This window comes from Rutidosis leptorrhynchoides, chromosome 9 (genome assembly GCF_046630445.1).
Source record: "Rutidosis leptorrhynchoides isolate AG116_Rl617_1_P2 chromosome 9, CSIRO_AGI_Rlap_v1, whole genome shotgun sequence".
NCBI lineage: Eukaryota > Viridiplantae > Streptophyta > Magnoliopsida > Asterales > Asteraceae > Rutidosis > Rutidosis leptorrhynchoides.
In genome coordinates, this window is record NC_092341.1 from 28642389 (window position 1) to 28786567 (window position 144179).

A 144179-nucleotide genomic window follows, 5' to 3' on the forward strand; every position below is an offset into this window, starting at 1 on the left:
CTCCGATGAATCGGATTCCGACGAGAATTCCGATGATGTTATAGAAATTACCCCAACTGAATTTAAAAAGGCAAAAGAAAATAATAAGGGAAAGGGCATAAAAATAGAGAAATCTAATTCCAACCCCGATGAACTTTATATGTATCGTCAACCCCCGAAGTCCTTAAGTTGTAACAATGACCCGGGAACCTCTAAACCACCAGGTTTTTCTAAACCAATGTGGAAAACGACGGCTCGTATTAGGGGAACATCATATATCCCTAGAAACTTGGCAAAACGAACCAAAACCGAAGAATAAGAAACGAGCGAGTCGGAATAAGATAGTTGTATTCGTGTGGTGTAATATATGTAATATAGTGTGCTTATGCTTTATGATATATGTAAAAATTGCTTGTATTAATAAGTATTTTTTTTATGAATCTAACTCTTGTCTATTTTACAGTTTAAAAACACAAAATGGATAGACAACCCAATATTTTAAGAGACCTACCCGGAGACATGATTGATGAAATCTTGTCTAGAGTCGGCCAGAATTCCTCGGCACAACTATTTAAGGCGAGATCAGTTTGTAAGACATTCGAAGAACGTTCCAAGAATGTCTTGGCTTATAAGAGACTTTCGTTTGAAAGATGGGGGATATCACATTGGGAAACCCATAAGTTACGATGTGTTTACTTTGACGCATATATTGCGGGGAACCCAAATACTATTTTACGCAACGGGTTAAGAAATTATTTTGACTCAATATATCCGAATATTGGACTTCGTGATTTAGAAAAAGCGGCTAACATGCAACATAAAGAAGCATGTTATGCTTACGGATTAGTAATGTTCGATTCTCACCAAAGTGAGAACAAAAACATCGGGCTACAACTATTAAACAAAACGTTTCCACAAGTGACGGAGTCGGTAATTGGGGTGATGAGATTTTTAGATTGTTATGGGACTGTTGGACATTACGTAACCCTCGTCCCTTTGACGACGTTACAACACGCTGTCTTATCAACGGCCATAACGGTTATGTTCCACAAGACCAAGGATGGGAAGTAGTCCTAGTAAAACCAGAATGCATGACTTGTTTCTGGACGTATGAATTACGTGTCTTTATTGCCTTTGCTGAACGACTTGTGTACTAGCTAGAATTATCTTCACAACTATCTTGTATCAAAGTTATTGTGTGCTATATTTCATGCTTTATGTAAAATAAGCGGTATTGTAAGTTTGTAAAATATTGTATAAAAGTTTGAACGCGAAATATTATTATAATCAGTTTTTCATATAGAATTGTAGTAGTTGAATTGTATATTAGCTACTAAGTATGAACTTAACGGGTAGGTACTACCCGAATTTAAACTTATAAAACGCTAATATGAAGAAAAAGCTTTTATAAATGAGTTCATATTATGCTACGAAATACTATTAACTACTCTTAATATTCTGTATGATTAACTTGTTCCATTTGACTATTTTGAAGGAAATGGCACCGACTACTCGACACACCGTGAATATGAATGAAGAGGAATTCCGTACTTTTCTAGCTTCAAACATAGCCTCAGTACAGGCTGCGCTACATACCAACAATAACCTTGGATTTAGCAGTACAGGAAATCGTGTAGGATGCACCTACAAAGAATTCACTGCCTGCAAACCTTTGGAATTTGATGGAACCGAAGGACCGATCGGATTGAAACGGTGGACCGAGAAGGTCGAATCGGTGTTTGCTATAAGTAAGTGTACTGAAGAGGACAAAGTGAAGTACGCTACGCATACCTTCACAGGTTCTGCGTTAACATGGTGGAATACCTATCTAGAGCAAGTGGGACAAGACGATGCGTACGCACTACCGTGGTCAGCATTCAAGCACTTGATGAACGAGAAGTACCGTCCCAGAACCGAGGTCAATAAGCTCAAGACAGAACTTAGAGGGTTACGAACCCAAGGATTTGATATTACCACGTATGAAAGACGATTCACAGAATTGTGCCTACTGTGTCCGGGAGCATTCGAAGATGAGGAAGAGAAGATCGACGCGTTTGTGAAAGGATTACCGGAAAGAATCCAAGAAGATATAAGTTCACACGAGCCCGCCTCTATACAACAGGCATGTAGAATGGCTCACAAACTAGTGAACCAGATTGAAGAAAGAATTAAAGAACAGACTGCTGAAGAGGCCAATGTGAAGCAAGTCAAAAGAAAGTGGGAGGAAAACGGTGATAAGAATCACCAATACAACAACAACAGCAATTACAACAATAATCGCAACAATTATCCCAACAATCGCAACATCAATCGCAACTACAACAAACGGCCCAACAACAACAACAACAACAACAACAACAACAACAACTACAACAATCATCCCAACAACAATAATAACCGCAACAACAACAACAATCAGAAGCAGCTATGCCAAAGGTGTGAAAAGTATCACTCGGGGTTCTGCACTAAATTTTGCAATAAGTGTAAAAGAAATGGTCATAGCGCGGCAAAGTGTGAGGTCTACGGACCAGGGGTTAATAGAACGAAAGGAACAAATGGTGTCGGAACGAGTAATGGCGGAGCAAGTAGTGTCGGAGCAAGTTATGCCAATGTAGTTTGTTATAAATGTGGAAAACCGGGCCACATTATTAGAAATTGCCCGAACCAGGAGAACACGAATGGACAAGGCCGCGGAAGAGTTTTCAATATTAATGCGGCAGAGGCACAGGAAGACCCGGAGCTTGTTACGGGTACGTTTCTTATTGACAATAAATCTGCTTACGTTTTATTTGATTCGGGTGCGGATAGAAGCTATATGAGTAGAGATTTTTGTGCTAAATTAAGTTGTCCATTGACGCCTTTGGATAGTAAATTTTTACTCGAATTAGCAAATGGTAAATTAATTTCAGCAGATAATATATGTCGGAATCGAGAAATTAAACTGGTTAGCGAAACATTTAAGATTGATTTGATACCAGTAGAGTTAGGGAGTTTTGATGTGATAATTGGTATGGACTGGTTGATAGAAGTGAAAGCAGAGATCGTCTGTCACAAAAATGCAATTCACATTATACGAGAAAAAGGAAAACCCTTAATGGTGTACGGAGAAAAGGGCAACACGAAGCTACATCTTATTAGTAATTTGAAGGCACAAAAACTAATAAGAAAAGGTTGCTATGCTATTCTAGCACACGTCGAGAAAGTACAAACTGAAGAAAAGAGCATCAATGATGTTCCCATTGCAAAAGAATTTCCCGATGTATTTCCGAAAGAATTACCGGGATTACCCCCACATCGATCCGTTGAATTTCAAATAGATCTTGTACCAGGAGCTGCACCAATAGCTCGTGCTCCTTACAGACTCGCACCCAGCGAGATGAAAGAACTGCAAAGCCAATTACAAGAACTTTTAGAGCGTGGTTTCATTCGACCAAGCACATCACCGTGGGGAGCTCCTGTTTTGTTTGTCAAGAAGAAAGATGGTACATTCAGGTTGTGTATCAACTACCGAGAGTTGAACAAACTTACCATCAAGAACCGCTACCCACTACCGAGAATCGACAACTTATTTGATCAACTACAAGGCTCGTCTGTTTATTCAAAGATTGACTTACGTTCCGGGTATCATCAAATGCGGGTGAAAGAAGATGATATTCCAAAGACTGCTTTTAGAACACGTTACGGTCATTACGAGTTTATGGTCATGCCGTTTGGTTTAGCTAATGCACCAGCTGTGTTCATGGACCTTATGAACCGAGTGTGTGGACCATACCTTGACAAGTTTGTCATTGTTTTCATTGATGACATACTTATTTACTCAAAGAATGACCAAGAACACGGTGAACATTTGTGAAAGGTGTTAGAAGTATTGAGGAAGGAAGAATTGTACGCTAAGTTTTCAAAGTGTGCATTTTGGTTGGAAGAAGTTCAATTCCTCGGTCACATAGTGAACAAAGAAGGTATTAAGGTGGATCCGGCAAAGATAGAAACTGTTGAAAAGTGGGAAACCCCGAAAACTCCGAAACACATACGCCAGTTTTTAGGACTAGCTGGTTACTACAGAAGGTTCATCCAAGACTTTTCCAGAATAGCAAAACCCTTGACTGCATTAACGCATAAAGGGAAGAAATTTGAATGGAAGGATGAACAAGAGAAAGCGTTTCAGTTATTGAAGAAAAAGCTAACTACGGCACCTATATTGTCATTGCCTGAAGGGAATGATGATTTTGTGATTTATTGTGACGCATCAAAGCAAGGTCTCGGTTGTGTATTAATGCAACGAACGAAGGTGATTGCTTATGCCTCTAGACAATTGAAGATTCACGAGCAAAATTATACGACGCATGATTTGGAATTAGGCGCGGTTGTTTTTGCATTAAAGACTTGGAGGCATTACTTATATGGGGTCAAAAGTATTATATATACCGACCACAAAAGTCTTCAACACATATTTAATCAGAAACAACTGAATATGAGGCAGCGTAGGTGGATTGAATTGTTGAATGATTACGACTTTGAGATTCGTTACCACCCGGGGAAGGCAAATGTGGTAGCCGATGCCTTGAGCAGGAAGGACAGAGAACCCATTCGAGTAAAATCTATGAATATAATGATTCATAATAACCTTACTACTCAAATAAAGGAGGCGCAACAAGGAGTTTTAAAAGAGGGAAATTTAAAGGATGAAATACCCAAAGGATCGGAGAAGCATCTTAATATTCGGGAAGACGGAACCCGGTATAGGGCTGAAAGGATTTGGGTACCAAAATTTAGAGATATGAGAGAAATGGTACTTAGAGAAGCTCATAAAACCAGATACTCAATACATCCTGGAACGGGGAAGATGTACAAGGATCTCAAGAAACATTTTTGGTGGCCGGGTATGAAAGCCGATGTTGCTAAATACGTAGGAGAATGTTTGACGTGTTCTAAGGTCAAAGTTGAGCATCAGAAACCATCAGGTCTACTTCAACAACCCGAAATCCCGGAATGGAAAGGGGAAAACATTACCATAGATTTTATCACTAAATTGCCAAGGACTGCAAGTGGTTTTGATACTATTTGGGTAATAGTTGATCGTCTCACCAAATCAGCACACTTCCTGCCAATAAGAGAAGATGACAAGATGGAGAATTTAGCACGACTGTATTTGAAGGAAGTCGTCTCCAGACATGGAATACCAATCTCTATTATCTCTGATAGGGATGGCAGATTTATTTCAAGATTCTGGCAGACATTACAGCAAGCATTAGGAACCCGTCTAGACATGAGTACTGCCTATCATCCACAAACTAATGGGCAGAGTGAAAGGACGATACAAATGCTTGAAGACATGCTACGAGCATGTGTTATTGATTTCGGAAACAGTTGGGATCGACATCTACCGTTAGCAGAATTTTCCTACAACAACAGCTACCATTCAAGCATTGAGATAGCGCCGTTTGAAGCAATTTATGGTAGAAAGTGCAGGTCTCCGATTTGTTGGAGTGAAGTGGGGGATAAACAGATTACGGGTCCGGAGATTATACAAGAAACTACCGAGAAGATCATCCAAATTCAACAACGGTTGAAAACCGCCCAAAGTCGACAAAAGAGCTACGCTGACATTAAAAGAAAAGATATAGAATTTGAAATTGGAGAGATGGTCATGCTTAAAGTTGCACCTTGGAAAGGCGTTGTTCGATTTGGTAAACGAGGGAAATTAAATCCAAGGTATATTGGACCATTCAAGATTATTGATCGTGTCCGACCAGTAGCTTACCTACTTGAGTTACCTCAACAACTCGCGGCTGTACATAACACTTTCCACGTCTCGAATTTGAAGAAATGTTTTGCTAAAGAAGATCTCACTATTCCGTTAGATGAAATCCAAATCAACGAAAAACTTCAATTCATCGAAGAACCCCGTCGAAATAATGGATCGTGAGGTTAAAAGACTTAAGCAAAACAAGATACCAATTGTTAAGGTTCGATGGAATGCTCGTAGAGGACCCGAGTTCACCTGGGAGCGTGAAGATTAGATGAAGAAGAAATACCCACATCTATTTCCAGAAGATTCGTCAACACCTTCAACAGCTTAAAATTTCGGGACGAAATTTATTTAACGGGTAGGTACTGTAGTGACCCAAACTTTTCCATGTTTATATATATTAATTGAGATTGATATTTACATGATTAAATGTTTCCAACATGTTAAGCAATCAAACTTGTTAAGACTTGATTAATTGAAATATGTTTCATATAGACAATTGACCACCCAATTTGACCGGTGATTCACGAACGTTAAAACTTGTAAAAACTATACGATGACATATATATGGTTATATATATAGTTAACATGTTTTTATTATAAGTATGTATCTCATTAGGTATTTTAACAATGAGTTATATACATAAAAATGAGACTATTAATTTAAGAAACTCGAAAACGATATATATAACGATTATCCTTATAACAACGTCTTACTAGGTACATATGAATCATATTAAGATATTGATACACTTGGTTAATTATGTTAAATGATAAGTAAATATATTATTAAGTGTATTAACAATGAAATACATATGTAAAAATAAGACTACTAACTTAATGATTTCGAAACGAGACATATATGTAACGATTATCGTTGTAACAACATTTAACTGTATATACATCATACTAAGATATATTATATATCATAATATCATGATAATATAACAATTTAACATCTCATTTGGTATAATAAACAATAGGTTAACAACATTCAACAAGATCGTTAACCTAAAGGTTTCAAAACAACATTTACATGTAACGACTAACGATGACTTAACGACTCAGTTAAAATGTATATACATGTAGTGTTTTAATATGTATTCATACACTTTTGAAAGACTTCAAGACACTTATCAAAATACTTCTACTTAACAAAAATGCTTACAATTACATTCTCGTTCAGTTTCATCAACAATTCTACTCGTATGCACCCGTATTCGTACTCGTACAATACACAGCTTTTAGATGTATGTACTATTGGTATATACACTCCAATGATCAGCTCTTAGCAGCCCATGTGAGTTACCTAACACATGTGGGAACCACCATTTGGTAACTAGCATGAAATATCTCATAAAATTACAAAAATATGAGTAATCATTCATGACTTATTTACATGAAAACAAAATTACATATCCTTTATATATAATCCATACACCAACGACCAAAAACACCTAAAAACACTTTAATTCTTCAATTTTCTTCATCTAATTGATCTCTCTCAAGTTCTATCTTCAAGTTCTAAGTGTTCTTCATATATTTTACAAGTTCTAGTTACATAAAATCAAGAATACTTTCAAGTTTGCTAGCTCACTTCCAATCTTGTAAGGTGATCATCCAACCTCAAGAAATCTTTGTTTCTTACAGTAGGTTATCATTCTAATACAAGGTAATAATCATATTCAAACTTTGGTTCAATTTCTATAACTATAACAATCTTATTTCAAGTGATGATCTTACTTGAACTTGTTTTCGTGTCATGATTCTGTTTCAAGAACTTCGAGCCATCCAAGGATCCGTTGAAGCTAGATCCATTTTTCTCTTTTCCAGTAGGTTTATCCAAGGAACTTAAGGTAGTAATGATGTTCATAACATCATTCGATTCATACATATAAAGCTATCTTATTCGAAGGTTTAAACTTGTAATCACTAGAACATAGTTTAGTTAATTCTAAACTTGTTCGCAAACAAAAGTTAATCCTTCTAACTTGAATTTTAAAATCAACTAAACACATGTTCTATATCTATATGATATGCTAACTTAATGATTTAAAACCTGGAAACACGAAAAACACCGTAAAACCGGATTTACGCCGTCGTAGTAACACCGCGGGCTGTTTTGGGTTAGTTAATTAAAAACTATGATAAACTTTGATTTAAAAGTTGTTATTCTGAGAAAATGATTTTTATTATGAACATGAAACTATATCCAAAAATTATGGTTAAACTCAAAGTGGAAGTATGTTTTCTAAAATGGTCATCTAGACGTCGTTCTTTCGACTGAAATGACTACCTTTACAAAAACGACTTGTAACTTATTTTTCCGACCATAAACCTATATTTTTTCTGTTTAGATTCATAAAATAGAGTTCAATATGAAATCATAGCAATTTGATTCACTCAAAACGGATTTAAATTGAAGAAGTTATGGGTAAAACAAGATTGGATAATTTTTCTCATTTTAGCTACGTGAAAATTGGTAACAAATCTATTCCAACCATAACTTAATCAACTTGTATTGTATATTATGTAATCTTGAGATACCATAGACACGTATACAATGTTTCGACCTATCATGTCGACACATCTATATATATTTCGGAACAACCATAGACACTCTATATGTGAATGTTGGAGTTAGCTATACATGGTTGAGGTTGATTCCAAAATATATATAGTTTGAGTTGTGATCAATACTGAGATACGTATATACTGGGTCGTGGATTGATTCAAGATAATATTTATCGATTTATTTCTGTACATCTAACTGTGGACAACTAGTTGTAAGTTACTAACGAGGACAGTTGACTTAATAAACTTAAAACATCAAAATATATTAAAAGTGTTGTAAATATATTTTGAACATACTTTGATATATATGTATATATTGTTATAGGTTCGTGAATCAACCAGTGGCCAAGTCTTACTTCCCGACGAAGTAAAAATCTGTGAATGTGAGTTATAGTCCCACTTTTAAAATCTAATATTTTTGGGATGAGAATACATGCAGGTTTTATAAATGATTTACAAAATAGACACAAGTACGTGAAACTACATTCTATGGTTGAATTATCGAAATCGAATATGCCCCTTTTTATTAAGTCTGGTAATCTAAGAATTAGGGAACAGACACCCTAATTGACGCGAATCCTAAAGATAGATCTATTGGGCCTAACAAACCCCATCCAAAGTACCGGATGCTTTAGTACTTCGAAATTTATATCATATCCGAAGGGTGTCCCGGAATGATGGGGATATTCTTATATTATGCATCTTGTTAATGTCGGTTACCAGGTGTTCACCATATGAATGATTTTTATCTCTATGTATGGGATGTGTATTGAAATATGAAATCTTGTGGTCTATTATTATGATTTGATATATATAGGTTAAACCTATAACTCACCAACATTTTTGTTGACGTTTTAAGCATGTTTATTCTCAGGTGATTATTAAGAGCTTCCACTGTCGCATACTTAAATAAGGACGAGATTTGGAGTCCATGCTTGTATGATATTGTGTAAAAACTGCATTCAAGAAACTTATTTTGTTGTAACATATTTGTATTGTAAACCATTATGTAATGGTCGTGTGTAAACAGGATATTTTAGATTATCATTATTTGATAATCTACGTAAAGCTTTTTAAAAACCTTTATCTATGAAGTAAAGGTTATGGTTTGTTTTAAAAATGAATGCAGTCTTTGAAAAACGTCTCATATAGAGGTCAAAACCTCGCAACGAAATCAATTAATATGGAACGTTTTTAATCAATAAGAACGGGACATTTCACCGTTTGCTAAGGCAAGCCGTTTATCGAGCCCGTTTGCTCTGAACGTTTGGCAGGCCGTTTGCCATACTGGCAGGCCATTTGGCAAGCCGTATGGCAGGCCGTTTGCTGGCCTGGTCAGCCTGATTTCACTGGATCGTAACTTGATTTTTTGTCTTTCACCGTTTTCGCTCTAGAATTTTCGTTTTAGCTTCGTTTTACTTGATTCTTTTTGCATCGCCTTCGTAATTACTTAATCTACAAAATCAACCAAAAAAGGATAATTTTACCAACAAAGTTTAAATCTTTATTGTTCTAGGGCTTAATATTGGGGATAAAAATGTGACTTTTTGCCCGATATGAAATACCCCACACTTGGCTTTGCTTGTCCTCAAGCAAAAAGCGGGAATATAATGATATTTCTAATCAATTCTCCCTTGCGCCATCCGTAGATCTTTTTATTATGCCTTTATCAGAAGTCAGCACATCTTTCGAAAGTATTAGAAAAAGTTTCGAGCTTCGATGGTTTGGTCGCTAGATTTCAATTGCGTCCATAGTGAAAAAGGCGTACTTCCCAACTCTCAGATGTAGAGTATACATGATCAGGCTCCTCACTAGCAGATCACTTATATCACTCAAGTGTTTAGGGTGTCCTATTCTAATTGTATTGTCGCTCAGAAGCCAGTCGTGTAACAGTTCTCATCATAGGCTTGGTAAAGCATCGATATCTCCACCGGTTAAGTAAGGACGGCACTGATATTCTTCCTAAGCATTCTTTAAGAGGAAGACGGGTTATAGGGTTTGGTTGGAAATTTATGGATCGGTGAAAGGTATCCAGATCTTTTGATTCTTAAGAGAATTGATAGACTTTGATTCTTCAGAGTATCCATTTTGGATAGAGAACGGCTCGAATTCTGTAAAAGTTTTCTTCTGAAGAGGCAGATTTTGCTAAGACTTTGTCTAGAATTTTCTTTGGCTCTTCCGGCATCCTTCTTTAGGGCAACTTCTCGGGTTTTTCTTTGCCTTATTCATAGAGACTTTGCTCTTTCATAATCATTTTTTTTAATCGGCATACCCTTTCTTCATAACTTTTGTCTTTCGTTCCTGGTGCCCAGAGAGGAAGTGATATTCCACTGGCAATAGGTCTTTGACCTATCAAAAATAATCAGGGGTTCGGAATCTTTCAACAAGTGCTTTTGAAACGAATTTGATCGATCTATCTCTTTATTAATCTCTGGATCTTTTGATGAATGGAAAGGGAAGTGAATGGCAAATGGTGCATTTTGGGAGTGAATTTGGGGTGAATATTTCTGATTCATCAACTCTTTATGTGAGTTGGTCAGTTTAAATTACGTGGAGTGGAAACGGAAACGGATGGCTTTTTGTCTTCTCTATTCAGAATGATTTCGGAAGGAGTATCGCACCTGCGCCACGTATGGCGCTCACTAATCATTGGTCTTGTAATGTATGTCTGAACCAAGTTCTAACTTGAACCGTACATAGGCACGCTCATCAATTGAAATAAAAAGTACTGTAGATTTGATGGGTCATACAGATACTTTGGGTCCAAGATTCCTTACCTTTTGGGGAGTAGGGGTCGTGCTTGATTATGCGTAGCCTTTTACATATTTTCTTAAAAGAAATCTTTTGACACAAAACATAAGTTTCAGCTTAATCGTTCCGTTCTAATAAATGTTCCGAAAACCGATTTCTAGCAATTTTATTAGATATTTTGGGCAAAAACAATGTAAGAATTTTTCAAAATTACCCAATATCCATTGCTTAATTACTTTTGGACAAAAGAATTTTTCAAAACTTGGCGTTGTACGGTTACTCGACTTTTAAAAACCTTCAACCTTTAAGACCTTTACCCATTACCCCACACTTAGAAGAACATTGTCCCTAATGTTCTCTAGAAAGAATATTTTAATACTTTATAAATTAAGGACCTTGACTTCTAAAATTCTAAGTTAGTTGCGGGGTTACCCCACACTTAGAGATTTTAGTGCGTTATAATCGAAACAGGTTTGAGAAAGGATTACTTCCCTATGGTCTTGTTACTTTTCTAGTGCTGGGCCTTCCTACGGTCAATCTCCTAGGGGCCAGTCTCTTTTGATAATATTTCTGCATGAAGAACAAAAGAGAAATACAACATTTCCACTATATATATTGTACTAAAAAATTTATATATATATATATATATATATATATATATATATATATATATATATATATATATATATAAAACTTTTTTAGTACAATGCTTCAAAAAGATAAAACTAAAAGTAAAGTAAAGTAGTCTATGGGATACTATCCTGGTTAATGTGCTGAGTCGGCGTTGCGAAGTATCTGAAGATATCATCATCATCCTCTAATCTCGGCAAGTACTCGAGAGGTTGCCCTATATCTAACTCAGGGCCTAGTAGTGAATCTAGACATAGGTCTGACGGCAACTCCAGGTGGGATAGGCTCGGGAAAGGCTCCTCGTTAGGTATGTTCCCAGTGATCTCAAATTCCTGGGCCGTTGGTGGCTCAACTGAAATGGGAATAGTGACTAAGTGAAAACCCTCAGGTAGCTCAGTGACTGGGACTGGCTCGGGAATTGGAGCAGGCAGCGTGATGGGAATAGGAGTAGCATGTGCATGAATGGCAGCTGAGGCAACGGAGTGAACTGAGGTCGGTGTGGAATGCCTGGGAGTAGCTTGTCGTGTCGTCTGAACACGGCGCTCTAGCCTAAATGAAGACGGGCCCAGAGTACTGCGCGGTATCCCCTCGCACTGAAGGTATGCTCTAAGAGCTCGATAGAGCCTCTGCTGGTCTCTGAGTAGTGCCTATGCAACATCAAGGTCACTTAAAGTGGCTCCATAGTTTATCACTGTCTGTGGCTCATGTGTCTCTGGTAGCTGTGTGTGCTCGGCTGGTCTCCTGGCTAAATGTCTAGATCGTTGAACGGGAGGAGCTGGCGGTGCTGTGCCGATATCCTCCTCAACGCTCTCCAATATCAATCGTCTTGGGCCTAATTGCCCTGTTGATGGCCTGTTCTGATCAGCACTGCTTCCGGATGAGTAAACTCTAGGAGTCCTCCTCCTTTGAACTGGGATGTAAACTGAAGCTCCTGAACTTGGCATTTTGTCTGAACACATTCAACAAACTTGTAAGTACTAAGTGCAAGTACGGCACTTAGTTGTTAGTACACAGAGATAATATCTTAAGACTGAAAATAATTGAAATAAAAGTAAAAGTATAAGCAAGGGGTGCCTCCCAAGAGCGCTTTGATTATCAAGTCGTTACAGCTCGACTTTTCCTTGTCCGATCTTCAGAATGGATCGAAGGAGAAGAGATGCTCCTCCTTATCGTGGTCTTCTAGATAAGCTTTCAACTGGTGGCCGTTGACTTTGAAGTTTCCAGTAGGTCCTTCTAATTTCACGGCTCTGTGTGGAAAAGCATGTATAACTTTGTATGGGCCACTCCATCTTGATCTAAATTTTCCAGCGAACTTCTTGAACCGAGAATTGAAGAGTAGAACTTTATCTCCAGGGGAGAACTTTGTAGGAATCAATTTTGCATCATGCGTAAGCTTCGTCCGTTCCTTGTAGATGTATGACGTTTGATAGTGCTCCAAATGAACATATATTTAGTCGCAATATCATCTCAATCTGTAAAGTTTTTAGTTGTAATTATTCTATTTTTAAGTTTTAATCGTTTAAATAAATAAATGTGAAGACGAAGCACGAAGATTAAAGAATTGAAGAAAAAGTGCCACTAAAGCTTGAAAAGTGCCACTAAAGCCATAGTGCATTCAAAAGTGCCACTAAAAGTGAGTTAAAGACTTGCGCGGATTTTGGGAGTTAAGGAAAATATTTTTTTATACAAATTACAAATTGCGAAACATAAAGTACAAGATATTAAAGAGTACGAAAAGACGTTCAAAAATCCAGAACCGAGACATGAACCGAGCATCAACGCGCGAGTCAACGGACCTAAAATTACAAGTCTACTATGCACAAGAATATAATATAATATATATATAATAATATATATTATATTATATATTATATTATATGTATTATTAAAATTCAGAGCCGCCCACGTTTTAAACATCATGTGAGCTGGAACAGGCAGCCATGCGATCGCATGGCATATAGGCAGAAAGCCCATGCGATCACATGGGCATGAAATCTTGGTCAGGTCCTATAAAAGGCAACGTTTTCTGCCGAATGATACACACTCTTCACTCTTTCTTTCTTCCTCTGTAAAGAATTATATATACTTATATTTATAATATTAAGTTTAATTTAAGTTTAATAATAATTGGGTTATTGTAAGAAATGTTTTACCGGTTTTAAAGTCGGAACTCTGTCCGTGTAACGCTACGCGATAAATAATCACTGTAAGCTATGTTCTTCCTTTTTCAATTAATGTATCGTAACTAAGTTATTATTATGCTTATTTGAGCCAAAGTAATCGTGATATTGGACAAAATATTAAGATGGGGCTATTGGATTTTGTACCATAATTAGGGTTTGGACAAAAGGCCGACACTTGTGGACATTGAACTATGGACTATTAATAGATGTGGGGTATTGTCTAATCGAATGACAACTCATTGGAATCTGTCGAACCTATCTTCAAATTAGTTAATCTAATAATTATTAAATGATTATGCATGTCCTATCTAGTGACGTTTATACAAAATCTTTTACGATCATTTAATTAATTATTTCGGTTGGGTAGTTGATTATTCAAACTGATCAAATGGGTAAATTAATGTTCATATCTCATTAAAACAGGGGTGGATTACATACAAGGGTAATTGGTGTAATTATTAACAAAGTATTAAAACCTTGAATTACACGCAGTCGATAACCTGGTGTAATTATTAACAAAGATTAAAACCTTGTTACAGTTTAAATCCCTAATTAGTTGGAATATTTGACTTCGGGAATAAGGTTAATTTGACGAGCATTTTATAATTATGACCGATGGACTATTATGGACAAAAACCAGATAGGTATCAAATAATCTAGGACAAAGGACAATTAACCCAGAGTAATAAATTAAAATCAAAACGTCAAACATCATGATTACGGAAGTTTAAATAAGCATAATTATTTTATTATATTTCTCATCATACTTTTATTTTCTGTCATTTTATTTACTGTCATTTCATTTAACGCACTTTTAATTATCGCAACTTTAAATATTGTTATTTATTTTACGCACTTTAATTATTGTCATTTATCTTTACGCTTAAAATATAAAATTGACAAACCGGTCATTAAACGGTAAAAACCCCTTTTATAATAAAAATATTACTATATATAATTATATATATTTTATATAAATATAGTTGTTAAAAATATAGTACGTAATCACTAGCTCCCTGTGGAATGAACCGGACTTACTAAAAACTACACTACTCTACGATTAGGTACACTGCCTATAGTGTTGTAGCAAGGTTTAGGTATATTCTATCTATAAATAAATAATAAAACTTGTGTAAATTGTACCGTATTAAGTATTAAAAATAATAGTATTTCGTACACCTCCGCTTCACACATTAAGTTTTTTTGGCGCCGCTGCCGAGGACCTTGGTAGAAAACGCTATACTTTTGTAATCTATATTTTTGTAAAAATATATTATTTCTTATTTCGTAAAAATATTTTGTTATTTATCATAAGTGTAAAAAAAAACTTAAAAAGGAAAATATATATTTTTATAAAAATTGTATTTTTATAATTTTGGTTCCTTTTTATATTTATATCATTTTTATCGTTTAATTCGTAATATATAGTTTTAAGTTATAGTTTTTGCCGTAGTTATTTTTATATTTCTAGATTTTTAAGACTTTGCCGTAAAATCCCTTAAGTGCTTTTTCTTTAGAATTAATATTTAGGCGCTTTAGAATTTTGCGACGCAGTTTTTAGATTTTAGTGCCTAATTAAGTTATTGCCATTTTGGATATAGAATTCCTTTTAAGCCTTAATACCTTTAGACGCAATATTTAGCTTGTTTTTCGACTTTTATTTTTAGACGTTTGTTTTTCGACTCTTATTTTTCGACGCGCTTTTTCTTTCTCATTTCTACGCTCTAGTTTTTAGGATATAGATTTTTATTTCAAAATTTCGACGAAAAATTATTTTAAGCGGTTAAATTGATAGACATCCAAAATTTTCTCCTTCGTACTAATAGTTAGATTTGTTAGTGGCTGAGTTGTGAATTTTTCGATTTAAAGGATCCTGGCTCCCTGCTGCATCTTTTGGCTATTCGAAACGTGGGCAAAAGCAGAAAAGTCTATTAATTTGATAACTTATATAATTTCTAATAGGATATTCAGTGAATGCACCGAGCAAAACGTTCACCACCTGTAACCAGATCAAGACATCTAGCTAATATTACCGCTGTTGATTTTTCTTTAGAATCATCATCTAGTAGAACAAGTACTCCAACTCAAATTTCCGATAATCCATTTTTTTAACCCGACTTCACAATTGAGAACCCGGAGGATATTCAAGGACAATTCCAAGATCCTGAACCACTAATCATTTCTCCTGAACCACAAACCGTTAAATCAGAATCTTCTAGTGATTCGGATTTAACAAATTCAAATATGGAAATAATGGAACCTCAAAGTATGGAAGACCGAATGAGAGCCACACGCACGGGCCAAGGTCACGCCATTAATCAGCCAAATGTAAATGCGCCAGATTTTGAAATCAAAGGACAAATCCTACACATGGTCACTAATCAATGTCAATTTAGTGGTACAACAAAAGAAGATCCAAACGAACATCTTCGAACTTTTAATAGGATTTGTAATCTATTTAAAATTTGAGAAGTTGAGGATGTCTTTCTGGCATCTAAAGCCGTGAGACTTCAAGGAGAAATTGTTACGTTCGCGCAAATGCCAAATGAAACATTATATGAGGCGTGGACAAGATTCGGAAAGTTGTTGAGAGGATGGCCTCAACACGGTTTAGACACTTATCAAATAGTACAAATATTCTACTAAGGTGTCGACGTTACTACACGAAAAGACATCGACACAGCAGCTGGTGGTTCTATTATGAAGAAAACTGCTATCGAAGCTCACAAAATTATTGATAACACCGCCTCCCACTCGCATGAGTGGCATCAAGAAAAAGATATTTTTCGTTCATCTAAAGCAGCTAGAGCCGATTGTAACCATGACTTTGATTCTATTTCCGCAAAAATAGATGCTTTTGAGAGACGAATGGAAAAGATGACTAAAGATGTTCACGCAATACGAATCAGTTGTGAGCAATGCGGTGGACCACACTTAACGAAAGATTGTCACATTGAACAAACCATGGAACAACGTGAGAATATTTCCTATATGAACCAAAGGCCGGGAAATAATTATCAAAATAATTATCAACCGCCAAGGCCAAACTTCAATCGAAATCAAAATATTCTTTACAATCCAAATGGACCCAACAATAACTCGTATAACCAACAAGGTCCAAATAACCAACCAACTCAAAACAACACTTTCAATCAAAAAAGACCTGGCTTGTATAAACCACCACAATAAATCGAAGAGAAAAAGCCAAATATAGAAGAAATGGTACAAAAGCTAGTTGAATCTCAAACACAATTTATTACATCTCAAACCCAAACAAATGAGAGGTTTGATCAGTCATTAAGAACTCAACAAGCTTTCATTTTGAATCTAGAAACACGTAGGTACTCTTGCTGGCTTGATGAGTGAGAGGGAACAAGGAAAGCTACCGAGTAATACTGAAGTAAATCCTCGGAATGAGAATGTTAACATGGTTTCAACGAATGCTGAAAAACCAACACCAGGAGATGGGAAGGTTTTAGATGTGAGTAACAATGAAGAAGTTACACCACCACCACCACCCCCCGAGTATGTAAAGCCAGTGGTGGCACCATACAGACCACCCATCCCGTTTCCAAGAAAAGGAGTTGAGTATGAGCAAGTAATAGGTAATAAAGTTTGTGATACCTTTGGAAAGAAGAAGAAGAAGAATAAGAAAGTACAAGAAACTAAAACCGTAAAAGTAAACCCGGTGAAGACAGTTCCACCAAAACTTCCACCCAAGTTGAGTGATTCGGGTGAATTTATTGTTCCTTGTCTACTTAGTGATTATGTCATGTATGATGCACTAGCAGATTTAGGTGCAAGTGTGAGTGTTATGCCTCTTTCATTATATAAGTGATTAGGTGTAGGTGAGTTAAGTCCAACGGAAATGAGTGTTCGACTCTTTGATCAAACCATTAAGCACCCAGTTGGAATTGCTGACAACCTACCGTTCAAGTGGGTAATTTAACCTTTCTAGTCGAATTTATTGTCATTAACATAGAAGAGGACTCAAACGTTCCTCTAATTTTAGGTCAACCATTCTTAGCGTCCACCGGGGCATTTATTGATGTAAAAGAGTGTAGAATGATACTTAGTAATGGTGAAAAATCGATCACCTTTGTAATTCGAAAGTCTAAATCTCCACCAACCAAAACCGTTGAACTAATAAAAACGATCGGTGAAAAGCATATTGTTTTACCAACTCCAACGGTAGTGCTTAACAATAATAAAATGCCTAAGTGTGGGGAAAATGAAGTAACACCTAATTATGACCTGATAACAAAGAACCCCATTGTCGATACGAAATTAAATGACCCCGTTATTAATAGTTCAATAAAGAAACTTATTAAACGGATTCACGATGCTAGAACCAAGGGGAACTTTAAGTTATGTAACCGGTTAGTATCCAATCTATCGCCTAAAGAAAAGGCAAAACTAGTTGAATTTATGGATATTACACAGGAATCCGACCAATGGCTTAAAGCAAAAGTCACAGATATGCAAGTTGATTATGGTCCAAAAGGAATTGATAATGAAGTTAATCACAATTTCGACACCACAGCTACCTAAGTGTGGGGAGATTCAAATGTTCTAAAAAGAAAATGCTGTCTAGAGTTAGTTGTTCTGTTCTCGTGTAGTTCCGAGAATGGAATCCGATTGGTCTTTTCCACTAGCAGACACTAAAGAACTAGTTTTCTCCCCCCATTCTGAATTTTTGTTTTGTAGGTTTTGTATGAAATTAATATGCTTTTTAAATTTAAGTTTTGTGTGAATTTAAAAAATAAAATTTACTTTATTTCATTAAGTTTAAAAAATGATTTCTAAAATTCGTCGTAAGTTAAAGACTAGGTCATGGAACCAAAATTGCTTTACCCGAGGGCGGGGCGAAAATTTTTTAATCATTATTTTAATATTATTGATCTAAAGTATGCAAAAAAAATTTTTTTTAAAAAAATCCGAAAATCTTTGCTTATTAAAACACTCGCTTTAAAACGAAAATTTTTAATTATTCATTTAAATTGTTTTAATAAATAAAGGTATTATAAAAAAAAATATATTATGTATATATATGTTTGTATTTTATGTTATGTAAAACAGGGTAAAACAGCGCACTTTCAAAGACTGACATTAAGTGCAGCAAAAGCTATTAATTTTGACGAAAAGAAGCAAAACAAATGTGAATTAACAAATGATGGAATGAACAAATGATGTGCACCATTTTAAACAATATGTTTGCAAACTCGGTATTTTTAATCACTTTTCTACACTAATCACCCTAATGAATTTATAATTATTGTCTGATTTTATGTAAATGAGGGCATTGCATGATCTCAAGTGTGGGGAAGAGTTATAAATTCTCTCGGGTTTACACTTAGTTTAATTGCCAAATTTTGTGAAATTTTGAAAATAAATTCAATTAAATGAATTCAAAATCCTGTTTATACATATTTATGAACGATAAAACTAGGTGATAATACCGAAATTATTGTTACTCTGGAAAGGACATAAATTGAGAAACAACCCAAAACGCTTGAGTTCATTTAAAATGGAATAAAGGAGAATAAAAAGGCAAAGAAAGAAATAAAATAAAAGCTAAGTGTGAGAAAAATTTATCAAGTTATTTAAATCACATATCACATATTTTTGTACAAATAATTGAAGGTACTTTTGTTTTGGAAGATTTTAATCAGTTTTACCCGATTTCTTATAATATATTTGAAAGAAATGTGCCACTTGATTTAAAAGGAAGTAAAGTCTTCCGGAAAAAGAAATGAAGGAAGTAAAGTCTTCCGAAAAAGACACGCGCTTCTTGATTTAGGTCAGGAAGTTATCGTCCAGACCAGCTGTAGATTGACGAAAAATCTAGAAAAGTCATCTCGAAAATCAGCAGGAAATCCACGGACCTCAGCATCAAACAGGGTCGCCAAGTGGTCAGATTTATCCTAACCATGAGAAGGATTTATCTCGTAAAATAGAGAGGGCGCCGTGCAAATTAGCTTGATAAGACTAATGAATCAGACCCCCAGAAAGGATAATCTCTTTAAAGATTAAAAATCAGCTCTTAAGCATGATATTACTCAATCCTTGAGATTGACCTTAAAGATTGAGAATTACAAACTCATGGAATTCGATGATATCTAAACTCGAGCTTGAACGAGAAAATATTTTGATCAAAATTACAAACCGATTTGTTTTCTGAAAACCCATTTTCAATGCGTTCATTACCATTAAACGTAAAATCCTAGGAATTCACCTGGAATTCATTAGGTCACCTGAACCAAATCGAGTGTCAACGCTAAAAACGGTGGTTGCATAGCATGGTCGAAGACAGGACCTTGTGCCAGACCGAAAAATATTTGGGTGATCTTTACTATTTCTCCTACAAAGGATAGTAATTGCATCCGACACGTTGTGGACCATAAACATCTGCATGTCATTAGACATTGCCTTAACAGTTGCTTGTTCATCGCTTTCCTTTACAAACGGACGGTAGTTTACTGAAAGGTAATATACGGAGCAAGTAAACTGGATGTATGCTTTCCTAATACAAGGATTAGCAAGTGGGTGACACAAAACCGCAAGTTTTGAGCTAAAATTTTAAAATCCGAAACCCACAAAACCCATAAAAACATTTTGCAAACACCGGTGAAGGGTTATTCCGGAAAACTTATCTAGGGCAAAAGCTAGAATGAATTTTCAATAGATCAAATGTTTTCATAAAGATCCAATTTCCTTAAAGGATGTAAATTTTCATAGTCATGCAGGACTGTAAACCACATCGTTACTATCATTGTTTATACCGCCGTATCAAAATCACTGATGTATAAAGTGTGGGAATAAAAAAGTGATTAGAGTGAATGGTGATTTAATTTCAAATTTTGTATTGCTTGAGGACAAGCAACGTTCAAGTATGGGGATATTTGATAGTGCTCCAAATGAACATATATTTAGTCGCAATATCATCCCAATATGTAAAGTTTTTAGTTGTAATTATTCTATTTTTAAGTTGTAATCGTTTAAATAAATAAATGTGAAGACGAAGCACGAAGATTAAAGAATTGAAGAAAAAGTGCCACTAAAGCTTGAAAAGTGCCACTAAAACCATAGTGCATTCAAAAGTGCCACTAAAAGTGAGTTAAAGACTTGCGCAGATTTTGGGAGTTAAGGAAAATATTTTTTTTGTGCAAATTACAAATTGCGAAACATAAAGTACAAGATATTAAAGAGTACGAAAAGACGTTCGAAAATCCGGAACCGAGACATGAACCGAGCATCAACGAGTGAGTCAACGAACCTAAAATTACAAGTCTACTATGCACAAGAATATACTATAATATATATATATATAATAATATATATTATATTATATATTATATTATATATTATTAAAATTCAGAACAGCCCACGTTTTAAACATCATGTGAGCTAGAACAGGCAGCCATGCGATCGCATGGCATATAGGCAGAAAGCCCATGCGATCACATGTGCATGAAATCTTGGTCAGGTCCTATAAAAGGCAACTTTTTCTGCCGAATGATACGCACTCTTCACTCTTTCTTTCTTCCTCTGTAAAGAATTATATATATTTATATTTATAATATTAAGTTTAATTTAAGTTTAATAATAATTGGGTTATTGTAATAAATGTTTTACGGGTTTTAAAGTCGGAACTCTGTCCGTGTAACGCTACGTGATAAATAATCACTGTAAGCTATGTTCTTCCTTTTTCAATTAATGTATCGTAACTAAGTTATTATTATGCTTATTTGAGCCGAAGTAATCATGATTTTGGACTAAATATTAAGATGGGGTTATTGGATTTTGTACCATAATTAGGGTTTGGACAAAAGATCGACACTTGTGGACATTGGACTATGGACTATTAATAGATGGGGGGTATTGTCTAATCGAATGACAACTCATTGGAATCTGTCGAACCTATCTTCAAATTAGTTAATCTAATAATTATTAAATGATTATACATGTCCTATTTAGTGACGTTTATACGACATCTTTTACGATCATTTAATTAATTATTTGGGTTGGGTAATTGATTATTCAAACTGATCAAGTGGGTAAATTAATGTTCATATTTCATTAAAACAGGGGTGGATTACATACAAGGGTAATTGGTGTAATTGTTAACAAAGTATTAAAACCTTGGATTTCACGCAGTCGATAACCTGGTGTAATTATTAACAAAGTATTAAAACCTTGTTATAGTTTAAATCCTTAATTAGTTGGAATATTTGACTTCGGGAATAAGGTTAATTTGACGAGCATTTTATAATTATGACCAATGGACTATTATGGACAAAAACCAGATAGGTATCAAATAATCTAGGACAAAGGACAATTAACCCAGAGTAATAAATTAAAATCAAAACGTCAAACATCATTATTACGGAAGTTAAATAAGCATAATTCTTAAATTATATTTCTCATCGTACTTTTATTTTCTGTCATTTTATTTACTGTCATTTCATTTAACGCACTTTTAATTATCTTAACTTTAAATATTATTATTTATTTTACGCACTTTAATTATTATCATTTATCTTTACACCTAAAATTTAAAATTGACAAACCAGTCATTAAACGGTAAAACCCCTTTTATAATAATAATATTATTATATATAATTATATATATTTTATATAAATATAGTTGTTAAAAATATAGTACGTAATCACTAGCTCCATGTGGAACGAACCGGACTTACTAAAAACTACACTACTCTATGATTAGGTACACTGCCTATAGTGTTGTAGTAAGGTTTAGGTATATTCCATCTATAAATAAATAATAAAACTTGTGTAAATTGTACCGTATTTCGTATTAAAAATAAAAGTATTTCGTACACCTTCGCTTCACACATCAACGTTTCGTATGCTTGGTCTCTTAATTCGGTGAGTTCGCTTATTTGCATATTTCAATGTTTTGCGGTAACTGAGGGATCGAGGTTGCAAGTCTTTAGCGCCCAGAGAGCTTTATATTCAAGTTCCAGCGGAAGGGGACAGGCTTTTCCAAAGATCATGCGGTAGGGTGTAGTTCCTAGAGGATTCTTGTAAGCAGTCCGGAATGCCCACAGAGCATCATCTAGTTTTTCGGCCCATTTATTTCCATGATGGCTGACTGTTCGTTCTAAGATTCTTATGAGTGCTCTGTTCGTGACCTCTGCTTGTCTGTTGGTCTGCGGATGATAGGCAGTGGACATTTTGTGGGTAACTTCGTATTGCTGCATCACCTTCATAAATTGAGTATTACATAAGTGTGTGCCTCTATCACTTATTATAGCACAGGGAGCTCCAAATCTGCAGAAGAGTCTCTTCAAGAAGTTGGTGAAGACTTTGGCATCATTAGTTGGAAATGCTTGGGCTTCGACCCATTTGGAGACGTAATCTACTGCTACGAGGACATATTCTTTCCCATTAGACTTTGGGAATGGGCCCATGAAGTCTAATCCCCATATATCGAAGATCTCGCAAGCTTGGATATTAGTCCGAGGCATCTCATTCTTAATAGAGATAATACCTTGCCTTTGGCATGCGTCGCAACGCTTCACAAGCTCTTGCGCATCTCAGAATATAGACGACTAATAGAATCCTGATTCGTAAACTTTTCTTGCGGTTAAGTTTGCTCCATGATGACCTCCAGTTGGTCCATGGTGACATTGGTGAAGAATCCCTGCTGCTTGTTTTTCATCTACGCACCTCCTGATTATCTGATCAGGGCAAATTCTAAACAGGTAAGGATCTTCCCAGTAGTAGTACTTGGCATCCTTGAAGAACTTCCTTCTTCGGGAAGTACTCATTCCCTTTTGTACTACTCCGGCAACTAGGTAGTTGGCCATGTCGGCATACCAAGGAGTGTCAGTAAATTGTGATCCTATGTGAGTTTGTCCTAAACTCATAAGTTGCTCTTCTGGAAATTTATCTCTGATATCTTGTTCAGCAAGTCTTTCCATCGCTGAGTTCTCCAAATGACTAAGATGGTCTGCTGCAACGTACTCTGCTCCTTTCTTATCTTTAATCTCAATATCGAATTCCTGAAGGAGTAAGATCCATCGTAGGAGTCTTGGTTTCGCGTCTTACTTAGTGAATAGATATTTGAGGGCTGAATGATCTGTATAGACTGTAGTTTTGGACAGGATGAGATAGGAACGGAATTTGTCAAAGGCGAATACTACAGCTTGCAGCTCCTTTTCCGTGGTAGTGTAATTCTCTTGAGCTCCAGTTAAGGTTTTGCTTGCGTAATAGATTGGGTGAAAGTGCTTATCTATCCATTGTCCAAGCACAGATCCAACTACGAAATCACTCGCATCACACATGATTTCAAATGGTAGAATCCAATCAGGAGCTATCATGATGGGCGCATGTGTTAGCTGTTCTTTCAGATAGTTGAATGCTTTCCGACATTCTTTATCGAAGACAAACGGGACTTCCTTTCCTAGGAGATAAGTGAGAGGTCATGTGACCTTTGAAAAATCCTTAATGAAACGTCGGTAGAAACCAGCGTGTCCTAGGAAACTCCTTACCGCTCTTACTGTGGTAGGTTCTGGAAGTTTAGTAATGGTCTCAATCTTAGCCTTATCAACTTCTATTCCTGCTTTTGAAATCTTGTGTCCTAAAACTATCCCTTCTTTAACCATGAAGTGACATTTTTCCCAATTCAGAACTAAATTTAACTCTTCACACCGGGTGAGCATCTTGTCAAGGTTTAAAAGGCACGAATCAATGGTACTACTAAAGACTGAGAGGTCGTCCATGAAGACTTCCATACAACGTTCAATCATGTCATGGAATATTGCTACCATGCTTCACTAGAATGTAGCTGGTGCATTGCATAACCCAGAGGGCATGCGTCGATAAGCAAATATTCCATAAGGACAGGTAAAGGTTGTTTTCTCTTGGTCCTTTGGATCGAGGGGAATTTGAAAGTAGCCGGAAAAATCGTCAAGGAAATAGTAGTATTCATTTCCTGATAGACGTTCCAACATTTGATCGATGAAAGGTAATGGAAAATGATCCTTTCGGGTTGCATCATTTTGTTTACGATAATCTATGCAAACCCTCTAACCGGTGACTTCTCGAATTGGAATAAGCACATTATTCTCATTTTGAATTACGGTTGTCCCTCCCTTTTTGGGTACAACTTGAACAGGACTAACCCATGGCGAATCAGAGATAGGATAGATCAGGCCGGCGTCCAGAAGTTTGATTACTTCTTTCTTGATGACTTCTTGAATCATAGGGTTGACCCTTCTGAAATGTCCCATTCTTATTGATTAAAAACGTTCCATATTTTGATTTCGTTGCGAGGTTTTGACCTCTATATGAGACGTTTTTCAAAGACTGCATTCATTTTAAAACAAACCATAACCTTTATTTCATCAATAAAGGTTTAAAAAACTTTACGTAGATTATCAAATAATGATAATCTAAAATATCCTGTTTACACGCGACCATTACATAATGGTTTACAATACAAATATGTTACAACGAAATAAGTTTCTTGAATGCAGTTTTTACACAATATCATACATGCATGGACTCCAAATCTCGTCCTGATTTAAGTATGCGACAGCGGAAGCTCTTAATAATCACCTGAGAATAAATATGCTTAAAACGTCAACAAAAAATGTTGGTGAGTTATAGGTTTAACCTATATATTATCAAATCATAATAATAGACCACAAGATTTCATATTTCAATACACATCCCATACATAGAGATAAAAATCATTCATATGGTGAACACCTGGTAACCGACATTATCAAGATGCATATTTAAGAATATCCCCATCATTCCGGGACACCCTTCGGATATGATATAAATTTCGAAGTACTAAAGCATCCGGTACTTTGGATGGGGTTTGTTAGGCCCAATAGATCTATCTTTAGGATTCGCATCAATTAGAGTGTCTGTTCCCTAATTCTTAGATTACTAGACTTAATAAAAAGGGGCATATTCGATTTCAATAATTCAACCATAGAATGTAGTTTCACGTACTTGTGTCTATTTTGTAAATCATTTATAAAACCTGCATGTATTCTCATCCCAAAAATATTAGATTTTAAAAGTGGGACTATAACTCACTTTCACAGATTTTTTACTTCGTCGGGAAGTAAGACTTGGCCACTGGTCGATTCACGAACCTATAACAAATATGTATATATATATCAAAGTATGTTCAAAATATATTTACAACACTTTTAGTACATTTTAATGTTTTAAGTTTATTAAGTCAGCTGTCCTCGTTAGTAACCTACAACTAGTTGTCCACAGTTAGATGTACAGAAATAAATCGATATATATTATCTTGAATCAATCCACGACCCAGTGTATACATATCTCAGTATTGATCACAACTCAAACTATATATATTTTGGAATCAACCTCAACCCTATATAGCTAACTCCAACATTCACATATAGAGTGTCTATGGTTGTTCCGAAATATATATAGATGTGTCGACATGATAGGTTGAAACATTGTATACGTGTCTATGGTATCTCAAGATTACATAATATACAATACAAGTTGATTAAGTTATGGTTGGAATAGATTTGTTACCAATTTTCACGTAGCTAAAATGAGAAAAATTATCCAATCTTGTTTTACCCATAACTTCTTCATTTTAATCCGTTTTGAGTGAATCAAATTGCTATGGTTTCATATTGAACTCTTATTTAAGAATCTAAACAGAAAAGTATAGGTTTATAGTTGGAAAATTAAGTTACATGTCAATTACTAAAGAGGTAGTCATTTCCGTCGAAAAAACGACATCTTGATGACCATTTTGGAAAACATACTTTCACTTTGAGTTTAACCATGATTTTTGGATATAGTTTCATGTTCATAAGAAAAATCATTTTCTCAGAAGAACAACTTTTAAATCAAAGTTTATCATAGTTTTTAATTAACTAACCCAAAACAGCCCGCGGTGTTACTATGACGGTGTATGTCCGGTTTTACAGTGTTCTTCGTGTTTCCAGATTTTAAATCATTAAGTTAGCATATCATATAGATATAGAACATGTGTTTAGTTGATTTTAAAAGTCATGTTAGAAGGATTAACTTTTTTTTGTGAACAAGTTTAGAATTAACTAAACTATGTTCTAGTGATTACAAGTTTAAACCATCGAATAAGATAGCTTTATATGTATGAATCAAATGATGTTATGAACATCATTACTATCTCAAGTTTTGTGGATAAACCTACTGGAAAAGAGACAAATGGATCTAGCTTCAAAGGATCTTGGATGGCTTGAAAGTTCTTGAAGTAGAATCATAACACGAAAACAAGTTCAAGTAAGATTTCCACTCGAAATAAGATTGTTATAGTTATAGAAATTGAATCAAAGTTTGAATATGAGTATTACCTTGTATTAGAAAGATATCTTACTGTAAATAAGAAAGATTTCTTGAGGTTGGATGATCACTCTACAAGATTGGAAGTAAGCTAGCAAACTTGGAAGTATTCTTGATTTTATGAAACTAGAACTTGTAGAATTTATGAAGAACACTTAGAACTTGAAGATAGAACTTGAGAGAGATCAATTAGATGAAGAAAATTGAAGAATGAAAGTGTTTGTAGGTGTTTTTGGTCGTTGGTGTATGGATTAGATATAAAGGATATGTAATTTTGTTTTCATGTAAATAAGTCATGAATGATTACTCATATTTTTGTAATTTTATGAGATATTTCATGTTAGTTGCCAAATGATGGTTCCCACATGTGTTAGGTGACTCACATGGGCTAATAAGAGCTGATAATTGGAGTGTATATACTAATAGTACATACATCTAAAAGCTGTGTATTGTACGAGTACGAATACGGGTGCATACGAGTAGAATTGTTGATGAAACTGAACGAGGATGTAATTGTAAGCATTTTTGTTAAGTAGAAGTATTTTGATAAGTGTCTTGAAGTCTTTCAAAAGTGTATGAATACATATTAAAACACTACATGTATATACATTTTAACTGAGTCGTTAAGTCATCGTTAGTCGTTACATATAAGTGTTGTTTTGAAACCTTTAGGTTAACGATCTTGTTAAATGTTGTTAACCCAATGTTTATAATATCAAATGAGATTTTAAATTATTATATTATCATGATATTATGATGTATGAATATCTCTTAATATGATATATATATATATATATATATATATATACACATTAAATGTCGTTACAACGATAATCGTTACATATATGTCTTGTTTCAAAATCATTAAGTTAGTAGTCTTGTTTTTACATATGTAGTTCATTGTTAATATACTTAATGATATGTTTACTTATCATAATATCATGTTAACTATATATATATATATATATATATATATATATATATATATATATATATATATATATATATATATATATATATATATATATATATATATATATATATATATATATATATATATATATATATATATATATATATATATATATATATATATATCCATATATATGTCATCATATAGTTTTTACAAGTTTTAACGTTCGTGAATCACCGGTCAACTTGGGTGGTCAATTGTCTATATGAAACCTATTTCAATTAATCAAGTCTTAACAAGTTTCATTGCTTAAAATATTGGAAACACTTAATCATGTAAATAATAATTTCATTTAATATATATATAAACATGGAAAAGTTCGGGTCACTACACCTTCTTTGCCTCTGAACTGAAGGTTTGAAATCATCTTTCATGAAGATCTTGTGGGTGCAATAGTTGGGGCTGATCCCTTTGATGTCGGAGATCTTCCAAGCAATTTCCTTCTTATGTGATTTCAATATATGAATCAATTTCGCCTTCCCTTGTGGCGTGAGGTCTTTCAAGATGATTACAGGGAGTTGCGAGTCTCCTTCTAAGAATGCATACTCCAGATTGTCGGGTAACTTCTTTAACTCCAATTCCGGAGGTTCCTCGATAGATGGCTTCGTCCTAGCTATCTCCTTTCGGTCTAACGAGTCATACTTCTCCTGGAATTCTGATTCTTCGGTAACAGTCATTGATGCTATCTGTTCTTCATTTCTGGAAATTGTCCTTCTTAATGCTTCCTCTTCAGAAACGTCTTCTTTAGTTTCGAAGGTAGGTTCGGGAAACTCCTCACAGTCCTCCTTTGACTGGGGTTCCTGATATACCGGAATGAAGTCTGTTTCTTCATTCGGTCTTCTCCTTAGTAGAGGTAAAGGAATGCCTTGTCCTAGCGGTGCTATTTGAATAGTCTTGCCAAGAAAGTTACTTTCAGAGAGGGGAGATATGTGTTGACTAAGGTTCATGGCTGAATGGTTGTCGAGATTTCTTTCAGGAGGTGTAAAGAACAGATCCTTAGAAATTTGATCTTGACTACATATAGCCATAGTCTCTTCCAGGTGTTCGTCGACGAGTTCTTGAAACGAATCAGAGAGATTAACATCTTCTTCTTTAGGATGGTTCATGAGGTGATCAACATTGAATGTGATTTCTTCTCCTCCAACCCTTAATTTCACTGACTTCTTGTGAACGTCAATTACGGCCTTGGTAGTATTTAGGAATGGTCTTCCAAGAATGAGTGGGGCCTTCGTGTCTTCCTCAATATCCATAATGACGAAATTAACAGGAAACGTGAACTTATCCACTCTAACTAGGACATCTTCAGCTATTCCCCGAGGAATCTTAACTGATCTATCCGCGAGTTGGATAGTCATTCTGGTAGGCCTTAAGTCATTTAATCCTAGCTTTTTGAATAACGAATAGGGCATTAGGTTTACACTGGCTCCTAAGTCTGCTAACGCATTGCTAATTTGGACATCTTGCAGGTAGCAAGGTACCGTGAATCTTTCTGTATCTCCTAACTTAGGGGGAATTCCATGTTGTAACACTAACGAGCATTCTTTACTTAAGGGCAAGCTAACTATCTCTCTTAATCTCTCTTTGTTTGAAAGCAGTTCTTTGAAAAATTTAGCGCAGTTTGGCAATTCTACTAAAGAATCAACTAGTCGTACATTCAAATGTAAATTCTTAATAATATCCCAATACTTAGCGAATTGCGCTTCTACTAAAGAATCTGCTAACGCATTACTATCTGGGAAAGGTATGCGGGCGCGCAGAATAATTTTCGGGGCCTTAGGAGAGATAGGTTTCGGTGGATTGACCACTGGGTCAATTGACATAGGTTCCTTATCGGAAAAATCTTGTATGGGTATATTGACAGTTGTTTCCTTCCCTCCTCTAGTAATGACTAGGGCATCAAACTTACTACACTCTATATTAACTTTAGTGGTTAATCGTTTAAGCGTAAGCTAAAAATTAGTGATTAATTCTTCAAAAGTCTTTATCAAAGTGTCAAACTTATTCTGACATTCTATGACTTGAAGGTTTTTTGTGTATTGCGTTTTCATAAATTCAGCAAAAATTTCCTTAGAGTGGAGAGTAGGTTTGTGCAACGGGAAGATTATATTATGATCCGAGCTATTTTGCTGTTTATGTTCCCATCTAGGGTAAGGATACCTTAGATTGGTTCTAGCAACATCGGAGTTTCTAGGAATTGGTAAATTTTGAATAGTGAGGGTGAGATCTTGTAACCTGGTTTCTAGCATTTTTACCGTATGAGCAAAGATGTCATCCTTCTCAGCAGCTTCATTGTTCCAATCTTCCTGTTGTGCAGCTATTGTGTCCAAGAGATTCCATGCTTCGTCTGCTGTTCGGGACATGAAATTGCCTCGCGAGGCCATGTCTAGGAGAGACTTATCATCCTTGGTCAAACCATTGTAAAGCGTACAGATTATGTCTGCCCGGCTTAACGAATGATTCGGACATCTTTTAAGCAACATCTTTATTCTATTCCATGCTAGACACAATGACTCATTTTCTTTTTGAGAAAATTTTGTGATGTCATTTCTTAAATAGGTTTGCAGGGAGGGTGGATAAAATTTGTTTAGAAATTTAGTGGCTAAATCCTACCATGTATGGATTGAGTTCGGGTTAAGTTCGTCAAACCATGCTAAAGCGTGTGCAGAAAGTGAATATTGAAAAAGATGAAGTTTAAAATATTTTTCTCATTTTCTTCCTTCTTAAAAGAGTCAACCAGACTGATAAATTTGTTTAAATGAAAGTTCGGATCGTCAGTCAGTAATCTTTGAAATTTACCGATCATATTAACTAGTTTAATCATGTGTGAACTGATTTCAGGAATTCCTTCGGTTCCTAAGGTGATTGGTCCTCCTCTTTTCTCTAAGCATGACTTATGCATAGAAGCAAGGGTGTCTTGTTGTTCCATTTTTTAGATTTTCTGTTTAAAAGACTTAAAAGTAACTTTTAGAAAATATTAATTTACTAAAAGGATCGATAATTTAATAAAAAAAATTATTCTTGAAATTTGATCGCTAACCAAATTGGATATCTTAACTGATAGGATTTCTCACAGATTACTTGTATTGAGGTGGCCAGGCCGACTACGGAGAGGCAAGATCCTTTTGGTTCCAATATAATTGGAGACTGTTCGGAAAATCCAGCAACCAAGTCCGTGTATAATTGCCTTTCTTAGACACTACCAAACAATACTTCATCTGTATAATTGAAAGGCAACAACCAAGTCCGTGTATAATTGTCTCTCGGAGTTCTCTTTGAGCAGTGAGAAGTATGTCACTTGGTAGTATAATTTAAAGTTAACAACACCTTGGAGGTTATCCTCAGTAAAGTACTAGGTTTATTAGTGAGTTAAGCTCTAATCCTAACCCTCGTTATTAGTTTAAACTGAATAACAACATGCCGTGTTGATTGAACACTGATCACAAACGGAAGGAATCCATCGGTTTAAGTTGGCAAAACCTTAAATGAAAACTAACAACCATTCCATCATACTAATGAGATCATATTAATTCAAGCATTATACAATATCATAGTTAGTATACTGATAGTAAAGCAGATAGAAACCTAATGAATACCTAAACAGTTGATATGACTAAAACCTAAGGCAACAATTAAACAAGAACATGCAATAGGCTTGGGTCACACAGTGAAGGCACTAACTAGATCTTAACAGCTCCTAAGAGGTCTCTTTGGAACAGTCAATAGGCATACTAGGTCATTCATGTCTCAATTCCTAAGTTCCATGTCCTAAAAGTGCATTATATGCCTCTCGGGAACTCCGGCCATACCGAGTCCATAGAATCTTCAGATACAGTATAACCAGGGGTCTTAATCCTATGAAGTAGCTAATTTCATATAGGTAGACAAGTTCTGATCACAACCTAGGTTGGTCAATCCTTAAGATGCTAGCATACAAATCTATCAGACTTTCTAGTTCAGTATTATAACAGTAATCGTACTAAATTAACATAATTATGCTAACCCAAACTTCTATCATGGCAACATACAGATTAATTAAGCTATCATGGTAATATAGGAATGCATTATTAAACATAAAAATGAAGAACACATGTTTAATACAAAAGACAAGCGTTTCGGATAAAAACCTCAAAAGGCCGAAGAAATCTGCCCGAGATCGCAGGGACTCGCCGGGATATCCTCCGGAAAATAAAAGCTTAGCTAACTACTACTAAAGACTAACTAAAAGCTTGAAAATATGAAATGAATTACAAATTGAGTGTGTCTTGAAATGGATGGAGAGAGCCCTTTAAATAGACTTGATTTTTGCCTGCCAAACGGCCTACGGTTGGCAGGCCGTTTTTGGAGGCCGTTTGCTAAGGCAAGCCGTTTATCGAGCCCGTTTGCTCTGACCATTTGGCAGGTCATTTTTCTTACTGGCAGGCTGTTTGGCAAGTCGTATGGCAGGCTGTTTGCTGGCCTGGTCAGCCTGATTTCACCGGATCGTAACTTGATTTCTTGTCTTTCGCCGTTTTCGCTCTAGAATCTTCGTTTTAGCTCCGTTTTACTTGATTCTTTTTGTATCGCCTTCATAATTACTTAATTTACAAAATAGCTGAAAAAAGGATAATTTTGTCGACAAAATTTAAATCTTTATTGTTCTAGGGCTTAATATTGGGGATAAAAATGTGACTTTTTGCCCAATATCAATTATTATTATAAATATTAATATTAACATTAATATCAGTATTCTTAATATTATTATTTTCAATAAATAATATATAGATGTGAAATTGGATACATGTAAATTGTTATATTATTTTTGTTATTATTATTATTATCATTATTATTACTTTTATTATTATTCTTATCATTATTATTATTATTATTATTATTATTATTATTATTATTATTAAGATAATAATTATTATTATTAGTAGTATTATTATTATTAATATATATTTATTAATTATTAATATTAATTCAAAATAAAAATGATGCAGACAGATAACAAATTAGGTTTTATATCACAATCTACTTTTAAATTTTTCTCTGATCGTGACTGCTTTTAATTTTTTTATTACTCTTCCTTGTCTGATTAAAAAAGGGTGTCGACCACTTCACATTATAAATGAATTGAATTGTTAAGAATATTGAGGAAGTCTTTCAATTATCCATCGTCATTATCAATAAAACCATTACAGCCATCACCTGATTGAATTATACAAAAAAAAGAAGAAGAAAAAGCTCGAGTACCTCTGTTATATCACTTTTAATCAAAACCTCAATTTCGAATTTAATTTCAAAATCCATTAATGCAGTTATGTTAGGAATCCTTTTTGTAAACTATTTGCAAAATTTCATTTCTCAATTCTTCAAATTGAACTCGAATTTGCTAGTCAAACTTTAATTTTAAAAAAGTCAAACTTTGTGTTCATCAAGAAATTTGAATTGCTTTCGATATTTATGGATCAATTGAGGATTCAAAAAGTTTCTAGGAACGATTTTAAACCTTTTCATGAAGAAATCGTGGTCTATAATGGTCTCAATTTCAAAATCAAATTTGTAGTTCATAACGTGTTCTTCAGGTCTATTATGATCATTTTTTTTATTTTTCGTTTCTGTTAAGTTAATTAATCATAACAATACTCCCTTTTTAATTGCTTTTGCACTATATATTTTTGGGCTGAGAATACATGCACTACTTTTATAAATGCTTTACGTTTAGACACAAGTACTCAACTGTTATTATGCTGTCATGCTTTGATTCATGCTAAATCCTCACCGTAATATCGTTAATTGCTTGGTATAACGCAAAGTTAATTATTGTGAATAGATCTATTGAGAGTAATGTCTCTAATCATTTGACCTCTGGTCTTTGGTTACATAATAATGATTCAACGACACTGACAGTACAAGGTATCACGGGGTAACTTTTGTTTAGTCGCGATATTACAAACTACAACAACACTTTTGTTTATACTCTGGAATCTTTATACATATGGCTTACTTTCATTTATGTGTTAAAACGTGCCGTTAAGTACGTAGGATACTTAACTTGATCACCGGAAGCCTTTATGACCGTTAGTGTCACTTGACGTTACGAACAAACTGCGTACTGCGTACACGTTTAACTTTTGTCATAATCGGAATATTATGACTATTAAATCTTAATTATTATTTTATAATAATAATTACTTAGGTTATTGGATGCTTAATTACGCGTAGTAATTTACTTATGCTTACTAGTTAGTCTTGTTAGACTTTCTACCTTGTTAGGCCTTAGCCCACCCTACACTAGTTAGTGGACTATTTAATTAGCCCAATTATTAATAGCTAGTGACCCATTAATATGTAAGACAAATGTCCATTTAATAGAGGGAACATGTGTTGGTGATTTTAGTGTCATCGGTCATTTTGTGTGATAAAATGATTTACTTGAGACAAATGGATTTCTAGTTAAGCTTTATAACAAGTTAGGAGAGTGTGGAGTACACGCTTGTTTAAGCTAACTAAAGTCATCTAATTGAAAGGTTGTGTTTGTTAGTTGGTGTCTTTTTGGTCAAAAGACATAACTAATCATGAAATGGTGTAAACCTTAATGAAATGGTGCAAGCTTTCATGGAATGGTGTAACCATTCATGGCATCTCTTCATTAAAAGTTACAACTATTCATGGATACCTTTTAGCCAAAAGGTTTGCCCATTCATGGTACCCTTTAGCCAAAAGGTGTAACCTTTCATACTCTATATATAGAGTGTATTTGTCCCATTTTTCATGATGATGGAAAATTGATCATTCACAATATACAAATTATTTATGTTCTTGACTTCCAATTTTAATTGCCTATATTGGAGTTGTGCCTTTGTCTTATCCCGAATAAAGATTTCGTGTAACCCTAAGGCAATATATGTATAGGGTCGAAATACTTTATCGCGAAAGTGACTACACGATTCAAAGGTTTATCCAACATTCAAACCCTATTAATCAACAAAGCGATAAAGTATTTTCATGATGATAAACCTTTGATTGTACATGATCCTATTTTAAAGGTGCACAATTTTGTTAATTGTAATACATAATTCGGTTGACCCCGAATGGGATATTGTGAGACGAGAACAGACATATTGATGGGCGTTTGGTGTACTTTGTGGAAAGAATTGTCTGACATGGATTTCTTTTACGTTAAAGATATGGGATCCATTTTGAAAAGGATAAGTAAAGTATAAGGATTCTTCTATTCACATACAAGAAATTTATGAAAATTCTGTATAAAGAAATATCGGCTGGATGATAATTCATGCAATATTGGATCATGCGACAACATTTTTGTGGGACACGCAGAAATATGTCCCTTGTTCTTATTCACAAACGGATTAACAAGTCAATTCTGACTTGCGCTTGTAAGTTTTCGTTTGTATTATTATTAAAAAAAATAAAAAAAATAATAATAATCCTTTTGTTACATATAATCCGTGAGATGGATATTTAAGTTGATTGGATATATATTGAATGTACTGCTGGTTGTCTCGGTTTGCATGATGCCTTGCAAAGTAACCAACATTATCAATATAATCAGATTCAACTTAATACGATTAAAATATACTCCGTATGAATTATTGGTGAAAGAACATTACTTTGACTTCTGATATTTAACCGTTACAAAGTTTGTCATATGGTTTTGTACCAACTTTGGTCCATCTTTTGACTTTTAGTTTTTACACTAAAAGGATACTAACTTTGGTCTGGTATATGAAACTTTAAACTGAATTATACGTCCTTAATTTTTTTCTCTTTCAATAATGGAAATCTTTAGTTAATTGTGTTTTATTAATGGGTATTTGTTGAAAGTTGAAAACGTTTCATTTCGTGTTTTCAAATGAAAAGGGACTAATATTTATGTTTTCAAAAGAAAAGTAAATTGTTATGACGGTTGTGACGGTTATATACGGAGTATTTATCCTTCTTGACATGGATAATAAAACATTTATATGATGTGTACTTATTAATATATAGTGTCTTTGAATGTTTGATTCATGCGTATGGAAATTAATCGGGTTAATGATACACCGAGTATCATTGTATTAAATTTACGATTAATGGTATTCACAAAGTAGTTTCAAAGAATTGAAACGGCATGTTTGTATGTGTTGACAGTACACATGTTAATATCATATGATCTCTAAACGTTGATAGCATTAATATTGATTAAATTTTAATTGTCTGTCAATACAGTTACGTTATTGAATCAAACTTTTATTGAATCAAACTTATGTTTTGAAAATTGGAAATATGATCCAATAAGGTAACAAATGCTTATGTGATGAGATCTAAGTATTACTTGTAGAATTCTTGTGGTTTAATTTACAACGGGGATCCTTGAGTATTTTAAGGATGTATTGATTCAACTTTTATCAAGAAGATAATCATCTACAAGTGGTTAGAATATTAGACTTGGTATAGATGAAAGGTGTTGCGTCTACAAGTTCTTGAGATATTTAACTTGGTATAGATGATGTATTTTGGATAAAGAATTCATCGTTGAATTATTGACACTATGCCTTGATGTCTTTACTTCTTGTTTTGTTTTTAGAAGTGGTTATAATTATAATCTAACTATCTAATGTAATGGTTTGTGTACACAATGATAAAAAGGTATCATTATCAAGGGTGTACAAATTATACGTTTACATTGGTGAGTCCTGAAAACGTGGACATAAGCACTTACTGATCAATCAATCAATTTGATACGCGAGTTTCTTATGGTAAAATAAGAATTTGGTAAATCCTTGGTTAAAGGATTGCAAAAGGAAATTGACTGAAGTCATAATGAATAAAGATTAAAATCATGGTGATCCCTAGTTATGGGATGTAACATGACTAAGGCATGTATTTTACTAGTGAAGTCTAGACACTTATGTCTTAGACATACCTGCTTTTCGTGGGTTAATCAAGAATGAAGTGATGCATGTAGATTTTGTTGGGTCACAACAAAGTTTAGTAAAGTCACTTGACAAAAGCATTAGCCGGAAGCGCGCAAAAGTTGGCTAATGTTATGGGATTGAAGTCCATTAAATCTTCCAAAGTGAGACGCCCAATTCCCTTCTAGTATAACGCTAGGAGCTGAATTCAATGAGGTAAGCTTACTTTCTGAAGATTGAAACACATTAATATTCTGATCCCAAAATATGTGTTTAGACCCGTAAGTGGAGTAGGTTGAAGTTTAACTTCTTAATGCCTCTTTTGAAAAATTGCATATGCGGTGCAAGACGGAAAAGAGTTACCTATGTGAGTATGAAGTTTTGCCGCTTCAAGGAAGATTGGACTTGGCTTCCTATATACTCATGAATGGATATGGACGCATGGCTTATAAAAGCGTCAAGACGAACATTAGAGAAATGTAAGAAACTGATGTGTATATTATTTTATAGTTTTCAAATGAATTGAAGGGTTCAATTCTTCACGAACACCCTGATTTTCGAATTCTCGTAAATAATATACTAAGTGGAAATTCAATTCTTCACGAACATTTCCATTTACGCATTAGTTTGTGTGTTTGTTCAAGTTATTAAGTAAATCTAAGGATTACACTAAAATGGGGGGGGATTGTTGGTGATTTTAGTGTCATCGGTCATTTTGTGTGATAAAATGATTTACTTGAGACAAATGGATTTCTAGTTAAGCTTTATAACAAGTTAGGAGAGTGTGGAGTACACGCTTGTTTAAGCTAACTAGAGTCATCTAATTGAAAGGTTGTGTTTGTTAGTTGGTGTCTTTTTGGTCAAAAGACATAACTAATCATGAAATGGTGTAAACCTTAATGAAATGGTGCAAGCTTTCATGGAATGGTGTAACCATTCATGGCATCTCTTCATTAAAAGTTACAACTATTCATGGATACCTTTTAGCCAAAAGGTGTGCCCATTCATGGTACCCTTTAGCCAAAAGGTGTAACCTTTCATACTCTATATATAGAGTGTATTTGTCTCACTTTTCATGATGATGGAAAATTGATCTTTCACAATATACAAATTATCTATGTTCTTGACTTCCAATTTTAATTGCCTATATTGGAGTTGTGCCTTTGTCTTATCCCGAATAAAGATTTCGTGTAACCCTAAGGCAATATATGTATAGGGTTGAAATACTTTATCGCGAAAGTGACTACACAATTCAAAGGTTTATCCGGCATTCAAACCCTATGCCGGATAAACCTTTGAATTGTGTAGTCACTTTCGCGATAATGTTGCATGGGATCCTAACATAAGCACCAACTTTAGACAACCATTAACCAAAAAGCAAAAGTTGGTCTCCCTTGTCCCCCCATGAAAATCACGGCCACCACCCCCCTCCCCTCACCTCATTCACCTATAAATACAAGCCTTATTCCATCCATTTTACACTTGCTTTCATTTGTAATTCACACACACTCACTCTCTAATTCTTTCTCAAGTTCTTTCTCTCTCTAAAAAGTGTAAGTATTGATTTTTCTTCTTCTTCTTCCTCTCTCTCTCACGAATTCATCATCATCATCATCATGGGTCTAGCTTTTTAGCTTTGATCTTGATTACATCTTGTAGATTCAAACTTGGATTTGAATCCTTCAAGAACATGGAAGATTCAAGCTTTCTAGCTTTGAATCTTCACCTACTTTGTAGATCTATATCTTTTAACTTTAATCTTGTTATTTTGTTATAAAGATTCAAACTTGTGTTTGTAATCTTCATTTAACTTAAAGATCCAAGCTTTATGCTTCAAGATCTTCAAGAACAACCAAGATGTAAGCTTTGTAGCTTGAATCTTCATATCTTTTGATGGATCTAAGTTTTCTAACTTATGATCACATTACTTTGTTATAAAGATCAAAACTTGTATTTATGGTCTTCATGTAACTTAAAGATCTAAGCTTTATGCTTCAAGTTCTTCAAGAACACTAAAGGTTCAAGCTTTCTAGCTTTGTGACCTTATAACTTGTGTGAAAGGGATCCAAGCTATCTAGCTTAGGGTTTCATCACTTTATTTGACTTAGATTATGTTCATACTTGCTTGATTGAAGTAAAGTTTGTAGCTTTAGTTATAAATGTAACTTGTAATTGTGTTAAGACTAAGGATATGATGTAACCTTGGTTCATCATCCATCTAAGACTCTTAAATGGGTTGTGCTCTTACTTGGTCTTAACATATTGTGTGTTGATGGTAGAATCTTGGTCAAGGTGATGCTAACCCATCAACGAGTTGTACACTTGAAGCTACAAGCATCAAGGATGATAACCGTGATGAGTATCAAGCACTAAGAACCCCACCGGAGCACCTTGCTTACTATTTTCGGGATCTGATCAGACCACCTGGGCTACTGGAAAGTTAATTTTCAGTTATTTCGGTTCGAGTATATGATTTTCCATTTAGACCTCGTCTTAATCCGAGTTACGGTTTAGGATATATGGCTTTCCGAAAGTCACTACACCCCATTAACGTTGTGCTGAAATTTCTGACCTACTCGCACTTAAACCATCGTCATGGTCAAATGAAGATGAGTTTGGTTCTAGAAATTGGTCAGAAACTAGGGGACTCATATACGGAGCCATAGCCACTGATTACGCATCTTTTCGTTTTGTATAGAGGTCGTAGCAGCTGACCGAAGTCAGCCTATTGTTTCGATCTCTATTCTTGTCAAACTTACTTAGCTTTTATGATGATGAATGATGATGATGATGATACTTAAACTTATTTTATGCACTATTAGAACTTATGAGGATAACATACTGACCTAGTAACCTTTGACTTAGGTTGACGACCTTTCGGACCGACATACTACTTGCATACTTTCATTATCGACTTTACCGCTCTTATCACTGTGAGTTATAGCATCCCTTTTTACTTTAACTATTTTGGGACTGAGAATACATGCGCTTTTTACATTTTACATACTAGGCATGAGTACTTAAACTTTATATATGTGTGGGTTATACAACGGCATAAACTTTCCCCTTAGCTCGGTAACGTTTAGTCATTGGTTTTTGAACCGGTGAACGCGAATCTTAGATATGGATTCATAGGGTTTGACATCCCCACTCGGGCTAGTCGCGCTAGCATTTAATGGGTGTTTAATACTTCGTAAACTTACGCACTCGCCAAGTGTACTTTTAGGGGGTGATATTTACGTTAAGTTAGTTACCGGGTGCCCACGGTTAAGCATATACTTTATCATACTGATTTGAATTACTGATTTAAAATGCTGGTTGAAGCACTGAAATCTCGTGGCCTACATTACATTACTGATTACAGACAACTATAGCTCACCAACATTCGTGTTGACTTTTTAAGCATGTATTTCTCAGGTGCTTAGACGTTGTTGCTTACGCTGTTTAGACTTGCTGTCTTGGTGTTTAAACTTGCTGTTAAGGACCTGCTGTGCTAGAATTCCGCTGCATTACTTAGAGATGTCTCAATCATGGAACTTTTCTTTTGCTTTCGTAATTTATGTTATTTTCAAATAATGACTTTGTAACGATCTTTGTGTTACGTTATCTTTTGTAAACGCTATCTTTTTATGAATGCAAAACTGGTTTTCAAACAGCATATAGTGTTTGACCTTGTAATGATCCTATTGTTGATGATCCATACACGATGGTTTTGTATGGGGCGTCACATTCACCCTCATTTCCAGAATAGCTCGCAACGACTTTATAATATCTAAAATTTTAAACTTCATTCATCCCCTCGTCTCAACCGCCAACCATTCCGGAGTAATAAAAGAAGTCAAAGAGCTTCGCGCTCGAGTGGTGGCTTTGGAGAATATGATGCACAACTTGCAAGTATCACAAGTATCACAAAAATCACCAACACTGCAAGCACTGTAAGCACCAGCAGCATCACCAGCATCAACACCAACAGTACCATTACCACCACCAAAAACAACATCCGCAACACACGCCTCAACATCACACTCGGTACCTCGAACATCAACATCATACGTCCCATAGATACCAAGGAATACCAACAATAATAACCGATGAAGTATTGATTCATAACTTCATTGGAGAAATATTCCACGACGATTATGTAATCTCTAAAGTTTTAGGGATTATTCATTTCTAGTTCCAGCAAAAATCAAATGAGTTTAATAGTAAATTAATCTGCAGAAAATATACATTTTCATAAAGACTGTAATAAAAATTCTCTTGTACAAAATATTACTTGTGAAATTTTTAATGGGTAGGTAATACCCGAGAAATATATAAGTTCACAATTAATATGCTACACTGTACAATCCTCAATTTTAATTCAAAAATTGTTAACCATACTCACTACTTTCACAACGATATTTATTCTATCATAGAAATCTGAACAATCATTCTCATTCAAATTCGATTACATATTCTGATTTTGACAATTCAGAATCCAAGTCAAGATTTAACAGAGGACATCACTCTTAGATTCCTACATCTTTCAAAACCATACTTTGAATTCAAAACTGTGCTAGAACATCACTTTTATTCATAACACTCAGAAAGATATTAGAATCATTCAAGATTCATGACGATTTCATCATTTGGATATTGACAATGACAATCTGCATTTAAACCCTTCATGAATTCTTAAAGACACCTCAATTAAGAAACAACCAAGAGGATAATCCAACTACATGTTATCTACGAAAAGAAAGATTTATGCATATAGTCATACACCTAGAAAAATCCCGGAACCTAAGTAGAAGTTTAACACGAATCTGTGATCCATTGGCATTGTTATTACCGAAAATAACCTTGCAATCCCTTTTCAAAGTATCCAGTTTTATCACACATCTAACCAGTCAACTTCAACTTTTCAGATTAGCCTTATTATAACATTGACATATACGTTTTTGTTACCAGAGAACCTTTTATATTCCACCACATTAACAGTAAATGTACCAGCAACTTCATTACTCTGTGACTTAAGCCTCTCCGAAAAATTACTATATTTATTCATTGGAACCCTATCATATACTCATCTGCATCTTGTAACAATAATTGTCATACCAAATACCAGGGAGCATCAACCATTATTTTAAAATTTCACATCAGTTCTACATCAGCAGTTAAGACATATTCATATAATGTCTATCTCCTGAACTTATGTACTTCAATTATGAATTTATGAAAAGCACCCCAGTTTACAAATCAGTTCTCAGAAGTTTTGAAAATGCTGATGAAGCAGCAAAAAAACTGTAAATGACATTAACAGTCGAAAGTTTAATGATAAAGAATAGTGTGTTGGAAAAACTCAAAAGAAAATTTGGTACTGAAAAACAGATTGAGCAAACCATGAAGGAGACTGTGGATAAATCACAAGGACTAAACATGTATTCAAAGAATCCATATGTTTCAGTATCTGATGAAATCCTTAGCGAATACCTTGCTCCTTACTCTAAACCTTTGCAGACAAATCTTCTTCATCATCCTTCGATCTTAGAAATTCTAAGATATCACCGTATCTTTAAATATAAATATCCTCGATATTTCTGAAGATACCTTCATAATTATTCTTGTATGAAACCACTTATCTCCGTGCTATCTGTATTATATCATAAATGATACTGTTTTAGTTTCTCTATTCTGTAAAATTCGAGATTAAATTATGAATGATTTCTGGAGTAGTGTTGGGAATTGAAGCATGAGTTAGTATAATATAATGACGCCGGGCCAACGTGGTTATATTACAGCAAGTCATGCTGAATTTCTAATGGAACGTGATGATTCACAGACTTTATCATCATCATGTGCCATGTTACATAACTCTTTCATTCTACTTAACCGATAAACATATCAAGAAAGTATTTTCTTGATATTTCTATCTTTTCGTGATTCTGATAATTTACTAAATCAAATCGTGTTATTACGATTCCTTTCTACTTAGAACATTAGTTAGGTTAATTCGAAACTTCATACCTACGAATTCTGGACCATTACTTGCTTTACTTAAAGGCGAGAAGAGAAAACAAAAGCATGGAGCTCCGAAATATAAGGGAAAATATAAAGCCTGATAACAACACAGAAATTAAAAACCGTGTATATCAATACGTATAGCAACATAAAGACACGAGAGAATTAAAAACATTATAACCCCAAGGTAATAGTAGAAGAAAATAAATTCCTCCGGTGGCAGATGAAAAAGAAGAATGAAGGATGCGATAGCCATGAAAATATCAAGAATCAGAACTGGATTAAGCATTTTCACAATCTTTGGAAGTATGGATTAATGAAGAAAGTATAGGAGTGGTGAAAATAATGAAACAGAAGAGGTTAATTTATAGCGAAATATTCGACATAGAAATCAAGGCAGACTACCGCATTTAATTAAAGAGAATCATAATTTCCTTAATTACCGGAGAATCAAATCTTATACAGATTACGAAGATTTTCTCAAAATCCCTTGAATTTTGGAAATCAACCGTGACTATGTCAAAAGTTAGGACTAACCGTTATACCCTCATTTCACTATTTGTGATAGCTTCACCCATACTTTTCCTGTAATCGAATTATTTTATCCATATTACTCAATGTTGATAAAATTCTATTTTTCAACTCATATTCATCATGAAAATATTTTTATTGTTAGCCATGATGACCACAATCAAATTTCGGGACAAAATTTATTTAACGGGTAGGTACTGTCACGACTCGAAAAATTTTGACTTATTTTGAACCAAAATCTCTATATGATTTGATATTTCTGACACGATAAGAAAAGCCTGTTATCCCGACTATCAAAATTTTTGACTATTTTCAAGAATTCAGTTAACCTTTGATTATTCCCGACGATTCACGAACAATTTTTGTAAATAAATATGTATGTATGTATGTATGTATATATATATATATATACATATTATATATTACATAATTAATAAATTATAATATTAATATATTTAATTACAAGTTAAATTATAGTTGTTATACTCATATTATTATTACCTTCATTATTATTATAAATATTAATATTAACATTAATATCAGTATTCTTAATATTATTATTTTCAATAAATAATATATAGATGTGAAATTGGATACATGTAAATTGTTATATTATTTTTGTTATTATTATTATTATTATTATTATTATTATTATTATTATTATTATTATTATTAAGAATTATTATTATTAGTATTATTATTATTATTAATATATATTTATTAATTATTAATATTAATTAAAAATAAAAATGATGCAGACAGATAACAAATTAGGTTTGATATCACAATCTGCTTTTAAATTTTTCTCCGATCGTGAGCTGCTTTTAATTTTTTTTATTACTCTTTCTTGTCTGATTAAAAAAGGGTGTCGACCACTTCACATTATAAATGAATTAAATTATTAAGAATATTGAGGAAGTCTTTCAATTATCCATCATCATTATCAATAAAACCATTACAGCCATCACCTGATTGAATTATACAAAAAAAAAAGCTCGAGTACCTCTATTCACGTCACTTTTAAAATAATAGCTCAAATTCGAATTTAATTTCAAAATCCATTAATGCAGTTATTTTAGGAATCCTTTTTGTAAACTATCTGCAAAATTTCATTTCTCAATTCTTCAAATTGAACTCGAATTTGCGAGCCAAACTTTTAATTTTAAAAAATTCAAAATTTGTGTTCATCGAGAAATTCGAATTAGTTTCGATGTGTATGGATCAATTGAGGATTCAGAAAGTTTCTAGGAACGATTTAAACCTTTTTCATGAAGAAATCGTGGTCTATAATGGTCTCAATTTCAAAATCAAATTTATAGTTCATAACGTGTTCTTCAGGTCTGTTATAATCATTTTTTTTATTTTTCGTTTCTGTTAAGTTAATTAATCATAACAATACCTTTTTGTTTCAATTTCTAATATAATTCAAACTTTAAAACTCGTTGATACCTCGGTTTGATCCCTGGTCGATTCAGTTTTGTGGTGGAGAAGAAGAGGAAACAGAAATATAGGATAAATAGATATTAGATTCATATTAATTCAGAAAAATGGGTTGGAACTGATGGTTGGGTGTTTTTACGTTATTCGAGAGGTCACGGGTTCGAGCCCGGCTGGTGGCATCTATTTTTTTAAAGAAGCCTATACTTATGAGGTAGTAATTTTATTATTTTTATTATTATTATTTCATTATTATTGTTATTGTTATTATTATTATTATTATTGTTGTTAATAAGTAATTATTATTATAACTAATATTATTATCATTACTAGTAATATCATTAAGTAGTATTATTATTATTAGTAATAAGATTGTTATGATTATTATTATTATTATTAAGTATTAAGTATTATTATCAAAATTATTATTTTCATTATCATTATTATTAAACCTTTCATTTTATTAAAAACTACTGTTATTATCATTGTTATTATTATTATAAGTATTATTATTATTATTATTATTATTATTATTATTATTATTATTATTATTATTATTATTATTTTTATTATTAATATCATTATTATTATCGTTATTAATAAAAGTATTATTATTATAGATATTATAGTTATTATTATTATTATTACTATTATAATTATCATTCTTATTCTTAAAAGTATTATCATTTGTATTAAAACAAACATTATTATTATCATTAATAGAATCATTAATATTATTATCATTATTATCAATATTAGTATTATCATTATTATTATTTTTATCATTACTAATATTATTTTAGTATTATTATAATTAATATTTTAATAAACAAATGATATATATATATATATATATATATATATATATATATATATATATATATATATATATATATATATATATATATATATTTGTTCAATTACAATTATGTGTGTTAATATATATATAAATGATATAGGTTCGTGATACTGAGGTCAACTCTGCACTTGTTCAGTGCCGTCATACGCATAATTACTACAAAATATCGTATCGTGAGTTTTCATAGCTCCCTTTTTAATTGCTTTTGCACTATATATTTTTGGGCTGAGAATACATGCGCTACTTTTATAAATGTTTTACGTTTAGACACAAGTACTCAACTGTTATTATGCTTTCATGCTTTGATTCATGCTAAATCCTCACCATAATATCGTTAATTGCTTGGTATAACGCAAAGTTAATTATTGTGAATAGATCTATTGAGAGTAACGTCTCTAATCATTTGACCTCTGGTCTTTGGTTACATAATAATGATTCAACGACACTGACTGTACAAGGTATCACGGGGTAACTTTTGTTTAGTCGCGATATTACAAACTACAGCAACACTTTTAGATTGATATTTCTATATCAATCAACTTTAAACTAAATCTTGTGATCTATCATTATTATCAAAATCATTGTTTATGATAAACCTATGAACTCACCAACCTTTTGGTTGACACTTTTTAGCATGTTTATTCTCAGGTATTACATAATGCTTTCGCTGTGTATTTTCTAATTGAAAAAGACATTACATGGAGTAATTCATGTCATATTTTGAAAAGACGTTGCATTCAAAATCATCACCGTGTATCATTTAGAGGTCAATACCTCACAATGGGACCAGAGATAATGTACCGCGTCAATGGCGATTTTGGCGGGTCGTTACAATTCTCTCTCAACCTTGGAGTCCGTGCTTGCCTGAGTTTTTTTAAACTCTTTTCCTCCTTCATTCTCCTTCGTCAATTCCCAGATCAATTCCGCCGTCTCTGGTCATCTTTTTGGTGGTAATTCCTTCCTTTTTCACACTTTTTTCTGTTTGCACTATTCTGCTTCTCTTTCCCCTATTTTTTCCTTCGATTATGAAACCTTCTGTTTCTTTTTCTGATTTTCCGCCGTTAACGGCCAATTTCGAACTGGTTACTAAAAATAATCCATCCTTTTCGTTTCAAACTCTTGTTAATGTTCGTTAAGAGTATTTAATTCCTGAATCTCATCTTCCCTTTCGTGCATCTTCGACTTCTATCTGTGCAGACTCCATTGGTTTTGAGAATAGGGTCAGGGAGCGTCTTCTCCGGTCACCTTTCCGGCGACGCATAATTTTTCTAATAGTGGTTCTCAGGGGTCCACTGTTTTCATTGGAAGTTTGGAGAAGGAGATTACTAGGCATATGATAGAGAATGCTTTTGGTAAATTAGGGCCGATTTCTGAGATCAAATTTTGGAATGCTAGAAGGTACGCTTTTGTTTCGTATATGGAGGCTTCTGTTGCTATCAATGTCATGAAGAAGTTTAATGGTGCTCGTATCTTTGGAAAACCCATTTATGTGGGGTGGCCGGGGTAGGGTGACGTCTGTTAATGTCGGTAAGTCTCCGGTTAAAGGTTTAAGCTATTCTTTGGTCCCAAATTCGTTGGTTGTGGATAGCTCGGAGTGGTGTATTTTGCTTGTGAATCACACACCTCTTGATGAAGATAAGGTTAAAAATTTCTTGATTCGTGTTAATGCGCCGGTCACACAAATTAGTACAGTTGGGATTTTTGGGTGTGTGGTTGCTTGCGCCGATATTGAAGGTTTCAATAGTGTTTTGGCTGCTGCAAATCGACGGAAGGATTTTGTCTTGATCTCTCCTTTTGTCAAGCATGTTGATCAATTTTCTCGTTTCGTTTGGGTTGAAATTAGGGGCATTCCGGCTAAATTTATCTCGGCTAGCAATATTCACAGAGTTGTTGGATTGTTTGGGGAGGTTCTTTATGTGGCTAAAGCTTCCACGCACTTAGGAAATTTTGGTTCACTCTTTTCGTTCATTAAGTCTGGTTGTGTTAAAACACATCCTTGATTTAATTATTGAAAGCTTGGAAGGTGAAGGATGCTCTTCGATTAATTTATGGGTTAATGAAGTTGGGTTTTCGGCGGATATTCGTAAGTTTGATGAAGATTCTTTTTCGACGGAAGTTATGAAGAGTGTTAATCATTCTATTAGGTTTGGTTCTTTTAAAGAAACGGTTTCTGTTGATCGATCAAGCACAGGAGTAGAGAATGATTTGGAGGTGTCTGCGGGCGATCGAGGTGAGGGGATTGGTTTGGACTATGGGAAGACTGTAGTGGATGCGGTGGTTATGGCGTCAGGTTGCTTTGATTCTAATGAGGTTTGTCAGATTTGCAGCCTGATGTCCTTATGGCCGAGAACGAGTCGATCTTGGAACAACCTGTGCAGGAAGAAGACGTGGTTAATGTTGTGGTAATGGACAAGGAATCTGATATGGCAGAAGGTATTAGTTTGGGGACGGATAAGGGTAAATCGAGGAGTAAGTTGAGTGGGACTGGTTCGACTTCTTATTCGCTTGATTTTGTGGGCTCAAGGCTTGTCGGGTTAAGTGAGGCTCATGCTTCTAAGAAAAGAAAAGTGGAGGACTTTTTGAAACCGGTAGAGTGTGATGAATTCAATTGTGAATTGCTCGATAATTTGGCTAAGGTAGCTACGTGGAATAGTGGGGGTCGGAAGTTTTGCATTTGTGCAAATAAGCTTTGTAAGGGTCATTGTAGGGGTTGGCACATTCATTCTATTAATTTTTGAGGTAACGGGTTTAAAAGGCTTGATCCGAAGAGTAAGGTTATAAGGAAGGGTAAGGTTAAGGATAAGAGGGTAAAGGGAGGAGGTTTGATTTTGAAGGATTCGAGTGACGATGATGATGAAGATACCGGAGGTGCTAAAGATTTTCATATTTTTGTAAGCGTTAAGGGGACGCGAATTGAAGCGGGGGTGGGAGAAGTTTTAGAAGGTGGAGGCTTTTTTGACCAATTTAGGAACGGAGGTTTTGATTCGGACGGGGACGGGATTGGGATAGAGTCGTCCTTTAAATTCAAAGCGAACGAGGAAGATGACACGTGAGTTGGGTCTCGTTTGTGTTTTTGGTGGTGTATGTTCTAGGTGCGGTTGTCTTTTTTTTTTTTTTTTTGGTTTTTCCATGAATAGGCTCGGTTATATTTAGCTTTTAGGTTTTGTTTAATGTTTTCGAGCCTTTTTGTGGGTCCCCTTTTGTATCTAGGTTTTGTTATTTATAAAAGTTTTCGCTCTTTTGCCAAAAAAGAAGAGAAAAATTCATCGAAACAATGAAAGCTCATAGTTACAATCAAAGCATAAACAAACGGTTTATCAACAAACATGATACCGACTAAGCTTAATGACATAGGAGCTATGGATTGCATTGCCAAAGATAGAATTGATGGCTAAAACAAAGTTTAAAAGAACTAGCTCACAGGAACATTTTTAACTTGATATTCCGTACTATTTGAATCCAACAAGTGATCTTCCCGTTAAAGATTAAGTCAATTTCTAGCGCCAAGTTGCTCAAAGGGTGACTGGACCGATCAACCTCCAAAACTTGTTGCCTTTGAGTCTCAGGCCGAAGAACCAATTGTAAGTGAACTGATCAATAGTACTTAAAATCACCCATCGAATTATTGAACAAATAAGTTGTACATTAATTACATGTAACGACCCCAAAACAGTTTACTAGAAAACACACATTATTTTTTAAACAACAATAGTTTCCTGTCTGACCATATGCGCGATGTGACGACCCGAAAATTTTCGACCAAATTTAAACTTTAATCTTTATATTATTCCGACACGATAAGCAAAGTTTGTTAAGTTAAATCTCAAGAATTTTAAACTGTGTTCATACATTCATTATAACCTCGACCAAATTTCGACGATTCACGAACCGTTATATATAAATAGATATGTATATGTATGTATATATATATTATAACTTGAGAATATTAATAAAGTATTAAACGTATAATACTTTACACGAACGTATTTGTTTCAATATGATTTTCGACGAAAAAAAATATATATTAAATGATTGAATTATCAGAAACATTGAATTATGATTACAAGTCTCTGTTGAGAGGTCCACTATGATTTGAGAAAATCTATTCCTCTTAACGATATTCAGAATAATTTGTAAAGCTATTTATAAATAAAAACAAAAAGTGTCATTTACGAAAGTTAGACAAAAGTTAGTGGAGAATTGGTTTCCATAATATTCTATTAATCTATTTTTAAACGTACAAAGACGTTTTCAGTTTAAAAAGAACTTTATTATTAAAATGTATATAACTTTTATAGATATCTAGAATCACTTTTGACAACTCATTACTTAACCAGTATAATAAATATAACGATATTTATATTTTATTTCATTAAATATATATAACGATTTAAATTAATATTATATATATTTATATGCGTATTACACATACATAGTTTTTTATACTTTTACTATACTTTAACTTTACCTTTACTTTACTTTTACTTTACTTTAACTTTAATAATTCACTTTAATAATTCATACTTTAATAATTCACTTTAATAATTCATACTTTAATAATTCATACTTTAATAATTCACTTTAATAATTCATACTTTAATAATTCACTTTAATAATTCATACTTTAATAATTCACTTTTTTTAATTCAAAAATCTATTATAAATAGAATTCAATAGGTTTTATTATTTCATAGAAACTTGAAAATATATTTCTCAAAACTCTCTCAATTGATTTATATATATATATATATATATATATATATATATATATATATATATATATATATATATATATATATATATATATATATATATATATATATATATATATATTTGCTCTGTATTATTTCAAGATATTATTAGTATGCATAAAATATTACGACGGAGTGCTGTCCGAGTGATTTCAAAATAGTTTTTTTGAATGAGTCGAAGCTAAGGAAATTATGGGTTATAGCTTTGGAGGTGATGGGTATGGTTCATGGGTATGCTCGTGAGGTCAATCTAGTGTTTATCATCTCCGTTGCGTCGACATACTTTCCTGCAATATTGAATCTCAATATTGATACGTGACCACTCATAACTTAACTTTTATATATCAATAGTGTATCCCTGACTAGTGCTCGAGTATATAGGATTATGCATGCTTGTACATTCGATATTGTCCTTAGATAGGTTTGTTGAATCCTGAATTAGATACATATGCTACTGAGATAGGGTATACGATATGCATGTCATTGGAAAGCTAGCGAAAAATTAAGAACTTTTCATTTAGATATCGAATGGTTTCGATGAACGGATTAGAAGTTATAGTCAACTGAATTTTAGTATTATTGTTAAAATGATTATTATTACTATCGTCGTTATTATTTTAATAGAAATATCATTTTTATTATAAAATATCATTATTACTATTATGTTAGTATTATCATTTTATCATAATAACATTTTTAGTAAATATAAATATTGTTATTTTTTTATAGAATAATAATAATTATTATTACAAAATAATACAACTTTTACTTATTATTATTATGATCAATATTATTTTATCAAATAAATAGGGGATACAAAGATATTTTTCACCACGCGTAATATAATTACATTAATAATACTTACCACTATAGTTTTACGATATTAAGTTAACTTTATAAATTTTACTACTTAAGATATATAAAAGTATATTTTATCATATATAAACGTTAATATAAATTGTTATTAATAAATGACTTTTATTATTATAAAATCTAATAAATATATTTAAATATATAAAACAACTATAGTTAAGTTATATAATAAACACGTATAAATTTTAGAAGTCATTTTGGGTCAAGTTTACTTTTGTTGACTTTTGCATATTAGTCTCGAGCATTAGGATTGTGGTACACTATGACTTGACCAAAAATTGTTAGACAAATATTGACCAACATATAAATATATATAATTAATATAGGTTCGTGAATCCGAGGCCAACCTTGCACTTGTTAAATTACGTTATATGTATTTTTACTACGAAATACAGTATGGTGAGTTTCATTTGCTCCCTTTTATATATATTTTTGGGACTGAGAATACATGCACTGTTTTTATAAATGTTTTACGAAATAGGCACAAGTACTAAAACTAATTCTACGTGGGTTTAAACCAGAAATATACCCTTAGCTTGGTAACATTAAACTACTTGTCTATGTATGGTAGGCGCGAATCCTAAAGATAGATCTATTGGGCCTGACAAACCCCATCCTGACTATGGGATGCTTTAGTACTTCGAGGTTATTTTAAACACACCTGATCTGGTGTACTTTAGAGGGTAAAACATGAACGTTAAGGCTTGTTACCAGGTGCCTACAACTTATAGAATACTTTTATACATTTGCGAGTGTACATATATTTATAAACGGAAATCTTGTGGTCTATTAATATATTGAAATGATTGTTATGATAAACCTATGAACTCACCAACCTTTTGGTTGACACTTTAAAGCATGTTTATTCTCAGGTATTAAAGAAATTTTCCGCTGTGCATTAGCTCATTTTAAGGATATTACTTGGAGTCATTTATGGCATATTTTGAAAGACATTGCATTCGAGTCATTAAGTTCATCAAGATTATTATTAAGCCAATTATAGTTGGATGTATTATGAAATGGTGTGCATGCCGTCAACTTTCGTTGTAAAGAAAGTTTGTCTTTTAAAAACAAATGCAATGTTGTAAAATGTATCATATAGAGGTCAAATACCTCGCGATGTAATCAACTATTGTGAATCGTTTATAATGTATATGAACGGGTCCTTTCACGCGACGCGCATATGGGTACGCGACGCGGTTTATAACACAAAATAGAAACAGAACTTGACAACTGGCCTGACCACCAGCAAATGACGATTTGCGCGGCGTGCTCTTTAACTAAAGACCTGGTCAGCCATTTTTAAACACAAAACAAATCATTTCTCACCCAACCCAAATTTCGTTAGCCCAAAACCAAATTCGACACTTTTCAAACATTATACAAATGGGTATTAACGACGAAAGTGTAGTACGACCCTTGGGACGCCAACGACCCATTACTACTTCAAAGTGACAATTACGACCCATTTTAGTTTAACTCAAAACAAAGACCGAGCATGGTGAATTGGAATACGCTACCCAATCCTAGTCGTTAACCTAAAGCACAATCTTCTAAAGCAACCCGCAAAGCAACTAGTTCCCACGCTTACCCGAACCACCTCCTTGCGAACCTATAAAAATAATATCAACGAGAGGGTAAGCTAATGCTTAGTGAATGCAACGGTATTATATACATACATATGCATAAAATGAATACGGATTACAAACGCATGTAATAAACAAATACCGCATTCCAAGTATAACTAAGCAAATCTATACATAACGTACCACCAAGCCAAAACCGCAAGATTAGTTACAACACAACAATATATATACATAGATATATGCGTCTACCCAAAATCCCAAGGTCAACCCCTTAACCTCCAACTCATGAAGGCAGGCCGAAACCACACGCGCCCAGTGAATCCGAAACCACACGAAATTCACCTCAACGACCATAGGGTTGGCCAAAACTACATGCGCCCCAGTGAATCCGAAACTATACGCGATTCACTACCCTAAGTCAACAACAATGGGAATGTCTGAAACCACACGCGACATTGTGAATCCGAAAACACACGCGATTCACTAGTGAAGCCGAAACTACACGCGAATCACTACCCAACTCATCTCATCAACAACAGCGGGGTTAACCTACTTGTCAACATGAATCCGTATCGCCCAAGATTCACTACCCCATGGGTGGTAACCCAAACGTACAAACGTGCCACAAGGACCCAAAACTCATAGAGTCCATCATCTCATACACATGTAAAGTGAACCCAAACGCCAAGGATCACTCTACCCAACCCGCACCCATCCTATGCATACATACGCATATAATACAATTACACTCACCTTAGTGCCATGATGAATGCAACCGAAATAATCCACAACACGTCAATGGAAAGTACCTATTTCATTTATCACATAACAAATAAAACATTTGGGTTGATTACAAACCAACCCAAATTGACACCTAGTGCAATTTTGACCCAATTGCACTTCTAAGCACAACCAATGCCCAAACTGTAACACCCGTTTTTCAGTTACGCGTTATTTTAAACGTCATTCGAAATACGAGGCATGTAAACGCATATTTGGATCCCAAATAAATTTATATTTAATGTTCTAAAACCTTACCATTGGATAGTACACATCATTACGTTTCCAACGATATTTGATTCATCAAAAACAGAGCTACGATTTGAAAGTTACGACCAAAACAAATTCCAGTTTCAGTCTCAGCTGTGAAATTTTGAAGTTTTTAAAAGAGGGTATTTGGGTCTTTTCACTTGGGGGTCATTTGAGCCATTAAAACTGATCCAAATTCATTCTTATCCCCATTTCCACCTTCTCAAACACTCTCATCCATTCCTAGAGAGAGAGGGACCATTTTAGAGAGAGAGCTTGGTTTGGGGAAGAAGAAAGGTGAATCGGGTCGAGTCGCGAGTGCTATTGTTGTTCACCTCGTTCACGGCTACATTGTGGTAGTGTTGGTATGTTCTAAATCTGAATTTCATTGTTAAGATTATTGTTTGAGTTAGAGTTTGTGCTAGTTAGAGTTATAACCCACTTATTGGGAAATTTGGGGGTTTTTGGGTAAGATTCATGTAAGTAAACCCGAATTGGTGACTTAGGGTTTTGATTGATGAAATTGTGAGTTTGGGTCTTGCATGTGTTGGTTAAACCTTAGAACACTTGTGTTGACTTGATTTTTGGGTGTAAACCCTAATTTAGGTCAAATGGGTATTTTGGGACAAGTAAGCTTGATTCGGTGTCAAATTAAGTTTTAAGTCATACTTGATTTAGGTGTTAGTTGGTGCCTTGGAAATATAATCACTAGTCGTTAGTGATTTTGGGCATTTTTGGGACTTATGTCAAAATGGGTTGACTTTGATTGGGTCAAATGATAATGACACTAATTTAGATTAAATGGATGTTAAACGCTTTTGTTAAGTGTTAAATGACGTTTTTGAATGAAGGTAATCGTGGAAAGTAATTTTGGGTTAAAATGGTATTTTAAAATAAGTCAAACGTGGTCAAAAGCAATATGGGTCAATATTGCACGTGTTGGGGTTTTGGTGTAAATAACGTTTGAAATGACGACTACCTAAGTAGTAATTTAGTGTTAAGAACTAGGTTGGTTAAATTGGTGTCAAGTATAATTTGGGTTAAATTGTACTTTGTTGAGTGGGTTTGAATTACCACCCGAAGTGGTAATTGGTTTATGTCCATTAGGTGTTAAATGGGCGGGTTTTGGCGAGCAAGGTGTGATCCCTCAGCTAAGGGATGTTTGTGTCGGGTTCTCTTTCAGAGAATGACTATTTATGTGTATATTGTGCCTATGTGTAATATAGGTGATTACTTGCTCGGATTTGAGGACGGAGATCATGTTGTACATGACTTGTGCGGGCATTCCAAGGTGAGTGGAATAATTATATGCGTAGGTATATAATGTATTTATTTGTTGTAGCGTGAGTTGTGAAGTGTCGATGTGCTAAGACACCATATTTCACATGACGAGTGAAGTGTCGATGTGCTAAGACACCACTCAAAGTAATATGATGGGTGAAGTGTCGATGTGTTAAGACGCCACCCGGAGTGAAGTATCGATGTGCTAAGATGCCACTCCAAGAATTTAACAGATGAAGTGTCGATGTGTTAAGACGCCATCCGGGGTGAAGCATCGACGTGTTAAGATGCCACCCGGGGTGAAGCATCGATGTGTTAAGATGCCACCCGTGGGATTAGTGTACGACGTGTTAAGTACTTTAATGGTTGTTATGAACACCGATGGGAAATTCAAGTACCATTCCTTGTACGATTGGTTAACCATGGTTATTATGTTGTAGTGTAGCATATTATATTGTTTGGGTTATATATATGCTATTGTTGTGCTAGCTTGTGGTATTGGAGGTTAATAGCTTTGTACTTGTGATGATAAGCTAATTGTGTTGCTAGCATGTATGCGGTATGTGAGTAAGTGTTTACAAGTAGGTATATTATATATGTATGTGTATAATTATTGCATTCACTAAACTTTATGCTTACCCCTCTCGTTATTTACCTTTTTACACGTATTATGGTTATGAAGCTAACTAGTTGTTAGGCTAGATGCGTAGGAGCGCTTGGGCTCGATGGGTTAGCATTTGGATGATTGGACGCGGATTGGGGATTTGGTAGTCCCCGGGATTATGCTCTTGTTATTGGGTTGGGTTATTGAGTCTTAACCCGTATTTGTGGTGTAAACACTTTTATTTAACGTTTTGTTGATGTAAAACTTGATTGGGTTGTTACAAAGCGTTTGGTTGTTGATTTAAAGTGTTAAGTGTGTTTTGAAATGGAATGGAGCTGATCAGGTCTGCTGAACGCAGTCCAGATGGGCTGGACGCCGTCCAGTATAATGTGGTTTGGGTGTGTTCAGTCACAGAACATTTTAGTGTTACTGGACGTCGTCCTGATTGTTGGACGCCGTCCTGTCCTTTGTTACTGGACGCCATCCAGATGGTCTATTAAAAAAAAAATTTGACGTGTGTTTTTGGTAAAACGAAGTTGGGTCGTTACACAAACTAAACAATAATCACTTAACACAAGTGTAAATGGTCCTATTACGCCAATTAAACCAAATCATAAGTGTTAAACACTTGTCCTTCCCAATTTGACACACAAACCCTAATTTTGACCCATTTCAAAATTAGTCTTCCAATTACACCCAAATGGGTTCCAATACCTCCATAATCACTAACACTAATGATTATACCCAATGTACAAGTCCTAACATGACCAAAACATCAACAAACCCAAAATCCACCAACGACAACGTTAAACCCGATTACTAGCATAAATAAACTCACTACATAAGTTTATATGGGTTTCTCAACAAATTAAGTTCGCACCCTAACTTTGAATATCAAATCAATCAATGAAATCTGGAGTTAGAACTTACCAACACTACCACAACGTAGCTGTGAACGAGGTGAACAACTTTAACTCTTGCAGCTCGACCCGATTCACTCTTCTTCTTCTCCAAATGGAGCTCTCTTTATCTCTCTAAACTCTCTTCCTCTCTCTAGGGTTTGATGAGAGAGTGTTTGTGTGGGTGAAATGAGGATAAGAATGATCAATGGATCAGTTTTAGTGGTTCAAAACCGACCCTCAAGTGAAAAGACCCAAATGCCCCTCTAAAATATTAAAAATCACGAAGGAGTCTGTCAGCTCATTTTGCGCGGTGCGCTTCTACTTGCGCGGCCCGCACTACAACATAAAATGAAGACAACACAGTTTTTAGAAATTCAGGGACTGAAACTGTCAGGTTCTCATTCTGATGTAAAATCTGAAAATACATAAGTATAGGTAGACTTTTCCTGACACTTTCTGAGAACACTTCCTGGTGACACTTTTTGCCGACACTTTCTGATGTATTAAAATTCAGGGTCTTACATTACAATATTTTTAAAAGTTCAAAAACTCCATCTCTTTGTTATAACATTCGTTATTATCCCTTATATACTAAAGCCATGAAGAATGATGTGGTTTCACACCCACCCAACCCAAAAATGGGTCAAAATGACATTGACCCAAACTTTACCCCAAAAACTGCAAAAAACCCCCTCCACTATAACCAGCTTACAAAAACTACCCTGAAGTCTAGGGGGTAATACATAAATTCTCTAAATTAAAATAAAAACTTCACCCAAACACTTCGACAGCCCGTATCTTCCTTCTCGCCCCGAGTTAAATTTCACCGACCATACCTTTAAACTCGAAATATTTTTATGAACAAAAAGAAACTAACTACATTCAAAACGGACCATTTTTAAAAAACGCTAAACAAAACGAGAGCTCGTATCTTCCCGCTCGTCGCGAATTAAATTTTTTCGACAGCAGTGTCAGACTCGAAATAATTTTATGAACAAAACGAAAACAAGCACGTTCGAAATGGATACTTTTTAAAAAATTCTAAACACAACGACAACCCGTATCTTCCTGCTCGATGCGAGTTAAATTTTTTTCGACAGCACCGTTAGACTCGAAATAATTTTATCAACAAAACGAAACTAACTACGTTCGAACCGGAGAATTTTTAAAAAACACTAAAGACGACGACACCTACAACAGCGCTTACCAAATGGGTCGTTTTCCCTTCTGTAAATACATAAAGCTACGTTAAATATGAATATGCAGGCCGAAAGCCCCCGTCGCATCGCACGGGCCGAATCCGGACTAGTTTTAACTAAATAAATCTTGATTCCATGAATTATCACTTAATATAATCATTTATATTTATATTTATAATATTTTATCCATCACTATGAATTATCTACTAGTATTTTCTAGATTATTGATTTTTAAATTTTATACTTAATCAATTTAGTTTAGTAGCCTTTAAAAAAGATAAATAGTTTACTAATTAGTTAAATTTTGCGGATGCAAAAGAGTGAAAGACACTAAGACCATCTTTAACTCCGATGGGTGTGTTGGCGTATTGTTGGGTGGGGGCGGGATGCTTGATGGGCGTGTTGGTAAATAGGTAAATAATGGGTGACGTGCTGAGTGGTGTGTTGATGGGTATGGGTGATGATTTTTTATTTCTTTTTTATTTTACATGTTTTTAATTTTATTAATTAGTTATATTATTATATTCTAATTATAAACAAATTAAAATTAAATATATAATTAAACACACATAAATCAAACTTTTACTCTGTATTGTTTTAATTTTAAACTTATTATTATGATTATGATTATGATTATCATTATGATTATGATTATTATTATTATTATTATTATTATTATTATTATTATTATTATTATTATTATTATTATTATTATTATTATTATTATTATTATTATTATTATTAATATTATTATTATTATTATTATTATTATTATTATTATTATTATTATTATTATATTTATATTTATTATTTAAATTATATATTATATTATTGAATGATTTATATTTATTTTTATTATTTATATTATTATTACTCCGTATTTAATTGCTCGCATCTCATCTGTTCCTCCTGTATCACCATCTCTTTCTCTTTCTCTACCCACTGTATCTCCATCAACACCTCAAACCTAAATTCCTCAATTTCTATTTCTATTTTATAAAATTCGAGATAATACGGTACACACCAACGCCAATCTTGTTCATCCACGTCAGCCAAATTCACAAACACGTCGACCACCTTCTCCGTGACAGCTTCCAGCACGCCACCGCTCCACCCATCAGCACGCCGCGTTAGCAGCGTGCTTTCGGCATGTTGATGACACATCAGGTCTAACACGGGCGCGTTAAAAATGATCTAAAACGATCAAAAAAATAAAAGAAAAAAGCGAAGTTGCATCTGATTGGAAAAAGATTTGCTAGTAGTCTAGTTGTAACAACCCGACTTTTTCGACTTGTTTTTGTGCCTTGTGTTTTTGCGAAACTGCGTATTTGTGCGTACTGTGCTACTTTATACTCTGGAATCTTTATACATATGGCTTACTTTCATTTATGTGTTAAAACGTACCTTTAAGTACGTAGGATGCTTAACTTGATCACCGAAAACCTTTATGACCGTTAGTGTCACTTGACGTACGAACAAACTGCGTACTGCGTACACGTTTAACTTTTGTCGTAATCGGAATATTGTGACTACGAAATCTTAATTATTATTTTATAATAATAATTACTTGGGTTTATGGATGCTTAATTACGCGTAGTAATTTACTTATGCTTACTAGTTAGTCTTGTTGGACTTTCTACCTTGTTGGGCTTTAGCCCACCCTACACTAGTTAGTGGACTATTTAATTAGCCCAAATATTATTAGCTAGTGACCCATTAATATGTAAGACAAATGCCCATTTATTATAGGGAACATACTAGCATTTATGTCAAGTATTATCCTTAATGTTGCATGGGATCCCAACATAAGCACCAACTTTAGACAACCATTAACCAAAAAGCAAAAGTTGGTCTCTCTTGTCCCCCCACCCATACCCACGGCCACATACCCCCTCCCTCACCCCATCCACCTATAAATACAAGCCTCATTCCATCCATTTTACACTTGCTTTCATTTGTAATTCACACACACTCACTCTCTAATTCTCTCTCTAGTCCTTCTCTCTCTAAAAAGTGTAAGTATTGATTTTTCTTCTTCTTCTTCCTCTCTCTCTCTCTCTCACAAATTCATCATCATCATCATCATCATGGGTCTAGGTTTTTAGCTTTGAACTTGATTATATCTTGTAGATTTAAACTTAGATTTGAATCCTTCAAGAACATGGAAGATTCAAGCTTTCTAGCTTTGAATCTTCACCCACTTTGTAGATCTATATTTTTTTAACTTTAATCTTGCTATTTTGTTATAAAGATTCAAACTTGTGTTTGTAATCTTCATGTAACTTAAAGATCCAAGCTTTATGCTTCAAGATCTTCAAGAACAACCAAGATGCAAGCTTTCTAGCTTGAATCTTCATATCTTTTGTTGGATCTAAGTTTTTTAACTTATGATCTCATTATTTTGTTATAAAGATCAATACTTGTGTTTATGGTCTTCATATAACTTAAAAAACTAAGCTTTATGCTTCAAGTTCTTCAAGAACACTAAAGGTTCAAGCTTTCTAGCTTTGTGACCTTATAACTTGTGTGAAAAGGATCAAGCTCTCTAGCTTAGGGTTCCATCACTTCATTTGACTTAGATTATGTTCATACTTGTTTGATTGAGGTAAAGTTTGTAGCTTTAGTTGTAAATGTAACTTGTAATTGTGTTAAGACTAAGGATATGATGTAACCTTGGTTCATCATCCATCTAAGACTCTTAAATGAGTTGTGTTCGTACTTAGTCTTAACATATTGTGTGTTGATGGTAGAATCTTGGTCAAGGTGATGCTAACCCATCAACGAGTTGTACACTTGAAGCTACAAGCATCAAGGATGAGAACCGAGATGAGCATCAAGCACTAAGAACCCCACCAGAGCACCTTGCTTACTATTTTTGGGATCTGATTAAATCACCTGGGCTACTGTAAATATGATTTTCAGTTAGTTCGGTTCGATTAGATGATTTTCCGTTTAGACCTCATCTTAATCCGACTTACGGTTTATGATTTATGGCCTTCCGAAAGTCACTACACCCTATTAACGTTGTGCTGAAATTTCTGACCTACTCGTACTTAAACCGTTTCCACGGTCAAACAAAGACGAGTTAGGTTCTGAAAATTGGTCAGTGGTTAGGGGACTCATATACGGAGCCATAGCCACTGATTACGCGTCTTTTCGATTTACCTAGAGGTTGTAGAAGCTGACCGAAGTCAGCCTATTGTTTCGATCTCTATTCTTGTCAAACTTACTTAGCTTTTATGATGATGAACGATGATGATGACACTTAAACTTATTTTATGCACTATTAGAACTTATGAGGATAACACACTGACCTAATAACCTTTGACTTAGGTTGACGACCTTTCGGATCGACTTACTACTTGCATACTTTCATTATCGACTTTACCGCTCTTAACACTGTGAGTTATAGCATCCCTTTTTTACTTTAATTATTTTGGGACTGAGAATACATGCACTTTTTACGTTTTACATACTAGGCACGAGTAATTAAACTTTATATATGTGTGGGTTATACAACGGCATAAACTTTCCCCTTAGCTCGGTAACGTTTAGTCATTGGTTTTTGAACCGGTGAACGCGAATCTTAGATATGGATCCATAGAGTTTGACATCCCCACTCGGGCTAGTCGCGCTAGCATTTAACGGGTGTTTAATACTTTGTAAACATACGTACTCGCCAAGTGTACTTTAAGGGGGTTATAAACGTTAAGTTAGTTACCAAGTGCCCACGGTTAAACATATACTTTTTATACTGTATTGGAACACTAAAATAATTAGTGGCTCACCAACATTATTGTTGACGTTTTTAAGCATGTTTTCTCAGGTGCTTAGAGGTTTGTTGCTTCGGCTGTTTAGACTTGCTGTCTTGGTGTTTAGACTTGCTGTTAAGGACCTGCTATGCTAGAATTCTGCTGCATAATCTTAGAGATGTCTCAATCATGGAACTTTTCTTTTGCGTTCGTAGTTTATGTTATTTTCAAATAATGGCTTTGTAACAACCTTTGTGTCACGTTATCTTTTGTAAACGCTATGTCTTTTATGAATGCAAAACTGGTTTTCAAATAGCATGTAGTACTTGACCGTGTAATGATCTTGTTGTTGACGAATCGTACACGATGGTTTTGTACGGGGCGTCACATTTGGTATCAGAGCATTGGTTGGAGGGAATTAGGTTACATTAGTGAGACTAGACTTGACCGAGTAGGATTCACTAATAGGACTAATCTACAACTTGCTAGTTTACTTGTTTCTGCGGAACTTACTGCATGCTGCTACTTACTTCTACTGCTATATGACGTATACTGCTACTTGATTTTCATTACTGCATGCTACTATCTGCTTTCAATTGCATGATACTTCTGTACAATTTATTGCCATGCTATTTACTGCTATAGGTGATCTAGACTGTCATAGTTATTTTGCCTAATACGTGCTTGCTTTATGACTTACTGATATAGAAAAAGATATTTTTCCCTGTTCAGATATCGGATGTCCTGCCCTTTATCATTTTAGAGAGCGACTCAGACTCACCCTCCACCTCGCCTGCCATTGTTGCCTATTCACAGATCCTGTCGTCGACACACTCCAGTGACTCTGGCGCTTCGACCTCTGGAGCCAGTGGCTATGCACCTGACCCAGTGATCACCTCAGACGGACACGAGGATCCACCAGAGATTCTAACTCCACTCATCCCAGGACCCTCAGAGCCACATCACCATTCTGGTGGTGTTGTGATTCCAGGGGAATATGGGGATGTTTCGTTCCGTAATGAGCATAACCATTGGTGCAGACGCCTTCCTAATGGACGTGTCGTGCCGATTCTGCCTTTCAGATATCGGATTATGACTACCAGCCGAGCAGAGCCAACTCCAACTGTTTTCGACGACTCATCATCCAACGACTCATCCTCTGATGACTCCAGTGATGAGGATTCCGACGAGGACCCTGGGGAGGCGCCCGTGCAGCCACCCTCTACCCCGCCGAAGAAGCGGTATCATTTCGATGGTACCGTTATTACAGGGGTTAACGAAGGTAGGTTGTCCGTTAACTCACATGGACTGAGGACTAGGGTCACCGCCCGTAAGCGGGTTGTGCCGCATCCTGCCGATCCATTCGTGCGTAAGGCTTACCGTTACGCACCATTTACTTCTGGCGCTGGACCACCTGCACCACCTGTACCGACTGCACCACCTGCCCCACCATCTCCCTCCATCGAGGAACTGACAAGGGAAGTGGAGATCCCCCATGCTCGGGTAACTGAGCTCGAGGACCAGGTGTCCCACGTAATGGACATCCTTTACCCACCGTCACCATAGGGCATTGTAGTAGATTTCATTATGTAATCTCGTTTGTAGTTTCATGTTCTACTCATGTATTGTGCAAACCCATGCGGATGTATGCAACTTATTATTAATGAATGGAACTTAGTGTTGTTTACTTTTTGTACGGTGTTCTAATTACGTTACTGTATGGTGATTTTGTGGTATCTGTATCTAGTTGCATTGCTTAGTTAACATGTGTTGCGTTGATTCCATGTTGGTTGCCATATACTATATTTTTATTTATTAAATGCTGGATTTTGAGTTAAGTCAAAATTTCTATTTAGAATAGCAATGGCAAACGGAAGAGCAGCGCCCACAGCAGCACAAATTGAGGAAATGATTGCGGAAAGAGTAGCCGCAGCTATTGCGGAAATCAACCCCCAAGCTCCATCAGTTAACCCGCCCATCCATAACGGGTGTACATATAAGGAGTTTTAAAGCTGCAAGCCCCACAACTTTAGTGGTACTGAGGGGCCAGTTGGATTGACTAGATGGTTTGAGAAACTAGAAGCTGTGTTCTGTGTAAGCAACTGCTCAGAGATGAACAAAACCAAGTATGCCTCCTGTACGCTGTCGGACGGCGCCCTAACCTGGTGGAACACACTTGCTCAGGCCAAAGGTATTGACGAGGCTTATGCTACTCCTTGGGAATAATTTAAGGGAGCCATGATCGAAGAGTACTGCCCCAGAACAGAGATACAGAAAATGGAGGCTGAGTTCTGGGAGTTGAAGGTTGTGGGAAAAGATCTTGATGGTTACAACCGTAGGTATCTGGAATTAGCGCTGATGTGTCCCTCGATGGTTACCCCAGAGTTTAAGAGAATGGAATGATACTTGTGGGGACTTCCCAAGTCCATTCAGGGAAATGTCACCTCTTCTAAGCCACCCAACGTCCCAGAAGCTATGCGCATGGCGCACACCCTGATGAACCAGATCACCCGCAAGGAACTTGAGAAAGCGAAATCAGAATAGGGGACTAGTCATGAGAAGCGTAAGTGGGATGGAAACAAGGGAAAGGTCTTTGATCAAAACCCAGCTAAGAGGCATGAGGGTTTCAAGGGAAGCAACGACTGGAGGAACCCCAACCCGACCCCTAGCTCGAACCCCAACTACAAGGGTACTCTACCACAGTGCAAGAGTTGCTACAAGCACCATACTGGGTACTGTAATGTGGTCTGTGAAAAGTGCAAAAGGACCGGGCTTATTGGTAAGGACTGCAAGATTTCCACCCCTACGGTGAAGACAAACCCTACTGGACCAAGGCAGTGCTATGAGTGCGGACAACAGGGCCACTTTAGGAATAAATGTCCCAACAAGCGAAAGGACGGCGGACCACCACGTAGAAGATCTTTCAATGTAAACACAAGGGATTCCCATGAGAACCCCGACTTGGTTACAGGTATATTCACTATCAATAACATATTAGCTTCTGTCCTATTTGATACTGGTGCCGATAGGAGCTATGTTTGTAGACACTTTTGCTCTAAAATAGATTGGTCGTTAGTTCCTTTAAAGGAGAGTATGCTTGTTGAGGTAGCCAATGGAAAACTTGAGAAAGTTGACCAAATTGGCCGAGGAGCTATTATCAACATAGCTGGTGTGGATTTTGAGATTGACTTGATACCCATCAAATTGGGAAGCTTTGATGTGATTGTCGGTATGGACTGGTTGACCAAAGTAAGGGCCAACGTTATCTGTGGAGATAAAGCTCTTCGTATACCCCACGGAGATGGTGAGCCACTAATTATTTACGGAGAGAGATGTAGTTCGAAGCTGAACCTCATTAGTTGCATGAAAGCACAAAAGATCATGAAGAAAGGACGTCTTACTGTTTTAGCACATGTGAAAATGTTAGAAGCCGAGGTGAAGAGTGTGAATGATGTACGAATTGTAAACGAATTTCCCGATGTGTTTCCGGAAGAATTGCCTAGATTACCGCCACCGAGAGCAGTGGAGTTCCAGATCGATCTAGTTCCAGGAGCTGCACCCGTAGCTCGCGTACCTTATCGACTAGCACCTTCCGAACTGCAAGAGTTGCAGAGTCAACTGTAGGAATTGCTAGACCGTGGATTTATCCAACCAAGTTCATCGCCCTGGGGCACACCTGTTTTATTCGTGAAGAAGAAGGATGGATCTTTCCGCATGTGTACCGATTATCGTGAGCTGAACAAGTTGACAATTAAGAATCGGTATCCCATTCCCAGAATTGACGATATTTTCGATCAGCTGCAAGGATCCAGCATTTACTCCAAGATCGATTTGCGATCAGGTTATCACCAATTGAGGGTGAAGGAGAGCGATGTGATGAAGACTGCGTTCAGAACCCGTTATGGTCACTATGAGTTTCTAGTGATGCCACTCGGTTTAACCAACGCACCTGCCGTGTTTATGGATGTTATGGATCGAGTATGCAAGCCATATCTGGACAAGTTCGTTATCATTTTCATAGATGATATCCTCATCTATTCCCGAAGTGAAGAAGAACATGAACAACATCTTCGACTAGTGTTGGAACTCTTGAGACAAGAGCAACTTTATGCCAAATTCTCCAAGTGTGAATTTTGGTTGAAGGAAGTCCAATTTCTGGGTCATATTGTGAGTGATCAAGGTATCAAAGTTGATCCCGCGAAGATCGAAGCTATCAGCAAGAGGGAAACCCCCACTACTCTGACTCACATCCGCTAATTTCTAGATCTTGCCAGTTACTACCGAAGATTTATTAGGTTTCTCTCTGATTTCGCGTCCTTTGACCGCGCTGACTCACAAAGGGAAGAAGTTCGTTTGGGAAAAAGAACACAAATCAGCATTTCAAAACTTGAAGCAGAAATTGACCACCTCACCTATCTTATCTCTTCCTGAACGCAGTGATGATTTCGTCGTATATTGTGATGCCTCGAAAAATGGTTTTGGTTGCGTATTGATGCAAATATTGAAGGTTATTACCTATGCTTCTCGTCAACTAAAGATTCACGAGCGAAACTACACAACACACGATCTCGAGCTTGGAGCCGTTGTCTTTGCGCTCAAATTGTGGAGACACTATCTTTATGGAACTAAAAGTACCATCTTCACCGACCACAAAAGCCTCTAGCACATATTCGATCAGAAACAACTGAACATGAGGCAGCGACGATGGATCGAGACGCTGAACGACTATGAATGTGAACTTCGTTACCATCCTGGAAAGGCAAATGTTGTAGCCGATGCCCTGAGCCGAAAGGAGAGGATGGTACCTCTTCGTGTCCGCACCTTGAACATCATCATTCATTCAAATCTCAATAGCTAGATTCGAGTAGCCCAAGAAGAGGCTCTCAAAGAGGAGAATATTTCTCAAGAACACTTGAACATTCTCGTTTCACGATTCGAGGTTAAGGAGACTGGACTCCGAAGCTTTGCCGGAAGGATTTGGGTACCTAGTTATGGAGATCTACGGAGCCTTATACTAGATGAAGCCCACAAGTTGAGATATTCAATTCATCCAGGAGCCGGTAAAATGTACCACGATCTCAAGGAACAGTATTGGTGGCCTAACCTTAAGAAGGATGTTGCAACTTACGTTGGTAAGTGTTTGACCTGCTCGAAAGTTAAGGCCGAACATCAAAGGCCATCTGGATTACTTCAACAATCGGAAATCCCGCAATGGAAGTGGGAAAGGATAACGATGGACTTCATCACAAAGCTACCAAAGACGGTAGGCGGTTATTATACCATCTAGGTTATCGTTGACCGACTTACCAAATCTGCACACTTCTTAGCCATGAAGGAAACGGATACGATGGAGAGACTCGCTCAACTATACATTAAAGAGGTTGTATCTCATCATGGTATACCCTTATCGATTATCTCAGATAGCGATACCCGTTTTGCTTCAAGGTTTTGGCGTTCTTTGCAAGAAGCCTTGGGAACTCGTCTCGACATGAGCACCGCATATCACCCGCAGACCGACGGTCAGAGCGAACGAACGATTTAGACTTTGGAGGACATGTTGCGTGCCTGTGTTATTGACTTCGGAAAGGCTTAGGAGAGACAATTGCCGCTAGATGAATTCTCTTACAACAACAATTATCATTCGAGTATTAATGCCGCACCTTTTGAAGCATTGTATGGCCGCAAATGCCGTTCTCCTATTTGTTGGGCCGAAGTAGGCGAAAAGCAAATCACCGGACCCGAGGTAGTCCATGAAACAACCGAGAAGATTGTCCAAATTCAAGCGAGACTTAAGGCAGCCCGCGATCGCCAAAAGAGTTATGCCGACCTTAAACGTAAAGACTTCGAATTCAACGTGGGTGACCGTGTAATGTTGAAGGTCGCACCTTGGAAAGGTGTGATCCGTTTTGAAAAGCGCGAAAAGTTAAACCCGCGATATATTGGTCCTTTTGAAATCTTGAAGCATGTTGGACCCGTTGCTTACCGTTTGGATCTTCCGACTCAGTTGAGCGCAGTTCACCCTACTTTTCGCGTGTCGAATCTGAAGAAATGTCTGGCCGAACCAGAAATTGTCATCCCTCTCGATGAGCTTATGATTGATGACAAACTCCACCTTATGGAAGAACCTGTCGAAATCATGGACCGTGAGGTTAAGACTTTGAAGAACAATAAGATTCCAATTGTCCGAGTTCGATGGAATGCCAAACGTGGACCCGAGTTTACCTGGGAATGAGAGGATCAAATGATGCAGAAGTATCCTCAACTTTTCCCGACTTCAACACCTGCCTCAGCTTAAATTTCGGGACGACATTTCCATTAACAGGTGGGTAATGTAACAACCCGACTTTTTCGACTTGTTTTTGTGCCTTGTGTTTTTTCGAAACTGCGTATTTGTGTGTACTGTGCTACTTTATACTCTGGAATCTTTATACACATGGCTTACTTTCATTTATGTGTTAAAGCGTACCTTTAAGTACGTAGGATGCTTAACTTGATCACCGGAAACCTTTATGACCGTTAGTGTCACTTGACATACGAACAAACTGCGTACTGCGTACACGTTTAACTTTTGTCGTAATCGGAATATTGTGACTACGAAATCTTATTTATTATTTTATAATAATAATTACTTGGGTTTATGGATGCTTAATTACGCGTAGTAATTTACTTATGCTTACTAGTTAGTCTTGTTGGACTTTCTACCTTGTTGGGCCTTAGCCCACCCTACACTAGTTAGTGGACTATTTAATTAGCCCAAATATTATTAGCTAGTAACCCATTAAAATGTAAGACAAATTGATAATGCTAAAAACGAACATATATTTCATAGCATTATCCTTCAAGAAAGACAAACTTTTAGTTGCAATTGTTCTATTTACAAGTGATATTCGTTTAAATAATAAAAGGTGGAGACAAAAGACAGATTCGACGATTTGAAGACGCAAACGACCAAAAAGCTAAAAAGTACAAAGTACAATCAAAGTGGTTCAATTTATTGATGAGAAACGTCTAAAAGTTACAAGACTACGAGCCGCAAAACGCAAAGTACAAGATATTAAATAGCACGAAAGGAGGTTCGAAAATCCGGAACCGGGACCAGAGTCAACTTTCAACGCGCGACGCAACGGAGCGAAAATTACAAATCAACTATGCGCATAAATATAATATAATATATATATAATTACTTAAAATTATATATATATTATATATATTAATAAAAAGTGTCGGCAAACTATTAGACCTGTGAATGTTAGCTGGAAAATCAGGCCATGTGATCGCATGGCCTTACTGCCTTATACCCATGCGATCGCATGGCAGTAAAGTGCTGGCCACATCTATAAATTCAATAATTTTCGGATGTTTTATTTACACAATAATTCTCTCTCTCTCTCTCACGATAGATATATATATATATATATATATATATATATATATATATATATATATATATATATATATATATATATATAATTTATAGTTTTAATTTTAATTTAAGATTAATAATAATAAGGTTATGTTAGCGAATGTTGTAAGTGTGTAAGTCGGAATTCTATCCGTGTAACGCTACACTATTATTAATCATTGTAAGTTATGTTCAACCTTTTTAAATTAATGTCTCATAGCTAAGTAATTATTATGCTTATTTAAATCGAAGTAATCGTGATGTTGGGCTAAATATTAAAGACGGGGTAATTGGGCTTTGTACCATAATTGGGGTTTGGACAAAAGAACGACACTTGTGGAAATTAGACTATGGGCTATTAATGGGCTTTATATTTGTTTAATTGAATGATAGTTCGTTAATTTAATATAAAGATTTACAATTGGACGTAATTATAAATAACCACATACACTCGATCAGACACGATGGGCGGGATATTTATAAGTACTAATAATCGTTCATTTGACCGGACACGGGAATGGATTAATAGTCAATGGACTCATTAAAACAGGGGTGGATTACATGCAAGGACACTTGGTGTAATTGATAATAAAGTGTTAAAACCTTATTACAGTTTAAGTCCCCAATTAGTTGGAATATTTGACTTCGGATATAAGGATAATTTGACGAGGACACTCGCACTTTATATTTATGACTGATGGACTGTTATGGACAAAAACCAGATGGACATATCGAATAATCCAGGACAAAGGACAATTAACCCATGGTAATAAATTAAAATAATCACGTCAAACATCATGATTACGGAAGTTTAAATAAGCATAATTCCTTTATTTCATATTTTATCGCACTTTTATTTACTGTCATTTTATTTATTGCACTTTTAATTATCGTACTTTTTAATTATCGCAATTTTATTTATCGCATTTTAATTATTGTCATTTACTTTACGCTTTAAATTAAGTTATATTTATTTTTAATATTTTACATTTGGTTTTAACTGCGACTAAAGTTTTAAAATCGACAAACCGGTCATTAAACGGTAAAAACCCCCTTTTATAATAATAATACTACTTATAAATATATATATATATATTTATATACAAATTTAGTTTTAAAAATATAGCGTTAAACTTGGCTAGTTCCCTGTGGACGAACCGGACTTACTAAAAACTACACTACTATACGATTAGGTACACTGCCTATAAGTGTTGTAGCAAGGTTTATGTATATCCACTCTATAAACTACACTACTATACGATTAGGTACACTGCCTATAATTGTATCGTATTTAATAGTATTTCATAATAAATATATAACTATTTCGTATACACCTCTGCGCATATCAAGTATTTTTGGCGCCGCTGCCGGGGACAAAAACGCTGAAAGCAAAACGCTATAAAAAAAATTTATTAAGTTTTAATTTCTTTTTGTAAAAATACGTTTTAAATATCAAAAATATAAAAACAAGAAAAAGAAAAAAAAAAAAATATATATATATATATATATATATATATATATATATATATATATATATATATATATATATATATATATATATATCTTTTACGTTTTTTTTAAAAAAAATTAAAAAATTTGTATTTTTTTTTGTTACAAAAACTAATAGGTAGTTTTTTAAAATATAAGTTTTTATTTATATAAATATTTTATATAAATTAAAAACAGAAAAAAATAATAATAATAAACGGGTCACTACACTATAGCAGCCCAACATCTGAACTGGATCCGAGAGCCATGCGATCGCATGGCCCAGGAGACTAAAACTCATGCGACCGTATGAGGTTGTCTGACAAATCTGGTCTGATGCTGGTACAGCATTAATTACGGTGTATTATTAGTTATTATTATTTCGAAACCCTAATTAGGGTTATTTATTATATTAATTAATTTTAGTTTTATTTATTTTGTATTTTTAAGTTATATTTAGTTTTATTAATATAATAAATTAATACTTTTATAAAATAAATAATATAAAAATAATATTTTTATAAAAATTGTATTTTATAAATTTAAGTTTCTTTTTATATTTATATCTTTTTAATCGTTTATTCGTAATTGTATATTTTAATAGTTTATTCATAATTTATATATTTATCGTTCGTACTTAGTTTTAAATTTAGTATTTGTCGTAGTTATTTTTATTTCTAGATTTCTAGGCTTTGTCGTAAAATCCCTTAAGTACTTTTTCTTTAAACTAAGATTTAGGTACTTTAGAATTTTGCAACGCCGTTTTAAGTTTTAGTGCATTTTTAAGTTATTGCCGTTTTGGATATAGAATTCCTTTAAGCTTTAATACCTTTAGAAGTAAGTTTTAATTTTTAGTTTTTAGAATTTTAAGTTTCGACGCTTTACTTTCTTTTTATTTTATTTTTTTTTCTTTCGACGCTTATTTTCTTACTTTTGTTTTTCAACCTTTTGTTTTTCGACCCTTATTTTTCGACCTTTTATTTTTTTCGACGTTTTTCGACGCACTCTTTTTCTTTCTTATTTCTCGACGCTCAAGTTTTTAGGACATATAATTTTCTATTTCTTCTCTAAAATTTCTTTAAACTTCGACGAAAAATTATTTTAAGCGGTTAAATTGATAGACATCCAAAATTTTCTGGTTAGTAGTAATAGTTGGATTTGTTAGTGGCGAGTTGTGGGCTTCTGATTTAAAGGGTCCTGGCTACCTGCTGCATCTATTGGCTATTCGAAACGTGGGCAAAATCAGAAAAGTCTATTAATTTGATAACTTATATAATTTTTATTTTTATAACTAATAGGATATTCTGTGAATGCACCGAGCAAAACGTTCATCACCTTTCATACGTTCACCACCTGTAACTCGATCAAGGCATTTAGCCAATATTGTTGCCGTTTATTTTTCTTTAGAATCGTCATCTAGTCGACCAAGTACTCCAATTCAAATTTTCGATAATCCATTTTTTGAACCCGACCTCACAATTGAGAATCCGGAGGATATTCAGGGACAATTCAGAGATCCTGAACCACTAATCATTCCTCCTGAACCACAAATTACTCATCCAGAGATTATCGAGGAAGAAACCATTAAGTCAGAATCCTCTAGTGATTCAGATTCAACAATTTCAATCATGGAAAATCTGGAACCTCTAAGTATGGAAGACCGAATGAGAGCTAAACGCACTGGCCAAGGTCACGCAATTACTTAACCAGACATTAATGCGCCAGATTATGAAATCAAAGGACAAATCCTACACATGGTAACTAATCAATGCCAATTTAGTGTTGCGCCGAAGGAAGATCCAAATGAACATCTTCGAACCTTTAATAGGATCTGCACTCTATTCAAAATCATAGAAGTTGAGGATGAACAAATATATCTCATGTTATTTCCCTGGACTTTAAAGGGAGAAGCCAAAGATTGGTTAGAATCGTTACCTGAAGGGGCGATTGATACATGGGATGTTTTAGTTGAAAATTTTCTTAAACAATTCTTTCCGGCATCTAAGGCCGTGAGACTTCAAGGAGAAATAGTTACGTTCACACAAAAGCCAAATGAAACTTTATATGAGGCGTGGACAAGATTTGGAAAGTTATTGAGAGGATGTCCGCAACATGGTTTAGACACTTATCAAATAGTACAAATATTCTACCAAGGATGCGACATCACTATAATAAAAGACATAGATATAGCAGTTGGTGGTTCCATTATGAAGAAAACCGCAACTGAAGCTTACAAAATTATTGATAACACTGCTTCCCACTCACATGAGTGGCATCAAGAAAAAGATATCGTGAGATCATCTAAAGCGGCTAGAGCCGATTCTAGCCATGACTTTGATTCCATTTCCGCAAAGATAGATGCTGTCGAGAGACGAATGGAAAAAATGACTAAAGATATTCACTCAATACGAATTAGTTGTGAGCAGTGTGGAGGACACATTTGACAAAAGATTGTCTCGGTATTGAACAAACAATGGAACAAAGAGAGAATGTTTCATACATGAACCAAAGGCCTGGAAATAATTATCAGAATAATTATCAACCGCCAAGACCAATCTACAATCAAAATCAGAATTATAACTGAAATGTTCCATACAACAATCAACAAGGTCCTAGCAATCAACAAGTATCCAACAATACTTACAATCAGCAAAGACCTATTTTTCAAAATAAACCACCACAAACCGATGATAAAAAGCCAAATTTAGAAGATATGATATCGAAGCTAGTTGAATCTCAAACTCAATTTTTCACATCTCAGAAACAAACCAATGAACAAAATGCTCAAGCATTTAGAAATCAACAAGCTTCTATCCAAAATTTGGAACAAGAAGTAAGCAACCTAGCAAGGTTGATAGGTGAAAGAAAACCGGAAAGTCTACCTAGCGATACAAATGCTAACCCCCGGAATGAAACAGCTAAAGCCATTACCACGAGAAGTGGTATTACACTTAAACCACCTGAAATACCTGAAATTTCTGATGATTCATTTCCTACTCCACAAGAACCACAACCTAAATAAGAGAAGGAATCAGAACCGGTAGTTGAAAAGGTTAATGAAGATAACACAGTTAAAGCTAAACCTTATGTTAAACCATATCAACCACCACTTCCTTACCCGAGTAAAATGAGAAAAGAAAGACTTGAAGCCGAGCAATCCAAATTCTTTAATATGTTTAAACAAATAAATGTCAATCTTCCTTTCATTGATGTGATTTCAGGAATGCCTAGATATGCTAAATTCTTGAAAGATCTAATCACAAAAGAAAGAAAATGGAAGAACTATCGGCTGTTACTATGAATGCTAATTGTTCTGCAGTGCTGTTGAATAAGATACCAGAAAAATTATCAGATCCAGAAAGTTTCACAATTCCATGTTTTCTGGGTAGTCTTAGTTCAATAGAAGCATTGGCAGACTTAGGTGCTAGTATAAATTTAATGTCGTATTCACTATACGCTAAACTAGTCCTTGGAGAATTGAAACCAACACGAATAAGCATACAACTAGCCGATCGATCAGTAAAATATCCTAGAGGGATAATGGAAAACATGCTAGTTAAAGTTGGTACTTTAGTATTTCCAGTAGATTTTGTTATTTTGGACATGGAAGAAGATTCTCGAGTTCCTCTCATATTAGGAAGACCATTCTTAAACACGGCTAAAGCAATAATAGACGTGTTCGGTAAGAAACTAACCCTAAGTATAGAGGACGAGAGTGTTACCTTTTCTGTTGATAGAGCCATGCAACAACCGAAATCTGCAGATGATACATGTTATTATATTCAAACTATAGATTCACATGCAGAATTGTTAGAAGAATTTACAGAATTACAAGGAACAGGAGAATGTTCTTTAGGAGAAGGAACTGAACCAATTGATGAAGCTGAAATGTTAGCTACACTCATGGCTAATGAATATGAACCAACAACAGAAGAAATTCAAATGCTAAAAGAAGAAGACAGATATCGATACAAATCATCGATAGAAGAACCATCGACATTAGAGTTAAAGCCACTTCCAAACCATTTGGAATACGCTTATTTACATGGTGAATCTGAATTACCTGTAATAATATCGTATTCTCTTACGAAAAATGAAAAATCTCGACTCATTTCTGTGCTAAAAGCTCATAAACCAGCTATTGCATGGAAAATTCATGACATTAAAGGCATAAGTCCTTCGTATTGCACACATAAAATCCTTATGGAAGAAGGTCATAAAACGTATGTGCAACGCCAATGAAGACTAAATCCTAATATGCAAGATGTTGTTAAGAAAGAAATTATTAAACTGCTAGATGCAGGTTTAATTTATCTAATCTCTGATAGTCCATGGGTAAGCCCAGTTCAATGCGTGCCTAAGAAGGGTGGCATGACTGTCATCACAAATGAAAAAAATGAGCTTATTCCTACTAGGACTGTAACAGGATGGCGTGTTTGTATTGATTATAGAAAATTAAATGACGCCACCAGAAAAGATCACTTTCCCTTACCTTTCATTGATCAAATGTTGGAAAGATTAGCCGGGAATAGTTACTATTGTTTTCTTGACGGTTTTTTCGGATATTTTCAAATTCCAATAGCACCCGAGGACCAAGAGAAAACCACATTCACGTGCCCTTATGGTACTTTTGCTTATAAACGCATGCCATTTGGACTTTGCAACGCCCCTGCAACCTTTCAAAGGTGCATGATGGCGATTTTTCATGACATGATAGAAGAATGCATGGAAGTATTCATGGATGACTTTTCAGTCTTCGGTGATACTTTTGAAACATGTCTAGTTAATCTTGAACGAATGCTTATTAGATGCGAGCAATCAAATCTAGTTCTTAATTGGGAGATATGTCATTTCATGGTTAAAGTAGGCATCGTTCTTGGTCATAAAATTTCAAAGGAAGGAATTGAAGTGGATAGAGCTAAAGTAGATGTAATTGCTAAACTTCCACATCCCACCAATGTTAGAGGAGTTAGGAGTTTTCTAGGGCATGCCGGTTTTTACCGACGTTTCATAAAAGATTTTTCTAAAATTGCCACTCCTATGAATAAACTCCTTGAAAAAGATGCTCCATTCATCTTTTCAGATGAATGCATCAAATCTTTTAATATTCTTAAAGAAAAACTCACGAATGCACCGATCATGATAACTCCAAATTGGAATCTACCATTTGAACTCATGTGCGATGCAAGTGATTTTGAAATGGGAGCCGTTTTAGGACAAAGAATTGAAAAATGATTTCAACCTATCTATTACGCTAGTAAGACATTACAAGGAGCACAAACGAACTATACAACTACTGAAAAAGAACTCCTTGCTATTGTCTTTGCTTTTGACAAATTTCGTTCATATCTCGTTCTAGCAAAAACGGTGGTCTATACTGACCATTCTGCTCTTAGATATTTATTTTCAAAACAAGATGCCAAACCACGATTAATCCGTTAGATCTTACTCTTACAAGAGTTCGATATTGAAATCCGAGATAAAAAAAGAGCAGAAAATCTCGCAGCTGATCATCTTTCTCGTCTTGAAAATCCTGAATTAGAAGTTCTAAATGAATCAGCCATACAAGATAACTTTCCTGATGAATATATTTTGTAAGATCGATTATAATGAAATTCCATGGTTTGCAGACTATGCAAACTACTTAGTATGTGGATTCCTTGAAAAAGGGTTGTCGTACCAAAAACGAAAGAAATTCTTTAGTGATATAAAACACTATTTCTGGGAAGATCCACATTTGTTTAAAAGTTGTCCCGATGGAATAATACGCCGATGTGTATTCGGGGATGAAGCCAGTCAAATCTTAAACCCTTGTCACACAGGACCAACAGGAGGGCATTATGGGCCTCAACTTACAGCAAGGAAAGTCTATGATGCTGGATTCTATTGGCCTACAATTTTCAAAGACGCACACCTTCTTTGTAAATCCTGCGATGCTTGTCAAAGCGCTGGAAAAATAAGTCAACGTGATGAAATGCCACAAAATGTCATTCAAGTATGTGAAGTATTTGACGTTTGGGGTATTGACTTTATGGGTCCATTTCCAAAATCTCATAATAATCTCTACATTCTCGTTGCTATTGATTATGTATCTAAATGGGCGGAAGCACAAGCTCTCCCGACTAACGATGCACGAGTTGTAGTCAACTTCTTAAAACGTCTTTTTGCAAGGTTTGGAACACCGAAAGCTTTAATAAGTGATCAGGGTACTCATTTATGTAATAATCAACTTGAGAAAGTTCTCAAAAGATATGGAGTAACTCATAAAATTTCAACCGCGTATCATCCATAAATAAGTGGACAAGTTGAAAATACCAACCGAGCATTAAAACGTATTCTAGAGAAAACCATAGGATCAAATCCGAAGGAATGGTCCATAAAATTGGAGGATGCACTCTGGGCTTTTAGAACAGCCTACAAAACTCCAATTGGAACCACACCTTTTAAACTCGTTTACGAAAAAGCATGTCATCTTCAAGTAGAAATTGAACATAAAGCATTTTGGGCTTGAAGACATGTAATCTTGATTTACATGAAGCTGGACGTCTACGGTTAAGTCAATTAAACGAATTAGAAGAATTAAGACATGAAGCATACGAAAATTCGTTAATCTATAAAGAAACAACGAAGAAATGGCATGATAAAAGAATCAGAAGTTTAAAATAATTTAAAGAAGGAGACAGAGTTCTTCTTTTCAATTCACGATTCAAGCTATTTCCTGGAAAATTGAAATCAAGATGGTCTAGACCATTCATAGTCAAAAGAGTTTTCCCATACGGAACAGTAGAGTTAATAAATTCAAATGGGATTGAATTTAAGGTTAATGGCCACAGAGTTAAACATTACATAGATAATTCAATGGAAGTTGAAGATGAAGTTAATCACAATTTCGACACCACAGCTAACTAAGTGTGGAAAAATTCGAATCTTTTTAGGGTAATATATATTTCTGTTAGAGTTAGATATTCTGTTTTCGTATAGTTCTCGAGAATGGAATCCGAATGGTCTTTCCCTAGCAGACCCTAAAGAACTAGTCTTCTCCCTCCATTCTGAATTTTTATTTTTTTAGGTTTTACGAGATGAAGAATTCCTTTGATCTGAACCATGGTCTACTACTACACGCTATGATTATTAAACGTAATAATGACACACTCTCGAGTGAAGTGGTATCCTTCACAAGAGGCAAAATGGACGAAGTAAGGAAAGAACTCAAGAAAGATCATCATAAGATACATTTTGGAAAAGGAAAATCAAAATCCGCAACAAAAAGAAGAGCACGACACCTTGAAAGATGTTATAAATGCGGAAAATGGTCACACAAAGGTAAATGTTCAAACAATCAAACATATTCAAATATCGAATTTGTTACTCTGTGCAGACCGTTCATATGTTTAGAAGAAAATATATTGAAGAATCGAGGTTACGCTTATGTAGCTATGGAGAACCAAATCACACGACTCTCCTATGAGTCAGCTAAAGCAGGTATCTGAGAATTCTTTCTCACAGGTAAGTATGTACAGTTTTTATTTTTATTTTTATTGATTTTAACCTTTTGATAATAAACGCTGAATCGTTCGCTATAAAGTATTAAATTGGTATTTAATAAAATTAGGTATGCGAAACCGAAATTATTGATATCATACAAAAATTTATTAGATCAACCCAAAATATTTCAAAAATTCTTCAGGAGTAAAACTAGGTTATGGAACCGAAATTACTTTACCGAAAAGAGGGGCGTATATTTTTGATAATATTTGATTGATTAAAGTGGGATAAAAGACAAAAAAGATTTTTAATTTTAATTTTTACCATGTTTTTAAAATTAATATTGTAAATTTTTAGAACCAATATATTTAAGTTTTTAAATATTTTAATAATTAATATTTTTAATATAAGTTTGTAAAATTAATGTATAAAAAAATTAATAATATTAATATGAATTTTTAATTTTATGCATTTTAAATTTAAGTTTGGTGTGATTTAAAAAAAAATTTACTTTATTTCATTAAGTTAAAAATTTGATATTTAAAATTCGTCATGAGTTGAAAACTAGGTCTTTGAACCGAAATTGCTTTACCCAAGGGAGGGACGAGAAATTTTATTATCATTATTTTTAATCTTATTGAATTAAAGTATGCCAAAAACATAAAAAAAAACCAAAAATCTATGCTTTTAAAACGACGCTTAAAAAGTAACAAATTTTAAAACTTTGTCGAGAGACGGACTAGGACAACGATCCGAAACGCCCTCATTCTTAAAAGAAACAAATTTTTAAAATTAATTTAATTATTTGTTTTATTAGTCAAAGATTTTTATTAAAAAAAAAAACCTGAGCCCCATGCGATCGCATGGGGTTTGAACTGCAAAACCATGCGGTCGCATGGTGATAAAAAACTGGGCAGGATAAAATTCCCCAACGAGCTTTCTGTCCTCACTCCACACACACTTAAACACGTATACACACAAAAATTCACCTAAATTCATCATTTTTCTACCAAATTCAACGAAATTACTTGCAAAAATCCGCTACAATCATGTCTTTCTTCAGATGGGGAGGCAAGAAGGTAGAAATTTTACCCCTAAACTCTTTAAATTTTCAGTTTTAGTGTTCTTGCACTAATTTATACCTAATTTAATTTTGTTAATTTCTAGTGTAATTAAAGTTAAATTGTTAGTATATTATGCATGTATAACCTAGATTGATGCTATTTAACATGATTTGAAGCCAAAAACTTCAAATTTTTTAGAAATCTAGGGTTTGTGTTCTTGAGCAATTTGGGGCTTTTTGATATAAACAGGTTATGGCAGATTTTTGTCATGAATTATTGCTAAATTAAGTAGTGTAACATGTTTAGGTAGCTAAATGATCCAAACTTTGATCCTAAACATGATTTTTGAGAATTAAAGTGGACTTTTTAAGTCTAAAATTCATGAACTTGATTAAATTGATGTAAATGCCATTTGAAACTTGTTTAATTGCTAGTAATAGTTATTTTAACATGTTATTTGAGTTGAATGCTTATGAACTTTGTAAACATTTTCATATATGCTTATTTGAAAAAGTGTAGAATTGTTAAAATTGTGAAAATGTGTATAAGTTTAATTTTGATTGAACATGTTATTGTAGTTGTTTTAATTTGTTATTTTGCTTACACTAATGCATATTTGAATGCACAAATTTTGTATTAAATGTGTTTTGCAGAGATATACCGATACTGATGGTGCATCATCATCATCATCTAGGTAATCTGTTCCGGAACCACAACCAGAAATGCAATATGAGCCACAATATGATCCAGAACATGAACAGGAACAACAACAGGAACAACAATATCATAATGATCAACACATACCATACTATGATCCGCAACAAGAAGATGTTAATGCCTACGTACAATTTCCAATTCATCCGATAATAGAACACCCAACGATTCATGAAGAACAGTTGCATCCCAATTTCAGATTTGATCGAAGTTGGAGAGATTACCTGACGTATCAAAGTAACAAATTTAAACTGGTAACGAAAAATGTAGAGGTACCGAGGGTAATCGATTGGGAGACTTTGGAAAGGGTCCAACTAGCTAACTCAGTTAGGCAGCATCTGATCCAAAGGTATGGGAACTCTTCTTTTCTCGATTGAGAACGTTTATTCACCATTCGTAGGCCTGTATATAAGGAATGGTGTGTTGAGCTTATGAGTACTATAGCGTTAGATACGGATGTAGTTAGGTTAGACGATAGGAATTTTCTTATATTTTTACTTGGCCGTAGGATGTATAGGATGTCCATGCTGGACATGGCCAAGGCTTTACAGATTTACACTCCTGGTGAATTGCTACTACCTGATTGTACAAATTTGATTTATCATGGTGAAAGGGTAGATAGGAATTTTGACGCGGACCCCATCTGGAGGCGTATGTCAAATTATAATGTTTTTACGCTGGGAGGAAGACACTCCTATTTAGATATTAATAAAGCAGAGCTTCGTATTATACATAGATTTTTAGCTAATTCGATTACACAAAGAGGTAAAAACAAGGAGAAGATGACCTTACACGATTTATTTTACCTTAAGTGTATTCGAAACACTAGAAGCTTTGTTAATATCCCCTACTGTGTTGGTTTTTATCTGTCCAGAATGGTGACAGGAATACAGGACGGGGGAATAATAGGAGGAGGTATTTTTGTTACTCTCATTGGAGAGTATTTGGGTGTAGATAGAGATCAAGGGGGTCCACTGATGGTATGTAGGGAACAGGTTGAGACTTTAGGATTGCGGGTCTATCAGGGTGCAAAGGTATTAAAGAGCAGACGCAATCATGCAGTACCATATGAGGGCCGTCATCCACAGGTAAAGAGAGGTTCAGATGAGGAAATGGAGGAACCGGATGACATTAGGGATGTCATTAGGGAGGCTATTACTGACATTTACCAGCGTATAGATGAGGTAGAAATGACAAACGAGGCTAGACATAGTCAGTTCGAGCAATGGCAAGCCGAGAATGTGTACGAGCATTCTAGGTAACGACAGCATGATAGATGGCACTATCATCAGCATTAGATCATGAGCCAGCTATCACCTCAGGTACCAAATAACTACGTACCGACCCGACCTGATTACTATCCTCCACACCAGCCCGATAGGCGACCACCATTTACTCTCTATGACCCTAACCAGGCCTATCAGTATACCTATAACCAACCGTGGAACCCGACCGACGACATGAACTGGAACCCCTATCCAGATTGATACAGTTTCCGTTGGTGATTTTTATCTTTTATTATTTTTATTTACTTATGTTTAAAACATATAATATTATGATACTTTTAATGTAATTTTTAATATTTTTATTATTTTGTACTAATATTTCATATTTGATTTGAAAGTGGGAGGTTAAGTCCCATTTCAAATTACCATGCATGTTATTATTTATATGTATGTATATTGTCAATTGTACACAACAGGGTAACACAGCGAACTTTCAAAGACTGGCATTAAGTTCAGTAAAAGCTACTAATTTTGACGACAAAAGAAAAACAAATGTGATGTAACAACAAGTCGGAATGAACAAATGATGTGCACCATTTATCATTCAACAAACAAACGTCAATATGTTTGGAAACTTTGGTAAAATTTAATCATTTTTCTACGCTAATCACCCTCAATAATTTAACTTGTACTGATTTCTTGCAAATGAGGGCATTGCAAGATCTTAAGTATGGGAAGGGGTTAAATTCTTTCGAATTTTTAAAATTTTAAATTTATACACTTGGTTACCATTAAAAATACTAGTAACGCAGTAGTTGTATTAGAATCTGGTGCTCTCTGATAATAAAGAACAGCCCTAGTCTTATATACTGACTACCCAATTCTAGTAAAAATTTTCAAAATTTTCAAATAAATGAACTCAAAATCATGTTTATACATATTTATGAACGATAAAACTAGGTGTTAACACCGAAATTATTGTTACCTCGGAAAGGACATAAATTGATAAACAACCTAAAATATTAGAATTCATTTAAAATGGAATAGAGGAAAATAAAAAGGCAAAGAAAGGAAAATAAAAGCCAAGTGTGGGAAAAATTTACCAAGTTATTTAGAACATATGTCACATATTTTTGTACAAATAATTGAAGATACTTTTGTTTTGGACAAAATTAACTGTTTTACCCGGTAAATTGTAATATATTTGGAAGAAAGATGGATTTACACGATGAATCAATTCCATCATTAAAAGGAAGTAAAGTCTTCCGAAAAAGACACGCGCTTCTTGATTTTGGTCAGGAAGTTGTCGTCCAGACCAGTTGTAGAGTCTACGAAAAACCTTGAAAAGTTTTCTCGAAAATCAGCTGGAAATCCACGGACCTCAGCATCAAACAGGGTCGCCAAATGGTCAGACTTATCCTAACCATGAGAGGATCTGTCTCGTACAATGGGGGGCACCATGCAAATTAGCTTATAAGACTAATGAATCAGATCCCCAGAAAGGATAATCTCCTAAAAATCAAAAATCAGCTTTTAAGACTGATATTACTTAATCCTTGGGATTGACCTTAAAGATTGAGAATTACAAACTCATGGAATTTGATGATATCTAAACTCGAGCTTGAACGAGAAAATATTTTGATCAAAATTACAAACCGATTTGTTTTCTGAAAAATCCATTTTCAATGCGTTCATTACCATTATACGTAAAATCCTAGGAATTCACCTGGAATTCATTAGGTCACCTGAACCAAATCGGGTGTCAACCATAAGAACGGTAGTTGCATACCATGGTCAAATACAGGACCTTGTGCCATACCAAAAAATTATAGGGTAATCTTTACTATTGCTCCTACAAAGGATAGTAATTGCATCCGACACGATATAGACCATAATCAAAAGCATGTCACTGGATATTTCCATAACAGTTGCTTGTTCAACGCTTTCCTTTACAACCGGACGGTAGTTTACCGAAAGGTAATATACGGAGCAAGTATACTAGACGTGTTGCTTTCCTAATACAAGGTTAGCAAATGGGTGACACAAAACCATAAGTTTTGAGCTAAAATTTTCAAATCTGAAACCCACAAAACCCACAAAAACAATTTGTAAACACCGGTGAAGGGTTATTCCGGAAAACTTATCTAGGGTAAAAGCTAGAGTGTATTTTCGAAAGATCAAATGTTTTCATAAAGATCCAATTTCCTTAAGGATCTAAATTTTCATAGTCATGTGGGACTGTAAACCACAACGTTACTATCATTGTTCATACTGCTGTATAGAAATCACTGATGTACAAAGTGTGAAGAATAAAGAAGTGATTCTAGTATTTTTATTTCAAGACTATATTGCTTGAGGACAAGCAACGCTCAAGTGTGGGAATATTTGATAATGCTAAAAACAAACCTATATTTCATAGCATTATCCTTCAAGAAAGACAAACTTTTAGTTGCAATTGTTCTATTTACAAGTGATATTCGTTTAAATAATAAAAGTTGAAGACAAAAGACAGATTCGACGAGTTGAAGACGCAAACGACAAAATAGCTAAAAAGTACAAAGTACAATCAAAGTGGTTCAATTTATTGATGAGAAACGTCTAAAAGTTACAAGAGTACGAGCCGCAAAACGTAAAGTACAAGATATTAAATAGTACGAAAGGACGTTCAAAAATCCGGAACTGAGACCAGAGTCAACTCTCAACGCGCGACGCAACGGAGCAAAAATTACAAGTCAACTATGCGCATAAATATAATATAATATATATATAATTACTTAAAATTATATATCATATATATTAATAAAAAGTGTCGACATACAATTAGACCTATGAATGCTAGCTGGAAAATCAGGCCATGCGATCGCATGGCCTTGCTGCCTTATACCCATGCGAGCGCATGGCAGTAAAGTGCTGGCCACATCTATAAATTCAACAATTTTTGGACGTTTTATTTACACAGTAATTCAATCTCTCTCTCTCACGATATATATAAATATATAATTTTAATTTTAATTTAAGATTAATAATAATAAGGTTATGTTAGCGAATGTTGTAAGTGTGTAAGTCGAAATTTTGTCCGTGTAATGCTACGCTATTATTAATCATTGTAAGTTATGTTCAACCTTTTTAAACTAATGTCTCGTAACTAAGTTATTATTATGCTTATTTAAATCGAAGTAATCGTGATGTTGGGCTAGATATTAAAGACGGGGTAATTGAGCTTTGTACCATAATTGGGGTTTGGACAAAAGAACGACATTGTGGAAATTAGACTATGGGCTATTAATGGGCTTTATATTTGTTTAATTGAATGATAGTTCATTAATTTAATATAAAGATTTACAATTGGACGTAATTATAAATAACCACATACACTCGATCGGACACGATGGGCGGGATATTTATAAGTACTAATAATCGTTCATTTGACCGGCCACGGGAATGGATTAATAGTCAATGGACTCATTAAAACAGGGGTGGATTACATGCAAGGACACTTGGTGTAATTAATAATAAAGTATTAAAACCTTATTACAGTTTAAGTCCCCAATTAGTTGGAATATTTGACTTCGGATATAAGGATAATTTGACGAGGACACTCGCACTTTATATTTATGACTGATGGACTGTTATGGACAAAAACCAGATGGACATATCGAATAATCCAGGACAAAGGACAATTAACCCATGGTAATAAATTAAAATAATCACGTCAAACATTATGATTACGGAAGTTTAAATAAGCATAATTCCTTTATTTCATATTTTATCGCACTTTTATTTACTGTCATTTTATTTATTGCACTTTTAATTATCGTACTTTTTAATTATCGCAATTTTATTTATCGCATTTTAATTATTGTCATTTACTTTACGCTTTAAATTAAGTTATATTTATTTTTAATATTTTACATTTGGTTTTAACTGCGACTAAAGTTTTAAAATCGACAAACCGGTCATTAAACGGTAAAAACCCCCTTTTATAATAATAATACTACTTATAAATATATATATATATATATATATATATATATATATATATATATATATATATATATATATATATATATATATATATATATATATAAATATATATACAAATTTAGTTTTAAAAATATAGCGTTAAACTTGGCTAGTTCCCTGTGGACGAACCGGACTTACTAAAAACTACACTACTATACGATTAGGTACACTGCCTATAAGTGTTGAAGCAAGGTTTAGGTATATCCACTCTATAAATAAATAAATAACTTGTGTAAAATTGTATCGTATTTAATAGTATTTCATAATAAATATATAACTATTTCGTATACACCTCTGCGCACATCACAAATGCCCATTTATTAGAGGGAACATACTAACATTTATGTCAAGTATTATCCTTAATGTTGCATGAGATCCCAACATAAGCACCAACTTTAGACAACCATTAACCAAAAAGCAAAAGTTGGTCTCCCTTGTCCCCCCACCCATACCCACGGCCACATACCCCCTCCCTCACCCCATCCACCTATAAATACAAGCCTCATTCCATCCATTTTACACTTGCTTTCATTTGTAATTCACACACACTCACTCTCTAATTCTCTCTATAGTACTTCTCTCTCTAAAAAGTGTTAAGTATTGATTTTTCTTCTTCTTCTTCCTCTCTCTCTCACAAATTCATCATCATCATCATCATCATGGGTCTAGCTTTTTAGCTTTGATCTTGATTACATCTTGTAGATTCAAACTTAGATTTGAATCCTTCAAGAACATGGAAGATTCAAGTTTTCTAGCTTTAAATCTTCACCCACTTTGTAGATCTATATTTTTTTAACTTTAATCTTGCTATTTTGTTATAAAGATTCAAACTTGTGTTTGTAATCTTCATGTAACTTAAAGATCCAAGCTTTATGCTTCAAGATCTTCAAGAACAACCAAGATGCAAGCTTTCTAGCTTGAATCTTCATATATTTTGTTGGATCTAAGTTTTCTAACTTATGATCTCATTATTTTGTTATAAAGATCAAAACTTGTGTTTATGGTCTTCATATAACTTAAAGATCTAAGCTTTATGCTTCAAGTTCTTCAAGAACACTAAAGGTTCAAGCTTTCTAGCTATGTGACCTTATAACTTGTTTGAAAAGGATCCAAGCTCTCTAGCTTAGGGTTCCATCACTTCATTTGACTTAGATTATGTTCATACTTGTTTGATTGAGGTAAAGTTTGTAGCTTTAGTTGTAAATGTAACTTGTAATTGTGTTAAAACTAAGGATATGATGTAACATTGGTTCATCATCCATCTAAGACTCTTAAATGAGTTGTGCTCTTACATGGTCTTAACATATTGTGTGTTGATGGTATAATCTTGGTCAAGGTGATGCTAACCCATCAACGAGTGGTACACTTGAAGCTACAAGCATCAAGGATGAGAACCGTGATGAGCATCAAGCAATAAGAACCCCACCAGAGCACCTTGCTTACTGTTTTCGGGATCTGATCAAACCACCTGTGCTACGGTAAAATTGATTTTCAGTTAGTTCGATTCGAGTAGATGATTTTCCGTTTAGACCTCGTCTTAATCCGAGTTACGGTTTAGGATTTATGGCCTTCCGAAAGTCACTACACCCTATTAACGTTGTGTTGAAATTTCTGACCTACTCGCACTTAAACCGTCACCACGGTCAAACAAAGACGAGTTAGGTTCTGAAATTTGGTCAGCGGTTAGGGGACTCATATACGGAGCCATAGCCACTGATTACGCATCTTTTTGATTTACGTAGAGGTCGTAGAAGCTGACCGAAATCAGCCTATTGTGTCGATCTCTATTCTTGTCAAACTTACTTAGCTTTTATGATGATGAACGATGATGATGATGATGACACTTAAACTTATTTTATGCACTATTAGAACTTATGAGGATAACACACTGACCTAATAACCTTTGACTTAGGTTGACGACATTTCGGACCGACTTACTACTTCCATACTTTCATTATCGACTTTACCGCTCTTATCACTGTGAGTTATAGCATCCCTTTTTACTTTAATTATTTTAGGACTGAGAATACATGCGCTTTTTACGTTTTACATATTAGGCACGCGTACTTAAACTTTATATATGTGTGGGTTATACAACGGCATAAACTTTCCCCTTAGCTCGGTAACGTTTAGTCATTGGTTTTTGAACCGGTGAATGCGAATCTTAGATATGGATCTATAGGGTTTGACATCCCCACTCGGGCTAGTCGCGCTAGCATTTAACGGGTGTTTAATACTTCGTAAATATACGCACTCGCCAAGTGTACTTTTAGGGGGTTATAAACGTTAAGTTAGTTACCAAGTGCCCACGGTTAGACATATACTTTTCATACTGTATTGGAACACTGAAATCTCGTGGCCTACCTTACATTACTGTTACAACTTAAACTATAGCTCACCAACATTATTGTTGACGTTTTTAAGCATGTTTTCTCAGGTGCTTAGAGGTTTGTTGCTTCCGCTATTTAGACTTGTTGTGTTGGTGTTTAGACTTGTTGTTAAGGACCTATTGTGCTAGAATTCCGCTGCATAATCTTAGAGATGTCTCAATCATGGAACTTTTCTTTTACATTCGTAGTTTATGCTATTTTCAAATAATGGCTTTGTAACGACCTTTGTGTCACGTTATCTTTTGTAAATGCTATGTCTTTTATGAATGCAAAACTGGTTTTCAAATAGCATGTAGCACTTGACCGTGTAAAGATTCTGTTGTTGACGAATCGTACACGATGGTTTTGTACGAGGCGTCACACTAGTACTACAGATAAAACAATTATGGAGTATGATTCATTTCCAGTGAGAAAAAGATGAGGACAATTGTGTTAGATTTGAACTTTGTTTTTTATGCTTTTATAAAATTAGAGCTTATTTTATGAATCGATATATCTCTACATTATTTTGTGTCACCATATGAAATGCGGAATTAAAGATGAAATTGAGATCGAAAACTAATTGATTTCATTGATCATTTGATACTACAAGGTACAGAGAATGTGATTACATATCAATTTATACAACAAGCTAATCTAGCCATCATTAACGAACTAATAGAGCAGTTAACAGCTCTAACAGCCACTCAAACAGAGTGAATAATTTACACTTCATCACCTTATACCTTATAGTATTTACACTTTGGTCCTTGTACTTGATAAATACTAGATATTCTATACACCGGTATTTAAAATTCTTGATTTCATCCTTAAAAATAGTTGTCATCCAGTATAAACTATCAGACGATGAATTGATGATATAGAAATCTATCGAATAAAAATGTGACTATACGGAACCAATGGACATGACATCAAATATATAAATTTGAGGCATGACAATAAATATATAAATGTTGTGATAAAGACAACACACATGTGGCTGACAAATATTGAGCAAATCACGGATGTATTATTATTCTACCTAACTGCACAGTAAATTATTGTATTATAAATACTAGAGGATTTGATTTACATAAGATGCACATATATAGAATATATTTCATATATCATCATTCTTTTACTCTCTCTTATTTTAAGTAGCCTATAGTCAAGAACAAACCACTAAAGTTAGTTATAAGTCTACTGAATTATAACACGAACCAAACCACTAAAGGTAGTTATAAGCATAATGAATTATAACACGTTATCAGCACGAAGTGCTCCGTATAATCAAGGTAAAAAAAAATTTATTTAACAATATCTTCTATTATTTATTAGTAAGGTAAATATTATTATCATCATAACTAACATTTATATTTATGTTATTTAAGTTATATATGGTCGGTTATACCAATATTTCTGTAATCTAACTTTTATTAACTTCACTAACATTTATATTTATGTTATTTAAGTTATATATGGTCGGTTATACCGCCTGAATTATATTTCCGTAATCTAACTTTTATTAACTTCACTAACATTTATATTTATGTTATTTAAGTTATATATGGTCAGTTATACCGCCTAAATTATATTTCTGTAATCTAACTCTTATTAACTTCACTAACATTTATATTTATGTTATCTAACATTTATATGCAATTAATCATTATTTATTTCATGCATACTAATGTTTATTCTTAAATTTATTATTCATGCATACTAATGCTTATTCTTAAATTTATTATTTATGCATAATATGTGTATTCTCTTAATCTTCGTATTTATACTAAACATATTTATACTAAATGTATTTCATAGTAATCATATTTATACTAATAAAATTCTTTTATTAAAATAAGGAGTACATAACATTCGTTAACGTCAACTAACGACGTTACAACGGTCATATATACATAACAGTTGTTAACGTCAACTGATGACGTTACAACGACTATATTTTTCAAATATAAAATAAACATCTCCGTTTTCACATTTTCACAAATCATTCTTCATTTTCTCAGATTACCACTCTCAAAAAGTTTTTGTAAAGATGATTCACACAAGGATGATTTTTTCTATTGTATTGGTCATATTAACTATCATCATTGTTGCTAATATACCACCGGGTGAACCTATATTCTATCATGCCCTTGTGGTTTTATTATTTGTAATCATACCATTATTATGTTGTTTGCTACTTATAAATTTAAAATGATTCTAATTTCATGTTGTTAGAAATTGATTATGATTATAATTTATGTTGTTCATCTTTCTGAAAATAGAAAATGTCAAACTTATCAAAGCTTGAGCTTGATGCCCTAGACGTATCAGGAACAAACTACACATCATGGGTCATGGATGTAGAAATAAATCTTGGATCATTGTGTATTTTAGAAACTTTAAAAGAAAACAATACTTGTTCTGATCAAGATAAATTAAAATCAATTGCTTTTATTCGCAAACATATTGATATCACCTTAAAACATATGTATCTCACTATCAAAGATCCACATGTTTTATGAGAAAGTATCAAGAGTAGATTCGATATTCAAAAGGAAATATTACTCCCAGCTGCGAGGGAAGAATGGAGAAATCTAAGGTTCCAAGATTTTAAAAAGGTAAGTGAATACAGCTCGGCCATGTTCAAGATCCGTTCAAAGCTTCAATTCTGTGGTCAAGAAATAAGTGATGCTGATATGATGGAGAAAACATTCTCCACAATGCATTCTGCAAACATAACTATACAAGAAAATTTGAGATTGCAGAATTACAAAACTTTTTCCAAACTTCAAACTTATCTCTTAGTTGCAGAAGTGAATAAAGAATTACTGATGAAGAATCAAGAAACTCGTTGATGTTATGCGAGGTGTATATAAAATAGCTTTATATTTTACAAGGAAATACTATTAAATACGATACAATTTTACACAAGATATTTATTTATTTATAGAATGGATATACTTAAACCTTGCTACAACACTTATAGACAGTGTACCTAATCGTACAGTAGTGTAGTTTTTAGTAAGTCCGGTTCGTTCCACAGGGAAAATCTTTAAACAAAGCTTAATGCTATATTAGTTTACTTTTATAAAAATACAAATATATATAAGTAATATTATTATAAAGGAGGGTTTTTACCGTTTAATGACCGGTTTGTCGATTTTAAAACTTTAGTCGCAGTTAAAACAAAATGTAAAATAATAAATAAATAAAAGACTTAATTTAAAGCATAAAGTAAATAACGATAATGAAATTGCGAATAATAAAAGTGCGATAAAATAAACTTGCGATAATAAAAAGTACGATAATTAAAAGTGCAATTAAATACAATAACAATAAAATAAAATGCGATAATTAGAAGTGCAATTAAATATAAAATTAAAGGAAATTAAATATGAAATAAAATAATTATGCTTATTTAAACTTCCGTAATCATGATGTTTGACGTGTTGATTTTAGTTTTATGCCCATGGGTTAATTGTCCTTTGTCCTGGATTATTTAATATGTCCGTCTGGTTTTTGTCCATAACAGTCCATCAGTCATAAATATAAAGTGCGAGTGTCCTCGTCAAATTATCCTTATACCCAAAGTTAAATATTCCAACTAATTTGGGGACTTAAACTGTAACAAGATTTTAATACTTTGTTTAATAATTACACCAGGATGTCGACTGAGTGTAACCCAAGGTTTTAATACTTTGTTAACAATTATGCCAAGTGTCCTTGTAAATAATTTCACCCCTGTTTTAATAATTCTAATGACTATTAATCCATTCCCGTGTCCGGTTAAATGAACGATTATTCGTACATATAAATACCCCGCCCATCGTGTCCGATCTAGTGTATATGGTAATTTATGGGTACGTCCAATTATAAATCTTTATATTAACATTAACAAACTATCATTTAGTTAAACAAATATAAAGCCCACTAATAGCCCATAGTCTAATTTCCACAAGTGTCGTTCTTTTGTCCAAACCCCAATTATGGTACAAAGCCCAATTACTCAATTTTAGTAATTAGCCCAACATCATGATTACTTCGTTTTAAATAAGCATAATAATAACTTAGCTACGAGACATTAAATTAAAAAGGTTAAACATAACTTACAATGATTAAAAATAGCGTAGCGTTACACGGACCGAATTTCGACTTGCACCCTTACAACATTCGCTAACATACCCTTATTATTAGGATTTAAAATTAAAATTAAAATATTATATATATATAGATATATATATATATATATATATATATATATATATATATATATATATATATATATATTTATTTACGTATAGATAGATGGATGGATATATATCTTTTAAAATGATCAGAATTCGTTTGCTTTTATAGGGAATTGAGTTCAGGGGGTCTCCGCGAGTCGCGGTACTTTTAGCCTTCGAACTCCGCAAGTCGCAGAGTTCGTTTTTACAGCTCATTCAGCCTTGGCTCTTTGTTTGCCGACGAATTTTTAATATATTATAATATTTAAATAATTATAAGAATTATTTAAATATTATATTATATTTATGTGCATAGTTGACTCGTAATTTTTAGTCCGTTGCATCGAGCGTTGAGAGTTGACTCTAGTCCCGGTTCCGGATTTTTGAACGTCCTTGCGTACAATTTAATATCTTGTACTTTGCGTTTTGAATCTTGTACTCTTGTAATTTCGAGACGTTTCTTATCAATAATTAGAACCTCTTTGATTGTATTTTGTACTTTTGAGGTTTTTGGTCGTTTGCGTCTTCAATTCGTCGAATCTGTCTTTTGTCTTCACCTTTTAATATTTAAACGAATATCACTTGTAAATAGAACAATTGCAACTAAAAGCTTGTCTTTCTTGGGGAATAATGCTATGAAATATATGTTCGTTTTTAGCATTATCAAATATTCCCACACTTGAGCGTTGCTTGTCCTCAAGCAATATAGTCTTGAAATACAAGAATTACTTCTTTATTCTTCACACTTTGTACATCAGTGATTTCTATACGGCGGTATAAACAATGGTAGTAACGTTGTGGTTTACAGTCCCATATGACTATAAAAATTTAGATCCTTTAAGGAAATTGGATCTTTATGAAAACATTTGATCTTTTGAAAATTAAATCTAGCTTTTACCCTAGATAAGTTTTCCGGAATAACCCTTCACCGGTGTTTGCAAATTATTTTTGTGGGTTTGGTGAGTTTCATATTTGAAAATTTTAGCTCAAAACTTATGGTTTTGTGTCACCCACTTGCTAACCTTGTATTAGGAAAGCAACACATCCAGTTTACTTGTCCCGTATATTACCTTTCGGTAAACTACCGTCCGGTTGTAAAGGAAAGCGTTGAACAAGCAACTGTTAAGGCAATGTCCCCTGACATGCTTTTAATTATGGTCTATAACGTGTCGGACGCAATTACTATCCTTGGTAGGAGCAATAGTAAAGCTCACCCTTTTAATTTTTCGGTCTGGCACAAGGTCCTGTCTTTGACCATGCTATGCAACCACCGTTCTTACGGTTGACACCCGATTTGGTTCAGGTGACCTAATGAATTCCAGGTGAATTCCTAGGATTTTACGTTCAATGGTAATGAACGCATTAAAAATGGATTTTCAGAAAACAAATCGGTTTGTAATTTTGATCAAAATATTTTCTCGTTCAAGCTCGAGTTTAGATATCATTGAATTCCATGAGTTTAAATTCTCAATCTTTAAGGTCAATCTCAAGGATTGAGTAATATCAGTCTAAAAAGCTGATTTTTAATCTTTAAGGAGATTATCCTTTCTTGGGATCTGATTCATTAGTCTTATCAAGCTAATTTGCACGGTGCCCTCCCCATTTTACAAGACAGATCCTCTTATAGTTAGGATAAGTCTGACCACTTGGCGACCCTGTTTGATGCTGAGGTCCGTGGATTTCCTGCTGATTTTAGTGATGACTTTTCTAGATTTAACCTACAGCTGGTCTGGACGACAACTTCTTGACCTAAATCAAGAAGCGCGTGTCTTTTTCGGAAGACTTTACTTCCTTTTAATGATGGAATTGATTCATCGTGTAGATCCATCTTTCTTACAGTAAATCAGGTAAAACTTTTTAGTTTAGTCCAAAGCAAAAGTATTTTCAGTTATTTGTACAAAAATATGTGACGTATGTTTTGAATAACTTGGAGAATTTTCCCACACTTGGCTTTTATTTTCCTTTTTATTGTCCTCTATTCCATTTTAAATGAATTTTAACATTTTAGTTTGTTTCTCAATTTATGTCCTTTTCGAGGTAACAATAATTTCGGTGTTAACACCTAGTTTTATCGTTCATAAATATGTATAAACATGATTTTGAGTTCATTTAGTTAAAAATTTTTAAAATTTTTACTAGAATTGGGTAGTCAGTATATAAGACTAGGGCTGTTCTTTATTATCAGAGAGCACTAGATTCTAATACAACTACTACTTTACTAGTATTTCTAATGGTAACCAAGTGTATAAAGTAAAAATTTTAAAATCCGAAAGAATTTAACCCCTTCCCACACTTAAGATCTTGCAATGCCCTCATTTGCAAGAAATCAGTAACAATTTAAATTATTGAGGGTGATTTGTGTGAAAATGATTAAATTTTACCAAAGTTTTCAAACATATTTGTGTTTGCTTGCTGAATGATAAATGGTGCGTATCATTTGTTCATTCCGTCTTGTTGTTATATCACATTTATTTTGCATCTTGTTGTCAAAATTAGTTGCTTTTGCTGAACTTAATGCCAGTCTTTGAAAATGCGTTGTTTTACCCTGTTGTGTACATAAGATAAACTGCAAACATATATACATATTTTTGAAGTTTGGTATATTACCCCACATTCAAAAATTATTAAAATCTAATAATAAAATTTAGAAAATAATAAAACTATTACAAATCCAACATAAGTATTAAATGTATCAACATTACAAATAATAAAATAAAAAAAACTAAGTAGACTAGGGATGATACTGATACCAGTAGGGGTTCCATGCATAACCATATGTGTTATAAAATGCTTCGGCTGGGTTATACGTAGGATACGGTGGTTGGATCTCTATAGACTAGGGAGGGAATATGGGCGATGGAGTAGGAATATAGTTTCTACCTATATGTTGGCAATAAGCTATGATTTGGTTTTGATGAACTTGCCAATCTTCAAATGCTCTATGTCTAGCATTTTCATACTCTTGTGAAGCTATAAACCTTTGCATTTCTGCCATTTCATTTCCCCCTCCTACATTACCTTGCTGTTGGTTTCTCTCAACCTGTGGATGTCTACCATTATATCGTACTGCGGCGTTATTTCGCCTCTTCAAAACTTTCGCACCATAGTATACATTTAAACCTATTGTATCTCGGGGTTCTGGTTCTTCGATTAGTAATCCCCCCTGACTTATATCCACACCGAGATATTCAGCAATCAAAGTAATAAATATACCACCTCCTATTATGCTATGCGGTCTCATCCCCCTAACCATAGCTGATAAATAATAACCCACACAATAAGGTATACTTACAGCGCTTTGTGGGTCTCGAATACACATGTGGTAAAACAAATCCTGTTCATTTACCTTTTCCTTGTTCTTACCTCGTTATGTAATCGAATTGGCTAAAAACCTATGAATTACTCTTAATTCAGCTCTATCTATATCCAAATAAGAGTAATTTCCCCCTTTAAATCGGTGATGGTTAGTCATTTGACTCCATACACCATGTGTATCAAAATTTTCGTCTATCTTCCTACCGTTCAATATCAACCCTCTACAATCGGCAGATGCTAACTCCTCAGGCGTATATATACGTAAAGCCTGAGCCATGTCTAGTAAAGACATGTGGCGCATCGAACCTCCTAACAAAAATCTAATAAAAGATCGATCGGTTAAACTAGCTACCCGATCATTTAATTCTATACTACACAACAATTCTTCACACCATACTTTATATACAGGTCTACGCATGTTGAATAACCGTACCCAATCGTTAAAAGTAGAATTACCATACCTCTGTGCAAGTAATTCCCTAATTGGCCCGGCCAATTCTACAGCTTCTAATGGTCCCCATTCTATGATCCTAGGTACTTCAACAGCTTTAGAATGAAGAGTATGCAAACCCCTTTGGTATTTTGGATAATCTATCCAAAGTATGTCAAATCTCAGGTTCGGGTGCAAATCTTCCAATTGCATATCAGAAAATGTCATGACTGGATGAGGTATATCTTGTTTGTAGTAGTTATCCACCTCCTGTTGTTCCGTATTCTCAGCAGGAGCATTGCGAGCTTGGGATGAAGATTCACCCCTTTCAGTCTGCAAAACACATCAAACATAATTTTTGTGCATCCAAATATGCATTAGTGTCAGCAAAATCATCAATCAAAATAATTACAATGACATGTTTAATTTATATCAAACTTAAGCTCATTTTCATATTTTCATCAAATCTACACTTTTTCAAATAAGCATATACGAAAATGTTCGCCAAGTTCATAAGCATTCAACTCAAATAACATGTCAAAATAATCATCACTAGTAATTAAACAAGTTTCAAATGGCATTATCTCTCAAAAATCAAGTTCATGAATTTTAGACTTGAAAAAGTCCACTTTAATTCTCAAAATCATGTTTAGGCTCAAAGTTTTTATCATTTAACTACCTAAACATGTTACACTACTTAATTTAGCAACAATTCATGACAAAAATCGGCCATAACCTGTTTATATCAAAAAGCTCCAAATTTGCTCAAGAACACAAACCCTAGATTACTCAAAATTTGAAGTTTAAGGCTTCTAATTATGTTAAATAGCATCAATCTAGGTTATACAAGCATAATACATAAACAATTTAAGCATAATTACACTAAAAAGCATCAAAATCAAATTGGGTATAAAATTGCTCAAGAACACTAATTTTCGGATTAAATGGTGTTTAGGTGTAGAAATTTACCGTTTTTCTTGAGTAATTCCTTGATAGCATCCTTCTCAACATGATTTAGTAAAAGATTTGATGATTAACGGTCAAAAATTGCGAATTTGGTGTGTGTTTTTCGGGTTTTTTCGGGTTTATTTCGCAGTTTATTTTTGTGTTGTGGTGTGTGGACTGAGCTGATTACGTTTTTATTTTTTCTGGGTTTTGGTCCCTCCGCGAGTCGCGGTGTTTGACCCTTCAAACTCCGCGAGTCGCGGAGTTTGTATTTTTTTTTATATATATCTTATACTAATTAAAACAATTAAGTAATTAATTTTAAAATTTTGTTTCCCTTGTTATTTAGGGCGAGGTCGTTTCGGATCGATGTCCTAGTCCGTCCTTCCACAAAATTTTAAAATTTGTCTTTTTGTAGCGATTGTTTTAAAAGCTAAGATTTTCAGGTTTTTTTTAATGTTTTTGGCATACTTTAATTCAATAAGATTAAAAATAATGATAATAAAAGTTCTCGTCCCTCCCTCGGGTAAAGCAATTTCGGTTCAATGACCTAGTCTTCAACTTACGACGAATTTTAAAAATCATATTTTTAACTTAATGAGATAAAGTAAATTTTTTGTTTTTAAATTCACACCAAACTTAAAATAAAAATACATAAAATTCAAAATTAATATTAAAAATTCACACCAAACTTAAAATTTGAAATGCATAAAATTAAAAATTCTTATTTTAAAAATTAAAAATTCACACCAAACTTAATTTAAAAATTCATATTATAAAATCACACCAAACTTATATTATATTTTTAAAATATTTACAATTTTAAATATATTATTTTTACAAAGTTTACAATATTAATTTAAGATTTATATATTAATTTTAAAAAAAACATGGTAAAAATAAAATTAAAAATCTTTTTGGCTTTTTATCCCACTTTAATCAATCAAATATTATCAAAAATATGCGCCCCTCTTTTCGGTAAAGTAATTTCGGTTCCATGACCTAATTTAACTCATGACGAATTTTTGAAATATTTTGGGTTGATTGATTAAAGATATTTATACCTTAAGAATAAACGTTAAATTTCACAGTGATGTAATAAATTTTTGTATGATATCAATAATTTCGGTCGCCAAACCTAATTTTATTCAATACCAATTTAATACTTTATAGCGAACAAATTAGCATTTATTATCAAAAGGTTAAAAATAAAAATAAAAATAAAAATAAAAAAAACTGTACAGACTTACCTGTGAGATAGTATTCTTAGTTATATGATCTATCCCATTCATTAGATAGTCGGTTTAATTGGTTTTCCATGGCTGCATAGGCGTAACCTCGAGCATTCAGTATTTTTTCTTCTAAACATATGAACGGTCCGTCTCTGCATAAAGTAACAAATTCGGTATTTGAATTGGTTTGATTATTTGAACATTTACCTCCATGTGACCATTTTCCGCATTTGTGACATCTTTCAAGGTGTCGTGCTCTTCTTTTCGCTGCGGATTTTGATTTTTCTTTACCAAATTGTAACTTATTATCTTCGCATCTGGATTCTTTTCTTACTCCGTCCAATCTTTCTCTGATTACTGATACTATTTTACTCGGAAGTGTGTCATTATTACGTTTAGTGATCAAAGCGTGTAGCATTAGACCATGGTTTAGTTCACAGGCAGTCTTCATTTCGTAAAAACCTAAAAAAAATAAAAATTCAGAATGGGGGGAGAAGACTAGTTCTTTAGGGTCTGCTAGGGAAAGACCATTCGGGTTCCATTTTCGAGAACTACACGAAAACAGACAATCTAACTCTAACAGAAATACATATTATCCTTTAAAGACTTGATTCTCCCCACACTTAGTTAGCTGTGGTATCGAAATTGTGATTAACTTCATTGTCGAATCCCATCGGACTATCTATGTAGTGTTTAACTCTGTGACCATTAACTTTAAATTCAATTCCATTTGAATTTATTAATTCTACTGTTCCGTATAGGAAAACTCTTTTGACTATGAATGGTCCAGACCATCTTGATTTCAATTTTCCAGGAAATAGCTTGAATCGTGAATTGAAAAGAAGAACTCTGTCTCCTTCTTTAAATTCTTTTAAACTTCTGATTCTTTTATCATACCATTTCTTCGTTCTTTCTTTATAGATTAACGAATTTTCATATGCTTCATATCTTAATTCTTCTAATTCGTTTAGTTGACTTAATCGTAGACGTCCAGCTTCATGTATATCAAGATTACATGTTTTCAAAGCCCAAAATGCTTTGTGTTCAATTTCTACTGGAAGATGACATGCTTTTCCGTAGACGAGTCTAAAAGGTGTGGTTCCAATTGGAGTTTTGTAGGTTGTTCTAAAAGCCCAGAGTGCATCCTCCAATTTAATGGACCATTCTTTTGGATTTGATCCTACGGTTTTCTCTAGAATACGTTTTAAAGCTCGGTTGGTATTTTCAACTTGTCCACTTGTTTGTGGATGATATGCGGTGGAGATTTTATGAGTTACTCCATATCTTTTAAGAACTTTCTCAAGTTGATTATTAAAGAAATGAGTTCCCCGATCACTTATTAAAGCTTTTGGTGTTCCAAACCTTGCAAAAAGATGTTTTAAAAAGTTGACTACAACTCGTGCATCGTTAGTTGGGAGAGCTTGTGCTTCCGCCCATTTAGATACATAATCAATGGCTACGAGAATATAGAGATTATTATGAGATTTTGGAAATGGACCCATAAAGTCAATACCCCAAATGTCAAATACTTCACATACTTGTATGACATTTTGTGGCATTTCATCACGTTGACTTATTTTTCCGGCCCTTTGACAAGCATCACAGGATTTGCAAAGAAGGTGTGCGTCTTTGTAAATTGTAGGCCAATAGAATCCAGCTTCATAAACTTTTCTTGCTGTTAGTTGAGGCCCATAATGCCCTCCTGTTGGTCCTGTGTGACAATGGTTTAAAATTTTACTAGCTTCATCTCCAAATACACATCGGCGTATTATTCCATCTGGACAACTTTTAAAAAGATGTGGATCTTCCCAGAAATAGTGTTTTATATCACTAAAGAATTTCTTTCGTTTTTGGTACGACAATCCTTTTTCAAGGAATCCACAAACTAAGTAGTTTGCATAGTCTGCAAACCATGGAATTTCATTATAATCTATCTTCAATAGATATTCATCAGGAAAGTTGTCTTGTATGGCCGATTCATTTAGAACTTCTAATTCGGGATTTTCAAGACGAGAAAGATGATCAGCGGCGAGATTTTCTGCTCCTCTTTTATCTCGGATTTCAATATCGAACTCTTGTAAGAGTAAGATCCAACGGATTAATCTTGGTTTAGCATCTTGTTTTGAAAATAGGTATCTAAGAGCAGAATGGTCGGTATAGACCACCGTTTTAGCTAGAACGAGATATGATCGAAATTTGTCAAAAGCAAAGACAGTAGCAAGGAGTTCTTTTTCAGTAGTTGTGTAATTCATTTGTGCTCCTTGTAACATCTTACTAGCATAATATATAGGTTGAAATCGTTTTTCAATCCTTTGTCCTAAAACGGCTCCCATTGCAAAATCACTTGCATCGCACATTAGTTCAAACGGTAGATTCCAATTTGGTGTTATCATGATCGGCGCATTAGTGAGTTTCTCTTTAAGAATATTAAAAGATTTGATACATTCATTTGAAAAGATGAATGGAGCATCCTTTTCTAGGAGTTTATTCATAGGAGTGGCAATTTTAGAAAAATCTTTTATGAAACGTCGGTAAAAACCGGCATGCCCTAGAAAACTCCTAACTCCTCTAACATTGGTGGGATGTGGAAGTTTAGCAATTACATCTACTTTAGCTCTATCCACTTCAATTCCTTCTTTTGAAATTTTATGTCCAAGAACGATGCCTTCTTTAACCATGAAATGGCATTTCTCCCAATTAAGTACTAGATTTGATTGTTCGCATCTAATCAGCATTCGTTCAAGATTAGCTAGACATGTTTCAAATGTATCACCGAAGACTAAAAAGTCATCCATGAAAACTTCCATGCATTCTTCTATCATATCGTGAAAAATCGCCATCATACACCTTTGAAAGGTTGCAGGGGCGTTGCAAAGTCCAAATGGCATGCGTTTGTAAGCAAAAGTACCATAAGGGCACGTGAATGTGGTTTTCTCTTGATCTTCGGGTGCTATTGGAATTTGAAAGTATTCGGAAAATCCATCAAGAAAACAATAATAACTATTTCCGGCTAATCTTTCCAACATTTGATCAATGAAAGGTAAGGGAAAGTGATCTTTTCTGGTGGCGTCATTTAAATTTCTATAATCAATACATACACGCCATCATGTTACAGTCCTTGTAGGAATAAGCTCATTTTTTTCATTTGTAATGACAGTCATGCCACCCTTCTTAGGCACGCATTGAACTGGGCTTACCCATGGACTATCAGAGATTGGATAAATTAGACCTGCGTCTAGCAGTTTAATAATCTCTTTCTTAACTACATCTTACATATTAAGATTTAGTCTTCGTTGGCGTTGCACATACGTTTTATGACCTTCTTCCATAAGGATTTTATGTGTGCAATACGAAGGACTTATTCCTTTAATATCATGAATCTTCCATGCAATGGCTGGTTTATGAGCTTTCAACACAGAAATGAGTTGTGATTTCTCATTTTCAGTAAGAGAAGACGATATTATTACAGGTAATTCAGATTCACCATGTAAATAAGCGTATTCCAAATGGTTTGTAAGTGGCTTTAACTCTAATTTCGGAGGTTCTTCTATTAATGATTTATATCGATATCTGTCTTCTTCTTTTAGCATTTGAATTTCTTCTGTTGTTGGTTCATATCCATTAGCTATAAGTGTAGCTATCATTTCAGCTTCATCAACTTGTTCAGTTCCTTCTCCTAAAGAACATTCTCCTGTTCCTTATAATTCTGGAAATTCTTCTAACAATTCTGCATGTGCATCTATAGTTTGAATATAATAACATGTATCATCTGCAGATTGTGGTTGTTGCATTGCTCTATCAACTGAAAAGGTAACACTCTCGTCCTCTATACTTAGGGTCAATTTCTTACCGAACACGTCTATCATTGCTTTAGCCGTGTTTAAGAATGGTCTTCCTAATATGAGAGGAACTTGGGAATCTTCTTCCATGTCCAGAACAACAAAATCTACTGGAAATACTAAAGTACCAACTTTAACTAGCATGTTCTCCATTATCCCTCTAGGATATTTTATTGATCGATCGGCTAGTTGTATACTTATTCTGGTTGGTTTCAATTCTCCAAGGTCTAGTTTAGCGTATAGTGAATACGGCATTAAATTTATACTAGCACCTAAGTCTGCTAATGCTTCTATTGAACTAAGACTACCCAGAAAACATGGAATTGTGAAACTTCCTGGATCAGATAGTTTTTCAGGTATTTTATTCAACAGCACTGCTGAACAATTAGCATTCATAGTAACAGCCGAGAGTTCTTCCATTTTCTTTCTATTTGAGATTAGATCTTTCAAGAATTTAGCATATCTAGGCATTCCTGAAATCACATTAATGAAAGGAAGATTTACATTTATTTGTTTAAACATATCCAAGAATTTGGATTGCTCGACTTCAAATTTCTCTTTCTTCATTTTACTCGGGTAAGGAAGTGGTGGTTGGTATGGTTTAACATAAGGTTTAGCCTTAACTGTGTTATCTTCATTAACCTTTTCAACTACCGGTTCTTTTTCCTAACTTGATCAGGTTGTGGTTCTTGTGGAGTAGGAATAGCTTCATCAGAAGTTACAGGTATTTCAGGTGGATTAAGTGTTATACCACTTCTTGTGGTAATAGCTTTAGCTGTTTCATTCCGGGGGTTAGCATTTGTATCACTAGGTAGACTTCTCGGTTTTCTTTCACCTATTAATCTTGCTAGGTTACTTACTTCTTGTTCCAAGTTTTGAATAGAAGCTTGTTGATTTCTAAATGCTTGAGCATTTTGTTCATTAGTTTGTTTTTGAGATGTGAAAAACTGCGTTTGAGTTTCAACTAGCTTAGTCATCATATCTTCTAAATTCGGCTTTTTATCATCGGGTTGTGGTGGTTTGTTTTGAAAATTAGGTATTTGCTGGTTGTAAGTATTGTTAGATACTTGTTGATTGCTAGGACCTTGTTGGTTGTTGTATGGAATATTCCGGTTATAATTCTGGTTTTGATTGTAGATCGGTCTTGGCGGTTGATAATTATTCTGATAATTATTTCCAGGCCTTTGGTTTATGTATGAAATATTCTCTCTTTGTTCCATTGTTAATTCAATACTGAGACAATCTTTTGTCAAATGTGGTCCTCCACACTGCTCACAACTAATTCGTATTGAGTGTATATCTTTAGTCATCTTTTCCATTCGTCTCTCCACAGCATCTATCTTTGCGGAAATGGAATCTAAGTCATGGCTAGAATCGGCTCTAGCTGCTTTAGATGATCTAACGATATCTTTTTCTTGGTGCCACTTATGTGAGTGGGAAGCAGTGTTATCAATAATTTTATAAGCATCAGTTTTAGTTTTCTTCATAATGGAACCACCAGCTGCTATATCGATGTCTTTTCTTGTAGTGATGTCGCATCCTTGGTAGAATATTTGTATTATTTGACAGGTGTCTAAACCATGTTGCGGACATCCTCTTAATAACTTTCAAAATCTTGTCCACGCCTCATATATAGTTTCATTTGGCTTCTGTGTGAACGTAACAATTTCTCCTTGAAGTCTTACGGCTTTAGATGCCGGAAAGAATTGTTTAAGAAATTTTTCAACTAAAACATCCCATGTATCAATCGCCCCTTCAAGTAACGATTCCAACCAATCTTTGGCTTCTCCCTTTAAAGTCCAGGGAAATAACATGAGATATATCTGTTCATCCTCAACTTCTCTTATTTTAAATAGAGTGCAGATCCTATTAAAGGTACGAAGAAGTTCGTTTGGATCATCCTTCGGTGCACCACTAAATTGGCATTGATTAGTCACCATATGTAGAATTTGTCCTTTGATTTCATAATCTGGCGCATTAATGTCTGGATGAGTAATTGCGTGACCTTGGCCAGTGCGTTTAGCTCTCATTCGGTCTTCCATACTTAAAGGTTCCAGATTCTCCATAATTGAATTTGTTGAATCGGAATCACTAGAGGATTCTGATTTAATGGTTCGTTCCTCAACAATCTCTGTTTGAATGATTGGTGGTTCCGGAGGAAAGTTTAGTGGTTCAGGATCTATGAATCATCCCTGAATATTCTCCGGATTCTCAATTGTGAGGTCGGGGTCAAAAAATGGATTATCGGAAATTTGAACTGGAGTACTTAGTCGACTGGATGACGATTCTAAAGAAAAATCAACGGCGGTAATATTTGCTAAATGTCTTGATCTAGTTACAGGTGGTGAACGTACAAAAGGTGGTGAACGTCTTGCTCGGTGCATTCACTGAATATCCTATTAGTTTTTAAAAAGAAAGAAAAATTATATAAGTTATCCAATCAATAGACTTTTCTGATTTTGCCCACGTTTCGAATAACCAAAAGATGCAGCAGAGGGGCAGGATTCGTTTGGTCTCAATATAATTGAGGACTGTTTGGCTCCAATAACCCGGTCCACGTACAAATCCAACTATTACTACGAACCAGAAAATTTTGATGTCTATCAATTTAACCACTTAAAATAAATTTTCGTAATTTTAAGAAATTTAGATAAGAAGTAGAATAAAAATCTATGTCCTAAAACTAGAATAACGAGAAATAAGAAAGAAAAAGAGTGTGTCGGAAAAAGATCGAAAAATAAAAATAAGAAAGAAAAAGAGTGACTTATAGAACTTAAAAACACTCGACTAACCCAACCTTATTACTATCACTAACTTAAAATTATAATCGCAAATTGAGATTACTAATTAGAATGATAATTGATACATAGGTAAAAGGCGTCTAAAAATATTAAAGCTTACAAGTAAAACTATATCCCAAATGGCAATAACTTAAAAAAGTACCAAAACTTAAAAAGGCGTCGCAAAATTCTAAAACACCTAAATCTTAGTCTAAAGAAGAAGAAAAAACACTTAAGGAATTTTACGGCAAAACCTAAAAATCTAGAAATAAAAATATAACTATGGCAAAAACTAAGTTTAAAACTAAAAACTAGCGAAAAATATAAATATTACGCTAAAACAATTAAAAAGGGAAAAAATATAAAAATATACTAAAAGTTGTGAAAATTACAATTTTTATAAAAATATTATTTTTATATTATTTATTTATTAAAACTATTAATTTTACATTAATTAAACTAATTTAACTAATTATATAAATTAAATAAAAAGAAACTTAAAACTAATTATAATAATAATAAGTAATTAGGGTTAATAATAATAATAATTAATAATTACTCCGTAATTAATGCTGATTAGGGTTCCTGTGTGGCCCGTGTCAGACGGCTCTGCGAGTTGCGGTATTCGAAGCTGCAAACTCCGCGAGTCGCGGGGTTCCAAAATTCAACTCAGGTGCAGGATTTAATTCGACGTTTTTTTTTATGTTTTAATAAAAATAAAATATTTAAATAAAACTTATATTTTTATAAAATAAAAATAAAGAAACTTTACAAAACTTAAATATTTAACAAATTCTTAAAAATATTTATATTTTTGTTTTTCTTTTTATGTTTTCGAATATTTAAAACGTATTTTTATAAAAGTAAACTAAAAATAAAAATCTTTTTTTTATTTATTTAGCGTTGCGCTTTCGGCTTTTAAGTTTGATTGTCCCCGGCAGCGGCGCCAAAAATACTTGATTTTACACAGGGTGTATATAAAATAGCTTTATATTTTACAAGGAAATACTATTAAATACGATACAATTTTACACAAGATATTTATTTATTTATAGAATGGATATACTTAAACCTTGCTACAATACTTATAGGCAGTGTACCTAATCGTACAGTAGTGTAGTTTTTAGTAAGTCTGGTTCGTTCCACAGGGAAAATCTTTAAACAAAGCTTAATGCTATATTAGTTTACTTTTATAAAAATACAAATATATATATAAGTAATATTATTATAAAGGGAGGTTTTTACCGTTTAATGACCGGTTTGTCGATTTTAAAACTTTAGTCGCAGTTAAAACAAAATGTAAAATAATAAATAAATAAAAGACTTAATTTAAAGCATAAAGTAAATAACGATAATGAAATTGCGAATAATAAAAGTGCGATAAAATAAACTTGCGATAATAAAACGTACGATAATTAAAAGTGCAATTAAATACAATAACAATAAAATAAAATGCGATAATTAGAAGTGCAATTAAATATAAAATTAAAGGAAATTAAATATGAAATAAAATAATTATGCTTATTTAAACTTCCGTAATCATGATGTTTGACGTGTTGATTTTAGTTTTATGCCCATGGGTTAATTGTCCTTTGTCCTGGATTATTTAATATGTCCGTCTGGTTTTTGTCCATAACAGTCCATCAGTCATAAATATAAAGTGCGAGTGTCCTCGTCAAATTATCCTTATACCCGAAGTTAAATATTCCAACTAATTTGGGGACTTAAACTGTAACAAGATTTTAATACTTTGTTTAATAATTACACCAGGATGTCGACTGAGTGTAACCCAAGGTTTTAATACTTTGTTAACAATTATGCCAAGTGTCCTTGTAAATAATTTCACCCCTGTTTTAATAATTCTAATGACTATTAATCCATTCCCGTGTCCGGTTAAATTAACGATTATTCGTACATATAAATACCCCGCCCATCGTGTCCGATCGAGTGTATATGGTAATTTATGGGTACGTCCAATTATAAATCTTTATATTAACATTAACAAACTATCATTTAGTTAAACAAATATAAAGCCCATTAATAGCCCGTAGTCTAATTTCCACAAGTGTCGTTCTTTTGTCTAAACCCCAATTATGGTACAAAGCCCAATTACTCAATTTTAGTAATTAGCCCAACATCATGATTACTTCGTTTTAAATAAGCATAATAATAACTTAGCTACGAGACATTAAATTAAAAAGGTTGAACATAACTTACAATGATTAAAAATAGCGTCGCGTTACACGAACAGAATTTCGACTTACACCCTTACAACATTCGCTAACATACCCTTATTATTAGGATTTAAAATTAAAATTAAAATTAAAATATTATATATATATATATATATATATATATATATATATATATATATATATATATATATATATATATATATATATATATATATTTACGTATAGATAGATGGATGGATATATATCTTTTAAAATGATTAGAATTCGTTTGCTTTTATAGGGAATTGAGTTCAGGGGGTCTCCGTGAGTCGCGGTACTTTTAGCCTTCGAACTCCGCAAGTCGCGGAGTTCGTTTTTACAGCTCATTCAGCCTTGGCTCTTTGTTTGCCGATGAATTTTTAATATATTATAATATTTAAATAATTATAAGAATTATTTAAATATTATATTATATTTATGTGCATAGTTGACTCGTAATTTTTAGTCCGTTGCGTCGAGCGTTGAGAGTTGACTCTGGTCCCGGTTCCGGATTTTTGAACGTCCTTGCGTACAATTTAATATCTTGTACTTTGCGTTTTGAATCTTGTACTCTTGTAATTTCGACACGTTTCTTATCAATAATTGGAACCTCTTTGATTGTATTTTGTACTTTTGAGCTTTTTGGTCGTTTGCGTCTTCAATTCGTCGAATCTGTCTTTTGTCTTCACCTTTTTAATATTTAAACGAATATCACTTGTAAATAGAACAATTGCAACTAAAAGCTTGTCTTTCTTGGGGAATAATGCTATGAAATATATGTTCGTTTTTAGCATTATCACTCGTCCTACGGGTGCGCTAGCATTCCCTGAAGCTAATGCTATTAACAATAATAATAATAATAAAAAAAGAAATGCACCCGGACAAGGAAGTGGGCGAGGTCGTGGTCATATTGGCCAAAACCATCATTATGGAAATTACCATAACAATAATAAAAATCATAACTATGTTCGAAATCATCCTTATGGTAATGGTCGTGGTGGTGGTCGTGGTCGTAATGGTTACGGTGGTCGTGGTCTTGGACAAAGAAATAATAATCCACAAAATTATAAAATTCAACCACCATACAATCCCACAAATCATAGTGTTGAAGGAAGCTCTTCAAAAAATATTGAAGATTCTTGTTATCGATGTGGTAAAATTGGCCATTGGTCTAAAAACTGTCGAACAAATCAATATTCTATTAATCAATATCAGGAATCCCTAAAAGGAAAAGGAAAAGGAAAAGAGACAAACCTTGTAGATGACCTTGATACAAAAATCACTGAGCCAACAAGTGACTACTTTAATGAATAAATTTTCTATTATATGTCCATATCAAATAAATGGATATAGATTTACGATCTATACCATATCTACTTTACTATATCTTTCCTTATTATGTACTTTCGTTTATAACATATTTTGAATGTAATATATTGATGAATTATGTACTCATTATTTGTTTCTCATATTTTGAAGTTCATGATGTACACTACTGGAGTGCAAAATCAGTCAAATGGTGGAGATCTTTGTATTGCAGACAGTGGTACACACACACTATACTCAAATCTAAAAAATATTTCACTAATTTTAAAGTAACTGAAGGAACAGTACATACTATATCAGGTCCTGCGGATTTAATAAAAGGAATGGGAAAGGCAAAATTCATGTTACTAAATGGTACAAATTTTCTGATAAAAAATGCCTTATTTTCTCCCATGTCAAAGAGAAATTTGTTAAGCTTCTCTGACATATACCAAAATGGATATGATTATCAGTCAGTGACTACAGAAAATGATAAATACTTAAGTATCACTGACAAGAAGCATGTGATTGAAAAACTACCAAGACTTAGTTCTGGTTTACATTATACATATATAAATGTACCAGAAGCACACATGGTAGTTAATGAAAAGGCATGTGATCCTGTAATGATCAATCTGTGGTATGAAAGATTAGGCCACCCAGGATCAACAATGATGAAAAAAATAATTCAAAATACATATGGACATCCATTGATGGATCAAAAGATCCCTCATGATGCACTTATCCCATATACATCATGCTCACTTGGAAAATTGATAATAAGACCATCACCTCTTAAGGTTGAAAAAGAATCACCAATGTTTCTTGAAAGAATTCAAGGTGATATATGTGGACCAATTCATCCACCATGTGGACCATTTAGATATTTCATGGTCCTAATAGACGCATCTAGTAGATGGTCTCATGTTTGTCTATTATCAAGTCGAAATGTGGCATTTGCAAAATTTTTGCTCAAATTATTAAATTGAGAGCACATTTCCCTAATTATACTATTAAAAGGGTGAGATTGGATAATGCTGGTGAGTTTACATCTCAAGCATTTAATGATTTTGCATGTCTATTGGGATTGTTGTTGAACATCCTGATGCCCATGTGCATACACAAAATGGTTTAGCCGAATCACTAATCAAACGATTGCAATTAATAGCTAGACCATTGATAATGAGAACAAAACTCCCAGTATCTGTATGGGGTCATGCAATTTTACATTTTGCATCATTAATTCGCATTAGACCAAGTGCAAGTCATACATATTCTCCCTTGCAACTTGTTTTTGACCATCAGCTAAATATTTCCCACCTTAGAACATTTGGTTGTGCAATTTTTGTTCCTATCGTGCCACCACAACGCACTAAAATGGGTCCTCAAAGAAGGATGGGAATATATGTTGGATATGAAACATCTTCAATCATAAGATATATTGAACCCATGACGGGTGATGTTTTTACAGCACGTTTTGCTGATTGTCACTTTAATGAAACATTTTTCCCTAGATTAGGGGGAGAAATAAAAAATAAAGAAAATGATGTTTCATGGTGTGAACCTCAATTAATGTATCTTGATCCTCGCACAAAAGAATGCGAGATCGAAGTTCAAAAAATAATGCATATGCAAGAACTTGCGAATAAATTGCCTGATGTATTTACAGATACAAAAGGAGTGACTAAATCATATATACCAGCAGCAAATGTTCCAGCTCGAATTGAAATTCCAAAAGCTGGCAATAATGTCACTCTTGAGTCTTTGCCACGCCAGAAACGTGGGAGACCAATTGGTTCCAAAGATAAAAATTCTCGAAAAAGAAAATCAGCTGATAATGAGGTAAAAGAAAGTGTTCAACAAGAACCACAAATCAATACTCCTTCTGTAGAGGAGATTGATGATGTCAATACAGAATTTTCAATTAATTATGCACATTCAAAAATATTATGGAACCGAAATGAAATGAAAAATCTTGATGAGATATTTTCATATAATCTTGAATGTGACATCATGAATGATGATGATGATCCAGAACCAAAATCTGTCATGGGATGTCAAAATAGACATGATTGGGATCATTGGAAAGGAGCAATACGAGCTGAATTTGAATTGCTCAATAAAAGAAAAAATTTCGGATCTATCGTTCTCACACCTAAAGATGTGAAACCAGTGGGATATAGATGGGTTTTTGTGCGAAAAAGAAATGAAAAAAATGAAGTTACAAGGTATAAAGCTAGACTTGTAGCGCAAGGTTTTTCTCAAAGACCGGGAATTGATTATGATGACACTTATTCTCCTGTTATGGATGCAATTACTTTTAGATACTTAATCAGCCTGGCAGTTTCTAAAAATTTAGAAATGCATCTCATGGATGTTGTGACTGCTTATCTATATGGATCACTTGATAGTGATATATATATATATATATATATATATATATGTATATATATATATATATATGTATATATATATATATATATATATGTATATATATATATATATGTGTATATATATATATATATATATATATATATATATATATATGAAGATACATGAAGGATTTAAGGTATCAGAAGCAACCAATGCAAAACCCAAAGTAATTTACTCAATCAAGTTACAAAGGTCTTTATATGGGTTGAAACAATTGGGTCGCATGTGGTATAAACGATTAAGTGATTACTTGATAAGCAAAGGGTATACCAATAATCTTATTTGCCCATGTGTATTCATTAAGAAAACAACATCTGGATATGTGATCATAGCCGTTTATGTTGATGATCTTAACATCATAGGTACAAATAAAGAGATCCATGAAATCATTCAACTTCTAAAGAAAGAATTTGAAATGAAAGATCTCGAAAAAACCATGTATTGTCTTAGTTTGCAGATTGAGCATATGCCTAATGGTTTACTTGTACATCAAACAACTTATACGGAAAAGATTTTAAAATGTTTCAACATGGACAAGGCAAAACCATTAAGTACTCCTATGGTTGTTAGATCACTTAATGTTGACACTGATCCGTTTCGTCCCTGTGAAGATCATGAAGATATCCTGGGCCAGAAGTATCATATCTTAGTGAAATTGGAGCTCTTATGTATCTTACAAATTGTACAAGACCTGACATTTCTTTTGCAGTTAATTTGTTGGTAAGGTTCAGCTCAGCTCCTACCAAAAGACACTGGAATGGGATCAAACACATATTTAGATACCTTCGAGGAACTACTGATTTAGGATTATTTTATTCTAACGAAACAAAACAAGATTTGGTTGGTTATGCAGATGCAGGTTATTTATCTGATCCACATAAAGCTAAATCTCAAAATGGATATGTATTCCTAAATGGAGGTACTGCAATATCATGGCGTTCTCAAAAACAAACACTTGTTGCAACATCATCAAATCATGCCGAAGTGATTGCATTACATGAAGCTACTCGAGAATGTTTTTGGTTGAGATCAATGACACAACTCATTACTGATTCTTGTGGACTAGATCGCGATAAAAGTCCAACAACTATCTATGAAGATAATGCAGCTTGCATAGCACAGATGAAAGAAGGGTATATCAAAAGTGACCGAACAAAACACAAACCTCCTAGATTCTTCTCATATACTCAAAATCTCATCAAAGACAACTAGATTGAAATGAGATATGTTCAATCCAGCAAAAACTCTGTCGATCTTTTCACCAAAACACTTCCAACTGCTATTTTTAGAACGCATGTTCACAATATCGGCATGATGCATGTTCAAAAGATGTAAAAGATCAACGATGTCTACTTGAGGGAGAGTCAACTTTATGCTGCACTCTTTTTCCCTTGGCTAAAGTTTTTATCCCACTGGGTTTTTCTTTAGCAAGGTTTTTAATGAGGCAGTACTAAGTTGCTCTTTAATACAATTTGTCATCTAAGGGGGAGTGTTGTGATAAAGACAACACACATGTGGCTGACAAATATTGAGCAAATCACGGATGTATTATTATTCTACCTAACTGCACAGTAAATTATTGTATTATAAATACTAAAGGATGTGATTTACATAAGATGCACATATATAGAATATATTTCATATATCATCATTCTTTTACTCTCTCTTATTTTAAGTAGCCTATAGTCAAGAACAAACCACTAAAGGTAGTTATAAGCCTACTGAATTATAACACGAACCAAACCACTAAAGGTAGTTATAAGCCTCCTGAAATATAACAATAAAAATATATAAAAAGAGAACTAAGATAAAGAAAGTTTATGAGGAGGAGTTAAGAAAATTAATATCCAAGGCTTGTGATGTTCTTGTTTTGTATCCTTCGTTTTTAGTGTGTAAGTTGTTTGGTTAGTTGTATAGTGTGGTTGATTGTTCTTTAGTTTTTGGGGTTAGAATGTAGCGTTTGTTTCGTCTTTGTAAGTCTTGTTACCTTTGTTTGTATCTATGTTTTGAGCTTTCATTTTTTGATGAAGTCCTCTAGTTTTTATAAGGTTTAAGTATTTTAGTAAAATTAAAAAAAAAACTGAACTTTAAAGTATTAAATATTACACAAATTTTAAAATTTAAACTTTTAAAATATGAATTATGAAAAACATAATTTAACGTTTTGTGTTAATACATGTATCAAATTTATTTAGACCATCTTTAACTCTTCGAGGTGTGTTAGCGTGTTACTGGGTGGGGGTGGGTGCTTGATGGGCTTGCTGGTAAACTGATAGATAATGGGTGGCGTGTTGCTGGGTAGGGATGGGGTATTTTTTTATTTCATTTTTATTTTTCTTGATTTTAATTTTAATTTTGTTTAATTAGTTATATTATTATTTTACAATTTAACAAATTAATTTACTAAAATTAAATTTAATAATACGATTACATTTAATAAAAAAGTCCGAAAATAAAAAATTACAATAAATATATAAAAGTCCTAAATTACTTTATTTAAAATTGAAACTTAATTCCTAAAAATGAAAAATACATTAATTTAAAAACGGTTATATAAAACTGTATTTAATTTTTTTCGTCGAACGAATCCTGACTCACGTAACCTGACTCAAGGCTACTCAAATCGGAGTGCGCCCGATTATAACTTGATTAGCCCATGTTTACAAGATACAACTCAATTCGACAAGGCCGTGTCTTGGCTCGCTCTTTTTGCGCATCCCATTGCTTATCCGTAAACAGAAACATCAACACTTGCTGCTCTTCGTCGAAATACACAATTTCCATAAATACGTATGGTGCTTCTTTTTCGAGAAAAATTTTCAACTTTGACCAATCAAATTCAGAAACGTCGACATCTTCAAAAGGTTTTTTTTTTCGCCAACGTATGACTTCTAGTCACACTCAGCTCTATACCTGTAATGTACATCAATGGAAATTTTGTTCGAATTCATGGTCTGTGTTTGATAAAATGTATGTGTGTAAAATGTATATGAATGTTTGTAGATGTGAAGGGATATATATATGTGTATATATGTGGATGATGTTATCATCTTTTCGAAATGGAGCCGTCACGACTTTAAACACATCCTACGGATTCTTGATGTATTTTACTTGGTCTCGGGCCTAAAGATCAATGTTTCAAAATCCCATGTTTTTGGTATCGGTGTGTCAGATTCGAAAATCAACTCTTTTGCGGTGGCTGCAGGTTGTAGACCCGGTTCATTCCCGACTACTTACCTAGGCGTGCCAATCGGGTCAAACATGAAGGTTGTATCCAATTGGAATCCGCTTGTTTCTAAATTTCAAAAAAAATTATCTTCTTAGAAGGAGTCTCTTATTTCCACGGGAGGAAGATTGACTTTACTTAAATCGGTCATGGGAAGTCTCGGGATATATTACATGTCGATTTTTAAATGTCCGGCAACTATTATCATGACCCTAGAGTCGATTCAGGCTAGATTTTTCTGGGGTGGTAGTGTGACAGTTCGAAAAATGGCATGGGTTAAATGGGACCGCATTCTGCTTCCTTCGATCATGGTGATTTAAATGTTGGAAGTCTAAAAGCTTTTAATCTTGCCTTAATCTATAAGTGGAGATGGCGTTATCTTCTTTCGCCGGATGATTTATGGGTACAAATTGTGAAGTCTATTCATGGTAACATATTTGAGCAGACAGAGGGAAATGGTATGTGGTCTTCAATAGTGAAGACATGTACTAAAACCACTAATGCTAATTTACTCCCTACTGATGTTATACGCATGGCTATCAGCAATGGTAACAAGGTTCGGTTCTAGCATGATGTTTGGTTAGGCAACGTTTGTCTTGCTAACAGATTCAACCGTTTATTTCACTTAGACACCCAAAAATATGACGTTGTTGCTGCAAAATGGATCGATGGTCAGTGGTGTTGGACATTGTAACAGACTGGAACCTGGGCTAGTTGTAAGTGGACTATTTTGCCCTTAGGATTTTATTATGTGTTTTATATGCTTTTATTTTAATTATATGAATAGTGTTATTTTATTATTTAGTTAAGACCAGTTTGTGACAAGGGTCACAGAACAGGTTTGTTTATTTAATTTGGACTCCGTTAGGGCCGCCTAACGAGGTACGAAAGATTTAAGATAACTGATAAATACCCGTGTATTGAGGGGTATGGGTTTTAACCCAATTAAGTGACTAGAGAGCTGTGGTTCAGCTCATTTTTCTCCTTCTCTCTAAAATTCCCAAATTACATCCCGTACCTTCATCCCTCCCACCTAACCAAACCCTAATCCTTAAACATTGATCTTGAGCTCAAATTGGTGTTAGAATCGTGTTTGTTATCGTTACTGAGTCTATCAAGGTAAGTAACATGTGTTTTTGTGTTCAATTCGTTGTTAAATTCATGGTTTTGTGTGAGTTTTGTAAAAAGCTTGAATTTGTGTCAAAACAAGTGATTTAAGTGTTGTTATGGTCAAATTGTTGTGGGTTTTGAGTCTATAACAAGTACTGAACAAGTTGTGGTCGATTTTGGTGTTTAAAACGAGCTCTAGATCGAGATTTGAGGATTTCATCGTGATGTCCGTAGCCTTTGTTCAGTTTCTGAGGAAGATGAACACAGTCGGCCGACAGTCGACCGACTGATGGTGAACCGACCGATTGTTGAGTAAACCGACCGACTGAGATTTACCTTCGGCTGATTGATGTAATACCAAGTGAATCGACCGACTGGTAAGGTCAGTCGACCGGTTGTGTCGACAGTCGACCGACTGTGTGTCCAGGGCAGAATGTTTTACCAAAGTGCCTTTTTCTAGCCGTTATGCTGCCCGTTTATATTTTGGTGTTCAGGATGTAAATTTTGAAAGTGCATTTTGAAAGTGCATAAGTGTTAAGCAAGAAAATTTTAGCGGACGCATTTTTTTTTTTACTAATTTGCTATAATTCGCTGTCAGTGTGTCTAATCTTGATGGGAACACTATTCTAACTTGGTTTTTGCTGTTCTCAGGAGATAAAGACAAGGAGGAAGCTCAGAAATAATAACTGAGCAGTTGCTGGTAATTGGTGAGTGGGTCTATCTACGGATAGAGTTTAAGTAGCATATCATGCTACTGTGGTTGACTCTTTTACCATGCATAGTGTAGGAATTGCTATGATAGAATAATATCGTTTGCTTGATGTTGTATGTGAATTATGTGTACACTGTGTGAATGGCACCAGTCGGGCCTAGGGAGATTGGAGACTCGAGACCGTGCCTAGGAGGGGTTAGAGTCCGTATGAGGTCAACCGTGCCAAGGGGAGGTTGGGTCCATAGGCTACTGATTGTGAAGTATAGTGTGAATGATGCATCCCCTGCATCTGGATAACTATACTGTGAATTGAGTTGCAGGGACTATCGGTAGACTCAGGTCCGATCAGCTGAGAGTCGTATGCTCGTACAAGCCGCCGATCCTCGTATTATCTTATTGTATGCTAGTTGGTTGTTAGCAAGTGTTGTTGTTAGTATATAGCTTATGTGTGGCTTAAGCTATATATGTTAGATAGATTCCATTCACTTAGCGGTGTGCTAATCCCCCACATGCTTCCCCCTTTGCAGGTTTAGGTACTGCTAGTCGTGATGGGTATGGATGCAGAAAACATGTTTGACAACCCTACTCTGATGTGGACTTTTGTTTAAATAATGTTTTGTAATAACGTAACACTGTTGTGAAAATAAGATATACGTGTGTTAGTTGTGATTGAACTAACTGTTATCCACTAAGCTTTTGTGTGAGCTATTTTGTAGTGCAGGTATGGCTGATAGAAACGCAACTGGCCTATCCAACCCTGGAATATTCAGAGCACCAAAAGAGGGTGTTGAGTCAGATGATGATTAGAATAGTTACATCCTTCAGTTAGAAAGCAAGTTAAAAGAGGCTGAAGACAAAATTAATGAGCTTGAATTAGTGAGGTATTCTAGAAAAGATGATACACCACCTGGATTCCCAACTGCGCAATCCCAAACGATACCTAATGTGCACCAGAACCAGTATCAGAATTAAATACCTAACCAATACTATATGCCACCGCAAAACACTTTTACTTACCAAAATCCCATGATGATGAACCCATACCAAATGCAAATGTTCCAACAACCTTACATGCAACCACCTAAAAGATGTACTTATAAGAACTTCCTTGATTGCAAACCCTCTGAGTTTTCTGGAAGTACTGATCCGACTGTAACTCTCAATTGGTTGCGAGAAATTGAAAGGGTATTTTAAGCGTGTCAGTGTGAACCTGAGCTGAAAGTAAAATATGTAGTCGACTGTTGAAAGGTAGGGCTATGATTTGGTGGGATTCCTTGATTTCTAGTATACCGAAAGAACAAGTGAGTATGATCACATGGGAGCAGTTTCATGGGAAGGTGTGTGAACAGTATTGTAATCCATTTGATATGAACCGAATCAAGACTGAGTTTCTTTAAATGAAGATTACACCTCAAATGATGATCGACGAGGTAGTAGAGAAGTATATGGATAAACTGAGGTTTATACAACAGTGGGTGCCAGACGAAGTGTCTCGTATACAGCATTTTGTTAATATCATTTTGCCAGAGTACCGAACTTTTGTTAGAATAGCTACATCGTTGTCTCAAGCTGTTGTGATGGCTAAGATGGTAGAAAGTGATGTTCAGGCCGCCTGAAACAGAATGTTTGGTAATGTGCTACAACAAGGTGGGCAAGTATCTGGTCAATCAGGATCTAAATCCAAGAAGTCTAGTGGGTTTAAATCGAAGGGTAAAAGTGGTCAGAGTAGTTCTGGGTCTTGATCAGGTAAGGGGAATTGGTGTCACACGTGTCGATCTTCTCACAGTGGTCAGTGTTCTGTGGCTACAAGAAGATGCTTAAAGTGTGGTGTTGTTGGGCATGAGTCTTCAGCATGTCCGTATCCAAATAGTGTGTGTTGGAGTTGTCACAAACCAGGGCATCGTGTGGTTAGTTATCCGTCAAAGAGTGGTAGTTCCAGGGCAGGGTCAGGGGCACGTTCAGCATCAGCCGGAGGGTCAACTGCCTCGAGTGGGCAGAAGAGGAAGAACCCTCCAACAGCAGAGGCTAGAGCTTTTCAGATGTCGGTTGAGAATACCGTGGCAACCGACGAAGTGATCACCGGTATGTTTCTAATCAACTCAATACCTGCTCGCGTATTGTTTGATTGTAGTGCCAATAGATGTTTTATGTCCCTAGATTTCTGTGCTAATTCAAAATTACCAGTTACTGTGTTACCCAAGCCGATTAGTGTAGAAGTAGTCGATGGTAAGATCACACCCGTCACAACATATGTGTCTGGGGTTTGTATAGAGAATGAAGGGAAGTCTTTCCCGGTGACTTGTTTAGTGTTACCTATTCCTAGCTTTGATGTAGTATTAGGAATGGATTGGTTGAACTTGCTTAGGGCTAATATTAAGTGTGATAGGAAAATGATTACCTTTCGTTCGACCGATGGAACCCGTGTTGTGGCCCACTAGAACCTGGGCTAGTTGTAAGTGGACTATTTTGCCCTTAGAATTTTATTATGTGTTTTATATGCTTTTATTTTAATTATGTGAATAGTGTTATTTTATTATTTAGTTAAGACCAGTTTGTGACAAGGGTCACAGAACAGGTTTGTTTATTTAATTTGGACTCCGTTAGGGCCGCCTAAGGAGGTACGAAATATTTAAGATAACTGATAAATACCCGTGTATTGAGGGTTATGGGTTTTAACCCAATTAAGTGACTAGAGAGCTGTGGTTCGGCTCATTTTTCTCCTTCTCTCTAAAATTCCCAAATTACATCTCGTACCTTCATCCCTCCCACCTAACCAAACCCTAATCCTTAAACATTGATCTTGAGCTCAAATTGGTGTTAGAATCGTGTTTGTTATCGTTTACTGAGTCTATCAAGGTAAGTAACATGTGTTTTTGTGTTCAATTCGTTGTTAAATTCATGGTTTTGTGTGAGTTTTGTAAAAAGCTTGAATTTGTGTCAAAACAAGTGATTTAAGTGTTGTTATGGTCAAATTGTTGTTGATTTTGAGTCTATAACAAGTAGTGAACAAGTTGTGGTCGATTTTGGTGTTTAAAACGAGCTCTAGATCGAGATTTGAGGATTTCATCGTGATGTCCGTAGCCTTTGTTCAGTTTCTGAGGAAGATGAACACAGTCGGCCGACAGTCGATCGACTAATGGTTAACCGACTGATTGTTGAGTGAACCGACCGACTGAGATTTACCTACGGCCGATTGATGTAATACCAAGTGAATCGACCGACTGGTAAGGTCAGTCGACCGGTTGTGTCGACAGTCAACCGACTGTCAGTGTCAGTCGACCGACTGTGTGTCCAGGGCAGAATATTTTACCAAAGTGCCTTTTTCTAGCCGTTATGCTGCCCGTTTATATTTTGGTGTTCAGGATGTAAATTATGAAAGTGCATAAGTGTTAATCATGAAAATTTTAGCGGACGCATTTTTTTTACTAATTTGCTATAATTCACTGTCAGTGTGTCTAATCTTGATGGGAACACTATTCTAACTTGGTTTTTGCTGTTCTCAGGAGATAAGGACAAAGAGGAAGCTCAGAAATAATAACTGAGCAGTTGCTGGTAATTGGTGAGTGGGTCTATCTACGGATAGATATTAAGTAGCATATCATGCTACTGTGGTTGACTCTTTTACCATGCATAGTGTAGGAATTGCTATGATAGAATAATATCGTTTGCCTGATGTTGTATGTGAATTATGTGTACACTGTGTGAATGGCACCAGTCGGGCCTAGGGAGACAGGGGACTCGAGACCGTGCCTAGGAGGGGTTAGAGTCCGTATGAGGTCAACCGTGCCAAGCGGAGGTTTGGTCCATAGGCTACTGATTGTGAAGTATAGTGTGAATGATGCATCCCCTGCATCTGGATAACTATACTGTGAATTGAGTAGCAGGGACTATCGGTAGACTCAGGTCCGATCAGCTGAGAGTCGTGTGCTCGTACAAGCCGCCGATCCTCATATTGTCTTATTGTATGCTAGTTGGTTGTTAGCAAGTGTTGTTGTTAGTATATAGCTTATGTGTGGCTTAATCTATATCTGTTAGATAGAGTCCATTCACTTAGCGGTGCGCTAATCCCCCACATGCTTCCCCCTTTGCAGGTTTATGTACTGCTAGTCGTGATGGGTATGGATGCAGAAGACATGTTTGACAACCCTACTCTGATGTGGACTTTTGTTTAAATAATGTTTTGTAATAACGTAACACTGTTGTGTAAGTTTAAACTTAATTATACGGTTTAAAGTAATGTCGTGACTTATATAGGCTAGATTTAATTTTTAAAAGATCAAATGTTTTCATAAAGATCTAATTTTCTAAAGGATCTAAATTTTCATAGTCACGTGGGACTGTAAACCACAACGTTACTATCATTGTTTATACCGCCGTATAGAAATCACTGATGTACAAAGTGTGAAGAATAAAAGAAGTGATTCTAGTATTTTTATTTTCAAGACTATATTGCTTGAGGACAAGCAACGCTCAAGTGTGGGAATATTTGATAATGCTAAATACGAACATATATTTCATAGCATTATCCCTCAAAAAAGACAAGCTTTTAGTTGCAATTGTTCTATTTACAAGTGATATTCGTTTAAATAATAAAAGGTGAAAACAAAAGACAGATTCGACGAATTGAAGACGCAAACGACCAAAAACCTCAAAAGTACAAAGTACAATCAAAGTGGTTCAAATTATTGATGAGAAACGTCTCAAAATTACAAGAATACAAGATGCGAAACGCAAAATACAAAATATTAAATTATACGCAAGGACGTTCGAAAATCCGGAACCGGGACCAAAGTCAACTTTCAACGCGCAACGCAACGGAGCGAAAACTACAAGTCAACTATGCACATAAATATAATATAATATATAAATAATTCTTAAAAATTATATATATATATATATATATATTATATATATTTATAAAACCATCGGCAAGAAGCAAATAAACTTGTGTGAGCTGGAAAAGCAGGCCATGCGATCGCATGGCCTGGAAGTGCAATTTCCATGCGATCGCATGGGTCACTTTTTCTGGCCACACCCCTATAAAAAGCAGTTTGGTGATCGAACAATAACACATCTTTTTCTCTTCTTACTCTCACGAATTATATATATATATATATATATATATATATATATATATATATATATATATTTTAATTTTAATTTTAATTTTGATTTTAATTTTAATTTTAATTTAATTTTAATTTTAATAATAAGGTATGTTAGCGAATGTTGTAAGGGTGTAAGTCGAAATTCTGTCCGTGTAACGCTACGCTATTATTAATCATTGTAAGTTATGTTCAACCTTTTTAAATTAATGTCTCGTAGCTAAGTTATTATTATGCTTATTTAAGCCGAAGTAACCGTGATGTTGGGCTAAAATATTAAAGATTGGGTAATTGAGCTTTGTACCATAATTGGGGTTTGGACAAAAGAACGACACTTGTGGAAATTAGACTATGGGCTATTAATGGGCTTTATATTTGTTTAATTAAATTATAGTTTGTTAATTTAATTTAAATATTTACAATTGGACGTACCTATAAATAACCATATACACTCGATCGGACACGATGGGCGGGATATTTATAAGAACTAATAATCGTTCATTTAACCGGACACGGGAATAGATTAATAGTTAATGGACTTATTAAAACAGGGGTGAATTATATACAAGGACACTTGGTGTAATTATAGTTTAAGTCCCCAATTAGTTGGAATATTTGACTTCGGATATAAGGATAATTTGACGAGGACACTCGCACTTTATATTTATGACTGATGGACTGTTATGGACAAAAACCAGACGGACATATTGAATAATCCAGGACAAAGGACAATTAACCCGTGGGAATAAACTAAAATCAACACGTCAAACATCATGATTACGAAAGTTTAAATAAGCATAATTTCTTTATTTCATATTTAATTGCACTTTAAATTATCGTACTTTTTAATTATCGCAACTTTATTTATTGTCATTTACTTTACGCACTTTTATTTATCACAATTTCATTATTGTCTTTTACTTTACGCTTTAAATTAAGTTGTATTTATTTTTAATATTTTACATTAGGTTTTAACTGCGACTAAAGTTTTAAAATTGACAAACCGGTCATTAAACGGTAAAAACCCCCTTTTATAATAATAATACTACTTATATATATTTTTGTATTTTTACAATTATAAGTTAAAAATATAGCGTTAAACTTGGCAAGTTCCTTGTGTCTAATCTTGATGGGAACACTATTCTAACTTGGTTTTTGCTGTTCTCAGGAGATAAGGACAAGGAGGAAGCTCAGAAATAATAACTGAGCAGTTGCTGGTAATTGGTGAGTGGGTCTATCTATGGATATATATTAAGTAGCATATCATGCTACTGTGGTTGACTCTTTTACCATGCATAGTGTAGGAATTGCTATGATAGAATAATATCGTTTGCCTGATGTTGTATGTGAATTATGTGTACACTGTGTGAATGGCACCAGTCGGGCCTAGGGACACAGGGGACTCGAGACCGTGCCTAGGAGGGGTTAGAGTCCGTATGAGGTCAACCGTGCCAAGGGGAGGTTTGGTCCATAGGCTACTGATTGTGAAGTATAGTGTGAATGATGTATCCCCTGCATCTGGATAACTATACTGTGAATTAAGTAGCAGGGACTATCGGTAGACTCAGGTCCGATCAGCTGAGAGTCGTGTGCTCGTACAAGCCGTCGATCCTCATATTGTCTTATTGTATGCTAGTTGGTTGTTAGCAAGTGTTGTTGTTAGTATATAGCTTATGTGTGGCTTAATCTATATCTGTTAGATAGATTCCATTCACTTAGCGGTGCGCTAATCCCCCACATGCTTCCCCCTTTGCAGGTTTAGGTACTGCTAGTCGTGATGGGTATGGATGCAGAAGACATGTTTGACAACCCTACTCTGATGTGGACTTTTTGTTTAAATAATGTTTTGTAATAACGTAACACTGTTGTGTAAGTTTAAACTTAATTATACGGTTTAAAGTAATGTCGTGACTTATATAGGCTAGATTTAATTTTTAAAAGATCAAATATTTTCATAAAGATCCAATTTTCTAAAGGATCTAAATTTTCATAGTCATGTGGGACTGTAAACCACAACGTTACTATCATTGTTTATACCGCCGTATAGAAATCACTGATGTACAAAGTGTGAAGAATAAAAGAAGTGATTCTAGTATTTTTATTTTCAAGACTATATTGCTTGAGGACAAGTAACGCTCAAGTGTGGGAATATTTGATAATGCTAAATACGAACATATGTTTCATAGCATTATCCCTCAAAAAAGACAAGCTTTTAGTTGCAATTGTTCTATTTACAAGTGATATTCGTTTAAATAATAAAAGGTGAAAACAAAAGACAGATTCGACGAATTGAAGACGCAAACGACCAAAAAGCTCAAAAGTACAAAGTACAATCAAAGTGGTTCAAATTATTTATGAGAAACGTCTCAAAATTACAAGAATACAAGACGCGAAACGCAAAATACAAAATATTAAATTATACCCAAGGACGTTCGAAAATCCGGAACCGGGACCAAAGTCAACTTTCAACGCGCAACGCAACGGAGCGAAAATTACAAGTCAACTATGCACATAAATATAATATAATATATAAATAATTCTTAAAAATTATATATATATATTATATATATTTATAAAACCATCGGCAAGAAGCAACTAAACTTGTGTGAGCTGGAAAAGCAGGCCATGCGATCGCATGGCCTGGAAGTGCAATTTCCATGCAATCGCATGGGTCACTTTTTCTGGCCACACCCCTATAAAAAGCAGTTTGGTGTTCGAACAATAACACATCTTTTTCTCTTCTTACTCTCACGAATATATATATATATATATATATATATATATATATATATATATATATATATATATATATATATATATATATATATATATATTTTAATTTTAATTTTAATAATAAGGGTATGTTAGCGAATGTTGTAAGGGTGTAAGTCAAAATTCTGTCCGTGTAACGCTACGCTATTATTAATCATGGTAAGTTATGTTCAACCTTTTTAAATTAATGTCTCGTAGCTAAGTTATTATTATGCTTATTTAATCCGAAGTAACCGTGATGTTGGGCTAAAATATTAAAGATTGGGTAATTGGGCTTTGTACCATAATTGGGTTTGGACAAAAGAACGAAACTTGTGGAAATTAGACTATGGGCTATTAATGGGCTTTATATTTGTTTAATTAAATGATAGTTTGTTAATTTAATATAAAGATTTACAATTGGACGTACCTATAAATAACCATATACACTCGATCGGACACGATGGGTGGGATATTTATAAGTACTAATAATCGTTCATTTAACTGGACACGGGAATGGATTAATAGTTAATGGACTTATTAAAACAGGGGTGAATTATATACAAGGACACTTGGTGTAATTATAGTTTAAGTCCCCAATTAGTTGGAATATTTGACTTCGGATATAAGAATAATTTGACGAGGACACTCGCACTTTATATTTATGACTGATGGACTATTATGGACAAAAACCAGACGGACTTATTGAATAATCCAGGACAAAGGACAATTAACCCGTGGGAATAAACTAAAATCAACACGTCAAACATCATGATTACGAAAGTTTAAATAAGCATAATTTCTTTATTTCATATTTAATTGCACTTTTAATTATCGTACTTTTTAATTATCGCAACTTTATTTATTGTCATTTACTTTACGCACTTTTATTTAACGCAATTTCATTATTGTCTTTTTACTTTACGCTTTAAATTAAGTTGTATTTATTTTTAATATTTTACATTAGGTTTTAACTGCGACTAAAGTTTTAAAATCGACAAACCGGTCATTAAACGGTAAAAACCCCATTTTATAATAATAATACTACTTATATATATTTTTGTATTTTTACAATTATAAGTTAAAAATATAGCGTTAAACTTGGCAAGTTCCCTGTGTCTAATCTTGATGGGAACACTATTCTAACTTGGTTTTTGCTGTTCTCAGGAGATAAGGACAAGGAGGAAGCTCAGAAATAATAACTGAGCAGTTGCTGGTAATTGGTGAGTGGGTCTATCTACGGATAGATATTAAGTAGCATATCATGCTACTGTGGTTGACTCTTTTACCATGCATAGTGTAGGAATTGCTATGATAGAATAATATCGTTTGCCTGATGTTGTATGTGAATTATGTGTACACTGTGTGAATGGCACCAGTCGGGCCTAGGGAGACAGGGGACTCGAGACCGTGCCTAGGAGGGGTTAGAGTCCGTATGAGGTCAACCGTGCCAAGCGGAGGTTTGGTCCATAGGCTACTGATTGTGAAGTATAGTGTGAATGATGCATCCCCTGCATCTGGATAACTATATTGTGAATTGAGTAGCAGGGACTATGGGTAGACTCAGGTCCGATCAGCTGAGAGTCGTGTGCTCGTACAAGCCACCGATCCTCATATTGTCTTATTGTATGCTAGTTGGTTGTTAGCAAGTGTTGTTGTTAGTATATAGCTTATGTGTGGCTTAATCTATATCTGTTAGATAGAGTCCATTCACTTAGCGGTGCGCTAATCCCCCACATGCTTCCCCCTTTGCAGGTTTATGTACTGCTAGTCGTGATGGGTATGGATGCAGAAGACATGTTTGACAACCCTACTCTGATGTGGACTTTTGTTTAAATAATGTTTTGTAATAACGTAACACTGTTGTGTAAGTTTAAACTTAATTATACGGTTTAAAGTAATGTCGTGACTTATATAGGCTAGATTTAATTTTTAAAAGATCAAATGTTTTCATAAAGATCTAATTTTCTAAAGGATCTAAATTTTCATAGTTATGTGGGACTGTAAACCACAACGTTACTATCATTGTTTATACCGCCGTATAGAAATCACTGATGTACAAAGTGTGAAGAATAAAAGAAGTGATTCTAGTATTTTTATTTTCAAGACTATATTGCTTGAGGACAAGCAACGCTCAAGTGTGGGAATATTTGATAATGCTAAATACGAACATATATTTCATAGCATTATCCCTCAAAAAAGACAAGCTTTTAGTTACAATTGTTCTATTTACAAGTGATATTCGTTTAAATAATAAAAGGTGAAAACAAAAGACAGATTCGACGAATTGAAGACGCAAACGACCAAAAAGCTCAAAAGTACAAAGTACAATCAAAGTGGTTCAAATTATTGATGAGAAACGTCTCAAAATTACAAGAATACAAGACGCGAAACGCAAAATACAAAATATTAAATTATACGCAAGGACGTTCGAAAATCCGGAACCAGGACTAAAGTCAACTTTCAACGCGCAACGCAACGGAGCGAAAATTACAAGTCAACTATGCACATAAATATAATATAATATATAAATAATTCTTAAAAATTATATATATATATTATATATATTTATAAAACCATCGGCAAGAAGCAAATAAACTTGTGTGAGCTGGAAAAGCAGGCCATGCGATCGCATGGCCTGGAAGTGCAATTTCCATGCGATCGCATGGGTCACTTTTTCTGGCCACACCCCTATAAAAAGCACTTTGGTGATCGAACAATAACACATCTTTTTCTCTTCTTACTCTCACGAATTATATATATATATATATATATATATATATATATATATATATATATATATATATATATATATATATATATATATATATATATATATATATTTTAATTTTAATTTTAATTTTGATTTTAATTTTAATTTTAATTTAATTTTAATTTTAATAATAAGGTATGTTAGCGAATGTTATAAGGGTGTAAGTCGAAATTCTGTCCGTGTAACGCTACGCTATTATTAATCATTGTAAGTTATGTTCAACCTTTTTAAATTAATGTCTCGTAGCTAAGTTATTATTATGCTTATTTAAGCCGAAGTAACCGTGAGGTTGGGCTTAACTATTAAAGATTGGGTAATTGGGCTTTGTACCATAATTGGGGTTTGGACAAAAGAACGACACTTGTGGAAATTAGACTATGGGCTATTAATGGGCTTTATATTTGTTTAATTAAATGATAGTTTGTTAATTTAATTTAAATATTTACAATTGGACGTACCTATAAATAACCATATACACTCGATCGGACACGATGGGCGGGATATTTATAAGTACTAATAATCGTTCATTTAACCGGACACGGGAATAGATTAATAGTTAATGGACTTATTAAAACAGGGGTGAATTATATACAAGGACACTTGGTGTAATTATAGTTTAAGTCCCCAATTAGTTGGAATATTTGACTTCGGATATACGGATAATTTGACGAGGACACTCGCACTTTATATTTATGACTGATGGACTATTATGGACAAAAACCAGACGGACATATTGAATAATCCAGGACAAAGAACAATTAACCCGTGGGAATAAACTAAAATCAACACGTCAAACATCATGATTACGAAAGTTTAAATAAGCATAATTTCTTTATTTCATATTTAATTGCACTTTTAATTATCGTACTTTTTAATTATCGCAACTTTATTTATTGTCATTTACTTTACGCACTTTTATTTATCACAATTTCATTATTGTCTTTTACTTTACGCTTTAAATTAAGTTGTATTTATTTTTAATATTTTACATTAGGTTTTAACTGCGACTAAAGTTTTAAAATTGACAAACCGGTCATTAAACGGTAAAAACCCCCTTTTATAATAATAATACTACTTATATATATTTTTGTATTTTTACAATTATAAGTTAAAAATATAGCGTTAAACTTGGCAAGTTCCTTGTGTCTAATCTTGATGGGAACACTATTCTAACTTGGTTTTTGCTGTTCTCAGGAGATAAGGACAAGGAGGAAGCTCAGAAATAATAACTGAGCAGTTGCTGGTAATTGGTGAGTGGGTCTATCTACGGATAGATATTAAGTAGCATATCATGCTACTGTGGTTGACTCTTTTACCATGCATAGTGTAGGAATTGCTATGATAGAATAATATCGTTTACCTGATGTTGTATGTGAATTATGTGTACACTGTGTGAATGGCACCAGTCGGGCCTAGGGAGACAGGGGACTCGAGACCGTGCCTAGGAGGGGTTAGAGTCCGTATGAGGTCAACCGTGCCAAGGGGAGGTTTGGTCCATAGGCTACTGATTGTGAAGTATAGTGTGAATGATGCATCCCCTGCATCTGGATAACTATACTGTAAATTAAGTAGCAGGGACTATCGGTAGACTCAGGTCCGATCAGCTGAGAGTCGTGTGCTCGTACAAGCCGCCGATCCTCATATTGTCTTATTGTATGCTAGTTGGTTATTAGCAAGTGTTGTTGTTAGTATATAGCTTATGTGTGGCTTAATCTATATCTGTTAGATAGATTCCATTCACTTAGCGGTGCACTAATCCCCCACATGCTTCCCCCTTTGCAGGTTTAGGTACTGCTAGTCGTGATGGGTATGGATGCAGAAGACATGTTTGACAACCCTACTCTGATGTGGACTTTTAGTTTAAATAATGTTTTGTAATAACGTAACACTGTTGTGTAAGTTTAAACTTAATTATACGGTTTAAAGTAATGTCGTGACTTATATAGGCTAGATTTAATTTTTAAAAGATCAAATATTTTCATAAAGATCCAATTTTCTAAAGGATCTAAATTTTCATAGTCTTGTGGGACTATAAACCACAACGTTACTATCATTGTTTATACCGCCTTATAGAAATCACTAATGTACAAAGTGTGAAGAATAAAAGAAGTGATTCTAGTATTTTTATTTTCAAGACTATATTGCTTGAGGACAAGTAACGCTCAAGTGTGGGAATATTTGATAATGCTAAATACGAACATATATTTCATAGCATTATCCCTCAAAAAAGACAAGCTTTTAGTTGCAATTGTTCTATTTACAAGTGATATTCGTTTAAATAATAAAAGGTGAAAACAAAAGACAGATTCGACGAATTGAAGACGCAAACGACCAAAAAGCTCAAAAGTACAAAGTAGAATCAAAGTGGTTCAAATTATTGATGAGAAACGTCTCAAAATTACAAGAATACAAGACGCAAAACGCAAAATACAAAATATTAAATTATACCCAAGGACGTTCGAAAATCCGGAACCGGGACCAAAGTCAACTTTCAACGCGCAACGCAACGGAGCGAAAATTACAAGTCAACTATGCACATAAATATAATATAATATATAAATAATTCTTAAAAATTATATATATATTATATATATTTATAAAACCATCGGCAAGAAGCAACAAAACTTGTGTGAGCTGGAAAAGCAGGCCATGCGACCGCATGGCCTGGAAGTGCAATTTCCATGCAATCGCATGGGTCACTTTTTCTGGCCACACCCCTATAAAAAGCAGTTTGGTGATCGAACAATAACACATCTTTTTCTCTTCTTACTCTCACGAATTATATATATATATATATATATATATATATATATATATATATATATATATATATATATATATATATATATATAATATATATATATATATATATATATATATATATATTTTAATTTTAATTTTAATAATAAGGGTATGTTAGCGAATGTTGTAAGGGTGTAAGTCGAAATTCTGTCCGTGTAACGCTACGCTATTATTAATCATGGTAAGTTATGTTCAACCTTTTTAAATTAATGTCTCGTAGCTAAGTTATTATTATGCTTATTTAAGCCGAAGTAACCGTGATGTTGGGCTAAAATATTAAAGATTGGGTAATTGGGCTTTGTACCATAATTGGGGTTTGGACAAAAGAACGACGCTTGTGGAAATTAGACTATGGGCTATTAATGGGCTTTATATTTGTTTAATTAAATGATAGTTTGTTAATTTAATATAAAGATTTACGATTGTACGTACCTATAAATAACCATATACACTCGATCGGACACGATGGGTGGGATATTTATAAGTACTAATAATCGTTCATTTAACTGGACACGGGAATGGATTAATAGTTAATGGACTTATTAAAACAGGGGTGAATTATATACAAGGACACTTGGTGTAATTATAGTTTAAGTCCCCAATTAGTTGGAATATTTGACTTCGGATATAAGGATAATTTGACGAGGACACTCGCACTTTATATTTATGACTGATGGACTGTTATGGACAAAAACCAGACGGACATATTGAATAATCCAGGACAAAGGACAATTAACCCGTGGGAATAAACTAAAATCAACACGTCAAACATCATGATTACGAAAGTTTAAATAAGCATAATTTCTTTATTTCATATTTAATTGCACTTTTAATTATCGTACTTTTTAATTATAGCAACTTTATTTATTGTCATTTACTTTACGCACTTTTATTTATCGCAATTTCATTATTGTCTTTTACTTTACGCTTTAAATTAAGTTGTATTTATTTTTAATATTTTACATTAGGTTTTAACTGCGACTAAAGTTTTAAAATTGACAAACCGGTCATTAAACGGTAAAAACCCCATTTTATAATAATAATACTACTTATATATATTTTTGTATTTTTACAATTATAAGTTAAAAATATAGCGTTAAACTTGGCAAGTTCCCTGTGTCTAATCTTGATGGAACACTATTCTAACTTGGTTTTTGCTGTTCTCAGGAGATAAGGACAAGGAGGAAGCTCAGAAATAATAACTGAGCAGTTGCTGGTAATTGGTGAGTGGGTCTATCTATGGATAGATATTAAGTAGCATATCATGCTACTGTGGTTGACTCTTTTACCATGCATAGTGTAGGAATTGCTATAATAGAATAATATCGTTTGCCTGATGTTGTATGTGAATTATGTGTACACTGTGTGAATGGCACCAGTCGGGCCTAGGGAGACAGGGGACTCGAGACCGTGCCTAGGAGGGGTTAGCGTCCGTATGAGGTCAACCGTGCCAAGGGGAGGTTTGGTCCATAGGCTACTGATTGTGAAGTATAGTGTGAATGATGCATCCCCTGCATCTGGATAACTATACTGTGAATTGAGTAGCAGGGACTATCGGTAGACTCAGGTCCGATCAGCTGAGAGTCGTGTGCTCGTACAAGCCGCCGATCCTCATATTGTCTTATTGTATGCTAGTTGGTTGTTAGCAAGTGTTGTTGTTAGTATATAGCATATGTGTGGCTTAATCTATATCTGTTAGATAGATTCCATTCACTTAGCGGTGCGCTAATCCCTCACATGCTTCCCCCTTTGCAGGTTTAGGTACTGCTAGTCGTGATGGGTATGGTTGCAGAAGACATGTTTGACAACCCTACTCTGATGTGGACTTTTGTTTAAATAATGTTTTGTAATAACGTAACACTTTTGTGTAAGTTTAAACTTAATTATACGGTTTAAAGTAATGTCGTGACTTATATAGGCTAGATTTAATTTTTAAAAGATCAAATGTTTTCATAAAGATCCAATTTTCTAAAGGATCTAAATTTTCATAGTCATGTGGGACTGTAAACCATAACGTTACTATCATTGTTTATACCGCCGTATAGAAATCACTGATGTACAAAGTGTGAAGAATAAAAGAAGTGATTCTAGTATTTTTATTTTCAAGACTATATTGCTTGAGGACAAGCAACGCTCAAGTGTGGGAATATTTGATAATGCTAAATACGAACATATATTTCATAGCATTATCCCTCAAAAAAGACAAGCTTTTAGTTGCAATTGTTCTATTTACAAGTGATATTCGTTTAAATAATAAAAGGTGAAAACAAAAGACAGATTCGACGAATTGAAGACGCAAACGACCAAAAAGCTCAAAAGTACAAAGTACAATCAAAGTGGTTCAAATTATTGATGAGAAACTTCTCAAAATTACAAGAATACAAGACGCGAAATGCAAAATACAAAATATTAAATTATACGCAAGGACGTTCGAAAATCCGGAACCGGGACCAAAGTCAACTTTCAAAGCGCAACGCAACGGAGCAAAAATTACAAGTCAACTATGCACATAAATATAATATAATATATAAATAATTCTTAAAAATTATATATATATATTATATATATTTATAAAACCATCGGCAAGAAGCAAATAAACTTGTGTGAGCTGAAAAGCAGGCCATGCGATCGCATGGCCTGGAAGTGCAATTTCCATGCGATCGCATGGGTCACTTTTTCTGGCCACACCCCTATAAAAAGCAGTTTGGTGATCGAACAATAACACATCTTTTTCTCTTCTTACTCTCACGAATTATATATTTATATATATATATATATATATATATATATATATATATATATATATATATATATATATATATATATATATATATATATATATATATATATATATATATATATATATTTTAATTTTAATTTTAATTTTAATTTTAATTTTAATTTTAATAATAAGGGTATGTTAGCGAATGTTGTAAGGGTGTAAGTCGAAATTATGTCCGTGTAACGCTACGCTATTATTAATCATTGTAAGTTATGTTCAACCTTTTTAAATTAATGTCTCGCAGCTAAGTTATTATTATGCTTATTTAAGCCGAAGTAACCGTGATGTTGGGCTAAAATATTAAAGATTGGGTAATTGGGCTTTGTACCATAATTGGGGTTTGGACAAAAGAACGACACTTGTGAAAATTAGACTATGGGCTATTAATGGGATTTATATTTGTTTAATTAAATGATAGTTTGTTAATTTAATATAAAGATTTACAATTGGACGTACCTATAAATAACCATATACACTCGATCGGACACGATGGGCGGGATATTTATAAGTACTAATAATCGTTCATTTAACCGGACACTGGAATGGATTAATAGTTAATGGACTTATTAAAACAGGGGTGAATTATATACAAGGACACTTGGTGTAATTATAGTTTAAGTCCCCAATTAGTTGGAATATTTGACTTCGGATATAAGGATAATTTGACGAGGACACTCGCACTTTATATTTATGACTGATGGACTGTTATGGACAAAAACCAGACGGACATATTGAATAATCCAGGACAAAGGACAATTAACCCGTGGGAATAAACTAAAATCAACACGTCAAACATCATGATTACGAAAGTTTAAATAAGCATAATTTCTTTATTTCATATTTAATTGCACTTTTAATTGTCGTACTTTTTAATTATCGCAACTTTATTTATTGTCATTTACTTTACGCACTTTTATTTATCGCAATTTCATTATTGTCTTTTAAAAAACGCTTTAAATTAAGTTGTATTTATTTTTAATATTTTACATTAGGTTTTAACTGCGACTAAAGTTTTAAAATCGACAAACCGGTCATTAAACGGTAAAAACCCCATTTTATAATAATAATACTACTTATATATATTTTTGTATTTTTACAATTATAAGTTAAAAATATAGCGTTAAACTTGGCAAGTTCCCTGTGTCTAATCTTGATGGAACACTATTCTAACTTGGTTTTTGCTGTTCTCAGGAGATAAGGACAAGGAGGAAGCTCAGAAATAATAACTGAGCAGTTGCTGGTAATTGGTGAGTGGGTCTATCTATGGATAGATATTAAGTAGCATATCATGCTACTGTGGTTGACTCTTTTACCATGCATAGTGTAGGAATTGCTATAATAGAATAATATCGTTTGCCTGATGTTGTATGTGAATTATGTGTACACTGTGTGAATGGCACCAGTCGGGCCTAGGGAGACAGGGGACTCGAGACCGTGCCTAGGAGGGGTTAGAGTCCGTATGAGGTCAACCGTGCCAAGGGGAGGTTTGGTCCATAGGCTACTGATTGTGAAGTATAGTGTGAATGATGCATCCCCTGCATCTGGATAACTATACTGTGAATTGAGTAGCAGGGACTATCAGTAGACTCAGGTCCGATCAGCTGAGAGTCGTGTGCTCGTACAAGCCGTCGATCCTCATATTGTCTTATTGTATGCTAGTTGGTTGTTAGCAAGTGTTGTTGTTAGTATATAGCTTATGTGTGGCTTAATCTATATCTGTTAGATAGATTCCATTCACTTAGCGGTGCGCTAATCCCCCACATGCTTCCCCCTTTGCAGGTTTAGGTACTGCTAGTCGTGATGGGTATGGATGCAGAAGACATGTTTGACAACCCTACTCTGATGTGGACTTTTGTTTAAATAATGTTTTGTAATAACGTAACACTGTTGTGTAAGTTTAAACTTAATTATACAGTTTAAAGTAATGTCGTGACTTATATAGGCTAGATTTAATTTTTAAAAGATCAAATGTTTTCATAAAGATCCAATTTTCTAAAGGATCTAAATTTTCATAGTCATGTGGGACTGTAAACCACAACGTTACTATCATTGTTTATACCGCCGTATAGAAATCACTGATGTACAAAGTGTGAAGAATAAAAGAAGTGATTCTAGTATTTTTATTTTCAAGACTATATTGCTTGAGGACAAGCAACGCTCAAGTGTGGGAATATTTGATAATGCTAAATACGAACATATATTTCATAGCATTATCCCTCAAAAAAGACAAGCTTTTAGTTGCAATTGTTCTATTTACAAGTGATATTCGTTTAAATAATAAAAGGTGAAAACAAAAGACAGATTCGACGAATTGAAGATGCAAACGACCAAAAAGCTCAAAAGTACAAAGTACAATCAAAGTGGTTCAAATTATAGATGAGAAACGTCTCAAAATTACAAGAATACAAGACGCGAAACGCAAAATACAAAATATTAAATTATACCCAAGGACGTTCGAAAATCTGGAACCGGGACCAAAGTCAACTTTCAACTCGCAACGCAACGGAGCGAAAATTACAAGTCAACTATGCACATAAATATAATATAATATATAAATAATTCTTAAAAATTATATATATATATATATATATATATATATATATATATATATATATATATATATATATATATATATATATATATATATATATATTATATATATTTATAAAACCATCGGCAAGAAGCAAATAAACTTGTGTGAGCTGGAAAAGCAGGCCATGCGATCGCATGGCCTGGAAGTGCAATTTCCATGCGATCGCATGGGTCACTTTTTCTGGCCACACCCCTATAAAAAGCAGTTTGGTGATCGAACAATAACACATCTTTTTCTCTTCTTACTCTCACGAATTATATATATATATATATATATATATATATATATATATATATATATATATATATATATATATATATATATATATATATATATATATATTTATTTATTTATTTATTTATTTTAATTTTAATTTTAATTATAATTATAATTTTAATTTTAATAATAAGGGTATGTTAGCGAATGTTGTAAGGGTGTAAGTCGAAATTATGTCCGTGTAACGCTACGCTATTATTAATCATTGTAAGTTATGTTCAACCTTTTTAAATTAATGTCTCGCAGCTAAGTTATTATTATGCTTATTTACGCCGAAGTAACCGTGATGTTGGGCTAAAATATTAAAGATTGGGTAATTGAGCTTTGTACCATAATTGGGGTTTGGACAAAAGAACGACACTTGTGAAAATTAGACTATGGGCTATTAATGGGCCTTATATTTGTTTAATTAAAAGATCAAATGTTTTAATAAAGATCCAATTTTCTAAAGGATCTAAATTTTCATAGTCATGTGGGACTGTAAACCACAACGTTACTATCATTGTTTATACCGCCGTATAGAAATCACTGATGTACAAAGTGTGAAGAATAAAATAAGTGATTCTAGTATTTTTATTTTCAAGACTATATTGCTTGAGGACAACCAACGCTCAAGTGTGGGAATATTTGATAATGCTAAATACGAACATATATTTCATAGCATTATCCCTCAAAAAAGACAAGCTTTTAGTTGCAATTGTTCTATTTACAGGTGATATTCGTTTAAATAATAAATGGTGAAAACAAAAGACAGATTCGACGAATTAAAGACGCAAACGACCAAAAAGCTCAAAAGTACAAAGTACAATCAAAGTGGTTCAAATTATTGATGAGAGACGTCTCAAAATTACAAGAATACAAGACGCGAAATGCAAAATACAAAATATTAAATTATACGCAAAGACGTTCGAAAATCCGGAACCGGGACCAAAGTCAACTTTCAACGCGCAACGCAACGGAGCGAAAATTACAAGTCAACTATGCACATAAATATAATATAATATATAAATAATTCTTAAAAAATTATATATATATTATATATATTTATAAAACCATCGGCAAGAAGCAAATAAAATTGTGTGAGCTGGAAAAGCAGGCCATGCAATCGCATGGCCTGGAAGTGCAATTTCCATGCGATCGCATGGGTCACTTTTTCTGGCCACACCCCTATAAAAAGCAGTTTGGTGATCGAACAATAACACATCTTTTTCTCTTCTTACTCTCATGAATTTTATATATATATATATATATATATATATATATATATATATATATATATATATATATATATATATATATTAATTTTAATTTTAATTTTATTTTTAATAATAAGGGTATGTTAGCGAATGTTGTAAGGGTGTAAGTCGAAATTCTGTCCGTGTAACGCTACGCTATTATTAATCATTGTAAGTTATGTTCAACCTTTTTAAATTAATGTCTCGTAGCTAAGTTATTATTATGCTTATTTAAGCCGAAGTAACCGTGATGTTGGGCTAAAATATTAAAGATTGGGTAATTGGGCTTTGTACCATAATTGGGGTTTGGACAAAAGAACGACACTTGTGGAAATTAGACTATGGGCTATTAATGGGCTTTATATTTGTTTAATTAAATGATAGTTTGTTAATTTAATATAAAGATTTACAATTTGACGTACCTATAAATAACCATATACACTCGATCGGACACGATGGGCGGGATATTTATAAGTACTAATAATCGTTCATTTAACCGGACACGGGAATGGATTAATAGTTAATGGACTTATTAAAACAGGGGTGAATTATATACAAGGACACTTGGTGTAATTATAGTTTAAGTCCCCACTTAGTTGGAATATTTGACTTCGGATATAAGGATAATTTGACGAGGACACTCGCACTTTATATTTATGACTGATGGACTGTTATGGACAAAAACCAGACGGACATATTGAATAATCCAGGACAAAGGACAATTAACCCGTGGGAATAAACTAAAATCATCACGTCAAACATCATGATTACGAAAGTTTAAATAAGCATAATTTCTTTATTTCATATTTAATTGCACTTTTAATTATCGTACTTTTTAATTATCGCAACTTTATTTATTGTCATTTACTTTACGCACTTTTATTTATCGCAATTTCATTATTGTCTTTTACTTTACGCTTTAAATTAAGTTGTATTTATTTTTAATATTTTACATTAGGTTTTAACTGCGACTAAAGTTTTAAAATCGACAAACCGGTCATTAAACTGTAAAAACCCCCTTTTATAATAATAATACTACTTATATATATTTTTGTATTTTTACAATTATAAGTTAAAAATATAGCGTTAAACTTGGCAAGTTCCCTGTGGACGAACCGGACTTACTAAAAACTACACTACTGTACGATTAGGTACACTGCCTATAAGTGTTGTAGCAAGGTTTAGGTATATCCACTCTATAAATAAATAAATAACTTGTGTAAAATTGTATCGTATTTAATAGTATTTTGTAGTAAAAATATAACTATTTTGTACCCCTTCGCTTGCACATCAAGTATTTTTTGCGCCGCTGCCGGGGAACTTGCTTAAACGCCGGAAGCAAAACGCTATATATATATATATATATATATATATATATATATATATATATATATATATATATATATATATATATATATATATATATATAAGGATTTTTAATTTACTTTTGTAACAATACGTTTTAATTTTAAAAAAAAATAATACAAGAATATAAAAAGAAAAAAACAAAATATATATATATTTTTAAGAATTGTTCAAAATATATAAATTATAAAGTATTTTTATTTTTAGTTTGTAAAAATATAAGTTTTTATTTCATTTATATAAATATTTTATATAATTATTAAAACAGAAAAAAATAATATAAAAGTATACGGGCCACTACACTATAGCAGCCCAACTTCTGGCCTGCTATCTTAAGCCATGCGACCGCATGGTATTACAACGGTCAGCTCATGCGATCGCATGAGCTGATTTGACACGCCTGGTACCTGGTACGACCAGTTTAGGGTTAGATTAATTTAATTATTATTATTAATTAATAACCCTAATTAGGTTTTGTATATTTTAATATTTAGTTTAGTTTTATTTAATTTATAATATTTAGTTATAATTAGTTTTAATAATTACTAATTTAATACTTTTATAAAATAAATAATATAAAAATAATATTTTTATAAAAATTAGTAATTTTATCAATTTTTGTCTCTTTTTATAAATTGTATATTTTTATTATTTAGTACGTAATTTGTATTTTTATCGCTCGTAATTAGTTTTAAAATATAGTATTTGCCGTAGTTATTTTTATTTCTAGATTTTTAGGCTTAGTCGTAAAATCCCTTAAGTGCTTTTTCTTTAGACTAAGATTTAGGTGCTTTAGAATTTTGCGACGCCGTTTTATAAATTTTAGTACTTTTTAAGTTATTGCCGTTTTGGATATAGAATTCCTTTTAAGCTTTAATACCTTTAGACGCAAGTTTTTATATTTAGTTTTTAGACTTTTAAGTTTCGACGCTTTATTTTCTTTTTATTATTTTTCGACGCTTATTTTCTTATTTTTATTTTTCGACGTTTTTCGACGCACTCTTTTTCTTTCTTATTTCTCGCCGCTCTAATTTTTAGGACATAGAATTTTCTATTTCTTCTCTAAAGTTTCTTTAAATTTCAACAAAAAATTATTTTAAGTGGTTAAATTGATAGACATCCAAATTTTTCTGGTTCGTAGTAATAGTTGGATTTGTTAGTGGCGAGTTGTGGGCTTCCGATTTAAAGGGTCCTGGCTACCTGCTGCATCTATTGGCTATTCGAAACGTGAGCAAAATCAGAAAAGTCTATTATTTTGATAACTTATATAATTTTTATTTTTATAACTAATAGGATATTCAGTGAATGCACCGAGAAAAACGTTCACCACCTTTTGTACGTTCACCACCTGTAACTCGATCAAGACATCTAGCCAATATTGTCGCCGTTGATTTTTCTTTAGAATCGTCATCAAGTCGACCAAGTACTCCAATTCAAATTTCCGATAATGCATTTTTTGAACCCGACCTCACAATTGAGAATCCGGAGGATATTCAGGGACAATTCAGATATCCTGAACCATTAATCTTTCCTCCGAAACCACCAATCATTCAAACAGAGATTGTCAAGGAACAACCCATTAAATCAGAATCCTATAGTGATTCCGATTCAACAAATTCAATCATGGAAAATCTGGAACCTCTAAGTATGGAAGACCGAATGAGAGCTAAACGCACTGGCCAAGGTCACGCAATTACTCAACCAGACATTAATGCACCAGATTATGAAATCAAAGGACAAATCTTACACATGGTAACTAATCAATGCCAATTTAGTGGTGCGCCAAAGAAAGATCCAAACGAACATCTTCGTACTTTTAATAGGATTTGTACACTATTTAAAATCCGAGAAGTGGAGGATGAACAGATATATCTCATGTTATTTCCCTGGACTTTAAAGGGAGAAGCCAAAGATTGGTTAGAATCGTTACCTGAATGGGGCGATTGATACATGGGACGTTTTAGTTGAAAAATTTCTTAAACAATTCTTTCCGGCATCTAAAGCCGTAAGACTTCAAGGAGAAATTGTTACGTTCACACAAAAGCCAAATGAAACTCTATATGAGGCGTGGACAAGATTTGGAAAGTTATTAAGAGGATGTCCGCAACATGGTTTAGACACTTATCAAATAGTACAAATATTCTACCAAGGATGCGACATCACTACACGAAAAGACATCGATATAGCAGCTGGTGGTTCCATTATGAAGAAAACCGCAACTGACGCTTACAAAATTATTGATAACACTGCTTCCCACTCACATGAGTGGCATCAAGAAAAAGATATCGTTAGATCATCTAAAGCAGCTAGAGCCGATTCTAGCCATGACTTAGATTCCATTTCCGCAAAGATAGATGTTATCGAGAGACGAATGGAAAAGATGACTAAAGATATTCACTCAATATGAATTAGTTGTGAGCAGTGTGGAGGACCACATTTGACAAAAGATTGTCTCAGTATTGAACAAACAATGGAACAAAGAGAGAATGTTTCATACATGAACCAAAGGCCTGGAAATAATTATCAAAATAATTATCAACCGCCAAGACCAATCTACAATTAAAATCAGAATTATAACCGAAATGTTCCATACAACAACCAACAAGGTCCTAGCAATCAACAAGTATCCAATAATACTTACAATCAGCAAAGACCTATTTTTCAAAATAAACCACCACAAACCGATGATAAAAAGCCAAATTTAGAAGATATGATGTCGAAGCTAGTTGAATCTCAAACTCAGTTTTTCACATCTCAGAAACAAACCAATGAACAAAATGCTCAAGCATTTAGAAATCAACAAGCTTCTATTCAAAATTTGGAACAAGAAGTAAGCAACCTAGCAAGGTTAATAGGTGAAAGAAAATCGAAAAGTTTACCTAGTGATACAAATGCTAACCCCCGGAATGAAACAGCTAAAGCCATTACCACGAGAAGTGGTATTACACTTAAACCACCTGAAATAATTGTAATTTCTGAGGACACTATTCCTATTCCACAAGAACCACAATCTGAGCAAGATAAGGAAACAGAACCGGTAGTTGAAAAGGTTAATGAAGATAACACAGTTAAAGCTAAATCTTATGTTAAACCATACCAACCACCACTTCCTTATCCGAGTAAAATGAGAAAAAAAAAGACTTGAAGCCGTGCAATCCAAATTCTTGGATATATTTAAACAAATAAATGTCAATCTTCCTTTCATTGATGTGATTTCAGGAATGCCTAGATATGCTAAATTCTTGAAAGATCTAATCACAAATAGAAAAAAAATAGAAGAACTCTCGGCTGTTACTATGAATGCTAATTGTTCTGCAGTGCTATTGAATAAGATACCAGAAAAACTCTCTGATCCAGGAAGTTTCACAATTCTATGTTTTCTGGGTAGTCTTAGTTCAATAGAAGCATTGGGAGACTTAGGTGCTAGTATAAATTTAATGCCGCATTCACTATACGCTAAACTAGACCTTGGAGAATTGAAACCAACACGAATAAGCATACAACTAGCCGATCAATTAGTAAAATATCCTAGAGGGATAATGGAGAACATGCTAGTTAAAGTTGGTACTTTAGTATTTCCAGTGGATTTTGTTATTCTGGACATGGAAGAAGATTCTCGAGTTCCTCTCATATTAGGAAGACCATTCTTAAACATGGCTAAAGCAATAATAGACGTGTTCGGTAAGAAACTGACCCTAAGTATAGAGGACGAGAGTGTTACCTTTTCAGTTGATAGAGCCATGCAACAACCGCAATCTGCAGATGATACATGTTATTATATTCAAACTATAGATTCACATGCAGAATTGTTAGAAGAATTTCCATAATTACAAGGAACAGGAGAATGTTCTTTAGGAGAAGGAACTGAACCAATTGATGAAGCTGAAATATTAGCTACACTTATGGCTAATGGATATGAACCAACAACAGAAGAAATTCAAATGCTAAAAGAAGAAGACAGATATCGATATAAATCATCGATAGAAGAACCACCGACATTAGAGTTAAAGCCACTTTCAAACCATTTGGAATACGCTTATTTACATGGTGAATCTGAATTACCTGTAATAATATCGTCTTCTCTGACTGAAAATGAAAAATCTCGACTTATTACTGTGCTAAAAGCTCATAAACCAGCTACTGCATGGAAGATTCATGACATTAAAGGAATAAGTCCTTCGTATTGTACACATAAAATCCTTATGGAAGAAGGTCATAAAACGTATGTGCAACGCCAACGAAGACTAAATCCAAATATGCAAGATGTTGTTAAGAAAGAAATTATTAAACTGCTAGATGCAGGTTTAATTTATCCAATTTCTGATAGTCCATGGGTAAGCCCAGTTTAATGCGTACCTAAGAAGGGTAGCATGACTGTCATCACAAATGAGAAAAATGAGCTTATTCCTACTAGGACTGTAACAGAATGGCGTGTTTGTATTGATTATAGAAAATTAAATGACGCCACCAAAAAAGATCACTTTCCTTTACCTTTCATTGATCAAATGTTGGAAAGATTAGCCGGAAATAGTTACTATTGTTTTCATGATGGTTTTTCCGGATACTTTCAAATTCCAATAGCACCCGAGGATCAAGAGAAAACCACGTTCACGTGCCCTTATGGTACTTTTGCTTACAAACGCATGCCATTTGGACTTTGCAACGCCCATGCAACCTTTCAAAGGTGCATGATGGCGATTTTTCACGACATGATAGAAGAATGCATGGAAGTTTTCATGGATGACTTTTCAGTCTTCGGTGATACATTTGAATCATGTCTAGTCAATCTTGAACGAATGCTTATTAGATGCGAACAATCAAATCTAGTACTTAATTGGGAGAAATGCCATTTCATGGTAAAAGAAGGCATCGTTCTTGGTCATAAAATTTCAAAGGAAGGAATTGAAGTGGATAGAGCTAAAGTAGATGTAATTGCCAAACTTCCACATCCCACCAATGTTAGAGGAGTTAGGAGTTTTTTAGGGCATGCCGGTTTTTACCGACGTTTCATAAAAGATTTTTCTAAAATTGCCACTCCTATGAATAAACTCCTAGAAAAGGATGTTCCATTCATCTTTTCAGATGAATGCATCAAATCTTTTAATATTCTTAAAGAAAAACTCACTCATGCGTCGATCATGATAACTCCAAATTGGAATCTACCATTTAAACTAATGTGCGATGCAAGTGTTTTTGCAATGGGAGCCGTTTTAGGACAAAGGATTGAAAAACGATTTCAATCTATTTATTATGCTAGTAAGATGTTACAAGGAGCACAAACGAACTACACAACTACTGAAAAAGAACTCCTTGCAATTGTCTTTGCTTTTGACAAATTTCGTTCATATCTCGTTCTAGCAAAAATGGTGGTCTATAACGATCATTCTGCTCTTAGATACCTATTTTCAAAACAAGATGCCAAACCAAGATTAATCCGTTGGATCTTACTCTTACAAGAGTTCGATATTGAAATCCGAAATAAAAAGGGAGCAGAAAATCTCGCAGCTGATCATCTTTCTCGTCTTGAAAATCCTGAATTAGAAGTTCTAAATGAATCGGCCATACAAGATAACTTTCCTGATGAATATCTATTGAAGATAGATTATAGTGAAATTTCATGATTTGCAGACTATGCAAACTACTTAGTATGTGGATACCTTGAAAAAGGATTATCGTACCAAAAACGAAAGAAATTCTTTAGTGATATAAAACACTATTTCTGGGAAGATCCACATTTGTTTAAAAGTTGTCCCGATGGAATAATACGCCGATGTGTATTCGGGAATGAAGCCAGTCAAATCTTAAACTATTGTCACACAGGACCAACAGGAGGGCATTATGGACCTCAACTTACAGCAAGAAAAGTTTACGACGCTGGATTCTATTGGCCTACAATTTTCAAAGACGCACACCTTCTTTGCAAATCCTGTGATTCTTGTCAAAGGGCCAAAAAAATAAGTCAACGTGATGAAATGCCACAAAATGTCATTCAAGTATGTGAAGTATTTGACATTTGGGGTATTGACTTTATGGGTCCATTTCCAAAATCTCATAATAATCTCTACATTCTCGTTGCCATTGTGTGACACCGCTAAATTTTTTTTTTATATACGTGGCGGAAGCATTTATTTATTAATTACAAAATAAACATTAACTATTACTAAGACAACCAGTGTCACGTGTCATTACAAAATACATGTTTATACGGAGAAGATGCAGTTACAATCTGTTTTCAAAAGTACACGGTTCATATTCTAAAAGACCACATCAGAGTTAACCCTGTCAAACATAACATCGCCATGCCCGTCTTCTCCCCAAAATGCGACATCCACAAAAGCTAATAGCCTGCAGGGAGGAGATGGAGGGGAATTAGCATGAAGCTAAGTGAGTACGACTAACTACAGGCCATAGCATACATAAGTGTTATACTAATGTCACAATAGTCTAACACACAAACATCACCCAAGTGCCGTCTACAGAGACTCTGGCGGCTCGGCCAAACCATTAACCACCAGCTGATCGGACTGGGGCTTACCAGAAGCTCCTCCACCACCGTATGTATATACATAATCCACACACGACAGAAGCGTCATTCACATATATATACACCACGGCTGTCTAGGCTACCACAGAGGAACTCAACCCGCAGGTTGATCTCTCCTACCGAGGCTACCACACAATAGGGACGCACTGGGCTCCAGCAGACAAGCATCAACTAACATGCAGTCATCACAAGGAACTAACTAACCACAATAATAAGTATATCTAACAAGCATGGCAATCATAATATAACATGCTTCTATATACTATATTCTCCAGTTAGTCCCACTCACCGATTACCAGCAAACGAGAAGGTATTCAGCTATCTAATCACTGAACCTTCTCTTTCTCCTTTTCTCCCGAGAAAGACATATACACAAGTAAGTTTTTGTCCATTAACATCAAATAACGCAATACAGAAATTTTTGTCAGAAAAAGTATCCGCTAAAATTTTTTTGCTTCACACTTGTGCACTTTCCAAATTTACATCATAAACACCAAAATACAAACGGGCAGCATAA